Genomic DNA, 142,762 nt, shown 5'->3' with positions numbered 1-142,762 from the left:
GGGGGGGAGGGAGACATTGTACCACTTCAGTAGATGCCTTTGCAAAGCCAAAGCCTTCTCTGAGAGCAGGAAAAAATAAAACCACCTGATTTCATGCAAGGAATCGCCCTCCCGAAGCAGCAAACAGCCCAAATGTGCAGCTCCCAAGCTTCACTGCAGGCAGCAAGCTGTTGGCCCGAACTCCCCCATGCACAGTTAAGAGGAATTTGTGGATGCCACTGGTGGACCAGGAGGGATTTTCAAGAGAGGGGGATAATGACAGTGATCCAGTCACAGCCAACATCCTGGCCAGCTCCAACCCCAGCCCAAAATCAATAGCTCTCCTCTCACGGAGCAGCACTGAGGCACAAGCTGAAGTGCTATTGCCAGCCGCGATGGCCCCAAGGATGCGGGGCCTCTTTCTGAAGCAGCTGCAAGTTGTGTGTGTGGCTCTGGGTTGCTGCGGGAGTGTTATGTGAGGACAGTTTTGCCAAGCTCGGGCTTGCTCCTGCCATCCCCACGCAGCTGGTGCTTGCCAAGCACTTTGGAGCACGGCAAAGGCAGGACATTTTCTGGTGAGGCAACAGCACAAAGTACTTTCCAGACATTTGACTAAGCTTTAATCCATCCTTTGTGAAATATTTGTTCCTCCTGTCAAAAGCACAGTTTCTATTATCCTGTTCCTCACATCCACTCCAGCCTAATGGCGTCTGTAAATAATGAATTTGCATAATGAGTAGTATTTATGAAAACCAATTACACTTAGCATAGGTGACCTTGTGACTTCCACTGAGCTAATCACCTTTGAAATGCAGATGGGATAATATACTGAAAAGCCACAACTTGGTGGAAGAGGAGGCAGCTGAACTTAATATCTACAAACACAGAGCATGCTGGGAGAGGTGTTAACCAGGCATATGAGTTACCTCTGCAAAGTGGTTTTAGTTCACGTGCAATGCAAAATGCTGCATCCAGCAGACACAGAACAGGAGACAGACGCGCTTGGCAGGTTGAACTTCAGATGAGGATAGCTCACGTCAACTGAAATGATGGTTCACTAACATGGATCACAGCCCCCGTGCAAAGCTGCACCCAAAAAACCACTGCACCCCACTTGATGATACACACCGCACCCCCGAGGTCCCTGCCAGTCCCTCTCACCCCCTCACCTCGAGTGCGGCACTGGCCCGATGTGCAATGCATCTGTTTCAGCAAAGCACAACAGACCACTGGTGTTCTGTGGCCGGTGCCTTGAGTACAAAAGCAGTTCAGAGCTGTCAGCTCAGGACCCGTTCCCGCTGGAGGCAGGGAACGGAGTCAGTTTGCCCATTTGAAACGATTCAGTTTTCCCAGGCTTTGGTCAGAAATTTTCCCCCTGCTGAGCCAGGTCTTGGGGATGCCTGGAAGTAAAATCAAATGCTCCATTTCTTTTGTTGGAGGACATTGAATTTCCCAGTTACAGTGTTCGACAGGCGATTCCTATGAAATCATCGTCTGTGCAGAGTCTGTAGTGCTGGCGTTGCACAAACAAGAGGTGGGTGTTGAAGGCAGAAAACAACTGGGCCCCAACATTGTAAGCAATCCCTCAGAAAAATCACATTCTGGTTCCATCTGATGAATACCTTTACCTTCCTTGGAAGCATTGGGGGTTGACTGAAGCCAGGACTGGGGACTTCAACAGGGCTGTACCAATGCTCTTGCTGGGACTTAAACCCAGCGATTCCCGCTGCTCAGGGTCAGACCAATGCAATATTTTGGGTCAGGAAATAATTTTACCCCATGGTCAGATTGATACAGACTGTGGGGGATTTGCCTTCCTCTGTCGCGAGGACATGGCCTCTACCTGGATCTCTCAAGTGTATATTAACAACTGTCTGCAGCAGCAGGATGTTGGCCACCGTGGTCTCCCTGCTTTACCTGTGGCTGGTTCATGTGTGATGTCTTGTGTTGTGTCAGGGTTGACTCTGTAGTTTTGTTAAGAAGTCAGACAATGGATTTGTTTGGGATGGTTTGAGTAGGGCTGATCCTGCCGCAGGCAGGGGTTGGACTAGATGTGACCTCTGGAGGTCTCGTCCAGCCCCACATTCTATGATTTATTACTTTTCCCCCCAAGTTATTCAACAGTAAGTTTAAGCTGATTCCTTTGGTGGCAATGATTTCACCAGCTCCAACATCCCACACGAGGATGGTGTCCAAGCCTGCCTCACATATCTACAAGAACGAGATTACGACTCAGAATACAGACCTCAGGATATCACTGAACTCATATACTTCATCCTCACACACAACAACTTCAGTTTCAACAACCAAGGCTTCCTCCAAACTATGGGCACAGCTATGGGCACCAAAACGGCCCCACAACATGACAAACTTTTTATTGCCCACCTAGAAGAAGACTTCCTCAAGAACTGCACCATCAAACCCTTACTATACCTGAGATACATAGATGACATCTTCATCATTTGAACCCAAATCCTGCAGTCTCTGATTGATTTCCACCAAAAATTCAAGAATCATCATCCCTCCCTTAGACTATCCCTTGAATACCCCAACACCAGTGTTGCTGGTAGGTGCTGTACAGCTTTGGGGACCTCTTCATCAATACCCTGCCGCCCAGCGACATCAGAGTGAAACTCTATTCTAATGCCTCCTAGATGGTTTGGGCGCTGCCCCTTTTTTCGCCTGCCATGTCTTTGGTGTTATTGTGGGGGGGGGGCAGTTCCCTGTCGGGGGACTCGGACCCTGTGGGTGTCCTCGTGGGACTCCAAATCTCCCCTTTAACCCACCCTTACCACGTCCTAAGCCTGGGTAGATGCTGCTCCTCACAGATCTTCCTGCCCTGCCCGCCTTGATAGGGTTCAGGCTTCCTGTCCGTCAATCTTTAGGGTCTGTCCCTCGTCTCTGGGTTGGCTTCTCCTCTCCTGAGAAACTAAACCTGCCCCATCCAGGGTCAAACTGTAACTGAAGAACTCCACTGAAAATGACCGGCTTCTGCCAGTTGGCTCCTGAGATTCCCTCTCTCTGGGCCCTCAGTTCCTTGGGGAAAACTTGCCTGTCCCCTTTATCTTAATAGCCGTGTGTACAGGCAACCACCCTGTGTCCAGCCCTTGCCGGCTCTTCTGGCATCACCTCCCTGGGGCCCAGCTGACCTGTGGTCCCATTGCTCTGGTCCCTCCAGCCAGCACCATCTACTTTCCCCTCCTGGGGGCTCATGATTCCCCATGTCTGCCTGCTGTAGGGATGTCTGGGGATGCCAGTGAGCCTGAGGAGCCATCCCCAGCCCAGGTGTCTGAGCTCCTGGCCAGAGCCCTTCTGATTCCTGGCAGAGTCCCTTGAGGCTGCTGCCTCTCAGTGGAGCTCCCTTGTCCCCATTGGCCCCCAAGGCTGCCCTCTGCCTCACCCATCTGGGTCCTCTGGCAGGTGCCCGGCTCCTTCTCGTGGCAGCTGGAGTTGGAGCCTACCAGCTCTGCAGCCGGCGTCTCCCAGCTGGTCTTTTGCTCTTCGCTCCGCAGCGCCGGCTCAGATCCAGGCCCCCAGCTCTTGCTGATACACAGGCTCAAGCAGCTATGAAATGGCTGAGCCTGCATTTGTGTTGGTGTCAGTGTTTGGGTCTCTCTCCAGCTACTGCCTGTCTCTGTCCCTGAGGTAAGTATTGGGGCACGCTGTTCAGGGTCCGGGCCATGCTGGGGGGGACTCCTGCCTCCCCTCTCACAACCAGCATTTTTTTTTTTTTTTTGGACACCATGATCAATATCCAAGATGGTAAAATTCAAACCACCATATATAAGAAACCCATGGACCAACATACATATTTACACAGAACCAGCAGTCACTCTAAACACACCAAGAAAGTTGTAATTTACAGCCAAGCCCTCCGATGCCACTAAATTTGCACTGAGGAGAATACCCATGATTGCCACCTCACAAATCTCAAAAGGGCCTTCAACTAACAAGGACGTTTCTCCAGACAGATAGATCACATTTTTAAAAGAGCCACCTGGATACCACATTATGTTTGCTGCAGTACAAAAAGAAAATCCCAACAAATCACACACCATTAGTTATGACATATCACCCTTCCCTAGAACCCGTATGGAAAATCCTCAAACAATTGCGACCCATACTAGAAGAAGACCCCACTCTTAAAGAGATATTTCCAGAATCACCCATCCTAACCTTCAAACAAGCACCAAACCTTTCTAACCTCATCACCAGAAGCAAACTCCCTATGACCCAAACTACACTCAATGGATCCAGACCATGCCAGGGCAAGAAATGCAAAACCTGCCAACACATCTCTACCACCCGCACAATAACTACACCCCACAACAGAACCATCGCCATTCCTGGATCCTACACCTGCACATCCAGAAACCTTATATATTTAATCCAGTGCACCAAATGCCCCGATGGAAAATATGTAGGAGAAACCAAACAAGAACTGCGCACCAGAATGAATTCACACCTAAAATCCATCAAAGACAAAAATACCCAGTGACTGGTGTGTGCACACTTCTCACAGGATGTTCACTCCTCTCCAGTCTCTCCGTTCTCATCCTCAAAAGGAATTTACAAAACACCTTTCATAGACTAGCCTATGAGCTTCACTTCATAAATCTACTGGATAGAAAAAAAATCATGGACTCAATATAGACATTGGATTTGTGATGCATTACAACCTGCCTGACATCTGATTCCCCAGGTACCAGCCTGACCTGACTCTTACATTCTTCTTTTCTCTCACCTTTTCTCCCCTTCCCTCCCCTACTTTTCTGTCCTTTGTCTTCCTGATTTCCTACTATTTCCTTTTTCATTGAGAACCTCTTTTGTACCCTGTATTATTACCTCTGTAGTATTTCCCTTTGGCCTTCCCCCAGCCCCCACCACCTTCTTCCCTCTCCCTTCCCTGCTTTACCTTTTGTCTTTCTAATTTCTACCTATTTACCTTCTCACAGACATCCTGCCACACTTTTAGCTCCTCTCATTCCTCGGAGTCTCAGACCAGAAGAGACTCCCTATGCCTGACAAAGGGTGACTGAGCCCAAAAGATTGCTATTTTTTTTCAACTACTTAGTTGGTCTAATAAAAGATACCATATCTACTCAAATAACTTTGCTGACTAGCTCACAGCACATTGTTTTAAAGGGCTTTCCTTTCATCTTGATGGGTTTTGAAATGTCCTGCTTCTCATCAGCAATTTAGGAAACTCACTCCTCCCTTGACAACCCTAGAAGCAATCCACCAAGGCAGCAGGGAGTTGTAAGGGACTGCAAAGCAATGGGAAGCAAACATGCTCTCTGAATGGGCAAAGCAAGCCTCAACAGTGTAATGAATGGGCAGCTGGCAGAGGGGGGTGCCAGGAATCACAGGGTAGGAAGGGATCTAAAAGGTTATCTAGTCAGCACCCCTTGCATAGACACAGGATCCACTGTTCTGAAACCACCCCAGAGAAATCCCCATCTCCAGCCCCTGCTTGAGCCCCACAGGCAGCTTGCAATAATCCTGCCTGAACACAGAGTTCACCCGGGTCCTGTCTCTGACAGTGGCCAACAGCAGCTCCTTCCATATAGAGGGCAAGAAGCACAATTTTGGAATAACCTGATTATAAGAGTGTTGTTGGCTTCTGTCCTGCAGCATTAGGATTTACCCCGTGATCTCTCATTAATTTTTTATCTTCTCTAATGTTGCTGTGGATGTTCTCATTATCCATATAAATGAATGGACTGAAGAACTTAATAGATATCCAGGCTTTGTTTGCAAATCTGACAGTTTGGCCAAACAGCTCTGAAGCAAGTGGGAAATTTGGCATGAAAGGTTAGAAGGGCGGACAGGACTGGAAGGATGCTGTGGTCACTGCTGGGGCAGGGGCTGCCTGTTTGGTTCTGTGGTCACCCAGATGCAGCACAAGGATGCCCTGGTCCCAGCTACCATCACTACCAGCTCCTTGGGTGATGCCCAGGTGAGATAGGGCTGGCTATCCATTAAAGAAGTGTATAAACCTCTAATGTGCAACTACTCTGCACTAAAAGTGGAAAAGCACTTTGGATCAGAGTAGGTGTAAACACCGTCCTTATTCATGACCCTTACTTTTTAAATGCAATCAGTAAATTGCTCCTTCCATTCAAATCGGCTTGAGCTGCTAAGAAAACAGTTAATGAGCATTACTCATTACCTGCGCTGTAGTTTCTTCATTAGCCAAGAGCATAGATAAACCAATTTCACAATAATTATTCTTTCTGACAAGCCGTGAATAATGCAGTGAAAGGAGAGAAAGGAGAATTGGGTGTCAAGCCTATTTATTACCTCTTCCTGGACCAGGACAAAGGAAAGACAACTTGACCAGCACCCTTTCCTTTTGGCTGAGATAGGGCTGACTACACCAGGGCAACACACGTCACTCCGGGAAGTACACACTTTCTTCTGAGGAAACTACCCAGTGGCTTTATTTTGCTGATGAAATAAGCAGGGCTTTTGCCTCCAGGGCCAGGGGGGAGATCAGCAGTGCCAGGACATCAGCAGTCCATTGAAGTCGAATATGACGCCCGTAGGGCTTAATGGGTCCTCAGGTGACTGAGGAGCCCAATTCTGGAAGCATACATTCTTTGGCAATGGGGGCATGTTGTTTCATGGGGGAGTGGGATTTGCAGCCCCATGTTGGTCTCCTTCTCTTTCCTTCACCACCACCGTCGTTCCACCTCAGTATTGAGTTGTTGGGCCCCAAAATAGTGCTAGCCTTGGTGGACTGGGTGGCACCACGCTAAATGGTCAGCAGCTTGCTCCTCCCAGCCATTGGTGTTGATGCCTCCATGCTTGAGGACGACCTTGAGTGTGTCTTTGTACCATTTCCTTCATCCACCCATTGAGCGTTGGCCAACGGAGAGCTGGGAGAAAAGAATACGGTGATGGAGGTGGTTCTTGGACATCTGGACACAGCAGCCTGTCCATCGGAGTTGATTTCTCAAGAGCAAGGTTTTGATGCAGGTGGATGCAGCTTCATGGAGGATGCTAGCGCTGGTCTGGCAGTCCTCCCATTTGATCCCTAGGGTTCAACACAAGCATCACTGGTGAAAGCTCTCAAGGTCTTGATGTGGCATTGGTAGACGGTCCCGGTTTCACTGCAGTAGAGGAGGGTAGTCAACACAACAGCCTTGTAGACCAGGACCTTGTAAACCAGGGAAGATAAGCAGTGCCAGGAGCAGCAGGGCAGGGGCTGGAGGGTGCATCGTGTTGCCAGGCCTGCGATCGCATGAGGAGCACGAATGCTGAGCACCCAGTGGAACTCACTCCTCCGGCCTCTACGGATTTGGCTGAAGAGTTGGTAAGATATGACCGCTGAGACAGGAGCCGAGCATGCAAGTCCGTGAATTGCAGGGGCAACTGCTGGGATGTGGGGAGCCCTGTGCTGTGCGAGAGGGGAGGAGAGCTGGCAGGAGCAGCCAGCTTGGGATCTTTCACCAAAGGAAGGTTTTCCCCTGAGAGCCCAGTTACACTCACAGAGCTGGAACAGTGGTACATTGGTCCAACCCCTGAAGGTAACATCCCGATGGTATCCAGCCCATGTCAGCCTCCCTTCAGGAAGGCCCCAGTCAGCAGTGCTCTAGGATACATCGTCCCCAAGAGAATGGAGTTGGGGGAACATTTTGGACTCCTGCAGGTTTGATGGAGACTTGATCGACATTTAGGAGTCAGATGAGGGGATATTGTCTCCCAAAACTCGGCTCACCGCATGGTAGGAAGGTTTTGATTCCGAATTTTGGCAAAGTCTTGAGAGCAAACAAAGCAGAGCTGGGAAGCACGATGGTCAGCCACCGAGCGTGCATGTGAGGAGAGCAATGCTAGGGCATGGTTGTCCTGCAACCCTGAAGGTGTCATTTTTCCTAGACTGACCTGGTAGCTTCAGGTACGGCTCAGGTGCTGACACCTTTGTGCTAATTAGGAAGCTTTGAATGATCAAGGAGTAAATCCCTTTAGATCTGGCCCCTAATTTTCTCCTCTATTTGTCCCAGCAAATGCCCATCTCTTCTTCACAGAAGCAGGGAGGAGGCAGGATGGCACCATCGCAGGCTGCAAGTGGAGATGACGTCCTGTTTTCCCTCCTGATGCAGAACAGCTGATACCCACCTGCCTCCTCCCGCAAAGGAGTCTACTCTCTCCCTCTGCATGTGTCTGATACAGCACTTTTTGAAAGTAAAACCAGTCTTTCAACCTGAGATTTCTCCATACCAATATATATTTAAGATAAGTGATTAAAGTTTCCTCTCAAGTTTTGGTGCTCTTTGCTTCTAAAACAATGAGGCAGCTTTAGTAATCCTTGACTAGGTAATTGGAGGTATGAGCCAGTGACCTGGGTTGTAAATTGTAGCATGTCTGCCTGATTTTCTAGTAAATTGCTGATCTGCCAGCCCGGCGGAGTGAAGCACCACACAGAAATGAGGCAGACAATTTTCAGAATCAAATCAGTGCAACTTTATTCCTTAAATATCCACAGCACGTGCTGCGTAATTGTTGAGCTGGTCCCATCTTCCAAGAAGGCAATGAGGCCCTCTTCCATGGGCCAAAAACAAGATTTTCAAAACTCACTGCAGAAATAAATACATACATAAATAAAACTTGCACTAACTGGTTGAGCTGAGGAGCCTCCCAATGTCACAATTACTGTTATTTTCCATATTAAAACTCCTCTGAATTGTTCCTTGAGTGTGATCACTACAGCACGCCGTGTTCAGTCCTGTCCCATCGGGATTGTTATCAATGTTGTTCTCACTTAGCCAAGGACAGCTCTGCTAACCATCATACCCTGTGCTGCAAAATCATATGAGCAGGGCAAGGTGGCATGTTTCTGCCCCAGATAATGAGGGCTGGAAAGCCCAGGTAAAGTTGAATGCCTCACGCTTTGCTGAGGAATTGTTCTCAATGGGGGCAGATGACAGAACAAGGAGCAATGGGCTCCAGGTGCAATAAGGGAGGTTTAGGTTGGATATTAGGAAAAACTCTCTTACGAGGAGGGTGGTGAAGCACTGGAACAGGCTACCCAGAAAGGCAGTGCAGTCTCCATCCTTGGAGGTGGGATGATGCAGTTGGGACTGGTCCTGCTTGGAGCAGGGGATTGGACTAGATGTGACCTCCTGAGCTCCCTTCAACCCACATTGTCTGTGATTCTGTGAAAGGGTCTTTTCCTACATGGCAAAGGGGGTTGTTTGGAGCAGGGATTCTCAACCAGGGAGTTCCAGGACCCCTTGAGATCCTCTCAGGGGTGCCTCAGGCTGCCATACATGTTAATACTCTTAAATGTCAACATGATTCACAAGATTAAGCCAGAGTTTTCACATAGGAATCCACAGTTATGCTCTGAGTTCTTTGCAACAGAAAAACTGCTCTGTTATTTTTCTATAGTCAAAAAAAGAGCGAAAGCTAAAGGCAGACATTTTCCAAGAGGTCCTGGAGTCTATCCAAGGCTTCCAAAAAGGTTGAGAACCACTGGTTTAAAGCCACCAGACACATAGGAAGGGGGCACTGCATTGTTAAAATTAATCTGTTTTTCAAATAATGACCAGTAAGGGTGAGATGGAGTGATGTTAAAGCTGTGATGGTCCAGGAAAGACGTGAGAGGCAAGGATTTCTGTGGGCGGCATCTTTTATCGGACATGGTTGAGATAGACTTAGGCAAGTTTAGGAATGAAGTGCATTCTTCTTCAGGTCTCTGCATGCAAAAGCCTATTGGGATTTTCCCAGCTGTGCAGCTGGTCCAGTGAAAGGTATTGCCCACAATGACATTTGCTTCTTACTAACGAGGTAGGTGACTGGTTCAGCCTTCAACCTCCCACAAACTCCCCACATGATTCTTGTGGGTGGGCAACTTCTGAGCCTGACGGTAGCCAGACTCTGAGCCTCCTCCTTGGTCTGCAGCCAGAGTGAGAGCAACCAGAGTGGCCTTTTCAGGTCAAATGCTTAATTGAACAGCAGGAGCTACTCAAATAAATGCTTTTGAGAAGTGTCTGACTGTCAAGAATCGCCCCAAAGCCAGCTCTGCCTATGGAGGGAAGGTGGGCACTATTGACAAGCCGATGGGATGCGGCGTCTGCTGGGGGTTGCTGTTCTGATGGCATCTTGTGCAAAGCACATCACGCACCTCTCCTCACAGCCTCTCTATGAGGCTGGCCAGCCCAGACAGACAGGACATCATGCACCAAGGGGTGAGAGCCCAGGGTCCGTGGACCCGTGACTCTCAGCTTAGCCCCAATGAACGTGCAAGAGCATGGCGTGGGATCTAGCCTGAGTGCAAAGCTGTGGCCCCTGTGCAGTGTATGAGGGAGTTGGGAGCCTCACGGTGGGCAGCTGCCTGAGCAGTTAAGGGTATGTCTTAGGGCTCACTTTTCCCTGGGGCTTGGGCACCTTGCTGCCCCCGGGAAGCACCGATATGTGCTTTCTTTAGAAATAGAAGATGGGGTAGCTCTTCAGAAGTACCCCCACACACCCTTTAAACCATATCTCAGCAGCGAAGGGGGAGGACTGGGTCCCTCTTCCACTGCACGGCATTCACCCCCACGTCCAGGTGTGTCAGAGGGGCTGTCCCCTGCAGCAGTGCGTGCTGTCACCAGGTAGTCAGCGCAGAGTGATGGGTAAAGGCAGCAGAGCCGAGCCCAAAAGAATAAATAATTGAAATAAAAAATAAGATGCAAAACATTTTACAACATAAAAGAGACACTTGAATGGATCGAGCCATACCATACGATGCTGCTGCTAATGAAGTTTTCCCTGAATAGTGAGGTAATAAATAGGATGGAAGAGAAGGTGACTATAAGTAACGTGCAGGTCCTAGTTGATGTATGGCATGACACAAAGCATGCCTTTGATGGATGGCATTACACTAATTACAGCAGCCACTGTCGGCACAAAATAATGTTTGCATTTGAAAAATGCTGGTGTTTTTGGGATGTGCCACTTGCTTTCAAGGGCTGCGCATCATTTTGTTCGGAAAGTGTCAAGTGCCTGCAGAGTGCTGAGCAGGTCGGCTCGCTACCCTTCAACGCTTGAAAGGAAACGTCCGCCACGGCCTGTCTGACTGACTGGAGCAAGGGCACTAATTGCTTCTCTGCATTTCTGTTGGTTCTAATTTCCTGGGGCTGCATTGAGAAATGCTACTGAGCAGCCACGGAAAGCTTTGCTCTGAGTGTGGTCTACAGTTTATTATCCACAATAAATCCAGCCACAGAGCTAGCATCCACCTCCACCTGCTCTTGCTTTGCTGACTTCAGGACTTAGGCATGATGGAAACTGACTGCTGGGGAACCAGTGATGCCCAAGGTCCACCCACTCAAGATGTCATTCGGGGTGGCCGGTGTACCCCTCACAACACGATCCCTTTTCTGCTTTCACTTGTGCTTTGATCAGCACTGGAATAGTTAACACTGACAGCAGGTCTGAAGTTGGCTCCAAAAAGGTGAAGCTGCTCAACACCCCTGCTCAGGCCCAGGGCATTAAATCCAGTGGAAATATGATAGCATTTCCAATGGACGCAGCCAGTGGACATAGCTGTGCTCTCAGACTGTGTGCTGAACTGCACATCTGTTACTGGCAGTTCACATCTGCAGGCTATCTTAGCCATCAGATCATGGACCTATCGTGCATCTCAGTGCTAATGAGAGCTTAGCCTCAGTGCACGAGTAGCAGCCTCCTAGGAAGAGCTGCAACTCCATGTTAAACGTGTGCCCACATGCTGTGCTGAGCCAGAGCCCCTGTGACCGTGCGGGAAGGCAATGCATGATGGTAATGGAGGATTTCAGCGCGTACAATGTCAGGGGGGCAGAATCAGCCCCATTGCAAGCCAGTCTCCAATAGCCGAATCCACCTCCTGTGACCCCAGTGTTAATGCAATGAGGTGTATAGGCAGAAAAAAAGGTGTCATCATGAGCAGTTGGGTCTTTTGATCTTTGTACAACAAGAACAAGGTGCAGAATTAGACAGGAAAAAGCCCAGTCCTGAAGAACAGTGTCTGTTCATTGAAGTACCCTCCACACACCCTTTAAACCATAGCTCAGCAGTGAAGGGGGAGGACTGGGTCCCTCTTCCACTGCACGGCATTCACTTCAATTGTGGGGGGAAGTGAAAGTCTGTTCATATGAGGAGAAGAGGAGTAACTGCTGAATCTTTTTTCTTACCATCAAAGAGGCTGCATTTTTAGGAAAGCGGAGAAAGGTCAAGGATTCCCTTAATTGTGTTTAAGGTCAACCCAGAACCATCCCTTTGTTTCACTGTCAGCTAGTGGGATATATTAAAAACAATACAGCATAAAAGAGAGGAACATGCTGGCATTTCTCTTGCCTATACCAAACTCAACAGAAAAAGACACTGATGAGTTGAGACCAGGCAAAGAGCTTCTGGATGTGCAGAAATCTGTCAGTAAGTCATTTGGCTGGGGCCAGTCTGTGCGGCAGTCAAGATAGTCAAGTCCAAATCAGGATAAGTTCTCCAACATCCCTCCCGCTGGGAGCAGCCTGACTCCCAAAGACTGGGACAAGATTGGGCCTTGTCAGTGGGGAATACCACAAAAAGGGGCATAGCCAAGTTCCCCCCCCCTGGATCTGGCCCTATAGTGTCCCACCATGGACCGGTACCTGGTCCCCTGAAGACCCCTCTCCCCAAGCTTGGGGATACCTGGGGACACAAGATAGGTTAGGGCACCGATGCATCTCTGTGTTGAATATTTAAAAGGCAGGTGGAATGTAACCTGTCATTTGCTTTGACCACTGTACAAAAGGAAAATTGGACAGTATGGGAACTTTTTATTGGCTTATGGGACCCTACATGGTATTGTGTCAGTATATCTGTGACTGGTGCTTGTGTTCAGGTGCTTGGTACTGGTACTGCTGGTGGGAGTTTGCAGGGCTGGGCACAGGCCTGTGGCTATTGATAACTGTAACAGAGCGCAGGGAGTGCTGTTACTCAGAGGGGCGTGAGCAAACAGCAGCGCAGCCCACAGGTGGCTGCACTCCCAATCCGGTCAGGAAGGGACCTGAGGTATCTTTCAGGCTCACTGCGAGTCCTGAGTTGCATTAAGGGAGCCAGGTGTGAGGCTCCAGAGGTGTGGGGCCCTAAGCCTATGACGGAGCTACACATAAGGCTCCTCAGGCAAGGAGATTGAGGGGATTGCAAGCCCAGTGTCGGACAGGAGATGAGGCCCCATAGTGAGGGTGTCTTGAGTCAGACTGGGAGCCCAAGGAATCACTTGATCCCAGCTGACTTCCTGCCTATGGTGGGGGGCGGGCGGATTCAGTGATCTCATGGGGTCCCTTCCAGCCCCTAATGTCTATGAAATCTATGAAAAGGGAGAGGCCGGGAGCCCTGAGTGATTGAATGAGAAGCCCAGTGTGAGGGCACAGAGATCATGAGCCATGTTGTGAGGACATGGGAGTGAAATCCCAATGTGAGGCACTGGCATGTGAGTCCCAGTGTGAGGGCACGGGCTTATAGGCTGAGTGTTAGGCCATGGATGCCATCTGCAAAGCATGGGACACCGTATAAGGGGAGGTTCGGAGCCGTGCATATAAGCCTTTGGCATCAGAGCAAGTAAATGGGCAGCCTCCCACCTCGTTATCATCTTTCAATTGTATCATCAAAGTCAAGGTAGGTGGGCAGTTAGCCCTGAGACAAGTGGGCGGGTCAATGATTCGTCTGGCCCCGGGACACCCGCTTGTTATACTAACCCAATAGTCTTATTAACTAAATCCTCCTGAGCTCTTGCCTGAGTTCAGCCTGCAGCGGTGCAAAGCCTGGGGTCGTGCGCTCTGTCAGGGGTGTGCGGCCCAGGGAGCAGTGTGCAGAGCAGGAGTCTGGTCCTCCACACACAAGCCAGATGGCAGGTCTGTGCCCGCTCTGTCTGTGTCCTGGCTTCATCCCAGGCAAGTGGGAACTTCAGGCGGCTTCGGTAGAGCAGCAGACAGTGAAGGGTCAGAAAATGAAATATTTGCTTCCTTTGTCCTTTCATTCAAACTGGCAAGACGTCACTTGGCTCAGAAGAAAGCTGGTTCTCAATGAAAAGCCTGGCCAGAGATCAGGGCTGTCACTTCTCTACCATCTCAGGAACAGGCCATTTCTAAGCACTCTTATCCCATTGTTTCAAGAGCTTTAACAGTCTCTCACAAAGCTAATGAGCAAGCTCATATTTGGCCACGCAAGATGTTTCTGTTGACTACATTCTCCCATTTAAAACTATATACCATGCGGAAATTCTCCATTACATTTGCATAAAAGCCATTTTGCAAATGTCATTTATTTTCAGATGGAATTGGGACTGTCATGGTTCATTTCTGCCTCTCCACTTGGAAACGTGCTTAGTCTCTTCTTCAGAGTGAGCTTTGTAGAGGAGGTCAAGCCCTGAGCAATCCTGTCCTTGCCTTTGAACCCAGAAATGCACAATGCTCAAATAAAATTCACCACGAGTAAAATGTATCTCTAGTCACCAGGGACGTGGCCAAATGTTCTAAGCCGGTGCATTGAAAAGCAACAGATTATAGCATCTCCTGTCTGCAACCGCATTGTTAGCATTCAGAGCAGCCATGCTATAAAACAGTTTAATTAACTTACTGTAGAAAATGATCATCTTATACAGCTTTATCAGATGGCTAAAATTCTTGACTGCATAAAGATGCAGCTGATCCTCATCAAACAATGATAGCAGCGTGCCACTGATTTGGAGCGTGCTAAAAATGCCCCAAGATTTTGATTCGTGAATGCAAATATATGGAGATATTTGCCACAATGCCAAAAAAGACCTGATGTTTGGTTACCAAAATGTAAGACATGTAGTAACTATGTTTCAAAATGACACGTGGCAATAATCTCTTCACCCTAAACTGTGGCCATGGTATTGCTTCAGCTACTGTCATAGAGTCATAGAAAACGAGGGTGGAAGGGACCTCAGGAGGTCACATCTGGTCCAACCCCTTGCTCCAAGCAGGACTAGACCCAACTACATCATCCCAGACAAAGCTTTGTCGAGCCGGGTCTTAAACACCTGCAAGGGCAGAGAGTTGAGTACCTGTCTGAGTAACCTGAGTGCTTTACCCCCCTCCTAGTGAGAAGGCTCTTCCTGATGTATAACCTAAGCTTCCCTAAACATCCCATGATGCTCGTTTGTATGAGGAACTCAATGGTAGAAGCATTTGGGGTCATTCTCCAAATTCCACTCCCCAAATGTACCAACCGACTGAGAAGATTTTAGCCATCACATAGCTGTACTTTCCTCACAGATAAATCCTCTTTAGCAGCAACTGCTCTTAAACCCTTCTCCCTTGTAAGATTAAATCTAATGAAGTATTGCAGAGAGGAAGCCCCATGGAGATCAACCCTTTTCCCATCAACTTTATGTTAAGATGAAAAATGGCTAAAAGCATTCCTATTTCTAAAAGTGTCTTTCCAAAGCCTAGTACTCTTCCAGCTTGGGTTTCTCTGTGGACCAGTCTGCAAAGGGAAAAACGTGTAGTCCCACGTGGATGAAGCACAGCTCCCAAAAATAGGTTGGGACAAACAGGGAAACAAGGAAGCAGAAAAGGGAATGATAGACCCTGTATGGTGCATCTTGGGGCTTGGAAAGCATAGAGGTAAATTTATAACTAGCAAAAGTCAAGGAAGGCAGGAAAGCTGACTTGCAGAGAGAATGGGACAAGATTACATGTACTCTGAGACCTGGCCCAAAAAACTAAATGACAGCTTCAGTTTTCAAAGAGAAAGATGATGTTCGGTGTGGGAGCCAGGGCGGGGTGGAGGATGGGAGTGAGGGAAAGGGAATGGGAAGTGACACAGCTGAGGTGGACCGAAAGCTGAAAGAGCTCAGTGCTCTCCGCACAGGGAAGGGCTGTATCCCTGCGCCATGGCCCTGAAAGACCTAGTGTGCAAAAATGCAGTGCTGGGAGCCAAGAGCTTTTAATAAATCTGTCAACTTGGGGGGTGGTATCCTATCACTGGAAATGACACAAGTAATAATACCAGTATTTAGGAAATGGGGAAGAGGGTGAAGCTGGGCAAATTCAGGCCCTTTAGTCTGATCTCCACAGTATGCAAGGCTTTAGACCAAACTTGGAAGGAAAGAAAAATTATAGGCAGGTGGAAAATGGGGATTAAAACTTAACTGAGGTTAAATGGACATAGAGTAAGACAGACACAGCTGATATCAGTTTGATGGCTCTTTTTTTAGGCAAAATGCAGCTGATGTCAGTAAGGCTCTGAACGTACATCCCGTTGCGTGCAATGCCACGTGAGGGGCTGCAGCTACACTTACGAAGTTGGGAACGGGACAAGAAGGGGAAGGTGGGGAAGATAGTGGATTGAGGGGAGGCATTTCTACCTGATGCCTTCTAAACCGTGAAGTCAGACAGCAATGCATGCACATTTCAACACAGAACTTCCTCCCCGTCCTGCAGCAAAATGACAGCAATAATCTTCCCAACAGCAGTCATGTCTGCTTGGACTGTGTTTGATCTGGGACGGGACCATCCGGCCGTATGTCTTTGTCCAGCACCTCGAACAGCGGGGTCCTGATTGCACATGGGGTCTCCCATACCGCTGTAGCATGCACAAAAACAAAGACTTATAGTAAGAAAAGCATCATCAGGGGGGCTGGATAGGGCTGTCAATGGGATCTGAGTTGTCAATGGGATCTTTGCTATCAATGGGATCTGAGCTGCTCCCTGACAATGCATGAAAAGCTGCTACAGCCCAAGCGAAGTGAAACCTGCCTCCGGTGCTGCAGTGCGCTTTCTACAAGAGAAATGCAAAAGGCTGAGCTGAGCGAGCACCTGTTGGGCTGCATTAAAAACTCCCTGGGAAATCAAAGGAAGTATGTGATTAAGTACAAAGGCTCAGAATGGCTCCCCGAGGGGAGCTGCTATTGCTGCGGTGGCTGCTGTCATTCTCTTTGCTCTACAAGCCCCAGCACTTTAGATATCATTACTGGGCAAAAACGCATAATCCCAACAGCCTCATGGGTCACAGGCATCTGCAGCGTGGGCTGTGCGATCTGCGGTCACTCCAACGCTACCGAGTGGTTAAACTGGAGAGGGGCTTTCATGTGGAGTGCACCGATTGCAGCCTCCGCTACCACGATGTTTATTCCTTGCCAGAAATCAGGAAAGCGGCTTTTCAGTTCAGCGCCAAGTGACAGCTCCTGCAGGGGCTAATCAGAAAAATGGCTGTGACTAAACCTGAAGTGGAAACAGCCACTGCCTTGGAGATGATTTCCACGGACGATCTGCCACAGGCAGTGCAGAATTCACCTCGGTCCCTGGAAAGAGGCACTGGTGTCCGCAGGTGACAAGGCAGAGGATTCACCGGTCAGGAGCCGAGGCCGTGCCCTGCTATCTTTAACAGGGAAAGGAATTTTAATTCACATTATCCTCCTATGAAGCCTTGAACTGAGGGGGCATTGCTAGCATTTCCCTTCCTCTGCAGTGCCTGAGCAGCTGTGCTGCACTACTGGGCACATGCTTTTGTCTTATATGCTGGGCAAGTTACCTCTTCTGGAGGTATAATTTCCTTCTGCCTGCATAATACCACATTTCTGTACACATGGAGGGCATATCCTTATGCTACATGCTGATTTGATTAAAGCATTGTGTTTCTGTCATCCACTGCATTCAGATCCTAGGATTTGTCCTGTTATTTTAGTCTATTTTTAGAAGCAATCACTTCTAGTTAAAGAGACGGCTGATCCTCAGGCCAGCAGTGCTTTTCCCCAGCCGGGCACTAAGGCTATTTGAGCGCTCCCATGTAGTCAGTTTGTCTGGAAAACAGGTGAATACAGGCCTATTTACCTGATTTCCAGACAAACTGACTACATGGGAGTTCTCACATAGCCTTAGATCACAGTGATGCATGGTAGCGTGGAGGTAATGCGGTTGCCACGATGGCCCAGAAGATGCACGGGATGCAGGAATACTTGTGGGTGATATCTATTACTGCACAAACTGCAAGCGTGGGAAAGACATAGGGAAGCTTTTGGGTATCACAGTTCCTGCATTGCTGTGGAAGGGTAGAGTTGAGCTAGACAAGGTGGTGATGAGCATGTTTCGCTTCTCCACAAGCCTTTACCTGCCAGGTGTGATAAGGATGCATGTTATCCTGGATCTTCTTCCATGAAACCCTGGATGAGATGCTGGGGTGGTGTGAGCTCAGCTGCCAAGAGCATGGCAATGGCACTTAGTGACTTATCTAGCTCCCAACCGAGCAGTCAGACCACCGGCAGGAGCCAGGCTGTGGAGGAAGTGCAGCTGAATCAAGCTGAAGCAGTGCAAGATTAAAGCGATGCTGGTCAGGAAGGAGAGACCCTTTGCAGCGCCAACGATGCTGCATTGGGCAAAGCTTCCAGATCCCAGAGCTTTCCCCCCTTGGCCACCCAGGCTCACTGTCCCATGAGGCCGCCTGTCACCTGCTCGCTAGGGAGCTCAGCCCTTGGCTCCCGCGGCCGTGATCCAGGCTCTCTCGCCTCCCAGCTGTGTCTGAAGCTGACTGCAAAGGTGATGCACTACCATGTAGGTGACACACCATCGCAGCAACCACATTACCTCAACACTGCCATGCACCGCTGTGATCTAAGGCTATTTGAGGGTTCACACGTGCAGTACGAGTATACCCATCCTCTCCATAGTGTAGGCCCCATGAGCATATCATAGCTGGGCTTAAGAGTAAAGTGGCTTCAGAAATGGACTGGGAGCCAGCGGTCAAACCTGTACTCTTACATTTTCAGAGCACTAAATAGATCCGAATCTGAGCTATAAAGAAGAACAGGTTTCATCCCAATGACCCCCATGACAGGTGCCACAATGCAGATTGCAAAGCCCAAGATAGAGCACGTGGGAGCTGGAGACGAGATGTTCCCCGTCAGAGGGGTCAGGGATCAGATCTGTTCTGCAGAAGCCTCATCCTCTTCGAAAAGCTGCTGTTCATAAGAGTGACAGAGCACCGACACCCCCTCCCCCCCCATCCTAATGAGTAAAAACTAAATCCAGATTTGGGGAAGTTGAGATCAGCTGAATGTGCCCAAGAGAGGCTGAGGGAGTTGATGTGATCGTGGTCTGCAAGTACTGACTCAAGGGGAAAGTCCTCATCATTAAGGGTGCTTGAATTTAGTGCAGGTTTTCTAACCTTTTCAGGTTAGCAACCCCATCAGCTGAAGTCAAATCCCCGTGCCCTTCTTTCATTTACTGTCAAAGCAAGAGTAAGAATATCAGTGGTAATGCTCTGCAGCATCTGAGTGTTGGGAGGCTGAGAGATACTTGACCTTGGAGGGCAAAGGTGGGTAAAGGGCAGAAAGGGAGATTTTCTTTGCTGAAAACTGCAATAAAATGTGTAATGCCCTGCGATTGCCATGATTGCCTTTCCTGGTCCTCTGGGGTATACTTCTTGGAGCTATATGCTCCCTTCCCAGGAAGGTTCAGGGCAGCCTGTAATAAAAGAGTATTATAGAAATAAAAGAGAGTCAAAGAGAATTGTAGAGGAAAAATATTAAAATAAGAACAACCACACTCTCCCTGTGGATGGAGAAAAGCTCAGTTCAGAAGCAAGCGCCCCCACCTCACCCATTCCCCCTGTCTCTGACCAAGTCGAGCATCCTTCCCAGCCATCCCAAACTCATGTCTCAACCTACATTGCATAAAAATAAAAAAACCCCATTTTCCCATGTCCCCCAAGACCTCTAACCACCCCCTCCCCTGCCTCCCACACAGCAGTGTCCTCCCACACATTTATTATCCCTTCCAAGCTAATTCCCCCCACTCACAAGAGGGTGGGTTGTGGCGGTCTCCAAAACCCATCCATTGTCCCCTTCCCTGCGGGAAACGTATCGTTTAATTAAAGTGGAAAACAGACACAATATCAAGAAACAGCCTTCACCCACCGTCTGAAAGAGGCTGATCCACTGGGAAAAGCTGGAGGAACAGCTGATGGCTGGAAGTTACAACTAAGAAACTGCAAAGTAAAAATAAGGTGCGTGTTTTTCGGTGTGAGAGCAGCTCGCCCAAGAGCATGGTGGACTCTCCATCCTTTGAGGTGTTCAAATTAGGATTGGGACATTTCTCTGTGCATCAGACAGGGCTTGGCTCGATGCAGGGGTCACTACCTGAGTTTCCAGGCACGTGCTGCAAAGCAATGCTGGCTAAGGGATGACCACGATGGTAGCTGCCCTTCATTGCCGGGCATCTGTGTCCATGCACCTTGAAAAGGGCGGGCTAGTAGCGTGAATGAACAAAGCCCTTGACCTGAGCTGGGCTCGTTGAACGCCCTGAAGTGTGGGTTGTCAGGAGCCGAGGACCTGGCAGGTCTGAGCTGCAACGCTCTTGAAGGGCAATGCCACGGGAGCCAGCTGAGCGAGCTGCCCTGCACGGAGCTGGTCATTCACACGGACCCCAGCAGAAATGAGAAAGTAATTCACGGTGGTGGTGCGTGACCAGCCGGCTCTCATCTCCCTGACTCTCTGCCGGGGGGCTGATTAGAGTCAAATGTGCCTCTTGCATGAAAAGCAATCGTTGCTAATTGCCATCAAGTCATGGCCGTCTGAGTTTTTGAAACGCAGCATGGGATTGCAGCGTGATTAGCCAGCACGCCCAAAAACAAGTTCTTTAACAGCAACTTCTCCTGTGTCCTAGGTGGAGCCACGTCCTGGAAAAACAAACCTATTCCGTGCAAATTAAATAACTTTCTGTGATGCTGTCTGCCTCACGCAAGGGGGGAACGGCCCAACAGAACAAAGAGGAAGGTCCAGGATGATGCAGAGCAGCTTGCAAGGAGCACAGAAGAAAAGATGGACATATCTGACAATAATCACAAAGACTTCCCTGTCAACTACAGGAGAGATGGAGAGACATTGTCCATAGCACAGCAAAGACCAGTGTGGCATGAGTCTATCTGAGTGTAAAGGCTTTGGGGAAGTGAGCACTGGTTTAGGTGTTCACGCCTCTTGTCTTCAGCTTTCCATGCCTGATACGTGCAGGACTAATGCTGAGAATGTGCTTTTCAAACAGGGGTTGAAACTAAAAGGGAACAAAACAGGGAGAAGGGATTCATGTTGTTATTCCCTGCTCCACAGCGCTAGGAAGTGATAAGGCTGAGCCTCTGCTAGTATAGCTGGGGTCCGCTGTTTAAAACTAGGTCTACCTGGGATCTGCGTGATCCTTCTCGGACCCCTACATGCAACCCCCATGCGGCAAAGTAGGTGGCAACCGCGGCTCTCTCAAGGCACTGCTTTATGGCAACCTTTCAAGCCATTAAGGAGAAACAAAGAATGGTTTTTGTCTCTAGACCAAACGCATCTAGTTCTTTCAACCTTTCCTCATACAGCTTGTGTTTTAAGTCCTTTATTACCTCCAACCTTTTCCAGTTTCTCTACATCTACATCTGTCTCAAATCACAGTGCCACAAACTGGACTCTATTCCAGTTGAGGCTTGACCCTAACCAGGGCTTAAAAAGGGTGTTGCTATATCACCTTTCACATCTCGTATACTATACCATACATCTTGTATTCCCATAGCCCACTTTTTGTGTTGTTTGCAAGGCTACCACACTGAGAAGGGGAGATGCCTGGCTGGGCAGTAGCGCTGACCAAGATGACCTGGGGGTTATGGTGGATCACAGGCTCACCTAAATCAGCAATCTGTGCTTGGGATTTTTTCCCCTGTTGGTGTAGCACCTTACACCTGTCTGTATTGAATCCCATAGTCTGCTTCTCTCTTGAAACAGGAGGTTTTTGAATTTTGATCCTCTCTTCTTTGTGTTTGCACCCCATCTTGACTTTGTGTCATCTGTTAGCTCGATCATTGTAGACTCTAGTCTCACACCCAATCCTTTAATAAAAATGTTAAACGTGCCTGGATCCACGTTCATACATGTGTTCAGATTCGTAGGTTGCCAAGTCCCAATGGGAACAGACAAGAGTATGTCCTAGGAGGCTAAGAAGAATTTGACGGCACAGTTTAGTGATACCTAGAAATAAGTCTTTGCTGGGTTTCTTTCATAGCTCCTCCTTTTTTACGGTTGGGTACCTCTCTCTGATTTTTTGGCCAGATCTGTTGGAAGACTTGAGCAGACTGAATGCAAAGGTTCAAAGTCAGGAAACACTCGGTCATGTCACAACGTGTTCTTTTAGGTGAAGATTGTTATTGGAACCATGTTCTCCAAGAAAAGAAACATGCATACAGACGGGGAGGATCCAGGAAAAGACCTACAAGAATATTTTGAGTTCTGGAAAACCTGTCTAATAGCAAGAGACTGAAGAAATTCTCTCTGCTTACTTTATCCAAGGAGGTTAACAGGTACATTTGATTGCAATCTGCAAATACCCACTGGGGAAACAATTTCTGATGGATGATCATTTTATATAGATGGTAAAGGCACATTGAGTTTCTCTAGCTTACCCTTTTAACTGCTGGATTTCAGAGTAGAAATAAGGTTCAGGTTTAAAACAGTAACTGCAGTTAACCACTGCAATGACTGATCTAGAGATGTGATGATTTACTTGTAGCTCCTAAATCAATGTTGTGAGTCTCTCATTATGACAGACACTCCTGCTCAGACGAAGTTTTGGGGTTGATGCAGCAATCACTAGTGAGACCCTCTGGCCTGGATTGCAGATGTCGGCACAGAGAGTTATACTTGTCCCTCCTGGCTTGTTTGAACAATACTCATAAAATTGGCCTGTGGGACCAATTTATTGAGACACAGAACAAGACAAACCTGAGCAAGGAGGAAACACCGCTGTGTGGAGATGGGGAATCCAGAGGGATGGGAGTGGAGCAAGGACAACGATGACTTAAACAGCTCCTACAACAGTAAATCACCCACTAGAAGACAAAGGGACCACACTCCACAATGCAGCATTTTCAAAAAGGGGTGAACAACGAAGGTGATCCAAGCAAGCTGCTGACATCAGTTTGTCTTTTATTTTATTGAGAAAACAGCTTAACAGATAAAGGAAGCACGCGGCATCTAGAGGAGGGATATCAGCAAAAGAAATAACAATAGGAGAAAGGAAAGGAATGCAGGCAGTAAAGGGACAAGTGAGCAAAATGTCAACATTGTACCTAAGGCCTCTTAAAATAACGGGAGGAATGGAGGGAGAATACTGCAAAATGTGAAGGCACAACAGAGGTCGAACTCAGCAACTGCATTTTATTCATTAAAGAATTGATTTATAGAAGAAGCTTGGACCATTTCTGCATGGAGTGATGTGGCACTTTACATTGTCTGTGAAAACCCATATGATGAGCAGGGTGACTCATAGCCGTGCCAGGTGGAAGACAGGTGAAGTGCAGGCATCCAGAGGCTGCAAAAACCTGGTGAGCTCCAGGGACTGAACTGACCCTGCACCATTTCTTCTGCATCCTTAAAGCTCCCCCTCTGTGGCAGCAAGCGATTCCTTCTGCTGTCCTAAGCCCGGTGGCATTGCACAGCAGGGCAGAGTACCAGGAGGCTCAGGGCGTGGAAATGCACCAAGAGTAAAGTTGCAGCTCAGCGAGTGGCTGAATGAGCTGGCAAATGTACTGAACATGTCCTGACACCTGTAACAGGAGCCTGCATCCCACAGATCCCGTGCGTGAAGGCAGAGGAAAGGCCCATGCAACAGCTACAGCGCTAGTGTCCAAATGGAAGGAGCGTCAAAAACAGGCCACGTACTGTGACAGCTTCCCAGTGTCCTAGGAGCTTGTGGTAGCCACTCCTGAACCACCCGACCAAAGCAGCCGGGGCAGGGGGGCTTCCAAAAAACACACACAGGTTTGAAGCTGCAATGCAGTATCATACCATGACACCTGGAAAACACTGTCCTGTCCCTGGAAGCCAGCACACAAAGGGATGGGTAGTACTGAGGGGACACCAAGACCCATAACCAGGAGATACCTGGAATGAAATAGCAAGGGGAAGGCCCATCAGCATTCATGCTGTTACCACAGCTAGACCTCATGCTCTTGTGCCATGGGCAGTGATGGCCAGGAGTGACCTAAACCAATTTCAGAGAGACCTCGACAAATTGGAGGACTGGGCCAAAAGGAATCTCATGAGGTTCAACGAGGACAAGCGCAAAGTCCTGCACTGAGGAGGGAGCAATCCCCTGTACCGGTGCAGGTGGGGGGTGACGGGCTGGGCAGAAGTTCTGCATAAAGGACCTGGGGGACAGAGGACAAGGAGCTGACCAGGAGCCGGCAGCGTGTCCTTGGTGCCGACAAGGCTACTGGCATCTTCGGCTGCATCGGTAGGAGCATTGCCAGCAGATGGAGGGCAGTGATTCCTCCCCTCTATTCAGCACTGGGGAGGCCACATCTGGAGTCCTGTGTCCAGCTGTGGGCCCCCACTGCAGAAAAAACATAAAAATAAATGGAGAGTCCAGCAGAGGGTGATTAAAATAGTTGTGGGGCTGGGACACAGGACTGGTGAGGACAGGCTGAGGGAAATGGGCTGATTTAGTCCGGAGAAGAGAAGACCAAGGGGGATTGAATAGCAGCCGTCACCTCCCTACAGGGGGCTGCAAAGAGGATGGAGCTGGGCTGGTCTCAGTGGGGGCAGATGGCAGGACAAGGAGCAATGGGCTCAAGTTGTAGCAAAGGAGGTTTAAGTTGGATATTAAGAAAAACTTTCTCATGAGGAGGGTGGTGAAGCACTGGAACAAGTTACCCAGAGAGGTGGTGGGGTCTCCATCCTTTGAGGTTTTGAGGACCTGGCTAGACAAAGCCCTGGCTGGGATGATGCAGTTGGGGCTGGTCCTGCTTTGAGCAGATACAAGACGGCTTCTGACGGTGGGCAGCATCTGTTCTGTGGTAACTCAGGGGTTTGCGTCTTCCCTGTAGTTTGAAAAAGGGGTTTCCTCTTTTCTTCCCATAGGGTCCAATTCTGCCCCAGCTTATACCCTGAGATGTGCAGCCTCCTGTTGCCCTGGGTGCTTCTGTCCCTTGGCTTCTCCGTGGTTTTTGGGAAGTGGAGACAACAGGAGCACGTGGCTGCAGGAAACAGCGGTGTGTGGAGTTATAGTTGGGAGCAGTGTGCGGCTTGGAGGTTATAGCTCCTTGCCATAATCACTCAGGGGGCATGTCTACACGAGACACTTACTGCACATTAGCATGGTGGTCAAAGATCATGCTAGCAGCCTACTGTGTAGTGTTATTAGGCTAATGCACAGTAAACATCACTAAACAAAACGTACCAGCATTACTGCACACTAATGTAGCTATAACACATTTAGTTAGTACTTCTTTAAGGAAATACTAAACTAAATGTGCAGTAACTAAGGTGCATTAATGAACGTGTAGGTGTGCCCACTATAATCATTATTCATATTCTCTCTGAAATGAGTCAGCTCTTCCTCACTTGGTCACAGGGTTTCCATCTGCCATGTTTTCCTGCACTCCCATACACAGCTGATCTTTCTCTGTGAAGATGTCACATGGGCATAGCTGCTATCAGCGAGACAGCCTGGCCTAGGGCATCAGAAAACCATCTGTGCCTTTGTGCATGCCAGCCCAGAGCCCAAGAAAGCCTGTGCAAGGGGGAGCAAGGCGGCCCTGCAGTCCGAGATCACTTCACGACGTCCACCTGCTGTTCTCTCCTGCGGAGGGATTTCTTCAGGCCCAACCTTTGCAGGTATGTTATTGCACTGAGGTGGGGAAAGGGTCATGGGTGAACTTAGACTAAGCCAAACCAAGCCCCATGTCCATTTTACAAACCAAGCATGTGTTACAAGCAAAGGTATGGACACAAAGAGTGGGAGAGGAGAGGGGTTTTGAAACCGCTGTCTAGAAAGGAAGCCGGTGTGTCACGTGAGCGCACCTGGGCAGAGAGCGGTGCCGGCCGGAGGGTCCGCACGGATGAGTGACCATTTCCCCCAAGACAAACAAGCAGGTCCGTGGCAGGCCAAAGCAAGGGCTGCTTTCATGCAGTATGACAGTGTGGTGATTAAGTAATAGCACCATTAGCCCACTGCTCATTTTTCCAAATACTTTGAATTTGGAGCGCCATTGACATGACATCTATTTTAAATAGAAGTTCCCATCATTTGTCAATGACACACCACTCCGTTTCCCATGTAATGATTCAGTCAGGTGGAAAAAAACTCTCTCAATCTAGTAAACAAAATCTTCAAAATAATGGCGTTTAAGGCCACATGAAAAGGAAGGGGGAAATATTTATTAGGTGATCGAATCCGTGCTTTTTGGCTATTAGGGGAAAAAAAAACAACATAGTAGAACTATTTGATTTTAATGGAAATCCAGTATTAATCTGATTTAGTCCTCAACTTTACATCTCAAGATTAACAGTGCCTATTTTGAAGAAAGCCAAAAAATGATTAATGGCAATATGAACACTGTATGCATTTGTCAGTTCAAATCTGAAACCCTGTAAAAAAATGAGAAACGCAGATACACTGACATTTTATTTCATTCAAAAGACGTTTTCTCATAAACACCTACAGCTGGAAGGTCATTTCAAGCAAATGAGGCCATATGATTACTTCTAATCATGAATTTTTAATACTTGAAGTTCAAAAGAAGATTGGTTTAAAAGAATTATTTTAAAATAAGGACATTCTCTATGAAAAGAGCAGGTGTGCACTTCAGCTATAAAACATCCCTTTTAAATATATCACTCGCTTTTAGTTTCAGCTGCAATTCAGCACAAACATATCTGAGGCCAAAGCCATCCCTACCATAATCCCATCTGCATCTCCCGGTCCCGGGTACAATATCCTGGTACATTAACTGAATTAGTCAATCATAAAAAGTGGCTTTCGGAGAGCTAAATCATGCTGCGGGTATTCAGAGCGCTGCATTAGCATCTACACAAATGTACCCCAGATGCAAAATTTGACACATCAGTTTGCCTAATATAAGATCAAGAATAATTGCAAAGGATGTGACCAGGTCATGTCTGTGTCAGGATGCAGATATAACTTCCAGCGGTTCCTCATCTGTGGGTGACTGCAATCACCAGAAAAGCAATGCTTCATAAAACAGCTTGCACTAGTGACAGTCGTGCAGTGCAATCGGGGAGGCCTCTCGCTTAACACATACTGCAGACTGGTTTAATGAAAACACTGTACTTAGTAACTAGCAGGGTCTGCACAGGCTGTTTCCTTTTGTACAATGCAACAGCTCCCCCATCTTACAGACTAAAGAATTTAAAGTAGGGGAAAAAAAAAATCTTCCCTGAGAAAGGAATACAAAAATAACTTACCTTGCTCAGCTGCTTTTATTTCAGAGAAAAGGATGCTCTCGCTAGGTTGTGCGCGCCAAAAGTGTTTTACATTTCCCAATTACCTCTTCAGGAGGGAGGGAGAAAACTACTCTGCAGAATGTTGCAGTTGACATTTCAGTGATTAGAGTATTGAATTTTCCTCTTGTGAAGATGAGTAAATGCTGTGGTTTCCCAATACTTTTTTGATGAGGTACAACAGTCTATTGAGAAGAAAGTAACGTTTACTCACTCTTTGTCGTAGAGTTTGGGAATGGGTTTTTCTCTCTTGCAGCGATCTCCACCTGTAAGTGTCCCTGGCGGCAGGCACCATCCTTCTTACCAATTATTGTCGATGCCCCAGGACTTAGAAGTACCAGCTGTGCCAGGCACCGATTGAACAGAGGGTAAGAGAGTCTCTGCCCCAAGCAACCAGCTAAGCAGACAAGGTGAAGCAAAGCAAGGAAACTTCCTTCCCCAGCTGTCTCCAGCACTGTGATGGCTTGGCATAAATGTTAATAAGACTTAATTGCAAAAGACTGCCCTGCCTTGGTCCTTTCCAGATCTGAGCTGCCTTAATAAATACTATTAACCGTTTAGCGTACATGGGCATAAAATACCTGATGGGCCAAACTCTGCTTTGCTTGCACACTAGCACTGCAGGCTGTGTCACCCTTCCCACAGAGTCCCTGGGGGCATGGCCTTGCCTTGCAAAGAAGAGGGGTTGCTTTCAGAAGGGGGGAGGTGGTCCTGGATTACAGTGGCGCTGACAAAGGACCTGGTAAACAGTCATACCAATCGTGAACTCACAGTGCAATGGTACAGCTGCCAGCAGGGATGCGATTCCTGAGCTGGCATGGGGAGGCCCAGGAGACTGAGGGGGTGGCACTATTTTAGTGGATCCATTCCTGAGCAATGTGTCAAGTCCCAGCGCCCACGCCTCGGGAGGGATGCTGGAAGACTGACACGGGCTCAGGGGAGAGGGGCCAGCATTACACTGCCTCTCAGAGGACCCGCTTTGTACCCAGAGAGTGAAGGAGCTCAACCTTTCATCTTTCCAAGTGTACGTCATGTAATGTGAAGTGAATGTAATGAGGCGACTCTATTACGGTCTGCAAATACATACACGAGGCACAGATCCCCGAGAGATGGCAGCTCTCTCCTTCTGCAGAAATAAAGACACAAGGAAAGCCAATGCTGGAAAGAGGCAAATCTAGACCTGAAATAACCACAGATTGTTGAAAGTGGACATCGGGACAACAGACCTAGGAGGTGATGAGCTCTCCACCCCTTTCGGTCTTTAAGTGGAGGCCAGATGTCTTTCTGTCCATGAAGGGTGGACACACGTGGTAAAGCCTTCCGGCTCGCACCTGCACGGGAGGTCAGAGGAGCCGTCTGAAATAGCCTGGTGGAGTTTTCCCTGGGAGTGCAGTCCCCTCGGAGGCTGCCTTCCTTGGGCCCTTCTGTCCAGGAGCAGGCACTCCCCAAGGATGCAAAGCCAGAGGAAGAGGCTGGAGGTCAGGCCATGGCTACCTGCAGCATGATGGAGAGCCTGCCCAAGAGGAGAGGAGCAGGCTGGGAGTCCTCTGCTCTGGACCGTCCCAGCACAGAGCCTCGTTCAGATGCTTAAGAGAGACTCAGCAATGTGTCAGCCAAGGGGCAGCAGGAGGGTGCAGGGAAAGTGGGTCTGAGGATGGGAAGACGGACTGAATACAGGCCTCAGCCTGTCTGGTGCACCGGCTGACACAAGGGGTCGAGCTGAGGAAGCAGCACGTCTGTATCCACGTGGCACTCGGATCCATTCCCCAGGGAGAGAAAATGCTGCTGCTGGTGAAAGCACGTTCAGGGTCTGTCGACACGACACAGCGTGCAGCGGTGCCCATGGGTGGACGAGCGTTCGGAGTACGCGCTTGTGTCCCAGCCCGCAGGAACCTCCGAGCCTCAGCACGCAGCCTGGGAGGGGAGCCCAGAGACCGCAGCATCTGTCAGAGGAGCAGGCACGTGGCTTTGCACTCCCGCACAGCCTTTGAATCAGAGGAGCTTCCTTTACTGCCTTGGCCCTCCCGGACTCCCAGAGCAATGCGCACCCTGGCCTCAGCACCGGGACACGTTCTGTTTGGACCCAAGCTGCAATGGCTGCCCCCTTCCGATGCCTGGTCCCTGCAGGTGCAGCCCCAGGCGCTGGCGCTGTCTAGCCGCCTGCTGCAGGGAAATGGGAAAGTGGCGTGGGGTGAATCCAGCCGAGGCAGCGCAGAAGCTGTGGGATGGGACGGGAGAGGATGAAGCTCAGGCAGCACCCTTGGGAGCAAGGATTCTTACTGGTATGAAAGGGCATGCATGGCTTTCTGCAGGTACAGGGCTTCCTAGCATCCTTCATCTGGTGAGGACCAAAGCCCCAGAGGTCCAGGGAGTTGGGGACAGCTCCTCCCCCAGAGACCTGGCTGGGAAATGGTTTTCCACGTAGCCACCGTCAGATACCTCATTCTTCCCAGGCCAAATCAGGATGGGGAGGGAAAAAAGATCTCAAACCAATAATCAGCCGTGCCCAGGCATCACCAGCACATTCTGAGCTGTGCGGCGGAGATGGGGTGGGGAGGGTTGAGGCTGTGACCCAGGCTCCCCCCAGGCCTCCTGCACGCAGCGCGAGGTGGGTGCACACGCTGGAGGTTGCAGCAGCGGGGTATCCGGTTCCAGCCTGCCTCTCTGCAGGGCCGCTGCTGGAGACTGCCTTGCTGAACAACTCAGCAAGGCAAGGAGAGGACAGAGAAAGGCACAGTGCAAGGGCAGCACCACTGTGCATGCTGCGGGGGGTCAGCAATGTGGTTCCCAAGGTCCTTGGACAACAGGAGTCAGCAAGAGGCAGACAGGGGTCAAGGCCATTGCTCTAGACCTGAGCCTGGCACAGCAGCTAGCAAGGGGTGGCCTCTGTGTGCCCGGTCTGCACCTCCTCCAACACCCCCTTCCTCAGGTCCCTGCAGACCCGTCGTACCCAGGGAAGGGATCGCACCATGGTAGGGGCAGACTGCACCACTTACTTCAGGGCTGCCTGCTGGTCTCGGGTGGGGCGAGCTGATAAGAACGGGGGAAATCCAAGGGTGTCGTTGTCACAACAGGCCTGGGCAAAGTGCAGAGAACTGCTGCCGGGGAAGCCAAGGCCCAGCGGAGGAAGGCAGAGGGGCTGGAGCCTGCGACTGGGCACCAGGATCCAGGAGCACAGCAAGCAGGACCCTGGTGCTTCCCCCGTTCCCTCCCAGCCCTCTGGACTCTCCATCTCCTTGCCCCACTTGCACCCCTGCTTTCTGGCCCCAAGACCTGGCCTTGCCTCTTGCCTGAACTGTAGGCTGGAGACGCTGGGGCAGGCACGGCACCCAACTCCCCTCCTCCCCCCTCACCTCTTCCCAGGTGGAAAGGGCCCTTCCTTCTACTAGCACAAGGCAGCAAGAGACGGACTCCCCCCCAGAGGTTGCATGAAGAAGGGAAGAGGCCACACACTGCATCTTGGTTCCCAAGAGAAGGCCGATTCCTGCACCCGGCTCTGAAGCTGGAGCAGAGCCCGCGGGACACTCAGCGCTGCCCTGCAGAGGCTGCAGCCAGCTGCGTCCTTTCACGCTGGCTTGCGAGGACAGTGGTGCCCATCGCAAGCGTAGACAGCAAGGAATCAGAAGTAGCATCTCACCCCCTTCCCCCAAAGGCTTCAAATGCAGATTTAAAAAAAAAGCCACATCCTTCTTTTCCTTTCTGCAGAGCAGCTTCTCCTGCCTGCCTGCCTGCCTGCCGCTAGGACGAGGATGCCTGCTTTCGTTGCAAAAGCAGCTCCCCTGGCCCTGCTCGCTGGCGTTGGAAGGGACTCTGCCTGTGAGACCGGTCACATTCACGGGCACCGGCTGCCGCAACCCCCGGCAGCGGAGAGGTGCTGCCCTGCTCGCTGCTTCCAGCCCGGCGTGTTGTCCCCAAAAGGGGGCTGGGGATGGGTGTCCCCGCGGTAGCCAGGCATCGCAGGAGCACGGGGCGCCGGGCTTTCCCTCTCCTCGGGGCTGGCCACAGCGTCTCCCTCCCAAGGGAACCAGGCCCACACCCCGGGCACCGAGCCGGCCCTGCGCCCTGCACAGGCGGGCGCTGGCGGCACAAGGACCCGTCTCAGGAAGGTCAGCAGCTGGCAGGGGGAAAACCCAGACGGGAATGAGCTGGAGGAACAATCTCGTGTTTCCCCTCGCCCCTTCCCTGCGCCTCCGTGTCCTCTGCGGGAGACAACTCCACCCTGCGGGCAGGGTCGCTTGCAGCCCGGACGGAGGCTTTTCTGGCGATGTGTCGCTGCAGAAGCCCAGAGCAGGGCGGGCTCCACGTCGCCTCCGCAGGGTGTTGTGCGCTGCGGGTCCCGGCCGGGAGCCCCCTGGTCCGGGCGCGGATGGCGCCGGGGCTCCGGGCGCGGCTCCTTACCTGCGCGGGCGCCTGAGCCTCGCCGCCGCCGCCGGGAGCTGCTGTCCTCCTCCTCCTCCTCCTCCTCCAGCGGGCCCCGGCATGGGCAGGGGCATGGGCAGGGGCATAGCCCGCCCCGGAGCAGGTGGGTGGCGGGGGGAGCCCCGTCCGTGCGGGTGCGGACGCGGGTGAGGGCGCGGGGCCGGGGGCGGCGCCGGGGCTGATTGGCTCGGCGGGCGCCGGCGGGGAGGAGGACGCGGCAGCGGGCAGCGGAGCCCCGAGCCCCGGCAGCCCGGCCGCGAGCCCCGTCCCGCACCGCTCCGCTCCGCTCCCCGCCCCGCGCGGGCGGCGCCGTCTGGCTGCGCAGCCGCTGCCGCCGCCTCCGCCCCGCCTCCGCCCCCGCGCACCCGGCGCAGCGCGGATCGGCTCGGCTCGGCTCGGCTCGGCTCGGCGCAGCCCGCCCGCCCGGCCGGCCGCAGCGCGGGCAGCCAGCGAGCGCGGGGAGGGAGGAGCGGGCCCACCTGGCGCAGGTGCGGGGCTGAGCGGAGCCGGAGCCGGAGCCGGAGCCGGACCCGCCCCGCGGCTCTAGGATGCGGCTGCGGAGCGCCGGCCCCGGGCTCGGACGCGGACTGGAGCCGCCCCGCAGCCGCCCCCGCCCCGCGCCCGCCCCGCGGCCCCGCTTTCCCCGGCAGGCGCCAGGTAGGAGCCGGCAGGGCAGGGCAGGGCAGGACGGGAGGGAGGGAGGGAGCGGGCGGGCGGGCGAGCCGCATTGCGGGACCCCCACCCCGCACCGCCCCGCACCGCACCGCCGGGGACCCCCGCGCCGCACCGCACCGCACCGCCCCGCGCCGCGCCGGGCTGGGCCGCGCCGGGATGCGCTTCCGCGGCTCTCCAGGCGAGGGCAGGGGCGCTCCGCGGAGCTGCGGGAGCGGAGCGGGGAGCGGCCCCTGCTGCCGCCGGTCCGGGCTGCCCGGGGCCCCCGCGGCTCCGCTCTGGGGGCGCGGGGATCCGTCCCGTCCCGTCCCGTCCCGTCCCGTCCCCGCGCCGGGGCCCGCAGCTCTGCCGGGTGCGGGTGCGGCGGCGGGGAGAGCCGAGCGGAGCGGAGCGGAGCGGAGCGGACGCTGCACCGACGACGGGCCGGGCTGCGAGCGAGCGAGGCGGCTCGCTGGTGCCATGAGCTCGTTCCCAGACGTGGAGGGCACAGAGAGCCTGGTCGGCGGCGGTGGGCCGCGCGCCCGCCTCGGTGGCACGTTGGGTGGGTTGGCTCGGCTCGCCACCCCGCAGCGGGGCGAGACCCTGACACCTTTGTGCAGGATCGTCATGGGTGGGGGACGCGGTTCTAATTTCCCTACGTTTTTCTGGTGATTTTCACACGTTTTCCAATGTCATGCTCGAGGAAGGGCCCCTTTGTTTAAAGGCTGGCTCAGGAGCGTGTGTCTCTTGCAAGATCTCTCAGCAGACCTTTACTCAGCAAATAGCATTGCAATACGTCTGGGTTGTGCGTGTGATGTAGCTTGGACGGTTAACACCTGTGCATTCATCGTCATTGTTATAGAGGGACAGATGCCAAGTAGATCTTGGGTTTGAAGTCAAGCAATGAGCAAAGTTGATCCAAGTTGGAGGGATTTTTTTGGGTTGGGGATTTGTTTTAGGGGTTCGGGGGGTACTAGCGCATTCTGCATCTTGCATCATTCACTGAAAAAGTAGCGTGTGTTGGAGTCTATCCAAAACCGCTGCCTCTTAGTTTGGCCAGTGGGCACCCAGCAATGTGTCTACCCGTGCTCCCGCTATGCCAAACCAAGGGAGCCGGCCCTGTGGAGCAACCTGCGCTGAGGCCTTCTGCTGAGACCAGTTTGCAGAGTTTGTCTTTGATCAGCAGAGCACTTCCCCAGGGCCGTGGGCCTCTGTGAGGGTCTTCGTTGAGTGTTGGTTCAAAGGTTAGCGTCTGTGTACCATATGGGTGCAATCTTTCCAAGGGCTTTGTAAGGCAGGCCCGTCGGCGAGGATGGGGTGGCTTGAATGGTAGCTTGAGGTGGATCAGAAGGAGCCACCAGGAGAGGGAAGGAAATGCACGTGAGCTGGAAGGAAGCAGAGCCCCACACAAAGTTAGGTATCCTGGCCAGCAGCAACGTCCACACGCTGAGAGAGCGCATTAAAAAACATACAAAACCCAGCAAGGCCTCCAAAAATACATGGCACACTTGTCCATCAAGCAGGGCGTAGAAAGAGCTCTCTGAGCGCTGGAGAGCTAATGGCCTTCCGTAGATGATCAATATCTCCTCCGCTTTCAGGCTTGATAACAGGTTCAATTTTATAGAGCAATCCTTTGAATACAATCTGAACAAACATCAGTCCTGAAAATCATTATAATAGCTTTGCTATTAACAGGCCAGGCAGAGTCTGAGCCAAAGAGAAGAGGGTTGCTAAGTGCTATGGTAGCATCTTGGGACAGGCATATTCCATGCATTAGGTAAGATTTGTGCTGTTTTGACCAGACACCATTAAATATCTTCTATTTATATGTGTCTAAAAATACGCTGTGGGGGTTCTGGGACTTTCCTAGCTAGAGTTAAAATTACTATTAATTTGCTATTAATATAAGATAAAAATATACTTTTACTATCAATAGGGATGGCAACTGTGCCACTTCATATGCAAAATGTGCTGGGGATGACACCATGGGATGGGGTTTTGTCCTAAGGAATGTGGGTGTGGCTGTAAATTAAAATCAGGCTTGGTTTAATAATATGAAAAGCCTTGGAGATGAAAGCTTGCTGCCCCCCTGTTCTTCCAAAGGCACAGCAGAGACACATTTAGCTGATTAGACACAGATCTGAAGATGGGCTCAGGCCTTAGAAGCCAGATCTGAACTTTGCTGTGAGATCTAGGGATTTGGTTCCCTTTCACCTCCAATAAAGAAATGACTCCTTCCCCACCCAAAAACAGCCCTTCCCCCAACCCCCCCCCAACAAAAAAAAGACTCCTGTTTCTGATTAGATACCTTGTACCCTGATCATTACCTTTGAAATGCTGGTTCACAACAAAATGCCAGATCTTGGGGTAACCGCTCATCTCTGCTACCTTTTTGCAGTTACTGTGGGATTCCGTCTTTTCTTCCAATAGCCCTAAAATCTGCTTTTTGGGGAGGGGGTCAAAGCTTCCCTGTAAGTCCTCTAAGGTGGTAGCCTGCTCTGCCTTTGGCCTGTAAGCCATGGGAAGGGTGCTAAGCTATAACAACACCGAAATGAGAACAGATCTGTGTGCTTGGGGGTATGCAGTAGACGACCAGGAGGATTTTCCTCCCAGGGTAAGATGCAAGTTAGTCCCATGCTCACGTCTCAGCCAGGGAGGTGCAGACTAAACTCCCCTCTTCGTTCCAGGGCTCTGATTCAATGCATTTTTGTGGATACTGCGAAGTGTTGCTCCAGCAACTGACTGCAAAGAGAATTATGTCATTCCAAGAAGTCGTCTGCTTATCAAGGTGAAGAATTGCAATGGTTGCTGCTGATGCTTTTCTTGGAAGGCCTGACTTTCCAGACATGGGTGTGAGATGGCATCATAATATCTGCATAATCCCAATCCAAAGCATCAGGGCTGTCATTATTACTCTTGTGACAATGTCCATCTTCGGTACCAGTGAAAGATCCTGCCGGACTTTCTGAAAGAGCGGGGGGATCCCTGGTTTATTCGCAGACACCCAAGAAGCTCTGTTGGGCATGGCTGAGTCTCATGCATGATAATGGCTGCCTCCTTGGCCTGTAGCCCATAATGAAATAATAACAGTGATTTTTATTTCTATGGCAACTTTCATCAGAGGAACTGGATAAGCCTGGCAGCCCCCTGAGACAGAGGTAAGGGTGGATGTTCACAGACAGAGGGAGTCGCAGCCACAGAGGTTAAGGCTGTCCTTTCCCAAAGCAGCCACTGCTGCAGGATCCCTCATTTTTCGGGCTGCTTGAGTCGAGGTCCCTGAGCCAGATGTTCGTAGTGCTTGGTCCTGCAGCACGAGGGAATGGTCCAGAGGTGCTGTGCTCCCGGAGCACGTGGTTGGGACTCGTGCAGTGAGTCAGTCGACCCGTGGACCTTGTTAGACTCAAGGCACCCTGGACACACTCAAGACCCCCTTGGAAAATGCCAGCTTTTAGTTTTCACTCTATTTTTGACTACAGGAAAATAATAAAGCAGGTTTGTTTTTTGGGGTTTTTTTGTTGTTTTTTTTTTGTCTTGTTTTCTGTTGTGAAGGACTCAGAGAGAGCTCAGCTGTGGATTCCTATTTGAAATCTCTGGGTTTTTCTTGTGAATCGTGTTTGCACGCCTAGGGCAGGCACCCGTGAAAGCATCTCAAGGCACCCCAGGGTATGTGGCACCTTGATTGACAACCGCTGCAGTAAAACAACCAGGAGTACTGGATCCTCACCCTGTGCTCTTCTAAGAAGTGGCTGGATATTTGTCTAAGTGCCACAAAATCATATTATTTGCAGAATAAATACCTCGGCAAATGGTATTTGACCAGTTATGGGCCTGGCTGAATAATGCAGGAGGTGATTTGTCTGATAGTGCATGTATCAGCTAGAAGCAGACATCTGTGGCTGTCATTTTGTGTGGTAGTGCAGGGCCCGCTGTAACTCCATGCATTAGAAACTGGGTCTTCCCATGATGAAACCAGTGCCTAAATCCTTGCTTGGCACAGAGGCAGTTCCTCGGGTGGCACTGCTTATCCACAGATCGTTTCTCTTGAAAGCAGATTATTAACTCGCTTGTAGTTAAAATTGTGTTTTCTTTTTTAGCGTTGTAAAAGATCTGTTGAGTGGAAATGGTGTCACAGTCTTTTGAGAGTACAGATGGATAAAATTGTCTTTTCATTTTTCCTTCATCCTGGCTTTGTTTCAAGGCCAGTTATCTTATCCTTTTTGGTGTTTTGTGATTTGTTCGAGCCATCTGACCTGTGGCAGGAGATTGTGTGCTGTCGAGGTACTCTCAGAGGAGGCTGTTACGGTCGCAGTGTGAATGTCAAGAGAAGTGGGTATGCAGCAGACCTCACCCTGACCCCGCCAGCAAAGTACTGGTGTGGCTTGATAGCCTTATGCCAGGCTTAGTACGAAAATCAGCAGGACGCTAATGGCAAACCAGTTGAGGCAATAAGTTGATGCAGGGCAGGCGAGTCCTCTGAAGTAAATAACAAAGCCTGACTTGTATGCATTAGCTGAACATGGCAGAGGTTTTTTTTCTAAGTCACTCCAGCAAGGTTGGTGCTTCTCTCTTACAAGTTTTCAATCTTGGGCACCGATTTGCCTGCTGAAATCACCCCCAAATCAGCTTTCATATGTGAGATGCACCGAGCAGCTCACAAGCAGAGACTTGGAAGGTGACTTTTGCCATTTCTCTGTCCCGTCTCTCCAGTGCATTGCTGGGGAGTGCTGCCTTGACACAGCTCCATAGGCACGACCGAGCCCCCTTCCAGACCTGTGCCAAAGGCTGCTCTCAATGGACCCAGGTGCCCGTGGGTCCCTGGTCATTCGTATTGTGGAGCCAAAAGAGTCCCGGTGTAATGCTGGCTTCATCCCACCCATGCGTGCTGCTGGTGGTAGAAACTGGCCTGCCTGAGCCATGGTGAACTGGTGGGCCAGTAGGGTTATCTGTGTGACTTGTATCTAGGTGTGATGGTGCAGGTTGGAGTGACGTGACCCCAGAGAGGCATCTCATCTCGTGATGTGGGTTGTCGTCTTTGGAAGCTTACGCCTCTCTCTTTCTCTAGTTGGTCTCAAAGGTGCCACCCTGTGCCCCCTCCTGCCTGATTTCACACTGACACAGGTAACTAACTGCCTCTCATCTTTTTTGAGAGGCATCTTTTTGAGAGACACTCCAAAGCATATCATGGAGCAGGAGAGAGAGGCCCAACTAATGATGAATAATTTGGTTATCTCTTAGTTTGTTGTATGGTCACCAGCCATTTGTACTGGCAAATCCTGCTGTGTGAGATGTAGAGGGAAGAGGTGCTCCCATCCCCAATGTCACATATCATTGAAATGTCCAAGGGTTTTTCAAGTCATAATTAATTATTTTTCAGTGCGTCCTTGTGAAGGGAGAGGGTGATTATCCACGTTTTACCAGTGAGGACCTGAGGTGCATCGAAATCGAGTTCAAGCACACACCTGGATTCGGGTGCCCCTTGCGGAGGTGTGGGGCTGGGTTGTCGATCAGGGAGCTTATGCATCCCGTCCGTCGCACTTTGTATCTCCAGTAAACAGCTCATCCTGGGCTCGGGGCTTTGGCTGGTCACACCGCCGTGCTCCCCGGGGTGCTCGGGTCATGAGGGACACATGGGTGAGTGACCCCCCAGGAAAAGTTTTTAGTGCTGGCGACTTGTCCGGCATCACAAAGGCACTCCCAGCTCCTGCTTCCCCAACACACGAGGCACGGGGCCCGCGTGCTGCAATCCCCTTCCCTACGTGCCCTTAGCAATGCTGGATGTGGCAGCTGGATGCAGCAAGCGGTGTGCGATAGCACACTTCCAGACTCGGTGTGTAGGGATACGGCGGAGGCGCAGCCAAGGTAGCCACAGGCCGTGCTACCTGCAGCTGGACCTAGCATTTCAGTGCCTGGTTTTGCAGTCTGGACAGGTCCTTGCCGTGCCTGGGGGATGGATGTATGTGGAATAGCATCCAAGGTGCTGCTGATTTAAAGTTCATCCATGCCCAAGCTTAAGGATGGCAGACCCCTGCCTACATGAGCAGGGCTCTTGTGTAGGCTTTTGCTTGGCTTCTCCCCCCAGTGAGATGTGTGTGAGAGAGGCAAAAGGAAAGTGGGGTTGATTGACATCTGAGTCGTAATGAACTGTGCCCCGCACCAAAGTGACCCTGGGTTGGTCAGAGTTGGACGTGTGTGGACCATCATGCTTGGTTGCCGTCTTCCCTGGCAGGCCCCTGGCCAGTTGCTCTGGTTACTGGTTGGATGGATGAAAAGCTGAAACATGTTTCCTGGGGAAAGAGCCTTCAGGTAACTGCACTTGCAAACCTTCACAAGACCCCAGAGAGCATGGACTAATGGAGAGTTTTTAGGGGTTTGTAACTCGGCAAATGGGGGTGGATTTTCGCAGGGATAGCAGAAGGTGTGTCTGTAACTCCAAAGTCATTTCCCTGCCTCATTTCAAGCCTTGGCTCCAAATCCTGCAGAGGAAAGAGCTGTTGTAGTTGGAAGAACTGTTTAAGAGGAGCAAAATTGAATATCCTCCCCCTCCCCACGGCCATGCTGCTGTCGCTGAATCTGGAGCCCACCATCGCCAGCTTTGGCAGTCGTTCAGCACAGCACACTTCACCCGCGAGGGTAAGGTTTTCAAATTAGTAAGCAATCGGAAACAGGCACTCGTAAGGAGAAGTGGTGGCCCTTCATAACCGTAAGAGGCACTCCCAGCTCTGCTTACGACCCTGTGGAAAGAAAAAAACAAATGTTTGAAGCAGAATTCCTCCCTGGTGTGTCGGTAAGCAAAGGTGGTGGTGGTAGCATTGCCCTTAGGGATGCGCACCCTCCTTCACCGCAGATAATGCCAACCTCTGTCGGCAGGTTTCGGGTATGGGGCAGCAACGCTCTCGGGTAATCACCCGACTCCAGTGCTTGGAGCTGCTCGAGAAAAAGATCATAGAAGAAACCATAAAGTTGTTGGGCTGGAAGGGAGCTCCAGAAGTCACATCTAGTCCAACCCCCTGCCTGAGGCAGGGTCAGCCCTGTCCAAAACTCCCAGACAAATCCATCATTTATCCTCTTAGCAAAACTGCCGTCTGCCCTGATGCACCAGACATTGCACCCTAACCTGCCATGGGGAAAGCCAGGGGACCGCGGCAGCCAGCATCCTGCTGCTGTAAGCACTTGTCAGTGTATGCTCAGGAGATCCCAGGTTGAGGCTATACCCTCTGCAACCCCCCGCCAAGCCCCCAGTGCATATTGGCCCTCTGCTGAGATTCAGACTGATGCCAGATTTGGGGTCAGGAAGGAATTTTACCCTGTTGTCAGACCAAGACCCTCTAGCCAGGACCCTTTGGCTGTAAGTCCCAGCAGGAGCGCTGGCACGGCCCAGTCCCATCCCCAGCCTGGGCTGCACCCAGCACCTCTGGGGGAGGCTTGATTAAAAACACCCCTGGCAGATCTCTTGTGGCAGTGATAACACTGGCTTTGTTCTGACAACAAATCTTTGTTAAATGAAATCTTGTTTGTCTGCTTTGTTGATGCACATTTAAACTATATTACGTGAAGCCCAGGTCTTGCAACCCTCCTGCCCCCCTCATGCGATTCAGGACTTGGACAGCAGCAAGATGCTTGTCCTAGATGCAGCAAGCAAGATTTGGCTCCTGGTCTGTTTGAGTCGGTGAAGACTGCAGGATTTTCTGTGCTTGGGGCCTGCCACTGCAGCAACTGTTAATCTTCAAAGCAGCGTATTAATTTCATCTTCGTTTCAGCAGAAGCCGAGGGCCCCTCTGCAGAGCTCGTGTTGATGCTGCCCTGTGCATCGGAGGGTTTTGCTGGAGCCTGCTAGGGCCTGTGCTAGCTCAGGCTTCACGTGAATCATGACCGTGGTTTCGGGGCAGAGCTTCAGACGGGTGCTGCTGTGGCTGCGTGAGACACGGCTCTGCCTCTCTGCAGACAGGCGGGAAGGGGCTCCCAAACCCCCAGGGATCCAGGACTACACAGTAAGGCAGGGTACATGTTTCCAAGACAGTCTCTGGCTATTGCAAACGTGGGGTTAGTGATACGTGATCATAACTGGCTTGTCTGTACGTGCCACGATTGCTGTTTTGCAAGACCAGGAGAGTTGCTTGGATCCGGGACAGGAGGAGGAGGATGGCACTTGTTTGTGCACAGTGGAAACATTTAGTGATAGGTTAATGTGGTCTTTGGTGAGGAGCTCTGCAATGGTTCGCTGCAATCGGAGCCAGTTGTATCTGAGATTGTTTCCGTCTCTTAAAACCTCCAAGCGAGTGTCTTTGTTTTCTCCTGTAGGTGTAATACTGAGGCAGTTTTTAAATCTTCATCTTTTTGTCTCCTTGGGTAGGTTCAGCCTCGAGTTATTGTTTTGCTTTTGGCTCCAGCTGCGTAAATCTGCAGCTGGACCCAGTCCAAAATTTCACTGCCACAATCGGTAGCTGGATGCATCCCTTTGCCGTATGACCTTCCTGAGGCAAGGAGCTGATCGGCTGAGGCCCTGCCCTGGCGAAGTACTTAAATACATGCTTAACTTTGACTGCAAGAGGATTACTCATGTGTTTAGTGGGGCTGCTCACATGCCTGAAGGAATCACATGTTTCCGTGTCTTCCTGCCTCGGGGCCAATGTCCGCCCCACTGGTGCATGCTTACTTCTGAACACACGCGTGTGCGCTCCGCCGTGCTCAGGCGAGCAGGGCTGCAGGAGTCTGTGTCGTGCACCTGGGCAGAAGTATTTATAGGATGGGGCTCTCTCTTGTCATAAAATAGCCTTCTGGTGTGTCTGGATCCCAGCGTGTCCAGAAGGGCTTTTCCTAGGGAGGAACCTAGATGTGGGAGTGACTTTGGGAATCTCCTGCAGTGAGTTTTTAAAGGGTAATAGAAAGGTCTCATATGCTGGCAGCAGGGATACAACTGTTGAGGGTCAATCTTCTTTTTAATTTATTTAAATAACAATTTATGGTCATAAGTCGCTGGTAATGAAGAGCTCTAGTTACCAAATGGATAGTCAGATTATTTAAAAAAATGTAAATAGATATGAAATGCTAATGACTTCCAAGAGAGTTGTAAATAGGTATAAAATGCTAATACTTTCCAAGAGAGAGAAATGATTATGTTAATTAGCTTTAATTGGCTCTTCGACTGAAGTTCTATGGACAGGTCAGGAAATAAAAGGTTCATCTAGCTGGCACCTCACCTTCTGTTTATAGCCATGCCAGTGGGCAACATTGCCAGCGTTTGGTCCGCTCGTATGCACCGCGTTATTTGTATCGCCTGTATGCGTATCACGTTCATGTCGTTTCAATGGAGTACTTTGCATTTGTTCCTGTGGCCCGTGTTCTTATTGGAAGATATGAACTAAGCAAACACAGTTCGTTTTAGGGCACAAGGACAAAAATGCATGCAAAAACAGTGCCGCTTCATTCAGAACGTATCTGGTGTGCTCAGATAACCACCAGAAAAAGACCAGGAGTGTAATCCAGGCCAGGCAAAATGCAAAGCTTCCAAAATGTAGTATAAACACCCAAGTCATGGCCAAGCTGGGCATACATGGGATCAGATACTCAAATGGTTCCCTGGTGCTCAATAACGCGCCCTTGATTTATGTTTAAAACATTCAGAAAGGTGAAGGCTAAAGAACGGACGTGAGGGGCCAAAGTGTTGCAGCCACCTCATAAATCAGATGAATTGCTCGTACCTTAAAAGTGCAATGCATTTCTCCTTTGCCGCCGGACATCGGTAAATCTAAACAGAGACGTCTCGGAAGAGGAACACGTATATTGTCCAGTGGGCAGGTGACGTCCCTGTGCTTTCCCGCAAGGACTGCACGTTTCTTGTGTTGGGAAAGTGAACAAATCTGTTCTGTAGCAGTCCCATTTCCCTGCTGTCATACTCCATGCTTGCTCTCTCACTCTTGATTTCTACCACTAATGCAAAGATGGGAAGTAACAGTTGAGTACCCAGCTAGGGAAGTATGCTGAATACTGAAGGTTTGAGTCTCACAGCAAACCTCTGCGAGCAGAGCGTCAGCGAGCAGCGTGACCAATGTGTCTGCGCTAATGGCAGCCTCTTTCCAAAACTATTTCTCCGCCAAAGCACCCTTTTCCTTCAGAAAGTGTGTTAGGCTTAAATCTGATGCTTCTGTCTTGTGCTTGCCCTGGAAGAGTCGTCTAAATTTAACATACTTTCCACTTTTGGTCAAGCCGTTTTATCCTTAGGTGCTAGTTGCCTGTATATGCCCGCCGGCCTTTAGGTTATTTGAGCCGTGTGTTTCAAGCAAAAAGCGTCCTGTTGTGGTTGATGAGACGGATAACACGTGCAAATCTGTGCTATGCAGATCCGTGGTCGGTGGGGAAGCGACCACCTGCCTGTGACGTTCCCCGTCTTCCCAGCTCAGCAACCCAGTGCTCAGCGGCGTCCTGAAGGATTGATGGCGCTCCCAGGGGGACTTGGTATTTGCCCTGTTTCCTAAGTAATCTAGGTATAATTCAGTCTGATGGTGTCCAGGTGTCCGGTCTGAATCATGAGTGCTGCCCTCTGCCCAGCCCTTGCCAGCTTGACGGATACATTCATTTCTGGTACCCAAGCCAAAATGGCAGCATCTTCCTGAGACCCGCTGTTCTCCGCGTGCCCGTAACTCTCACCACTATGTCTCCTCTGGTACCCTAGTGCAGAGCCCTTGTCTGGACGGGGAGGACAGGCCATCCACCTCCTGTGTGCGGGGCAATGGCCAGCTCCTCTCCTGCTGCTTGTGCTCGGGTCACTCTTGCACGCTGCACCCTGATTGCACATGGAGCCGTGGTAGCTTTGCTGCCCTGATGTAGGCATCCTGCTCCCTGCTTCTGATGCCATTTACTAGAGCAATGACAATAAATGATGACACTGCCAAGGGGCAGCTTCAAGGTCCCTGGGGAAACGGCGCTGGGTCTGGTCCAGTCTGAGGACAAGGAAATTAGTCTGTGTGGTATTTGCATGTGATTGGGTCCAAATCCTGGAGGAGAGCTTGGGATCTGATGTGCCCCGGGGTCAAGGCCTGCAGTTTCAGTCCTCACTCCAGGTGCTTAAGGGAATGGATTCAGGTGATTCATGTTCAATTCCTTTTATTGAATGGTTGCAGACGGCCGTGTCTGACAGGACTCAGCCTAGGCTGGCATCTGCATGCAAAAATGATTGGGGTTTGCTCTGTTGTGGGGCACGTGGCATGCATACCTAAGGCAGGCTGTGGCCTGGGAGGTTTGGCATAGCTGAGATGCCAGCTTGGGGTAAATTGCTACCACCCCACATTTGAATCTCAGCTGCTGCAATTCTGGCACCACAGGAGATCTTTCAGTTTCTAAATGCTGTGATCAACTCCCAGGGATCGAGGACCACACTGTAAGGCATGGTACATGTTTTCAGCACAGCCTGTGGCTTTTGCAGACATGGGGTTGGTGATACTCTGTGCAGCTACGTGATGCCCAAGCATTATCGTGAGGGGCATGTCGGAAATGCATCTGCCAGCAGACATGGGGGAAGAGAGGCAAGGGAGGGAGGTGCAGGTCTGTTTGAATTCGTGAGCCTGCACACAAGTAAGTGAGAGCTGAATTGGGCCAATTTAGTGGATTTGGAGATTAATGTAAAATGCTCTTGAATCCTGCAGTGTGCTGAGTTAATGCAAAATGGCACCCAAAAGGGGAGAGGCTTGTCCTAGGAGGCTGTTGTCAGGTTCACAAATCAGAAAAATGAGGGTTGAAGGGAGCTCAGGAGGTCTCGCCTAGTCCAGACCCCTGCTCCAAGCAGGGCCAGCCCCAACTACATCATCCCAGCCAGTGTTTGGTCTACTTGGGTCTTAAACACCTCCAAGGATGGAGAGTCCACCACCTGCCTGGGGAGCCTGGTCCAGTGCTTCACCGCCCTCCTAGTGAGAGAGTTTTTCCTAATATCCAACCTCAACTTCCCTTGCTGCAGCTTGAGCCCATTGCTCCTTCTGTCGTCTGCCCCCACTGAGACCAGCCCAGCTCCATCCTCTTTGCAGCCCCCCTGCAGGGAGGAGAAGACTGCTGTTCAATCCCCCTCCGTCTCCTCTGCAGCAGACTAAATCAACCCAGTTCCCTCGGCCTCTCCTCACCAGTCAATAGGTTTGGGCTGTGTCATTTGTGACACTGAAAGTAATGAGAAGAAAGTGGATGCGTGTAATGTTCAAGCCATATAATCACCTTGGAAAACAAGAGAATAAACTCTCTGGGCCCAGGAGTGACTTTGTTAGCCATGGCATACGTTGCACTTATGGCATTGCCCATTAGTTCCTTCTAGCTTTTGCCTTCCCTGACTTTACATGTATACATACAACCCCACCCCACAAAAACACAAAGCCATCCTTCTCCGTGCCCTGAATGTGGATCAAGTGAAATAGGGACTTAAAGACCCAGGAGCTATATCTGCTCCTGGGCCAGTGTCATGACCAGTTGTACCTGGAGGTGCGAGATGAATCCCCTGTGAGAAGTGGGAGTCTGAACGGCATAAAGCATTTCTTTGCACTTCTGACAGGCTGGGAGAGAGTGAATCTCAAAATCATGAACTGTTTGAGAGAAAAGCCTATCATAGAAAGTGTTTATGTTTCTTGAAAATCTATTAATACTAATTTTTCAGTCATTTTCAGGCCTTTATGTGGTAACTAAGGCAACTGAACTTCAAAGGCAAAGGTTACAAAATACAGTTTCACTTGGAGCTTTTTTAGTCTCTACGTTAGTGTTTCCTCTCTGAAATTTGTGGTGTAAATGAAACGTGACAGGTGTGGCCTCAAACTTCTATTAACACTTGCCTGTGACGGCCTGCACCGTGCGCTCCTGAGTCCTCAGCCGCCCTCGGCCCTTTCCGGCAGAAGCTGCCTCGTGCCCAGCCCTGGTCTCGCAGGGCACAAAGCACCCTTGCGTATATGGCAGAGCTGCCGGGGTTGCATGAAAGAGCACAGAAACCTCGGGGACTCTGGGGAGCGGGACTGGGCCGCAGAGGCAGAGACATCAGGGAGAGGGCTGCAGGACGTGGGGGATGCAGATCCTTGTGCCTGCCTCCTCGCTGCTAGCACATGGGACTCGGGACGGCTCGTACAAGGAGTGACAAACCCCTTGCACGGCCGAGAGGCTATGGGCACAGTGCAGGGACTCGCTTCCTTGCACCCCTGCCACCCCCATGGCCCTAGGACAATGAATCGGGCAGAGTGAATAGAGGGCACTCTTCGTTACTGCCTTGTATGAAGGTGACGAGAGGCAAAGCTGCCCTCCGTGCTGCTCCTGTTGGCTTTGCTGGTAGCAAATTTGGGACCTAAATGGAAAGAGACAGATCATCAGCTGATCTATATCAGCACTTATGACAGTGGAGCGAAGCCAGTAAACCCAGCCTGGAGCGTGGCCATAACTCTCGACTTGCTGGTGCGCTTTAACAGCAGCCAGATTTTCCCAGGGAATAGTGCTGCGGACTGAGGCTGTGTGGTCCAGAAATGTTAAAAATATTCCAGAGCTCATAGTGCTGCTTCTCTGCTGTTTCTTTCAAAACTCAGCTTCTTTGGGCCCCTTTCACAAGAGTAGCAATTGCATCTGCTTGCTCGGGAGCAGAAACGGTAGAACGTGCCTGATGTGCGCAGCGTGGAGGCTGGATGGAGAGCATCAAATGCTTGCTCCAGCTGTGAGCCACTTCCCACGGACCTGCCCCTACACACGTGCTTCTGATGGTCTAATGCCATCTGATTTTCCTGCCTGCACCTGCCTTGCTTCTCCCCTTAATGCACACATTCATTTAGAGCTGAATGTAACTTCGGGATGACAGCAGCCTTAGCAAAAGGGTCGTACAGTGATGTGATAAAATCCTGTTCCAGCGCGATGGTATCTAAGTACTTATAAAACATCAATTCGTGTTGGTGTGCGAAAGCTGTTCCAGCATGAAATTAATTGCAAGAACAGCACCTATGGGCATCTGGGAACAATGGCGTCTGTAATGCTTGCAATTATCAGTTAACACTGGCGCGAGAAGGATGAGGACAGCAAAAATGAGTTTATGCTAGCGAAAGGGGCTGTGGGGACAGGCAGACCTTTACAAGGATGTCGAGGAAGAAGAGACATGGACTTGTAGAGACGTGGGGATGAGGGGGAGACGTGGGGCAGGGGTTGCATATAGCCGAACCCTCTGCCAGAGGCCGGATCGGCCCTGTCCAGACCATCCTAGACCAACCATAATGTCACTCGACATAGGGCTACCATCAACTCTGACGTAGCGCAAGATGTCACGCCCTAACCTGCCACAGGTAAAGCAGGGCAGTCACAGCAGCCAAAGTGCTGCTTTTGTGAAACAATGCCAATATATGCTCAAACGGCCCCGGGTAGAGGGCCAGGCCCTCACCTGCAGAGGAAGGCAACCCCCAGTCCTGTAGCTGTCCGACCTCCATAGAAACGTGGGGCTGGAGGGGGAGACGTTCCCGGCCTGTAGCTGTCCGACCTCCTCTCGACACCTCCAGTGATGGAGAGCCCGCTACGTCCCCGGGGGCTCTCTCACTGCCTCCCTGCTCTGGTAGTGAAGAAGCTTTTCTGGATATCTAACCTAAACCTATGTGTCTGCAGCTTCAGTCCATCGATCCACATCCTCCTCTCTGCTGCAAGAGAGAAGCGGTGCTTTCTTCCTCCTCTATGGAAGCCCTTCAAGTATTTAAGGCAGCTCTTATGTCCCTCCTTAAGTGTTTTTTCCACAAGCTGAACATGCCCAGCTCCTTTAGTCTCCCCTTGCATGACTTGCTTTCGAAGCCCTTGATCATGTTTGTTGCCCACCCCTGGACCCTCTCCCTTTTTTAAAATGTGGAGCCCAGAGCCGCACACGGGTTCCAGATGAGGCCTGACCAGTGCTAAATAGAGGCACGATCACCTCCAGTGTCTTGCACGTGATACTTCTATTGATGCAGCCCAAACCATATTCACCTTTTGTGCATCTGCATCACACTGCAAACGTTGTTGAATCTGTCATCTACCAAGACTCCCAAGTCCTTCTCCATAGAGCTGCATCCAGCCACAGGTCCCTGATTTGGCATTTGTGTTTTTGCTTATCCCTCCCGGGATGCAGCACCTTCCATTTGTCTGCATTGAACTTCATCCTGTTGCTCCAGCCCAGCTTTCCGATCCATCGAGACCCTTCTGAATTGCAAGTGCATCCTCCAGTGCATTCACAATCTTTCCCACTTTTATGTCTTCTGCAGACTTCCTCAAGAAGTTTGTATGCGAACATCCAAATCATGACTGAATCATGTTTCCTCCCAAGTTACCCATCACCTTCACATCCTCCACCAGTTCTTCCCTGCTGGCCAGGACAAGAGCCCAGACAGAGGATCCCCTGGTTGTCTCCTCCACTTTCTGGAACAGAAGACTGTCCTCCTCAAGTTAGGAGCTGGCTTGACATTTTGGCTGCATTGTTCTTCCAGCAGATGTCATAGATTCATAGATTCATAGATGTTAGGGTCGGAAGGGACCTCAATAGATCATCGAGTCCGACCCCCTGCATAAGCAGGAAAGAGTACTGGGTCTAGATGACCCCAGCTAGATACTCATCTAACCTCCTCTTGAAGACCCCCAGGGTAGGGGAGAGCACCACCTCCCTTGGGAGCCCGTTCCACACCTTGGCCACTCGAACTGTGAAAAGTTAGAGAAAGAAACTGTGAAATGTCTGGAAAGTGGAAATCTCCCGTCCGTACCTACCCAAAGCTTTCGAATAGATTTGTCATCGGCTTGAAGAGTGCCTTATCCACCTCCTCTTCCTGATTAGGTGGCCCTTAATACATCTCCAACAGTATATCAGTGCCACATCTTTCACCTTTCATGTTCACCCAAATGCATTCTGCTTTGCTGTCGTCTTCCTCTTGAACCAGGGAACAAGCGCACAGTTTTTTGACATGCAGGGCAGCGCCACCACCTTTTGTCCCAGCCCTGTCCTTCTGAGACTGTGTGTAGCCCTTGATGGTTGACCTCTGAGGAGAGGCTGAGAGAACTGGGCTGATTGAGTCTGGAGAAGAGAAGACCGAGGGGATTGAATAGCAGCTTCACCTCCCTGCAGGGGGGCTGCAAAGAGGGTGGAGCTGGGCTGGTCTCGGTGGGGGCAGATGACAGGACAAGGAGCAATGGGCTCATGTTGCAGCAAGGGAGGTTTAGGTTAGATACAAGCAGGGATCCAGATTTTTCATTCACTGCAGTAAAACACGAACTTTCTGATTTAAAGGAGAAAAATGCAGGAAAGGGTTGGTTTCCTCTTGCAGGCCTGCAGAGCTCGAGTCTCCTGCAAGAGGCTGAGATGTCTTGGGATGAGGGTGATCATGCAGGGGTGCCACCTGCACATGCATGTGCAAGCTAGGCAGCATGTTCCCTGCAGGTAAACTGGGGAGGGGAGAAGGAGGGAGTAGGGCTGGGGCAGTGTGTGGGACTTAGGTCTGGGGGCTGTAATGCACAGCTGCAGGGACCAGGCAGGGAGTGGGACAGAGCTGTAGGCAGCTCGTCTGGGGGGCGGTGGGTGGGTTGGCTCCTCATCACTGTGCCCCCCAGATTTCTGCATGGGGTGGGGGCAGATGCAGGCTGCCCATTGCGGGCCCAAGGGGAGGGCAGCAGAGCGGGGAGCCGGTAGCCACCTGCTCTGCTCCAGCTGTGCTGTCCTTGGCGAGCGGGGGTTGGGCTCCGCGCTCCCCTCCAGCCACAGCACCCACTGTCCCCCGCACGTGGCAGTCGGGGCTTGGGCGCTGCTGCGGGGTCCCCGGCCCCATAACCCTGGCAGCTGGGGGGGCTGGGGGTGGGGAGTGATGTGCACTGGTAGACCTGGGGGGTTGTGGGTGGGGAGTGAAGGGCAGTGGGGAGGGCACCAGCATATCGGGGATGCTCAGCATCACAAAGCAGGGGGTGGGAGGCGGGGGGCAGCCACAGCTGGATCCATGTCCTGGTGAGCAAAGAGAGCAGGGGGAGCTTTGATTTTCCTTGATAAAAAAAAAAATACCGTAAATCAAACACCAAAATATATAGGGATTTAGAAGTTGTTATAGTGATGGAGGCAGTGGTAGGCTTCCAAATTGCTTTAACATTGTAAATCAGAGAGTCACAGACAAGGAGGGTTGAAGGGAGCTCAGGTCACATCTAGTCCAACCCCTGCTCCAAGCAGGACCAGCCACAACTCCACCATCCCAGCCAGGGCTTTGTCTAGCCGGCTCTCAGAAACCTCCTCACCCGGGCAGGAGGGAGCCGGGACCAGACATATTTCCAGCGCAGGGACGGCTGGGGGAATGGGTGTTGCTGTCCCCCAGGCGTCAGAGCTCCTCGTCAGACCTCTTTCCCAACCCATGCCCTTGCTGGACCACTTCTTTGTGTGGGTGTCTCCAGGACATGTCATCTCCTCCATGCATTTACCACCCAAACCCAGGCCAGATGGATGGCTCGGTTCCTTCCCCACAGCTGCCGCCGCCGCCACCTCCTCCTCCTCCTCCCCCTCTTCCTCCTCCTTTCAGGCCACAGCCACTTCCTCTGCTCCAGAAAAGGCCACTCAACATCCCATTGGGACCCTGGCCCCTTCCTGCCCTCCCCTGGGGCATGTGGCCTCTTCCCCTGGGCTGGTATTCCCATCACCTCCCTACCCTCCTCGCCTGAAGGGACGGCTGGTCCCCGTTGTGCCTCTGGGCATGCTTCCTGCTTGGCAGGACATTTCCAGGCCCAGCTGGTTCGTCATCCCAGTCTTTTTGCCTCCTGGGGGAAGCCCCATCCTCTTTCAGGTGCTTCCAGCCCATGTCTTGCTGCAGCAGCCAGGTTGTGAGGGCTTTGCTGACTGGCGGGCATTGCTGACTGGTGCCACCCTGAGTAACCAGCCTGGGGCACGGATCAGAGCGGGGGTCCGAGCCTGGCACAGGGGGGCCCAGGCTAGTGTCCTTCCCTTACCATTGGGACACGGGACCAGTTACCACCAGGACCTTTGTGGGCATGTTGGTTGCATGTGCAACCTCGTTACAGGCCTCATTGCATGCACCCCGAGCGATCTCCGTTGCTGCTCGGTGCCCTCCACCTGCGAGGCAGCAATGCCTCTGTGGGGCTGGAGCTGCAGAGATCGGCGCTGGGCCTGGCTGTGTGTAGTCACCTAAAGGATCAGAGGTTCAGGGCAGGGGCAGGAGACCCATGGGGGCAATCAGGTGGACCCCCTCACGCTCCTGGAGCAAAACAGCTGGAAAGCGCCAACGCTGATGGCACGGCTGGGAGAGCAGGGAGTGACCTGGATGGGAGCCTGCGTCTCCGTCCAAGGCAAGCAGTGCAGTTTCCAGGTGCAGTGGGCCAATGCACTGTGCTGCGCTGCCTGAGGCACAGCCTTCATCCTCAGCAGGGAGGAGCCTTTCCAGGGCAGGCAGAGGCTGTCTGCCAAACCCCGGCCCTGGCCAGGAGCTGGTCTGTCTCCCTGACCCTCCTAGCCAAACAGAGACACGTGGATATTTGCATCTGGCTTAATTGGCCCGTGCAATGCGTTCTCGCTGCCGTCCTCATTCGGTTCGGCTGCTGTTCGGTTCTTGTAGGCACAGCAACATGCAAGGCTGGTACTTTGCATTCTAGTTTTGATCCATTTGGCCCATTAGCAGGGGTTAGGCACAATGGGGGGTGCAAGACGGGCCCCTGGGCTGGTCTGGGGTGCCCCTCTCCCGTTTCCCAGCAGGGAGCCACGGGAGGAAGCATCCAGATCGTGTCGTCTCCTCTCCTCTCCTGTGCGAGGCTGCGCAGGCGTGTTCCCCCGGCTCCTGCGTGCATCCAGGCCACGCTGTCTCCACGGAGCTGGCGTGTTTCCCAGGCCCCGGGAGCAGGGCGGTGGGCGGGAGAGGAGGAGGAGGTGGGCAGGGTTGCAGTTGCAGGGAGGAAGGGATGCCGGCAGCGTAGGCGGAGATCTTTGCCTTGACTTTGCTCCTGTCAGATGGACTTGTGCAGCCAGAGCCCCCGATGGGTTCCTCTGTGCAGCCTCCCCGCTCCCTCTGTTTATAGTTTCAGCTCTCGCTGCCCTCTCCGCGGGCTCCTGGGGCACCTGTGCCGGGCTCCCATTAACTGGGTCAGGCGATGATGCACGGCTGCGTAGTGGGGGGCTTAGCACAGACCCTCCTGAAACGCAGGGCGGTGACAAGGAGAGTTTCTGGAGATAAATAGCTTCCAGGCTTGACCCCGAAGCCCAGCAGCTTGTACCTGCTGCACGTTCCCCCAGTTGTGATGCTAAGACACCCCCATGCCGAATGCATCTCTGGGGTTGGGGGGAGCTCAGATGCACCCTTCATCTCTGCTGGGAGAGGGATCTGGTGTGACCGAGCAGCTCTGTTATCACTGGGGTGTCCCAGGAGCACCCAGGACCCCAGCTCGGACCGGCCCCGTGGTGCCAGACACCGAGCCTCAGGGGGTGCAAGGCGGCCGTGCCCCAAGGAGCTTCCTAGGCAAGACAGAGGCCAGGTGGGAAGGAAGCGGAGGCAGAGGAAGGGGCTGTGCCTCACCCTGGTCCCCAGCACTTCCAGCATAAAGCCAGGAGCTGAACCCCGGTGTCCAAGCCTGGGCTCCAGCCCCCTCCAGACGCCCGTGCTGCCTGTCTAGCAGCTCCCGGCACGGCATTAATTGTGGGCAGTGGATAGTAGTCAGATGCCCGTAAGAGGATTCCCCCTGTGCATGATCTGACAGGGCCTCAGGTACTTAACCTTGACCCACACCTTGCTGGGCCTGGGGGCTGCTCCCGTGGCCCAGGCGGAGGGGACAGCAGGGGGTCAGAGCAGACTTGGCAAGCGTGATCAGAGCTGCATGGATCGATCGATTGCTAGCACAGTGATGGGGCACTGAAACCCCCTGGGAGTGTCCCTGCATCGAGTGAGCCCTTAGACCCGTGGCCTGGCTCCGTCAGCTCGGTCAGCAGCTCCTCCCTGGGTGCACGGTAGTTTGTCTGTAAATGGCTTTTTATTGCTTTAGAGCTGGAGAGAGGATGCCAATTCCCTCCGCCGGGCCAGCTCTGCACATTGCATCAGCCCTCGCCGTGTGCCGTCACGCCGGGCCGAGCTGACAGCTGGTGCTTCCCAGCATTTCCAGGGCCTCTTTGTTATTTCCTGAGGTTTGATTACACCGAGACCCCGGCTCGAGAACTGAAATACCCGTGTTTGAAAAACAAAGGCTTTCCCCATCCACCGCTGGTGGCACGGGGCTGAGTGTGCGTGCTGAAAGTGGTGGCGCGTTGAAAAGAAACCGCCCGGAGAAGAGGGCTCTTGACATGGAGACGATGCGCAGGGGAGTCCAGGCTTCCTTGCAGCAGGTTTTGCAAGAGGCAGAAGAGGTGGCGTTCAGACTGTGCACGTGAGCTTGCAAACAGCTTGCATGCAGCAGAATCACTTCTCCCCCCCGTCTAAACTGTGCAAAATCTTGCCAAGCACTCTGCTAGCCAGGCCCAGTGCAAGGACACAGCTTCTGCTGGGAGTTCAGTTCTTGTAGGAAGTGAGTTTTCTATGTATTGGCCTTGACAGTTAAAGCATGTCCAGAAGAGAGAGCACATTTAGGCTTGCTGCTAGCACTTCACGTACCCGGCTGCGTGCCTGGTTTGGTTTCAGTTTGCACCTTGGATTTGAAATTCATGTTAGAAAATACTTGTCTGATTTTTTTAGTTTGAAAAAAACAATCGTTGTCCCCCACGGGAGCATCCCTGAGAGATTGTGGGTGTTCCCCGATGCTTTTCGGCACTGCTGAGGCTTGCCGGGTATGTCGTGGGTAAGGACTGTTCCCGTCTTGCAGCGGTTCACAGCTGGTTCCAGCACTCTCGAGCTTGGGGCATTTTCTACAGATGCATCTCAAGCAGGTCCAAGGAGGTGATCCCACACCGCTTTTCACCCTCCTGCTTTTCTCCTCCCCTCCCGCGCGCTGTCTGGGTGCACGTGTGAGCGAGGAGGCCGGAAGGGCAGAGGTCTCCCAGCAGCTGCCTGCCGAGATGGTGGGGAGATGTGTATTTTTCCTGGAAAGCTGGTGGGGGACCCGGTTGCGAGGCAGACGCTGGGAGTCTTGTGCCCCGGGGCCGGGGGCTGCTGGAGGGCCGGCGGGACTCGGTTATGGGACATGGGACTTGAGGATGGGATGCTGCCATGGGAAATGCTGAGGGGCTCCGGGGAGAGCGCGTGGCCCCGTCCGGGGTCTCTGAAGGAGTCTGTCAGCCCTGCAGACCCTGCCCGTTCCCCTGCGGGCTGCGAGTTTCTCCCATAGGGAGAAATGCATTGCGCAGGTGTTAACGACCCCTTCTGCTCCATAACGGGCCGCTAACCAGGCTAGCCTTTCTGCTGCAATCCTGCTGCCCGGTGACTCGCTCCTGGTAACGGAGCTCCTATTTCACAGCCCTGGGGACTGTTTTTAGCTGATTCCAGTAAAGTCAAATGTGTTCTTTACTTTAATCTTAAACCTGAGGCCCCTAGCCTAGGAGTACAGCTTCTCGTGTCTTTTTACCTCCCATCCGGCGCGGGGGTGCAGCTCGATTGCTCCTAGAGGCAGGGGCAGGCTGCTCGTGCTCCCACCTGGGGTGGAAAGGTGGGATGACATGCTGCAGGGTGCTGGACCCCTGCCCCGTGACCCCCCTTGCATTCCCACCTCTTCCTCGTGCCAGGCAGTGCTGGAGAAGGGCTGGGGCAGGACGGCTGCCCGGGACGAGCCGGCTCAGACGGCAAGATGTCATCGGTGACACAAGCTCTAACACCAAGGACAGCGATGCACCGAGTCGCGGCAGAGCTGGGTGGTTGTTGTCCAGGACGAGCTGTTCTTCCTCAGGCCCCTGCACCCGGCGAGGTCTCTTTGGCGCGCAGCAGCCCCCCGTCCTGGGGTAGCGCGGAGGCATGTGGGATCTTCGCCGGAGCAGCAGAGCACCAGCCTGGGTCTGCTCCTTCAGCAGCGATTGACCTCCTGGTCTCTCACCTCCGAGAGGTTCATTTTCAGCTCGTCTCTAATGAGCTCTCATGCGAGAAGTGATCTCATTTCTACAGCACTAAGGCCAGAGTCAATGGTTGTTCCAATCAGTCCCGATATTAATTTGCAGGTTGCACGCACAAGCTCATTAGCGTTTTATTGTGTTAATGGGATGGGGCTTTAATAGGCAGGGCGCATCTCCAGCCATTGCAGCACAGCGGTGTGGCAAGCTTGCTCTTCAAACACGGGAGGAGATGTGTGCAGCGTGGCTTCGCCTTCCCTCTCATAGATTCATAGATTCATAGATGTTAGGGTCGGAAGGGACCTCAATAGATCATCGAGTCCGACCCCCTGCATAATCATGTCAGCACTTGCCAGCTCTTTGAGAGATGACTTTAAAAATAGGAGACATAAGATAAATAGCCAGGGAGGGATTTGGGTCTATGGTAGGAGACATACGCAGGCATCCTCTTCTGTAAGCACTGTCACCGTGGGGAGAGGGTTCCTGGACTGGGCTTTCCATGTGGAGACTGCATCTTCCACAGACGGAAATTAGTGCCGTCACGGACTGTTAGTCTCAAAGGGAACATCTACACATGCATTAACACATACTAATTAATCTGCATTAAATCTAGTACCTCCATTGTGAGGTACTAGGACAATGCACAATACCCTGCGTTAATGCACATTAACTAAAGAGCATGCTTTTTTTAGCAATGCTTAATGTGCATCAATACAGGCTAATGCACATTAAAGCGCGTGTGTTGACACACCCAAATAGCTCAAGTCTGCCCCTGCCTCCTTGCAGCTCATTGGGATAGGGTGGTCACGGTGCCCAGATGTCTGTTGCCAGCAGAGTGATGTGCCCAGTGCCATGGACCCCCAGCCAGAAGGACAGGATGCCATAGGCAGTCCGCTTGGACCCCAAGCACATCCTTCCTCTCATTACTTTCCTGTGACAAAGAACTGACATACACGGACTCACTGGGCCTCGTTGACTCCCATGTTAAAAAAAACAAAAACAAAAAACCTTTCCTGCCTGCTCCAATGGCAAATGGGAAAGAAAAGGGGGAAAAAACCCAACAAAATATTAACATTGAAAATTGGGGAAGATATTAGACACCTTTTTTCCCCCCTATTAAAATAGTAATGTGTTGGACGAGGCTGTTTTTGCAGGGGCAGGGAGGGAAGGAGCGATCAGTGAAAAACTTCAGCCATCTCCAGTGCTGTGATACGAGGCTGAGAGAGAGCGGTCGCAGACTTGAGCTTTCAGGATGTTGGGAAGAGAAGGACTGAGGCACAATCTCGATTCGGTTTATTCTTGCCATCTTGCCCAAATGCTGCTCTTGCCAAACCGCAGCCTTGCAAGCCTTGCTCTGGCTCTGTAACAAGGGACAGGCACCAGTTTGCCATGTTTCCAACAGAAAGCAAAGATATTTCCAGTTAGGGGCTCTTGATTTGCAGTTTGTGCCCTTTTGGGGGCCTTTTTGGGCACTCCTGTGGGGGCTGGCAGTGCCTGCATGTCAGATCCCTGGCAGCAAGAGCACCCCTGCGGGCATCTGCTTTTTGACAAGTATTTGCTAATCTCTAGTGCTGTTTGCCGAGCGACTCTTCTCAGTTCTGGGGATCTATAAATTGCTACAACTCTGAAAGCTGCTCGGTGCTTTCCGTTTGCCGGATTAGAAATGCAAGCTGCATCTTTCCAGAGCAACGTGTGTGCTGCATCCTTGACTCTGAGGATGCTGCGCTCCCCAGTTGTGCCCCTCGCCGGCCTATTGTATGATGTGGGTGCGCGTGCCAGCAGCGCGCAGCCAGGATCCAGGGCTTGCAGCAGCGGGTGGCCTTGAGTGCTGTTGTTTGCTCTGAATTGTCCTGCTAGCGCTGCCAGCGCAGGTGATCTGTGAGGACCAGGCAGGTTCCCCCGCGTCCTTGTACGCTACCCTTTGAAGCTGATTTTTTCGAGTGCCAGCCAGCCCTGGCCAGTGAGGCATCGCGATGATGTCACCCAGGCTGGATGAATGAAGCCAATATGCAGACAAAATGAATGGGCATGAAATCTGGATATCAGCAGGGGCCTCTCTTGCCGCACGCCGCTTGCAGCGAGCTGGTCTCGGAGCTAGGCTGGCTCCTCTGGTACGGGCAGGGCAGGGCTGGCTGGTTCAGGGCTCGGTTTGTTTTAGGAAGCCTGTAGTGTCTGTGCTGATTTTCTCACAACTTCTGTCTCCTACCTCACCAAACATTAGCAAAGGGGAAGGTTGTGCTGGGTAAGCAGGAGAGCCTGGCACGTCCCCTCCAGGCTTACCTCTGCTGTTGTATCTGAGCATCTCCTCCTGTTAAACACACTTAGCCTCACAACCTCCTAGGAGGCAGGGCAGGATGTCAGAACTCAGTGCAGAGTCAAGTGACTTTCCCAGGGTCACGCAGGGAGTCTGTGGCAGACGAGGGGGCTGAGCCATGGTCACTGGGCAGCGTCCTCCTCCTCTCCTGAGCACCAGAAATAGGCCTTCAGGGCTGTGTCTGAAGCAGGGCCCCTTGGTTATTGCAGGCAGGCCGGGTTACCTCCCCCAACACCTGCCCTTCTCCAGTGGAGCGAGGTGGAGACCATTTGAGGATGGGCTCTATGGGACTGGGACCACTATGAGGTTGGCTTAGGAGTGAGGCTGCAGTCGGACGGCTAAGGCTGCCTGGACACTGTTTAATCAGAAAAAAAGTTTTGCTGTTGGGAGGTGGGGGGAACCCAACATGTTTTATTCATGGAGCCCCACACAGTTGTTCAAAATGTCTCTCGTTCAATTAAACTTTGGGCAGGGGGCTGTACCCGATGATCTCCCGAGGTCTCTTCCAGCCCTAACATCTATGAAACTTCCCCAAAGTCCAGGAGAGGCTCTGCCGGGACCTGCCTGGGTGCTCGGGGGGGGGGCTGTCCTGGGGCCGGGGTCTCTGGAGGCTGCGGGTCCCAACTCCTTGGGTGAACCTGCCCCTGGCTCCAGGACCCCTGCTCCTCCGTCTCACTGCATCCGTTGTCTGCGACGCGGATGTGAGCATTGTCTCCACCAAACAGCAGCAAGATTTGGGAGCACCCAGTGCACTGGAAATGTCAACCCTTTTTGATTTCAATTTGGTTCAAAACCAAATAAAAACAAAATAATAATAATAAAAAAGTCCAGGGAACTGGAAAATGTTTTTTGGCCAGCTGGGCCTAACTTCTCCATGCAGGTTTGTAGGCGGCTGCTCTCTGCAGTTTTGCTCTTGCAACCAGCACATGCAACTGTAAACCTTACTTGAAAGCCCAAGCGAGAGTTTATTCTCCTCCCCCTCTTCCCCTCGTTAAAAAGAAGAAGAATCAAAGCGATGCTGATTATCGCTCTTATTCCAAGCTAAACTCTGCGAAACTGTGAGCCAGCGGAGTGGCAGTGATCCTCTCTGTGCCATTCCTCCCCACCCCCAATGCAGACCTTTGAAGTTCAGTTAATAATTTCTGTTTAATTCATGAGCAGGATGCTGTGCATATTTCACATGGAGAAACAGCCCGGTTTGGGTGTTTGTTCCCCCCTCCTCTCATGCAAATATGAGTAATATCTGAGCAGCGTAAGTAAAGAATGAGAAGTCTCTGAGTAAATCTGAATCCTGGCCATATGCCGCTATGTGCGGGGCTGGCAGCAAGCACATTTCCTGACTGTTCAAACAAGGGGACATGACAGCAGCTCTAGCACATCTCTCCCTTCCCATCCTTTTTGCTCATTTTCCCCCACAATCCTCTTTTTTGCCCCTCCCAGCCTGTCGCGGTCAGCAAGGGCATGTCCTAGGTGTGGGGATCGGTGCCCAGGTCAAGTCCACTTACAGGAAAGGTCGTACATGTTCAGTCACGATATTTCTGAGGTTATTGGGATCCTGAAGGGTCAGTGCACTGTTAGCACTTGCAGAGCCCACGGTGGTCTAGGAGAGCTGCGTGTCGCTCTTCCCCTTCCCACAGGCGCTGGCATGCGTCAAGTGTTTATTCCTCTTATGAAAAAAAGAACACAACTATTTATTTCAATGATATACATTTAAATAAAGCCAAATGAGACCAACATGTATTGAGTGGGAAAAGTACTTTGAAAAATCCCCAATGCAACAAATTAAAACCACTGGGCATGTCATTCATTAAAAAGAAGGATCATAAATACCGGCACTGCTGCGGGTAGCTGAAGTCACTAGGTGTAAAGCGTTGTAGACTTCAAAAATGTTTAACAGCTCCTGGCTTTATTTGTATTGCTTCCAAAGAATTTTTTGGAGTGGTGAGAAATGTATGTTGGTTAACAGAAAACAGGAATAATGTCTATTGTGATGAGCAGATTTCATAACCTCCTTTAAAAGAGTTCTCCTTTTCATTTTTGGTCCCAGAAAATGGTTGTGTGCTAAAACAAGGGCGGTGACACTGTTAAAACCACCCTTGTGTGAAGTTTCATAGGAAATGAGGGGCATTTGTTTTGTCAGCTGTCTCGGTACGTAGGTCTGCACGGACTGTCGTGACATATGGAGTCACAGACCGTAAGCAGGAGGTGTTGATTATGGAAAACAGCAGGCAAACAAACAGGTTTCTGCTCAGCTTGAATCCCAGCATCGTCTCCCCTCTACCTGGTGTGCCCGTCTCTGTGGCAGATAGAGACACTTCATGGCTGAATATTATATTGCTAATGCATATTGCATGTATCACACTGTTGCCATGATTATAGGATGTGTATTATGGTAGCACCTTGGTCACCTCCTTTTGTCTAAGCGTGTTGTGTAGGAGGGCTCGGATGCAGTTTCAAATGCTCGTGAGCGTAGCACCGCAACTGGAAGAGCACGCCATGCAGATATCAGTTATCATTTAAGTGGCGCTAGATGCGCTGCCTGTGTGTAAGAGGGTGTGACACACCTGAGCAAGGCTCCAACCTGCTGGTGTTAATCAGGCAAAGCATTGTTGAAGGGCGGCGGGAGTCCAGCCCGTGTGCGGTGCCGGCTGGGACCTGGCCTCCTAGACATGGGAAGGAAACGTGGTCAGGGTTGCACAGGGGTTCCTGAGACACACAGGTCTGGATTTTGCACTATTCATTTTGCCTGAATACTCCTCCCAACCCCAGGACTGTGCTGCAGAGTGGCATAAATAAAAGCTTAGACTCTGTGCACCTGAATTAAGGCTAATAATTTAACCGTCTTCAAAAAGGATCCTGCAGGACAGGTCCGTCGGTGGGTGTTAAACATGATGGTTAAGGCGGCAGCTTCCAAACTCGGATTTCCCGGGCCCCTGAGTGCTGGGAGCTGTAGGGGGAGAGGGGCAGGGGCAGATCAGTCCGGACAAGCCCTGCTTCACCGCTCGTCCCCTCGTCATCTGCGCTGTGCCCCGGTGCGATGTTAGATGCGGGGCTGCATTTAACATGTAGTTGGACGCAGCGTGGCATCACTTGTGTTTTTGCTCTGTTTGGGTTTGCTGTGTTTGGTGTTGTTTCAGATGTGGTTATTTCTGGAATTTGATTAAAAGTTGGTGAAGAAGTGTCTTCCCTGTCCTGTGCATCCCTTCCTCTGCACCGTCCTGCGATGTGCTGCAGGCAGCGGGGAGCGAAGGGGAGCAGAGAACCTGACCGGTCTCGGGTGAAACCTCAACCTAGCGTTGGTCTCCTCTCAGCGTTGTTTTCCTGCTGCCCATAAGGGAGATTTAGGCTACATGTACAAATGATTTTCTAACCATGAGGGGCTCAGTGCTACATCAGGAGACCTGGGAAGCTGTAGATGCTTACGTGCTGGTCAGGTAAGCACCTCGGTGGGATGATTTGGACAGGGATGTTCCTGCACTGAGAACAGGTGGTTGGACTAGGTGACCTCTTTGTCAGGTCTTTTCTGCCTCTGTTTTTGTGATTTGATAGTCTGAGCACTTTCCACATTGCAATCCATGTATGTGGAATAGGTCCATGCCTTGCTTTGGCTAAACTTAACAGAGGAGCATCCTTTGAGTCCCCTGGGCCCGGGACTGAACCTGTGCAGAGGTTTGTATGTGGGGGGGAGGGGGTGTTACTGTTTCTTTCCCAAGCAAAATTACTTCAGAAACACTGGGAAGGAACAACTTGGTGAGCTGAAACAAGTCTGAGGTGCTTGAATAAGAAAGCAGCCTTTAGAAAAGGTTTTTATAAAGACCCTCTGGTCTGCTGGGCAGTGGAAGCCATTTATTTTCTACTGCACAGGTTACCCAGCGTTGAGATTCTTCCTAAATTGGAGTGGTTTTGCCAAACAAGGAGTTGGAGCGAGTGCTTTCATAGATTCATAGATGTTAGGGTCGGAAGGGACCTCAATAGATCATCGAGTCCGACCCCCTGCGTAGGCAGGAAAGAGTGCTGGGTCTAGATGACCCCAGCTAGATGCATATCCAACCTCCTCTTGAAGACCCCCAGGGTAGGGGAGAGCACCACCTCCCTTGGGAGCCCGTTCCAGACCTTGGCCACTCGAACTGTGAAGAAGTTCTTCCTAATGTCCAGTCTAAATCTGCTCTCTGCTAGCTTGTGGCCATTGTTTCTTGTAACCCCCGGGGGCGCCTTGGTGAATAAATACTCACCAATTCCCTTCTGTGCCCCCGTGATGAACTTATAGGCAGCCACAAGGTCGCCTCTCAACCTTCTCTTGCGGAGGCTGAAAAGGTCCAGTTTCTCTAGTCTCTCCTCGTAGGGCTTGGACTGCAGGCCCTTGACCATACGAGCTGCCCTTCTCTGGACCCTCTCCAGGTTATCCGCATCCCTCTTGAAGTGCGGTGCCCAGAATTGCATGCAGTACTCCAACTGCGGTCTGACCAGCGCCCGATAGAGGGGAAGTATCACCTCCCTGGACCTATTTGTCATGCATCTGCTGATGCACGATAAAGTGCCATTGGCTTTTCTGATGGCTTCGTCACACTGCCGGCTCACGTTCATCTTGGAGGCCACTAGGACTCCAAGATCCCTTTCCACCTCTGTGCCACCCAGCAGGTCATTCCCTAGGCTGTAGGTGTGCTGGACATTTTTCCTCCCTAGGTGCAGCACTTTGCATTTCTCCTTGTTGAACTGCATCCTGTTGTTTTCTGCCCACTTGTCCAACCTATCCAGGTCTGCCTGCAGCTGTTCCCTGCCCTCCGGCGTGCCCACTTCTCCCCATAGCTTTGTGTCATCTGCAAACTTGGACAGAGTACATTTGACTCCCTCGTCCAAGTTGCTGATGAAGACATTGAAGAGTATCGGTCCAAGGACCGAGCCCTGCGGGACCCCACTGCCCACACCCTTCCAGGTCGAGACCGACCCATCCACCACAACTCTTTGGGTGCGACCCTCTAGCCAATTCGCCGCCCACCGGACTGTGTAGTCATCCACGTCACAGCCTCTTAACTTGTTCACCGGTATGGGGTGAGATACTGTATCGAAGGCCTTCCTGAAGTCTAAGTATACGACATCCACCCCTCCTCCTGTGTCCAGGCGTTTCGTAACCTGGTCATAAAAAGAGACTAGATTGGTCAGGCACGATCTGCCTGCTACGAACCCATGCTGGTTTCCCCTCAGCATAACCCCTTGGTTTCCCCTTTGCACCACAGAAGTCTATACAGCTTTGCCACCATTTTGCCTAAAGTTCTCCAGGTATTAATTTTGTCAGACTTCTTACATCAGCAGATCTGTGAGAAACTGGGCTATTCTGGGCTGTGCAATATTAAAAGTCTTGGTGAAAGCAAAACTGCAGAGCAAGATTTTTGTGCTGTCTCTCAAGTTACCCTGTGGCTTGGATACCCCTCGTTTGCCAAGTGCCCTTTGTCGTGTGCCTTGGGAAACGCCTGCTTGAAGGGAGCTCCCACCCGGTCCTGGATAAGGACATATGGTCCCCTGGCTGCACTGGGCTCCTCTTGTCTGAATGAGTCCTACCCTAGTTTGTTGGAGTTGGGGCTGATCTGGGCCTGGGCACATGTGAATGCTGATGCATTGGGTACTGAGTACTCACACACAGCCTGAGTTCAGTGGTGGTAATATAAAGGCAAGGGATCAGAGTTGTGTATCTTGCTCAGATAAGGTGAGAGATGGGTGGTCTCGCAGCCTGCCAGCACAGACCCCAGGGATGCCGGTCCTCAGTGGCTAAGTACAGACATTCAAAATGCCCAAGGCTGAATGGATTCAATCTGTACCGGTTAGTCTAACCTGCATAGATTGAACCAATTTGCAAGTGTTGAGACATTTACTTTTGGTTTCACAAATGTAGGCGCATGCCTGCAGTGGCCAAGGCCAGAAGACAGGGGGCGCTAGAGCAGCCCTCCCTTCCCTTCTGCAGCAGCTGGAGGGCAGCTGAGCTGGTGGTGGGGTGCATGGCTAGGTCCCAGCAGGCTGTTGAGTATGATTGGGGTGGGGTTTAAACCCCCACCCTGGCCTGCAGGGACTCCAGGCGAGTGTGCCTGGAGGGGCAAGGGGGAAGCAGCCCTTGCCAGGTTTGTCCCCGGGGGAGTGGTTGGGGCATGGCCGTAGTCAGCCCGGCAGTGCCTCACGTGAAGTGGAGGAGGGAGGGAGAATAAACTCCCGTCACCCCTCTCTCCCAGACCACAGCTGGGGTCTGCCCAGCTTTCCACACCACTGGTCACTTGTGTGGTGGGGGGGCATGGCCAGAGCCACTCCAGCTGGGCGTCCCTTCCCCTCCAGGAGACCAGGCTGTGCCAGCTGGGTTTCCCACCCCCACCCCCTTGTCAGCCAGCCCTCCCTGCTCCAGCAAAGGAGCAGAGGGGTGAGACCAGCCCTGCTATGCTTGACAGCACAGCCTAGCTCAGGGCTGCAAAGCATGCTGGGATGCTGGGGGACTCTGATTTAACTTGAGCAAGGAAGGGGTCTGGGACAAAAGTTCCATAAACTGGTTTGACCTAAACCAGTTAAGTCTGACATTCAACCAGGTCTATCTTAAATCAGTTTCAGCCCTTTTGAAACCATTTTATGTTCACTGAACTTCTGTTCTGTTACAGGTTGAAACCAGTTTTTGATCACTTAAACTGGTTTATGTGTAACTTCTGTCCCTAGCCAGTGAGGTATCCCACTGGGGGTTAAAGTCAGCATCAAGTAGCCACGTTCCCCCTCCCAGAATCGATGACATCTAGGCATAAGGAATATGCTACAGGCCTAGCTTTGGTTGCATGGCCCTGATCGCATGATAACTTGTGCACATTAAACACCTGAGCGATGTATGCAGAGCAAGGGCCTTGGAGCAAAAACACTTCCAGGCAGAAAGTGCTGTTGTCGGTACTTACATGACATCGCACAAAACTAGGCTGCGGCCTTGGCTGTAATTGAGTTATGAAATAACTATAATGATCTCAGATCCAAGCTGTGTTGTTTTAGCATATCGCGCCTGGGTAAAGCTCATCTTTACACTGGCAAAGAGAGCATACAAAGAGAGTCAGGGGGCTTTCTGGTATCCCGGTATAAGGTTGTTGTGTAGTGAATTCACGTACCGAGACCTTGCAACTGAAACATCCTTGATCAATTTTTGATGGAGCAATTAAATCTAAACTTCTCTTCTTTGCCAAAGCTTTAAGTATGTCTCCTATCTAAAACGCTCACATTGCTGAGTTAAGAACATCGGGACCAAGAGACCCATAAAATTCTCTGGTGTAGAAAAGATAGCTATAAAACCTGTAAACTTTCTTGATCTCACAATGCAGATTTGATAGGATCTTTTTTTTATACACTGAGAGTTAAGAGGGGGAAAAAATGACTTTCTAAAATAATGATGCTGTGCTAGAAAAAAGGGCTCTGAAAAAAACTAAAGATTTTTTTTTTCTTTCATTCAGAAAAATCCTGTTAAATAATTTTATGCTTTTTAGTTAAAAGGAAGTCTGCTTTATTTATTTTTACTTTTTTCCCCCAGTTCTCTTCGTAAGATGTTTGATCTGTCTTCTTGAAAAGTCAAAAAGATGCACTACTTTTCCTTAAGCCCTTCCTGGATTAATTAAAATGATCAGCGATAATTAGGTGCAGAAACTGCTTAACACTGTAATTCATAGATCAGGTTAAGGTCTCTAGCAGTCATTACTCTAGGCCCTCTGTGCATACTCTGGTTAGGCTATTAACCAGTAATCCTTTCTGGAGGGCTAAGATGTGGTTCTCCTAAAAGAAATGGCCTTATATTCAGTTGGATACTTTATTTATTAGCTTAAAGTTCAGTGCTTAATGACCAGTAAACACTTATCTAGACTCTTATCCTGTGTAGCCTAAACAACAAGGTTTATTAATGTGAGGCAATACAGGATGGAGAAACGGCCAATTAACACATGACATAACGATGCAGTTGCTTAGTCAAATACTTGTTTAGAATTGTCAGAATAAAGCAGTTTCTTTCCCTGCTTCACTGCCGCAACGAGACGAAGACGGACTGCCTGGCTCTCCTGCAATGCCGGTCTGCTGCTTGTGCGCTCCCATCGGTCGGTGCAAGGGTGGGTTGTGCATGGCATCGCACGGCTACAGCCTCCCCTTTCCGCTCTTGTGTAGAGTTCTCTGCAACAAAGTCTGGCTGGGCTGAGATTGTGCATGCTTGGAAAGCCCTGAGATGAACTTTGCTAAGTTTAACAACCACTTTCCGATGCTTTGGGGCCTAATCCTTAGCCCTTTGAAGTCATTGGAAGTCTTTTAATTACAAGTTCAGAGGACCTAAAAAGAATTCGGTTTCAGGAATGGAGAAAATCCTAATACTGGATGAGGTGCAGCATGGGACAAGAATCGCAGCATTGCCCGTCATGGTGCAGTGAAACACAAGTGTCCCACGACTGGTTCTCTTCTGAGTTTGGAAACAAACAGAGAGGTGGGATCTTACACTGGCCATGAAACTCCTCCTGGTCCATCACAAGGCAGCAAAGCAGATAAATAGCAAACACTGAAGGAAAACATTCCTCAGCTGATGGGAGTGGGTAACTTGCACATGAGAGTATTAAAAGAATTGGCCAAGGAACTCCCTGAGCTGCAAATGCTCGTTTGGTTTGGTTCAGCGTTTGGTTTGGTTTTACTTTTACCACATCTTGGCACACTGGGGAAGATCCGGGAGTTTGGAAAAAGTGAGTGTTGTGCTAATAACTGGAAGAGTTAGCAGGATGACTCTGGCACCTGTGGACCCATTAGGCTGACATGGATGCCGGGCACGCTCCTAGAAAGGTGCTGGCGGGGCTGGTAATGAATTAGGGATAGGAATAGTACTCGTGCACCTGGATGTGGCTCTGCCATTATGGGAATGTTGTGTCCAGTTGCACGAGTGCAGAAACGGGGGGCTGGAAGAGTGCTCTCACCCCGCCCAGTCCTCGGTTCTTTCTGGCAGCCGTGCCGCGTGCCCCCGTGCGCTGACCCAGCTCCCTCGCACGACTAGCTGGGCACTCCACCCGCCGCTACAGAACGTGGTGGCTCTGGGAGCGAGGGACCTTCTCTAATCTTGTACCTGTTTGCTCCAGTGCCGCTGTTGTCCTTCAGCTTGAACTCTTCCTCTGTCTCTCCCTGGTGCTGCCTGGATGTGTTTATATGGAGGGCAACCATCCTCCCTCTCCACCTTCATTTTTCTAAGCTAAACAAGCCAAGATCTTTGGTCCTTTTTGTCAAATGGTTTCTCAAATCCCCTAATTCTCCAGGACCATACCGCGTAGTCCAGCGGAGGGTTTGCCAGGGCTTTTTACAATTGCACTGACACTTCCCTCTCTGCTTCTAAGACTGTTTTTCCCCTTATCTTAGTTTCATAGTGCTTAGGGTCGGAAAGGACCTAAACAGATCATCAGGTCCGACCCCCTGCCCTGGGCAGGAACGGGTGCTGGGGTCATATCACCCCAGCCAAATATCTGCCCAGCATCCTTTTGAAGACCCCCAAGGTAGGGGAGAGCACCCACCTCCCTTGGGAGCCCATTGCAGAGCCTGGCAGCCCTGACCGTACAGTAATGTCTCCTGATGTCCAGCCTGAACCTGCTCCTTGACGATTTGTGGCCGTTATGATTAGTAACCCTGGGTGATGCCCGGGGGAAAAGATCCTCCCCCAATTCCCGCTGGTCCCCCCTGGCGAGTTTGTAGACGGCCACCAGATCCCTCTCAGCCTTCTCTTGTGGAGGCTGAACAGGTTCAGGTCCCATAGCCTCTCCTTGTAGGGCCTGTCCTGCTGACCCCTGACCATGCGAGTGGCCTCCTCTGGACTCTCTCCATGCTGTCCACATCCCTCCTGACGTGCAGTGCCCAGAACTGGACGCAGTACTCCAGCTGTGGCCTGACCAGTGTCGTGTAGAGGGGGAGGATCACCTCCTTGGACCTGCTCGAGATGCATCTGTGGATGCACGACAAGGTGCGGTTGGCCTTCCTGACCACGTCCCCACACTGTCGGCCCATGTTCTTCCTGCAGTCAGCAACGACTCAAGATCCCTTTCTGCCGCCGTGTTGACAAGAAGGGTGTTTCTGAGCCCATAGGTGTGTTTCTGGTTCCTTCTCCCTAGATGCAGCACCTTGCACTTCTCTGCGTTGAACTTCATCCTATTCTCATCCGCCCACCTCTGTAACCTGTCTAGATCTAGCTGGATCCTTTCCCACCCCACCAGCGTGCCCACCTCACCCCACAACTTGGTGTCGTCAGCGAATTTGTACAGTGTGCTTTCCACGCCTACATCCAGATCACTGATAAAGATGCTGAATGGCACATGCCCAGGACCGAGCCCTGGGGGACCCCACTGCCCATTTCCCTCCAGGTCAAAAACAACCTGTCCACCACTAGTCTCTGGGTGCGGCCCTCCAGCCAATTTGTGACCCATCTCACTGTGTAGGAATCACTGCCGCAGTCACCTAGTTTTTTTGAGAGAAGGTGGTGGGAAACCGTGTCAAAGGCCTTCTTAAAGTCCAGGAAGATGACATCCACCTCGATGCTCTCGTCCAGGGACTTTGTGACCTGATCATAAAAGGAAACCCGGTTAGTCAGGCCGGACCTGCCCACAATGAACCCATGTTGGTTGTCCCTGAGCATTACCTCCCCTGCTCGGCCCCCACAGATGTGCTCCTGGATAATTTTCTCAAAGGTCTTCCCAAGGACCGAGGACTGTATCTGTATCTTCCCAAGGACTATATCTGTTGCTACAAGTATCGGGGATTCTTCCTCCTCCTCTTCCTCTTTGTTCTCCTTCTTCCTCTTCCTCCTCCTCCTCTTCTTCTTTTACAGTGAAAGTAATAACAACAACAACAACAACAATAATAATATTATGTAGCATATGATTACGTATTGCATAATGATATATTATTAAAATAGCCATATATTAAAATATCAATATACTTTACTATATTAATAACAATGAAATAGAAATATAGTGTACAAATATATTAGAATATGAATGCATAACATTACACAAATATTATCTCAATATAATATATAATGATATTGTAGTAATAAAAATATTTAGATGAAAATAGGAATATCATAATATATTAAATCATGTGCTATTAATATGATACACTAATATATGATGATAATGATGATGATTGCCTTCCTCAAAAGCATTGTGTGTTGGTTGCAGCCAAGGCTGGGGATTTTCGGCTGGGCTGTGCCAGTGCTTCTTCTAGGACTGAACCTCAGTCTCCAAGCTCAGGGTCAAACTGACCATCACATTTCCAGTCAGGAGGAATTTTACCACACACCAGAACAGCATGAACTGGGGGTTTGTTTTAGGCTTGTTTTTTGCTTTGGTTTTTATTTTAGTTTATTTTTTTTTGTTTTGTTTTGCCTTCACCTGTCCCAGGAGGCCTGGCCCTTTTCTCTTGAATCACTCCAGTGGATTTTAGCAACTGCTGCAGCGGCAGGACACCAAATTTCATGCCCCCTGCTTTAGTTGGGCCAGATAAGGATGCTCTTGATGTTTTCTGGGCAGTGGACCTTATAGCTGTGCAACGGGGTTGATTGTATAATTTTAGGCATAGGTTAGAGAAGGACTTAGCTGGGATCATTCAAATGGGGATGACCCTGCTTTGAGCAAGGAGTTGGATTAGGTGACCACCTGGGGCCCTTTCCAGCCTTGCATCCAGTGAAGCACAATCATCAAAAAGTGTTTCCCCAGCCACATCACGCTGTCAGTGCTCAGCCATCCTGTGACCATGGCCACCCTGTGACACCGTTTCTCTTTCCGCCTCAGTTGTTCCTACCCAGTGAAGTCCCAGCCTATAGCACAAGTTCTTCCTATTCATCCCTAAGTAAATGGCTTTTTACAGGTTGTCCCATTTCTATTACTCCAGTCCTCAGGCTTACCCAGTTCCTCATGTATGAGGTTTCAGTCCTCCTCTGTACTGATGATGCTTCCCAGCTTGGTGCCTTCAGCAAACATCAGTAGGGTGGTCTGACATGTTTGTGTCAAGGGCAGGAATGAAAATATTAAGCAAGTTTGATCCCAGGGCCAATCCTTGAGAGGCTTAACTAGTCACCTCCTTCCAGCCTGGTAGTTCTCCTTCCGTCGTGTAATCCATTGTCATCTCTTCTGCAGCCAGGTCTTTACCTCCTGTACAATTCTTGGGACTTTTTCCATCTTCTCCAAAAAATGCCTATGTGGCACTTGTAACAGGGAGCCAGAGGATCTTGTTGCTTTAAGGTGGGGAGTATAAGAGATCAGGTCCAGAGGTGGGCAAGTGAACCTGGGCCAGCTGCAGGAGAAAAGACAGGTAGCATAAAGGGCTGCAAGTAACTACCTGGAAGCTGAGTGCAGATTTCATAGATTGCATAGACATTCAGGCTGGAAGGGACCTTGGAAGATCATCGAATCCAGCCCCCTGCCTAAAGGGCAGGAAGTCAGCTGGGGTCATAGGATCCCAGCAAGATAAGCTTCCAAATTTCTCTTGAAGGTGTTCAATGTGGGTGCTTGAACCACCTCCGATGGCAGGCTGTTCCAGACCTTGGGGGCTCGGACAGTAAAAAAAAAAAAAAAAAAAATCTTCCTTATGTCCAGCCTGAAACGGTCTTGCTGGAGTTTATAACCGTTCAACCTTGATTATAACCATTTGACCAAAGCAATGGACCAGTGGGGCAGAGCTCCAGGTAGGTATGGGGGAAACAACTGGAGTTCAGCCAGGAGCACAGCGCTAAGCTGCTCATTCAACATAGGGAGTGCTAAAGCAGCTTTCCCTTCCCTTGAATAGTGCTGAGCTGTGGGGGGCGTGGCCAAGCCCCAGCAGGACTTTCTCATTACGGATGTTTGCCTGCACAGTCCCAGGTTGTTTTTTTTTCCTGCTGGCTTCTCAGGGGGTGGGAGTATTGCCAGTCCTGGACTAGCACTCTGAAAAGCTCTGTATCATCAACAGATGCATGCACTGGACACCCCACCCTTGCCTCAGTCTCCCTCCCTGCTTCATCATACTGTCTGCAGCAAACTGACAGGTGAGCAAGCCAGCCAGGGGGGGCTGATAACAGTATTTATCACCCAATTAGCAAAACAATAGCCTCTCTCCACATTACTTCAAACTTCTTAAACAGATTACCAGTTGACCTGTTGATTAGCTCCAAAAGTCCTAAGCAGTCACTGTTCTGTCTGCCTATCCCAGTGAAATTGGAGAGACACACACACAGACATACACACACAGACATCTTTCGGCATTAGCTAGCATACCACATGCTGGCTATGGTCCTTGCTGTGGCAGAGAGCAGGAAGGGATCTCTGCTTAAGCAGTGAGTGGTGAAGGGTGGAGGAGGGAGGCACGGGGAAGCCAGCAGATGCTGCTGTGCCTGCAAGTCTGTGCTGATCTCCAGCCAGGGAGCAGAGGGGAGGGACCAGCCCTGCTATGAAGCAGAGAGTGCCGCCCATCCCAGAGAGCATGCTGGGATGCTGGAGGAGTTCGGTTTAACTTAAACCAGCAAGGGATCTGGGACAGACATTGCATAAACCGTTTTGAGCCAAGTCTGATACTGCATTCAACCAGGTTTATCTCAAACCATTTCTACCATTTTATATTCACTGAACATCTGTTCTGTTACAGGTTTCTGATCACTTAAAATGGTTTATGTGTAATGTCTGTCCCTAGACAGGGAGGGGGCACCTGTGGCTGGTCAGGGGAACCCCTGACTGGAGGGGAAAGGAGCCCAGGGAATATACACCTGGGTGCCTGAGGCAGGGGACTGGTGTGACTCTGCACTGTGCAGTGAGAGCCCAGACTGTCATGGGCCTGGACTGGTACCCAAGGGGCTGAGAGAACCAGTGAATGGGGAGGTAACTACTGCCGACATGTGGTGAGCTAGAGGAAGTTTTGTCTGAGTTTGCAGTGGTTTGTTGGCATCTCTGTTTTAGTTTAACCAGAGGACTGGGTTGTGGTTTTAGGGATGCTGGAGGAGCACACCAGGCTTGAGCCCTGCCAGAGTCTGGAATGTGTTAGGGTCCATCTGAGGCCAAGAGGGTCCAGGGCCTCAGCATAGGGGCTGAAGCCATAGAGGGGCTGCAACTAAGACAGGAGCAGGGGTCTGGCAGGCTGATGAAATAATTGAAAGTAAGATCTGAGAGGTATAGGCATGGCTATGGGGAAGCCTGGAGGCCACGATTAATGCTCTGAGGTGAGTTAGTGCCTGAGGGCACAGATAGGGTAAGTATGGCCCAATCTGTTAGCGAGTCACTGGTGCCGGTGCGGCAGAGACTGGTTGTGGATTTTGGGTCGGTTGCCACAAGCAGGACTGGGGCCTGCCAAGTAGGCAAAGCTAGGCCAAGTGGAGATGCAATGGGCACACTCGGGGACCACGGGGATCTGCCTTCCAAGCTAAAATACAATTAACATCCTGGCGTGGCAGGTGAGATAGCGAGGGGGTTGCTCTCAGGAGCTGATCGGGACAGGTAGTTTGGCCACAAAGTGGTGTCTTGGGTGTCCTTGGCAGTTGCTCCTGTTATGCTCCATGTCAAAGAGTATATAGAAGTCTATAGACATGAACTCTACCCCGGTTAAATCAGTCTTATCGAAGGAATTTATCTGCACAATCTGCCCTTGAAAGCCTGTTTCACTTCATCCCAGGTTTCATTCCCATCCTCGTCTTCAATTAGTCCTTCCTTCAAAATTTGCTCCACAGCTTGATACGCTGTTGAGATCAACCTAATGGGTGAGGAGTTGCTTAGGTAACTTTCCCCCACTTCTTAAACAGAAGTATCGTGTTGACTATCTCCATGATACCGTGCCACTCCACTCGATAGGGTTTGTGGAAAACACCTGCTGCCAGACATCTTCACCACATCTTTCAGAAGATAGGCATGGAGGCTATCCCAGCATCCCTCACTTGACTATTCTGACTTTTGTTACCAGCTTGGCTGCTTTCCTTCCTTTTTTGTATCTATATTTCCATTAGGCATCCTTCCATTGCCCCATGGCCATACTCAAACTTGAGGCAAAGTATTTGCTAAGGATTTAGGCTAAATCTAGATTATTTGTAATCCCTGCCCTATCCCAATGCAGATCTAGAGCATGTCCCCCTCCCCCCCCCCCCCCCCGAGTCAGTCCATGTAGATATTTCTTATAGCTTTCTTTGTTATTTCTGTTCTCTTTCTTGAGGTAGTTAATCATCCATTAAAGTCTGGAGCCTTTACATGTGTTTCCCCTATGCTGCGATACAAGGTCTAGGCAGTTTTAGTACCTTTATTTTAAATTGAGCCTGAAGGATTTGAATGTGGAGGAGGCATGGATCCCTTTCATTGACTTCCCTAATAAGCTCTCATCGTCTAAAATGCTTGCCCTTTTGAAACCAAAAAAATGTTGTTATACACCTATTTTTATCTCCATTAATGTAAACTGAATCAACTCATGATCATTCTAACCAAGGCTGTTTTCTAAGAGCAGCTCTTCTCCGTGTCCTAGGTATTAAAATAGCATTGCCTTTTGTGGATTCAGTGACTGATAAAGACATCTGCTGTCAGTCACATCCAAGGTTTGTCTGGCCCTTACCATTGTGAAAAACTCCTGTTCTCCGTTTATATCTGGGAAGAGAGTTTCCCGCAGCGACACCTGCTAGATGGCATTTCTTTCTCTAAGGAGATCCCAGAGATCTCTGTCTGTTTCCAAACCCAAACCAAATCTAAGGACAATCCCACACCAGCCCAGTTAGACCCTCATTATACCATCTCTCTCCAAAGCGACAGAGTGGTTCTGCTTGCTTTGTGGGCTCTTCTCTCATTTCTTTGCAGGCCATTGCACCATTGACCTGCACTGTTGTCCGACCACCCTTATCTTTACTTCCTAATTCCCAGAAGTTCGCGTCCTCCAGTACCACGTCCCAGCCTGGCCTGCTCTTCTAGCATATTTTGGTTAGCCCTGTTGCATCCAGTTGTGCACCCTACACCCAAAGCTGGGCTTTCTCCAGTGTTGCCAAAGCCTTCCAGTTGTTTCTTGTTGATCACGCTCGGCTCCATAGGCAGACTAGGCATGAGCCTTTCCCTCTCTCTACAACCAACCTGCCTGCTGCTCTCCTCAGTATTAGCACTTCCTTCCTCCTTGCAGTACATCTCGCCTACCTTCTGCTAGTAAGTTATGCATCGCTCTGTGCTCATTTACTTACTAGGATTTAAAGTCACTGCCTCCCAAACTTCTTCCCTTGTTTCTTCTCTTGAAGTTGTTATCGGGTGTGCCATCTCGGCTCCAAGAGGCCAGTACCCCAGGCTCTCACGTGCAGCCCACCTCAGAGGTAAGCCTTCTTTCTGGGGTCCCAAACCTTGCCCAGAGCATCACCACTGGAGGCCCGATTGCTCTTCATTATTGTGTCACATCTCCACCTTCATCCTGGGAGTCATCCCTGCTTCCAGCAATGTCCTTCTGGGTGTTGGATGCTCACCTCACGGCCCGGCTCGGAGCAGACAGCACTGCCTTCTCCGCTCTAGCTCTGATCTAGTGACAGGACTGGGGTTTTAGCTGAACAAGGAGTCCCTTTTTTCATAGACATCCCTTCTCGGTGCACTGGGGACAGTCGTGGGTCCTTTCCTCCCTGTGCCGCCTTCTCTCTGCAAATCCCCTTGCCTTCCTCTCTCTCTCAGCATCTTACTACTTGGGCTCTGGGCTGCTTGTGTCTCCGCTGCCCTCCTTCCTCTGCCTGTTCTCGTCCTTACCCACCATAACTTCTTTCTCTGTTTCTTCTCTTCCTTCCCTAATGCAGCAAATGTGTTTTCTCCTCTATTCCCCCCACACTAGCCAGTCCCTTCCTCTGCCTTCTCATGGTCATAAATGGCCCATTTCTTCAGCCAGTGTCTGCAAATGCAACAACCTCTTTTCCTCCGGCATGTCTTCAGACCTCACTCTGGGCTCCCCCAGCCTTTCTAGCTGCGTCTCCACCCCTCCCTCCCAGCTTCTCTTCAGCAAGTTATATCAGGCAGCACTTGAGGCATAAATAGCACCACTCCAAGAGAGTGAACATCTTGCAGCTTCTGCATCCAGTCAGCCTCGTCATCTCTGCAGTTCTTTAGGTCCCCGCAGCTGCCCTAGCCGCCATCCTCACCTCTCAGTCTTTTCCTGTCTTTGGAGAGGAGGGGAGGGGGCAACAGCAGCAGCAGCAAGATCCATCTCCCCGGGCACTCTCAAGTAAATGCCTCTGTTTTCTCACCTCATACCAGTGGCTCCAGTGCTTGCTTAGTTCTCCTTGTCGCTGGCTGCTTTGCTTCTGAAACTTTGCCATTGAGAAACAAGGGGCAGGGCTGACCTGGGCAAAAACTGCCTGTCTGCAAAGCTAGGAACAGAAAACACGCACAAACTGGTATAAGCAATTGGAAACCGGTTCAAATCCGTAACACGACAGAAGTTCAGTGCACATGAACTGCTTGCAAAATGGCCAAAACTGGTTTATGATAAACTGGATGGATGTAGTATCAGACTTAGGTTAAATTGGTTTATTGAACTTGTGTCCCAGGTCCCCTCCAGAGTCAAGTGAATTTACAGTCCCCCAGCATCCCAGAATGCTTTGCAAATGGCCCATAGGCCCCCCTCTTCCCCCCCCCCCCAGTAGAGAAGGCAAGCTGGCCTTGGCCCAAGCTGTGTGCTTGAGCCCAGCAGGGAGGTGTGCTCTAGCGCCCCCCGGCTTCTGGTCTTGGCCACTGCAGGCATGTCATGTGGCTGCGTTTCTTGAATCAAAAGTGAATGTTTGGTCAGTTGCTTATTAGTTTAATCTCTGCAGTTTAGACTAACCTACACAGATTGAATCTATTCAGCCTTGGGCTTTGTGACTGTCTATACTTGGCCCAAGCGGCTAAACGCAGGAGGGCTCCCTCACAACCCATCTGGAAGGCTTCTGTGCTGCTCGCAGCCTACAGCAAACTGCAAACGAAGCACAGACCTTGCAAAGCCTGGCCACACTGACTTGTGTCCACACTTCAGAAAGGAGGCTGACAATGAGAATAATGTGGGGCCTGAAAGACTTGCCTTCTAGTGAGAGACTTGGGGATCTCAGTCTAGCTTATCCAAGAGAAGCTGGTTTACTTGGCCATGGCCTGCTGTTGCCCACACAGGGAAGGTCTCTGATATTTGACCATCACTAAATTCAGCAGAAAAAGGCAAAATTGAGATCCAGTAGTTAGAAGCTGAAACTAGGCAGATTCAGACTAGAAGTAAGGTGCCAAAATTGACCTTTATGGTACTAGGTCATTGGATAAATGACCAAGGGACAGGCTGGATTCCTCAGTGCTCACACCCTTCCTAAATGATGCTTGGATGGTCTGTATGTCACCTGGAAGTTAGGGGCTCCAGGGCAACGTTACAGGGTTTGGTTTTGTGGTCTGTGCAGTGAATAAGGTCACACAGATGCTCCCGTCCAGCCTGGGAAGAGAGAAGTGCACCCTCTCCCTATATTCCCTGGTCAGAAACACTGTTCATTTCTAACTCCAAAGCAGCTGAAACAGGTTTAGTTTAATATTGGCCCATCTTGTACGTCTCATTTTGCAGGAAGGAGGAAGACGTGTTTGAAGGAAATCGTTCTGGTCATTTCAAAGTTGTGGGCAGTCAGAGCTGGGTCTCAACTAGATGCAGTGACAACTGGTGTTAGGTTTGAAAAGCCGCCTGCGCTGGTAGCTGGAGGCATGGCGATCACGATGTGAGCACTGTCTCATTGGATGGATCTCACCTCAAGGCAGTCTTAACTCACAGCTGCGTTTGAACTGATCTTCACCCACGGCTGGTGTCACTGCCGAGGTAGTTCAGAGCTGGAGAGAGCTGAACTGGGGATGGGCAGCTGGCACTGAGGAAAGCTCGTGCTAGGGCTTTGGGAGAAGGGCAGTTGTGGGGCAGGTCCTGGGGCTCAGGGTGACATACCTTTAGGATGCTGCCAGCAAGGAGACCCATGCCAGATGCATCCAAATCGAGGGAATCCAGACCTCAGAGCCATTGTCACACAGGCCTAATTTTCATTCTGTCATTTATTCCTGTGCAAACAAAGCAGGATTCCTCCTCCATCTCTTTCATGCCTGTGTTGTGACCGTTCATGTGAATAAGTGTCCAAAGAGGGGGGCAAGAGCTGCACCCCGCTCTGTAAGGATGCCCCCAAAGGAAGGACCGTTCCTCTGGGGCGGGGTGGGCAGTAGTACCTGGTCCCGGGTGGGCGTCAGGAAAGGCCTGGATGGGAGCCTGGAAAAGTCCCGTGGTGCTGGTGGCGCGTGATTGAGTGGCTTCAGGCCACCTCGGTGGCTGTGCTGGGGAAACCTATGGGAGGGAAAGGGCTTAAATTAAATGGTGGCAGCTGCACAGTACAGCAGCCCGATGCCTTCCTCCCCCAGGAAGCAGCCCACAGCCAGGCAGGGAGCATCCTGCTCCTCCAGCTCCCTCCACTCATAGTTCCCTGGGTTTTCATAGATTCATAGATTCAACATTTCTTCGTCTCATGTCTTATCATCATGTTCAAATGTGCATCCTAAAATGGGCATCTTAGCTCAATTATAGCTTTATCTACTTGTAGCCTTAGCAAGGCCCTCAGTGATGTGTGGTATGTAGGCAGGCCGATAGGTCCGACACCTTCCAGGTTCGCACAGGTAGTTTGCATGGTCGGAGTCGTCCCGCACCTGCACGCTCGCTTCAGTCTCGCCAGCCCCTGTTTGCAGGCAGTCCAAGCTTCTCCATGTTGGCCAGTCAAGCGGCGCGCCTGCAAGGAGATGTTCAGCCATTGCGATGTTCCCTGGTCCGCTGTTGCCTGTGACCTCCTGCTCTGTGCAGCCTTTAAGCCATGAGCAATTGCATCCATTCCCTCCAGGGAGAGACCGCGCGAGGCGGGGAAGTCCTCTGGCAGCTGCACAGGTTTTCCTGGGAACTTGCTGCCAGGTGGGTGGGTCCCACCTCTGTCGCATCCCTTGCAAACAGCCTGGGGACTTGAGCGCTGCTTGAAAGTCCATGCTCCCCTTTGCTGCTGTTGGATGGTCCTATAATCTCCCGCTTTCCTTTCCTACACCCCTCGTGCGCACCACGGGTCAGCAGAAAACCCCATGAGATCAAGGTTTGGGGAGCAGGGTGCCGATGCCAGAACTTGGGGGCCTGGCTCGTTGGCTGAAGAGGTGGAGTCGGTAATTGCAAAGCATCTGTCGAGTCTCTCCGTCCCGAGTCGCTCCAGGACTGACTGCCAGGCTCTGCTCACCGGCATCCATTGCAGGGCTTAGCCCAGCCTTGGCCATCTTGCCCATCGCTGTTGCCGCTTCAGTCGTCTCTCTGCACCACCGTCCTGTAGACTCGCTGTTTGACTCGGGGGCATTCGCTGTAGCTGATGGTGGTTGGAGAACAAGGCGGTTGTTGGGAGATGTGGTCAAGACAATAGCATGAAGCGACCAGATAGTTAAGTCCCAGGCTCCATGGAGGGGAGTTTGAATTCATTAAAACTCCTTTCTACATGGCCTATTAATTTTTGATGACTCGAGATGAATCGTGCTCAGCCCCAAAATAAATTAAAATAAGTGCAAATAAATCATTTACGATTCTTGGCTCCTGCAAAATAAATTTCCATTTCAGCTTCTGTTGTACTTGTTTTATTACAAGTATTTTACCTAGCCCAGTCTCTCTGTGTTGTGATAAAAATAATTTATCACTTTGCTATTCCTTGATTTTTCTCTTTGGAATTTCTCAACCCCAGCATTTTCAGAGCAGCCTGTCGCGTTTCCTACCTTGCCGGGAAGCTGCACTATTTCAGATGACTATCTTTATTTTGCTTTGTAAACGAAGCAGTTAGGCAGAAGCAGCAAGCACTGTTCCTGTAGAAGAGAGGTGCCACTAGTACCTGTTGATATTAAATGAAACTTCAGCAAATGAAAACTGGAAAACCTACTTATGTTTTATGGCACGCCTGCATAAATGAGGCCACAGGCAAACACACAGGCAGCCCTAATAAAGGCTCATCTGCTCTTGTGTCATTTAATTTATTACATGTTTACAAATGAATAGAGCAACTAGGAAAAGATTAGGCTTCTGTAAAGCCTATATTGATTGCAAGATATTTTACTCAGATAATAAATGTCTGACTGGAGTAAATCAGTGCTAGTTTTCTGATTTCATTTTGCAGACTGTGCATAAATAAGGCAATAGAAAAGTGAATGATTCCTACAGCTCTCAGACAAAGCCCACAAAATATTGGGCTTGGGAAATCCAATTCTAGTATGAATTGTATTATAATTAATGCATGGCATTTTCTATTACTTATTATATTAATTGAATGATAATGAATTACAGTGCAATTAAAACTGCACAATCATATAATTACATTGTGAAAGCTCTGACTTGGGGGCTGTTGCTTGTGTTTTCACAATGTTGCACCCAGGTCGCTTCTGTTTGAAAAGTAGTGAATGGAGTTCAGGCTGAAATGCACCGTTTCGTTTGTACTGTGGGTGGGCGCCGGTTTTACTCATGCGTGTAGGGCATCGCTGATGTTTCTGTGCCCTTGTTCACCTGCCTCTTTCTTGCTGTGGTCCACGTAACTCCGGAGGAGTGTTTCCTTTGCTACATGACTTACCTGCTGGTGTCTGCACTGTGGCCCCAGCCTTGCACGTGTAAATGGGATGGCTCGCACGCCCCCCATTAAGATCTGGGCCTCTTCCTGCTGCCTGCCCTTCCACACTTAACCGGGACACGTGCTAAGACCCAGCGAGGTGCAAAGCCTGGTCTGCGGCGGGGAGCAATGCCCAATTCTCTGCTGCTCCACCGCCCAAGAGGCCGCCACGTCTTGCCTGTGTCCCAGCATGGGGCACGGCCCCTTTACGTCCCCCAGTTCAAATGCCTTTGTAGTACCTACATCTGCCTTGTTCCCCTTTTTCCTTTCTTTTTTTTTTCCTTCCGTCTGTGATCCCGAGGAAAAGATGCCCACCGCTTAAATGGGGAACAGAGCTAAACACTGCTGATCTAACCGCTGTTTAATACAGCCCAGCCCTGACATGCATCCAGCTCAGTGCCAGTGTAAATGCTCCTTGGTCCTCTTTCCTGACTCTCTCAAGTGCTTGTTAACAACCCTTGCAGCAGTGGGACACCGCCGACCCTCATCCCTCTGCTTAGCTGTGGCTGGTTAAGGTGTTTTTTATGTCTTTTGGGGAAATATCCCATGTGCAACTGGGTTGATTCCATAGTTTTAGGAATAGTTAAAGAAAGCCTCATGTGAGTATTGTGCACAGTTTTGGGCTCCAACTTTTAAAAAGGATGTGGAGAAGTCAGAGGGGGTCCAGAGGTGGGCAACAGGGTGTGACGTCTTGTGTCATGTCAGGGGTGACAGTCACTTTACTAAAAGACTAGATTTTGGATTGCATAGACTTGTATGGGCAGGGCTGATCCTGCCTCGGGCAAGGGGCTCTCTCTAGGTCCCCTCCGGCCCTATTTCCGTGTGTTTCTACGTCTGTGTGCGTGTGCAGGGGGATGTTACGCCTCACCAAGCGGTGCAGTGAATTTGTCATCACTTGAGGTGTTTAGATCCAGACTGAAATGCAGCCCTTTGAAAAGCCGTGCTCCCTTCCAGCCAGACCTGACCGCAATCGCCCGCAGGAGTCACCCGGCCCGTGCATGAACGAGGTCAGACTAGAGGATTAATGTCTGTGGAAATGTAAACTTCCCGACACAGCCTAGCCGGCGCCGCCTGGGAAGGGCTAGCGTGCCTCTGCTCAGGGATCCCAAGCTGCTCCCTGGTGCAGCTCCATATTGCGTTAGCCTCTTCTGCCGTGGTTGAGCATTGCAAATTCACATTTAATTTGCTTCCCCGGTCAGGTCACTTTCATATTCCTCCTCTCCAGGCTTCGTAGCAAAACCTATTTTCATGCATTTCTGTTCTCACTCAGCCTTATTTGAAAAGTTAATTCCAAGACCACGCAGGGAGAGACGGGCAAAATCCAGTCTGCTTGCAGGTGCAAGGTGCACAAGGGTGTGAGGAGCCTGTCTGGCTGAGCGTCTGCCAGGAAACTGTCACGTGGCGTGGCTTGAGTCTTCCTCCGTAAAATCCTTCCCTGTGCAGGTCTGGAGGACAGCTGCACTGCAACAAAACAGCAAACAGAAGTGTTCGTGCTGCAAAAGATGCTGCGGGCATCGCAGTACAGGTGTGCGACACACCCTTACCACCGAGTCTGGGATCGGTCTGCTGCTGCAGATGCACGTCAGCTTCAAACGGTCTCCTGCCCTCACCTCTGAGTGCCGCGGTTGGTGAAGCTCCTGCACACAACGTCCCAGCAAAGGGGCTCCAAAAATGAGGAGGAAAGGGTTAGATTTAGGTTAGTCCCCAGCCCTGGTCCTGGGCTGGTTTGCAGGGAGAGGGAGGGAAGCATGGCTCTGAGCCCCCTTTCCATTCAGGGGAGGCCTGGATGTTCCTGCATGTATAATTGCTAAAATTTTCCTATTCTGCCTAGAAGACTTTAAATTAAAAAAAAAAAAAAAAGCAAGAAAACAGCTTACATATATATAAATTTGGGGGGGGGGGGGGGGGGGGGGGGGAGAGAGAGACACCAAAGCCCCCAGAGCTGATAGCTTAGTATTTAAGACACTTTGCCAGGATATAGGTAGCTGAGGTTGAAGCCTTGGCCCTGCCTGTTTCAAGGTCATCCCCTCAACGTGGCCTCGTGTCCCTGGTGAAAACCCAAACTCCTAAGCTGAGCTTTTCCTGGATATTGCCTCTCATCCTGCCTAGATGTGAGAAGCCCTTCTGGGAGCGTTTTCATCACAGCTGATACATTTCTGCAGAATATTTTGGGGTTGATGAAACAGCACTTTCTGGGGAAGCCCATTTCTCTAGAAGGTCCAGATGCCCCAAAGGGTGCGTTCGTTGTGTGTTGCTTTTCCAATGCAGGTACAAACGACAGAGTTGGTTATGCCATGCGCTGCGCTGCACATCCTCCTTCCTGCACACGAGAGCATTGAGTGACTTGGCTACAGGCTGTTCTTGCTTTCCAGCTTTCCAGCTCAAATGCATCAAGATTTGGCATGATGCATTTCAGATTCTGCCGTGCAGACATACTGTCTCTTGGCCAGAGGATAGTGAGCTGCCTGTCACGTGCAGAATAAACTGGTGAAGCGTTTCTGTGCGAGGCGTTGCTTTCTGCTTTGCACAGAATGAAGAAAGGGCATCCCGACATCCCCGTTTCCCAAGCATGCCATATATACCCCACGTTGCCCAGGGGAGTGCAGGTCTGGATAATGATTGCTTCCATAATTCTTGAGTGTGATTTGGAAGACAAGAACAGCCAATGCAGGTCCTGTGCGTGTTTGTGTCGCACGTGGGGTTCACGCTGTGGTAGGAGGAGGAACCCTCCTTAAAACTGCAAGAGCAAAGCCAAGACTTAGCACTGAAATATGGACTATATATCCCTGAAGGGACCAGGTATGAGCCTGGGGAGATAAATTCAGAGTGAGGTTGGTGGAGGAGGGTAGGGATAGGGAAATGCTTTGAAGTTTCCAAATCTCGATGTTGTGGAATTCATGGAAAAAAAAAAAAGAAAAAAATAACAACTTTAAAATGTTTCATTTTCTCCTGAATCAAGAGGGAATCAGGTGTTGAAGCATTGCAGTTGCCTCCAGGATCAAAACTCCCTGTTTTGATCAGCTCCACATTGCCCTGTCCTATGGGATCAGGTAGGGAAGCTCCTCGGGTTGGGAGGCTGAGGGCCGTTCTGCTCTGCAAGTCCATCTGGGCACCAGCAGCACTTGCTGGTCCAGGCATGCTTGCTCTGGACTATGAGGTTTGCCTTCCTTGCTAGGAGGTATATCCCTCTTCTTTGGGTCTCTGAAGTATGCTTTACCAAACTTTATCCTGTCCTTGTAGTGCCAGGACATTGGCAGTGCCCTCTTCCCCCTGCTTTACATGCAGCTAGTTAGGGTGTCCTGGGTGTTTCAGGTATTGGACTTGGTAATTGTGTGTGAAGGTTATTCCCAAAGTTTTCAAGAGCAGGTTGGGCAGATACATGATTGGGAAGGCTTAGTCTGGGACAGTTCTGCCTTGAGCAAGGGACTGGACTAGTTGTGACCACCTGAGGGCCTGCCAGCCTTATTTTCTGTTATTCTAGATGTTGAGTTTAAGAAGCTCCACAAGTGAACTGGCTTGCATCTACCGATGCATCTCGAGCAAGACCCAGGATGGCATCCTCCCGCTGTACTCGGCCGTGGTGAAGCCACAGCTGGAGTACTGCCTCCAATTCTGGGCCCCACAATTCAAAAAGTATGTGGGGGAACGTTTGTTCACCAGAGCGCCCCAAGGGATGATGACTAGGTCGAATGGTCATAAACTACTACAAGACTGTTTCAGGCTGGACATGAGGAAGAATTTCTTTACTGTCCGAGCCCCCAAGGTCTGGAACGGCCTGCCACCGGAGGTGGTTCAAGCGCCCACATTGAACACCTTCAAGATGAAACTGGATGCTTTTCTTGCTGGGATCCTATGACCCCAGCTGACTTCCTGCCCTTTGGGCAGGGGGCTGGACTTGATGATCTTCCGAGGTCCCTTCCAGCCCTACTGTCTATGAAATCTATGAAAAGGATGTGGAGAGTGCAGAGGAGCCACACGCATGATCAGAGGGCAGGAAAACAGGTCCTATGAAGCGAGGCTGAGAGCCACGGGACTGTTCAGCCTGGAAAGTGCAGTCTCGGGGGCGACTTGGTGGCAGCCTGTAGGTACATCGGGGTGTGCATCAGGATCTGGGGGATCATCTATTCACCACAGCGCCCCAAGGAATGGCAAGACCCGATAGTCACAAACTCCTGCAAGACTGTTTTAGGCTGGACATAAGGAAAAACGTCCTTACTGTCCGAGCCCCCAAGGCCTGGAACAGACCCCCCCAGAAGGGGTGCAAGCACCTACTCTGGACACTTTCAAGAAACATTTGGACATTTATCTTGCTGGGACCCTGTGACCCCAATGGCTTCCTGCCCCTAATCTTAACGAGGTCTCTTCCAGCGCTAATGTCTATGAAATCTAATTAGCTCTAGTTTGAATGGTGCTAATTAGTCTGGGTGCCACAACATGAACCAGGCTTCCACTGTTTCCACCTCAGGATGTAGCTCAGATAGAGAAGTGGGGTATGTTTAAGGGCAATGCTGACTAGCACAGTATATTAGTGCCCATATTTAAGAAAGGGAAGAAGGAAGATCCAGGGAACTACAGACCAGTCAGCCTCACCTCAGTCCCTGGAAAAATCATGGAGCAAGTCCTCAAGGAATCCATTTCTAAACACTTGGAGGAGAAGAAGGTAGTTAGAAAGTCAGCATGGGTTCACCAGGGGCAAGTCATGCCTGACCAACCTGATTGCCTTCTGTGACGAGGTGGCTGGTTCTGTGGATGCGGGAAGACTGGTGGCTGTGATGTATTTTCATTTTAGCAAGGCTTTTGATATGGTCTGCCATAGCATTCTCGCAGGCAAGCTGAGGAAGTACGGGCCAGATGAATGGACTGTAAGGTGGATAGAAAACTGGCTGGAGCATTGGGCTCAGAGGGTAGTAATCAATGGCTCGATGTCTAGCTGGCAGCCGGTATCAAGTGCAGTGCCCCAGAAGTTGGTCCTAGGGCCGGTTTTGATCAATGTTTTCATCCACGACCAGGAAGGTGGGATGCGGTGCACCCTCAGCAAGTCTGCAGATGACACCCAGCTGTGAGGAGTAGTAGATATGCTGGAGGGTAGGGCTAGGATTCAGAGAGACCTCAACACCTTGGAGGATGGGACTAAAAGGAGTCTCATGAGGTTCAACAAGGACAAGTGCAAAGTCCTGCACCGAGGAGGGAGCAATCCCCTGCACCGGTGCAGGCTGGGGCTGATGGGCTGGGCAGCAGCTCTGCAGAAAAGGACCTGGGGGGACAGGGGGCAAGAAGCTGGACAGGAGCCAGCAGTGTGCCCTTGGTGCCAAGAAGGCTACCGGCATCCTGGGCTGCATTGGGAAGAGCGCTGCCAGCAGATCGAGGGCAGTGAGTCTTCTCCTTTATTCAGCACGGGGGAGGCCACATCTGGAGTCCTGTGTCCAGCTGTGGGCCCCCGCTACAGAAAGTACGTGGACACATTGGAGAGAGTCCAGTGGAGGGCAATGAAAATGGTTGTGGGGCTGGAGGACATGACTGGTGTGGAGAGGCTGAGGGACCTGGGCTGATTGAGTCTGCAGAAGAGAAAACCGAGGGGGGTTGAATAGCAGCCTTCACCTCCCTGCCGGGGGGCTGCAAAGAGGATGGAGCTGGGCTGGTCTCAGTGGGGGCAGATGGCAGGACAAGGAGCAATGGGCTCAAGTTGAAGCAAGGGAAGTTGAGGGTGGATATTAGGAAAAAACTCTGTCATTAGGAGGGTAGTAAAACACTGGAACAGGCTACCTAGAGATGTTGTGGACTTTCAATCCTTGGAGGTTATTGAGACCTGTTTTCTAAGACAAAACGTAGGCTGGGATGATGTAGTTGGGGCTGGTCGTGGTGTGAGCAGGGGGTTGGACTAGATGTGACCCCCTGAGCTCCCTTCCAGCTCTCATTTTCTGTGATTCTGTGATTTGCAGTATAGACATGTCCTGAATCCCAAAGAGTTTAACAGCAACCTGCTGAAGAGCAGGGCATACTATGCATAGGCGTTTGTAGATGGCACTTTAAAGCAGGTTTTAAGTGGGTTAAATGCCTTTTGCACTGCTTTAATGGCATTGCTGTTTGCACATTCAGTGGCGTATTCCACTTTAATTCCAGCTCCTGTAGCACATTTCACAGCATAATGTACCTTAAATGACTTTGGGACTCAGCAAATGACTTTGGTGCGCTGCAAAGTGCAACACCTCGGAGGAGTTTTAGTTTCCTACCCTACAGCCAGGGAGGGAAGCACCGGGCTCCATGCGGCTCGGAGGGTCTGCCCGCAGACCGTGCAGGCAGCCTGGCAGCAGCCCGGGAAGGCAGGCTCCACGGAAAGAAAGAAAGAAAGAAAAAGTGGCAAGCTTGATCCTTATTTTTTCCCCCCTTTGCAGCCCGTGGTTCCCTCCGTGGCAGTAGTGCCCCCCAGCACTGCTTAGGAAGCACCAGCCCCCCGCGAAGGGAAGCACCAGCCCCCCGACTGCAGCTCAGGGACCGCTCTGCCCACCGGCAGCTTGCTCTCCCCTCCCTGCCACTGGAGAGGCAGGTACGGATCGGGCTCTGACACGAGTGTACACGACACGGGGGTTTACTTTGCCCTAAATTGAAGCGGTGTTTTTAAAAAAAAACACCGCTTCAATTTCGGGAGAATTATGAACCCGCGTGTCGTGTACAAATGCCCACGACTATGCCAAGGCAGAGGTCAGGCAGTGTCTGGGAAGCTACAAGTGGACACTCGAAGTCCTGGTTCAGAACATTTTGGAAGCAGAACCAACTTGGGGTTGATCATTTTAATAGAAGAGAAATCTCTGTCAGCTGCATCTGCTCTTCATCACCCGCGAGAGAGGTGGCAAGCTGATGTGTGAATGCATTCAGTGGTACACAGGGTTACAAGCTACTAGTCAAAACAATAACTAGTTGCATCTTGTTCCCAAAGAAGCAGATACAGGGGATCCAGTTGGCAGAATGGATTTGTTTCAAAGGGCTTTTGACAAGGTCCCGCACAAGAGGATGCGTCGCGGGTTGAGACTCGTCATATTGTTTTGAATCAAAGGCCAACAAGGAGACAGAAAGCAAGAGTAAGGGGGTCACTTAGTTATCATAGCAGAATGCTGCCTGAGGGTGCAATGAGGTGCCATCATTTATTCACAGTATATTTGTTAGCAACCAAGAAAAGTGGTGAGCAGTGAGAGCAATATCTGCTGATGGCATCAAGTTGTTTTGGGTAGTCGGGGTCGGAGACAGCTGTGAGGACCTTCAGGGAGAAAAAAGCAAATATATTGCTAATGCATGCAAAGTAATTCAGATTAGAGGGGAACACGTGCACCTCCCAGGGTTCAGGAATAGCTGTGTCAGCTCAGGAGAAGCCTGTTTGTTACGTCTCCAACTAAGCATCTTTGTGCTTTCTCACCATTTGTTCCTCGTGCCTAGGAAAAGCTCCCATGAACACCGTCAAAGCTAGAGATTTGTCCTTCCCAAAAATCCTTCTAAAAACACTTCATTTCCTTCACAGTTAAGTAGCCGGTGACCTGAGACCCCACCCCTTTAGGTAAACCATCTCCTTCCACTTTCTGAAGTCAGAATCCATCTGCTGCCACTTGTACTGGGACTGGGCCCTGTCTGGGACAGGGCCCTTCTGCTTGCTCTGTGTTTGACCAGCACCTTGCACAGACAATCATGGCGCTAGCTGTTATGGTGGTATAAATCAGTGAATAATAACTAATAAGACTAGTCATTGCTGTGAAGGCTCAGCTTGGGTTATCTAATGAGGTGTCTGAGTGCTTTTAAGGCAGTGATTCTCAATCTGGGTGCACGCTAGGGGCCAAGAGATCCTTCTAAGGGTGCCACAGGGTGCTGCATAATATTAGCACCATCATTTGCACAAATATCTACACATAATTCACAAATAAGCCCAAGAGACCTCTATTAGGAATCCGTAGTAGGAAAACATCCTGATGCATTATGGTCTTTGCCCCAAGACATCATTTCAAGCAATCATGTGTGGGGTTTTTTTTGTTTTTGTTTTTTGCAAAAATCTAGCTGGACTAATGAACGATATCATGTCTATCTCGAGCTCTGATTCCTTTTGCCCCAAGAAAATCACTGTATGATTTCCCTAGTAAAGAAACGATGAAAGCTCAGAGCTGGCATTTCCCAAGGAGGGCTTGAGTCTGAAAAGGCTGAGCACCACTGGCCTCGGCAATGCACCGCAGAATAACCCTGGCGCGATGGTAGTGCCTGCACATAACCCACCCCCAGCCCCGTTTGGGTGCTGCACGTCGTCTGGGTCTCCTGTCTGCTAATCCTTTGGCAGAAGGGAGGAGTTTTAGAAAAGGAGAACAGAGATGGTTATGACCATGGAAAATCTCTCCTAGGAAGAGACTGGGAGTGTTAGCTCGGGGGGCGAAGGGGAAGGAGTACAGCACACATCTATAAAAACATTGAAGGATCAAAGGAACATCAGTCAGGTGCTTCTGCTCTCCCCGTCTGCTAAAAATCCTTTGAAAAGGCAAAAGGCCCCCAAAGCAGTAAAAGCAAGATTTTGGATGCACCATGTCATGAAAGCACTGGACTCCCTGCCACAGGGTCTTTGAAAGCTGGGTGGAAGGAGCTGGGCACCTACATTGATAACAGGCCTGTCTGGCATGGTTATCCCTAGTGCTAACCTACATTTCGGAAGAGAAATAAAACCTCAGAGCTCCGGGCTTTAACCCACCTCTAATTAAAGCAGTTCAGGAGAAGGGAGGAGGGCGTGAATGTCTCGCACATCCGCCGCAGCTCTGGAGACTTTGCACCTTGTGCTGAAGTGCCTGGAGCTGGCGGCCGCCCGAGACCGGCGAGCGGGTTACAGTGACCGCGGCCTGGTCTGCCCAGATCCTGAATCCCCCCCCACCCCGCTCCGCGTGTGTCACTCGAACACAAAGCCCTCATCCAGTGACCAGCGCCGTGCGCGTGTCCGGTGCCTACCACATGCTGCTCACAGCCGTGGGACATGACAAAAAGAAAAAGACGCTGGTCAGTTCATTATAAGCCAGCAGTGTTCTGGTACCTGGTGTTGCTTCATTATATTAATGACTAATTGCATGCAAATGAGTCAGAATGAAAGCAAAGAATTAGCAACATCTGCAATCAGATTAATGAAATCTAACTATTAGACCCAGATGGATCTGCCCTTCCCGGGCGTGTCGTGAGTGCATTGTGGGTGGGGGAAGAGCCCTTGGGTCAGGGAGACAGAGCGAGTTAGGATGCACTGGGATCTGGAGGTCTGGGAACTCAGGGCCCTCCCTGCACTTGGTTTCCCCCTACACACATGTGTGTGCATGCACACACACATGCACACATGCACTCCCTGTCAGTGGAAGGACTCTGATTGATCAAGTCTAGGCCGAAGGAGCTGCCCATCCCTATCCTGCAATAACCCACTTGCAAGTGTGACCTGGACACTGGCAAGTGACTTAAGGTCTGAAGTGCTCCCATTGTAGTTGGGGGGTGCTCAGCACGATGCAGGTATGGCTGTTCACTCTTAGGAAGTACAGACAAGGGAATCTGGGGTGGGAAGTGCGTCACTGGAGGTGTGCGTGCACATGTGCATGTGTGACAGGCGGTGCAGCTAATCGGCCAAACTGCAGCACTGGACATCGGCCTTTGTCAGATATGCATCTGCCCCTTGTCATCCTGCTCCTGGATAATTAGACAGTCACGTACTGGGAGAAGGGGGCAGGGGCAAATGGTTGGGGTATTTAGACTGTGTGATGGACCAGCTGTGCATGCTGCACGGAAAATGCTGCGCTTTCACAGTGCCTGTTTGGCCCCTTCCTTCTTTCACCTCCTGAGACTGCCCTGCCATGCAGACCTGGCGATGGAAACAGGCTGGTGTGCCCTTTCTTGCCTCACTGCAGGGGTAGAGCTGAAGGCTGGGCAGCGGGGAGCCTGCAGAGTGGAAGGGAGAAGGGGATTTCCTTGTTGATCCTTCCAGTTAGGGCTAAATAGCCATAACATTGACCTTAGAGAGGGGGCAGGACAGTCGGGTAGATATCTGGGGTGTCTATATTATATACTAATGTGAGAAGCATGGGGAGCAAACAGGAAGAATTGGAGGTCCTAGTACAATCACAAACTGATGATGCACTTGGGATCACAGAGACGTGGTGGGGTAGTTCATATGGCTGAAGTCATAGAGGGGTATACCTTGTTCAGAAAAGGAAGCAGGGAAAGGGGAGGAGGTCCGGCCATAGATGCATGTGGTGCACATGAGGTGGGAGGTGCAGCTTGAAGTGGAAGGGAGGCCTGTGGAAAGCCCGTGGGTGAAGGGGAGATCGGCAGGGCGGTGTCATGCTGGGCATCTGCTAGAGGCCTCGAAACCAGGAGGAGGAGGTGGACAAGGACAGCTTTAAACAACTGTTGGGAGCTTCCAGATTGCAGGACTTGCTTCTCATGGGGGGACTTCAGTTAGCGGTGCGTCGGCTGGGAGGAAACCCAGCCATGCACCAGCGGTCCAGCAAATCCCTCGCCTGTGTTGAGGGTAAATATTTTATACAAATGGTGGAGAGGCCAGCAAGGGCAAAAGCTCTTCTTGACTTACCGCTCACAAACAGGGAGGAATTGGCTGTGAATGTGACTGCAGAAGGTAACTTGAGTGACAATGACAAAAATGACAGAGTTGAAGGCTGTAGGGGGCAGGAGGAAGCAGAGCAGCAGGATAAGAGCCCTAGACTTCAGAAAATCAAACTTTAGCAAACTCTGGGACCTGGCGGTCCCCGAATCAAGTGTGAGGAGAGGAGTCCAGAGGAGCTGGCTGTACTCTGAGGAGCCTTTGACCGGTGCAGGAGCAAGCTGTCCTGGTATGATGGAGGAATGGGTAGTACAACAGGAGACCAGCCTGGCTCGACAGCGATGTCTGCAATGAGATGCAACTCGAAAAGGAATCCCACTGAAAAGGGAAACTTGGTCATAGTAGTAAGAAAGAGTATAAGAGGTATAGAGGGAGAAAATTAGGCAGGCCAAGGCTTGACATGCACCAGCAAGGGACGTAACGGGCAATACAAAGGGATTCTACAGGGACGTCAAGAGCTGGAGATCCCCTGGGTCCCTTACAGAAAGCAGAAGGCAACCTAGTTATGGATGGATGCCACAACCTCAACCAAGTGGTAGCCCATTTTGAGTTAAAGCACCTTGCCCACGAAGTAGAAAAGTGAGAGCGGGGGGAAAGAAAAGGAGAGGAGCCCCAGTCTATAGCCTGCCCGCATGTAGAAAGACCTGCACCTTCTCTGGACAGGTCTGTGGCTCGAGGACTGGACTCTCCCCCTCGAGAACCATCAATGACCCATGGGAGAAATCATGCTCGAATTGAGGGACTGCCAGTGGTGATGCGGAGGAGCCTGAAGTAGTTAATGTCTTCTTTGATCTTTATGAACAGAGGCAGCCACCAGATGCCAAGTGCAGCTGGCAGCGAAGATAAGGGAGGAGTCAAACAGCCTACAGTAATGGCAGGACAGTTTAGGGATTGCTTAGAGAAGCTTTCAGCTGGCAGGGTCAGATGGGTACTGAGGCAATTGGCCAAGGTAATTTCAGAGCCGTTGGCTATCGTCTTCAAGCTTTTTCCACCGTCTCCCATAGCGTTCTCATTAATAAGCTGAGGAAATCTAAACGAGGTGAATACTCTGTAAGCTGGACGTATAACTGGTTGATTATCATGCTCTGACTCAATGCAGAGTTGGGAGGAAGTATCAAGCAGGCTTTCCCAGGGGTCTGTCCTGGCTAGAGGACTGTTTAACATCTCCATTAACGAACTGGGTGATGAGACTGAGTTCACGCAACACATTTTCAGATGACACAAAGTTGGGTGGACTTTCAAATACTCCAGAGAGAAGGGCTAGGATTCAGAATAGCCCAGACAGATTGGGAAATGGTCCACAATCAACCAGATGTAACGCAACATGGACAAAAGCCATGTCCTGTATTTGGGGCAGAATAATGACGTGCAGAAACACAGACTGGCGAGGTTGCAGCGCTGCAGAGAAGGATCCGGGGGTTATAGTGGACCATAGACTGCTTATGAGCTAACAGTTTGTTCTTGTTGCAGAAGAAGCCAACAGCAGCATCCTGGGTTGTATTAATGTGAGTGCCGCTTGCCAGTCAAAGGCAGCGATTCTTCTGCTCTGTTCAGCACAGGTGAGACCTCACCTGGAGCACTGTATCCTGTTTTGGGCCTCTCGCATCAAGAAGAAGGTGGAAAGTTTGGAAAGAGTCTAGCGCAGAGCGCCAAAAACAATTAGGGGCCTGGGTAGCAAGTCTTACTAGGAAAGGCTGAAAGAAAACTAGGGCTATTTAGTCTGGAGAAGAGAAGACTGAGGGGAGATTTGATAGCAGTCTTCAAATACCTGCAGAAAGGATGGAGATGGGCTTTCCTCCACAGATGCAGGGGACGGGGTTAGGAGCAAAAGCCTCAAGCTGCAGCAGGGGAAATGTATTTTGGAGACTGGGAGGAACTTTCTGTCTGAGGATGGTCAAGCCCTGGAGCAGGCTGCCCGGTGAAGTTATGCAGTCTTCGTCCCTGGAAGTTTTTGAGAGATTTGGCTGGAGTAATTCAGTGAGGGATGCTCCTGCCTTGAGTGGGGAGCCAGTCTACATGACCCTGTGAAGTCCTTTCCAACCCTACTTTCCTCTGACCCTATGGGCACAGGGAAATCTGTGCATTTTCCCAGGTGGCTGCAAAGCCCTCCCTAAGCATCCCCATTTCTAAACCCCCTTTTGGGTGAGTAAAAGGCAGAGGAGTTTGAGGAAAGACCCCTTTTAAGGGGCAGCAGGTACGTTTTGAGTAACGAGGCAGCGAGCCCACTTGCTGCGCTCAAAGGCGATCTCTGGCAGCGTGTTGGGGTTGCCGTGTCTTTCAGAGGGACGTGCACAGCTGCACTGACCATAGGGCCTGGAGCAGTGCCTTGCAGTCATTAATGCACCCTGTTGAGCCCCGTACTACAAATGGGGACCGGAGGTCAGCTGAGATCAGTGGGGATCTGGACCTGAATCTACCACATCCCACGCTGCATTGCTCTGTATAGCCACAGAACTGTCTTTCTGCCGTCTTTGTTGATACTCTGTGATCAGTTTTTGGTTGAATTCAGATTTCCTGCCCACAGGTGATAACAACATCTCAGCAGATTTTTTATTTTTTTTCCTACAACCCCCAGACTGATGAAAAGTTGAAATTCCTATTTTTGGTGGAACACGAGTTCCAAAACCCCTCAGTTAAGGAATGGTGAAATGGTTGGGAATTCCCCAATTGCACCCATTTTTCTCGGCTTGTTGAAACATCCTGTTTTGAGACAGTGCTAAGATTCCCCAAAGCGGGGGCATTGCCTTAGGCCAGTTGTACTCTAGGAGCCTGATGCATCCAGCCCCCCGTCAGCCAGGCCTCCTGCCTGACTCCATCTCCCGAGGCCCACGCAGCGCTCTGGGTCCCCACGGGGAGAGGCTGGCTAGAGGGAAACCCGCACGCTGCTCCACGAGGTGCAGTCAGTCCTCCAAGGAGTTTGCTCGCAAGAGAGGACAGAGGAGTTGAATAGTAATGCTCCAAGGTCGTGCACCAAGCAGGGCATGCAATTTAATGATGTACGGAGCAGCTTCTAAATAAAACAACCCAAAGCTCCCTGGTTTAGAGCAAAACAGATTCCCCCCCCCCATGAAAATGACATTTTGCAGGAACTCTACTTCCATCAGAAGTTCATTCTGGTGGAAAATTGGTGACTAAGCTTAATTATTGGCAAATTGCTTGAATGCTGTACAGGGGAGTCGCAGTGAGAACGGTCAGTAGGACCCGTGCCCCAAAACGGGGGTGGGGGAAGGGGTCTATGTCAAGGCGGTGGGGGAGGAAGATGCCTCCAAGCCTTGTTCCTCAGCATGATGAGAGCCAGAAAGCACAGCCACAAGAATGGGGATGGCATGTGGTCTGGGCTCCCGGTCGGTTCTCCAAGCAGGCCCTGCTGCTGGGACGCCTGCGGACCTGTACCCCAGACAAGGAGACTCCAGCCCGTATGCCTGGCAAATGCAGAGGGGTGTTTTGAGCCAACAGGCTTGCCACCCCTTGGGATGGTTTGGGTATGAACAGCAGGGAACTCATCCTGGTCATGCAAAATGCTCTGCCGAAGGGCAAAGCCATGTTCAACATGGGGATGGGGTCTTTGAGCGCAGGGGCAAGACCCTCTAGCCAGGGACCTGCAGCTTTGGTCCCAGCAGGAGCATTGGCACAGCCAGGTCAACACTGCATTGGGGTCGGGAAGGGATCCCTCCCCTCAGTCAGATTGGTATGGATTTGGAGGGGTCTGTTACCTGGGATTTCTTGAGGGTATATTCCCCTCTTACAGAAGCAGGGCATCGGCTGGTGTGGTCCCCATACTTTACCAGTGTGATGCCTTGTGTTGTATCAGGATTGACCATGTTGTTTTAGGAAGAGTCAAGATTATGGGTCTGTCTGGGATGGTTTGGACAAGGCTGATCCTGCCTCAGGCTGGGGTTGGACTAGAGATGACATCTAGAGCTCCCTGCCAGCCTCCCTTCTCTATGATTTCTGTGATTCTCTCTGGCAGACTTAAATGGATCACGTCATGCTGCTTGTGACTGTTTTATAATGGGTGCATCTACATGGGACATTTACTGCAGAGAAGACTAATTAGCTCCACAGTAAACATGGTGTGTCTACATGTGTGCCCCTATTACGCTGGAGTAAATTAACTCTGCAGCAGGATAGTACTTGTAAATGCAAGTACAAGGAGTTTTTTAGCATGCTGCAGTGCACATGTAGATGCTGATGGGGCTGACTGGGGCACAAGGGTGCTTCGGTGCAGGGGATGCCTGCTAGCCAGCTCCTCACTGGAGCATCCTCCTGCCCCAGCCAGCCCCTCTGCAGCACGTTAAGCCAGGGGGGATCAGCTCTGGGCTGGCGGGCTGACTCCCCAGGCCCCCTTCCAGCCAGGGCTGTTCTGAGCTGGCTAAATGTGCCACGGTCCCAGGTGCACGTGCAAACAGTGTGCCTGGGAGCAATAAACCCTGGAGTTTATTTCTTCACATTAATTGCATGTGTAGATGTGCCTAGTGTGACAGCAAGTTCCCTCCCCTTCCTACCACGTCCTTGTAGAGGGCGGGAAGGGGTGTGGGGGTGTTGGTAGGGTGCATCCTCCCTCCCGGCTCTCCTCCATGCTGGCTGTGCTCGTACACATGGCTCTGAGTGGTGCAGTGCAGTTTCTGCCGTGACCATTGTTTAGAGGAGACCCAGCGGCAGTACTTCTAAAGCTGAATCCAAACCAAGCCGAAGCCGCTGTTTATCAGCTCTAAGCAGTTCCTGAGTGCTGCTCCCACCTTGGCCATCTTGTTCAATAATGTATTGCTGACTCCATCTGCAAGCATTAAATGTCTGGGTGTTACACTATCCTCAGGCTTATTGATGGAGAGGCATCTTTGGGCCTTACTAACACGGTTTTTTTTTCCCCTGACTTCCCAAGAAATGTTGCCAGGCTGAGACCAGAGCTCAGCAAAGCAGATACAAAGCTCCTGTGAAAACTCTTTGTACTCTCAGGAGCAAATGATGGCGATGCTTTGTTTTTCAGGAGTTTTTTGCACGTTATAGGTGTGACACAGGCTGCTGCTGATCAATGTTGCCTGGCACTTCTCTTTGGCTCCTTATAACTGCTCCAGATTTTAAACTCTTAGGCAAAATTGTTCCAAGCCTGGGTATCTGCCTTGGGCAGGTTCATTTATTTATTTAATCTTAGTTAAAATGATCCAGCAGCTTCCAAAAACAATACTAGGGACAACATGTTGTCATGTTTAAAATAAAAAGGATCCCTGGCATCCTGTTGTTGTGAATGCTCACGTGCTGACTTGCTTTGGAGTGGGGCCTTGGTGTTGGGTAGGATCAGACCTACATGTCAGGACTTGTGTACCATGCCTGGGATGGCCTCCTAGGGCGAAGTTACTCATTACACTTGGACCATAACAAGGGCACTTAAAGTGCATGTGCAAGCATCCACACATTATAGCTCGCTGACTTGTGCTAAGTGCTCTCTGAGCATATCAAAGTCATGCCACTTCAGGCTAGGGTTAACTCTGGGCCATTGTACCTCCCTCAGTTTAGGGTAACTTCAGTCGGCTCTATGGAGATCAAACAAGCAATTTTTCAGTCCTCCAGCATCCCAGGATGCACTGCTTCCAGCCTCCTCCCTACCCAGAACAGAAACCAGGTGCTCTGTGTCCTGGTCACCCCCAAGTGGCCAGCCAGAGCTGTGCAGGCAAGAAGCAGCATTTACCCTTAACATGACTGCTCGCAGCAAGTTCTGACGTTAACTCCACTTGACTTGCCGCTGATTTAGTTCGGTCTGGGTGTCCTGGAGAACTTCACCGGCTGAGTTTAAGCCTTGGCCAGACTGTGCTTTGCATGTGTCCAGCACAGACCTGCTTGTGTTTCGCAGCTGAAGTTTCCATCCCTCTCTGCTGTTCTGCCCCTTCCCAGTGCCTGGCAGTGGTGGGACTGTCCCTACGGCACGGCTGGGTACGTTCCTGCCCACTCCCGTCCAGACCCAGCTGCACGCCTGCCATCCCCAAGAAGTGGCAATGCATCCTCTGGGATAAGGCTGCAGGATCAAAGATGGGTTCCCCTTCCTCGTTTCTACTCCCAGCTGCTCCGGTCTTGGTGCCAGACAGCGGGGAGCTTGCACTTCCCATGCTTTCCTGGGCTGTAAACAAACCAGGCATTTCTCCCAGAAAAAAAACCTTTTGTCCTGGGATCCTGGAGCCCTCCAAGCTCATTGTCCCACTATATGTACAGATGAAGTATGCACGAGAAAATGGGCTAATGCTCTTCCCTCCCTCCCCTACTCCCCCAGCAACCCTGTGTGCTTAATGGAGGGTTATTCCAGAGACATGCCTGTCAGGCCCTGTGCTCTTGCCAGCAACCTACTGGCAAAGCAGTGCAGCTTTGGGGGGTGACGTGTGTGCAGGGCTGTGCTGCTTCTGTTTTGATCCGGGTCCAAGCCAGGATAATCGGGACTGCCTCAAATGAGACATCTGTTACAACCCCGGTGCTGGTACTCCACCATAGCGTGAATGGGGAAGAGGAGGCTGGATGCAGAGGGGATGGGAACAGGCCTGGAGCAATGCAGGGGAGAGTGGGGGGAGTAAAATTGAGCCAAAAAGCCTGATCGGTATAAGCTGTGTTGCAGGGAGAGGGGCAAGGGGAGTCTGGGTGCAGAGGGGTAGATCAGCCTGGAGGAGCAGGGGGCACAGGTCGTGTCTGTGCCCGTGGCAGGATTGCCAGCACAGCTGCAACATCTCGGACACTTTTCCTTTATAAAAGGTCGTCTAAGCTCCAGACACGTGCGGTCGTCTCACGGTATTCCCCAGCCGTGAGGGGGGAGCTGTTGGGGCCCCCCAGGGACTCAGATGGGGGACTGAACTGGTCAGCGGGGAAGGGAGAGCGGGCAGGGAGCTCAGTTGCAGCAGGAGGGAAGGGTCTTGCTGGGCCACGGCCAGAGAAGGGATGCGGGGCATTGCAAGGTCCGGGCACGGGGACAGGGCGCTGACTTGACTCAGCCTGGCAGCTCACGTCTTGCACGGCACCTGCCCGAGAGCTGCTTTGTTTGAAAGCCTGGGAAATCGATACATTGCTTGGGCAGAAGCCAGCGCAAAGTGCTCTGGCTCCCGTGCTGCGGCCGTAAGCATTTGCGGCTCAGCTGGGCTCGCGGGCCTTCCTGTGCTCACGTTCCCACCTCCCAGCGTGCTCGGTCAGGCACGCGCCTCGGTGTCCCTGCTTGCAGACGTCCGACCTTGGCACTGCAATGGGCGGTGACTGCGCCCCTCGGGCCCGGGACAAGGCCGTGGTGCCCAGCCAGCCCCCCCTGCAGAGCACAGCGCGGGAGCTGCCTTTGAAGCAGCTACCTGGGACAGCAAAGCCTGGGCTCTTTGCGGTGGCTGAGGTCACATCCCCTCCGGCCTGGCCGTGGCAGGAGCATGTGCCGTCCACGCTGCATAGCACGAGGAGGCGGTGATCCCAGGGGGCCTTTATCGGGCACCGGCCGCAGGGCACAGGGTTGCAGGAATGGCCGTGCCCTTGGGAAGGCAATGGGGTTGACTGCAGCATCGACCAGCCCTGAGACCGGACCCAGAGGTGAGTGCCTTGTGCTTTGACCCTCGGATCCAGCTGGGAGTCGGGCGATTGTTCCCTCTGCAGGAAACCAAATCATAGGGAACAGGTATTTGATACAGCAATTGAAACAAAGTGTCAGGGTAAAAAGCATCTTCCGTGCACCCTTGGTATCATCTGACAGCTCTCTGCAAGCTAAGTGACTTCCGCTTTCTGCTTAATTACAGGAATAGCGGGGAGCCCGCGACCCTCGGCGAGCTAGCAGCCCGCCTCCGTCCTCCTGCCTCTCCATGCAGCTCTGCGTGGCCTCCCTAGGCTCAGTTAGGTGCTCCCCAAAGAGCTCCTGCTAGACCCATTAAAGATATTTGATCTAGTGTTTTCTTGTAATGGTCATTAAGAGTAAGCCATTAAGGGGGTATCAGGAAGGGTCTTCTTTCTCTTTCCCTAGGTGAGCAGGCTCTGCCATGCAGACACCCCTCAAGGGTAAGATATCCATCCCCTTGCATGCCACAGACATACCTCTCTAGCTACTTATCCAGATAGATGTATTGATAATCACCAAAAAGCATCTCTCATTATTCACATGTAAAGTAGGTCAAGAAATTACATTGGAAGAGTTTCCTACTGGAAGCTGCAGTATCACTGGGTATGCACTGTGTTTGTTTGGGGGTTTGGGTTTTTGTTTTTTAAGAAAAACGCAAATTGTTTATCTTGTTTCATTCCAATGAAGTCAAGCATTGCCTTTGATAACGTCAAAACAGATCCCTGAACAAAAAAAAATAATAATACAATATATATAATATTGTATATTATATCAAACCAAACATATATATATATATATATATATAAACATACATATATATGTTTGGTATATAAACATACATATATATGTTTGGTTTGATATAAGGTAAACACTTTTCATATTTATTTAATTTAGACTTCCATATTTGAATGTCATCCTGCTGTTATATATAGTATGAAATAAGGACTTTTATTTTAAAATATGAAACCTTGTTATTATATTACAGTAATTCAGCACAGCTGAAACTTAAATTTGATGTTTTCAAATAAATAGTGTTCAGAATTTTCATTCCTCGAGAAGTTAGTTGTGAAACGTCAACTTTGTGTTCCAACTTGAAATAGGTATCTATATTTTTTTTGCATGATCAGCAAGATGAAAATGATATTTTCGCATTAGCTGTAGTCACAAAATGTTCAATCCTTTGCAGCCTCCTGCAGAGTCCTGACTTGAATGTACAGTTGTGGTAATACAATATCTAAAGATAGTTGCTTCATTGTACATGGATCTAGGACCGCCATTTTATTTTAAAATCTGACTTTAAAGGAGGAAAAGACAAAGGTGAAGGAAATGTGGTGCGGTGGAGAGATGATGTTATTAGTTTTGATTAGTCCTTCTAAGCTGCCTCACATTTTGCAGTGGCTGGTCAAAGTGTTTAGAGCACTGTCGTTGGCTTGTAGAGGAAAGTCATTACAAGGAGACAAGAGGGAGAGGAAGAGAGAGAAATACCTGGTTGAATACAAAAGAAAAAGGCTAAAGATCAGTTCTGTGCTTTTCCCGAGAAGGGGTTACGCTGCGATTCCTGGGTAGGGAGAAGCAGTCATGGTAATAAGGTCTCCTGGGGGAGGTTATGCGACCAACGGTGTATGACCTGGTAAGCAACTTAGGCACGTGCTGTCATTGTTAGCACGGCCTTGGCCTGGGAGAGATTTTCTGCAAAACTTTGGAAGAAACGATGCTGCGTTTCCTTGCCTGGCAGATTTGCGTCCCCCATGAGAAGGCCCAGGAAGATTTGTGCTTCCATCAAGTTGCTGTTGTTGACTGTGTTTCTCAATCTAGCGGGTCGCCAGGGAGAGAGGAAAGCCCCGTGTAATAACTTCGTGTTTGTTTACAGGATTTACCTGTCTAGCCCTCTGCTTGGAGGTCGTGAGGAGTTAGCTGACGCTCCAGCAGGGCAAGCGTTATCGATTTCCCCCCAGCAGACGCACCTGGGTTACGCTGCGGTCTCTGCCTGTTGCACAGGGAGCCTGATGATTTATTTCCAAATCCCGTACTCCAGGCAGTGCCGTCCTGAGAATAGAGAGCGAGCGGTTTGGAAACGGTCTCAGCTGGCATTTGGCTTGCAGCTTCTTAAAGGTTTCTTGCCTGGTCAAAATAAAATATAAGCATTTATTGAGGGAAAAGGGAATGCTTGATCCTTCGGCACACAACATCATGCATATGCACGCTCAGCCTTGTAAAGGAACTGAAAAGAAGTCTCCTTTTTCTAATATGTTAAGCCAGCGCAGATTGTTTCACAAAATAATCCTACAATAGATGAAACTACAATAGAGCATTATACAGACAGTGCAAATGACACTAGAAAGCCTGGGTAGGACGGAGTTTTTTCTGTTGTTATCAGCTATGCTTGGCTTGGTTTTGCATGGTATCAGCCCAAGGCTTAGCTGCAGCTTATCTGAGGACTTTTACTTCCCTTTTTCCACGTCTTTTGGACGGCTTGCATACATCTTGGTTTCTAAAACTTTCACGTAGATCAAGTTGCAACTTTTTATAGTTAGGCCACCTATTTGCATACTTTTGTCAAATCCTTTTCATACCTGTATTAACTAGATAGCTTCAGTCAAAGAATGAATCAATTCAGGCTATCATTCTCAGAGCTGGAAGTCCCCTCCGACCTAGGGAAAGAGCATATGTGCAGTTATCTCATACTTCACCTAGAGAAGCCATTGTATTTATAATGCAATAGTTCATCTTCAAGTGCAGCATAATTTCATCTAAGCTTTGTGTGAAAATCAGAAGGATTGCACAAATCCTGCAGGAAGACGGTGGGTTATAGTTTCATCTCAACACACGGAAAATGATGCTGTACAAATCCTGACTTAGTAGGAAAACAACCCCTCCCTGCGTGGGGACATGAACTCTATCTGGAAAACAATGTTAAATTAATACAATAGTTTTAAAACTAGGAAGCCATATAAAGAACATCTGATGGCATAGAGAGGGAAAACAAAGCGTTTCGTAGCGTGCACAGGTTCTCGACATGCAGAAGGACCAGCCGCCTGCCATTTCACGCCTGGGTGTATTTATAGAAGTGCGCTCCTGGCCACAGTGGAGTAGCAGCCAGCTCTGAACATTTGCTTTCTCTCCCAGTGCAAACGGAGATTTCAGGAGGTTTGTCTGCTGTCTTCGTGCGGCAGGACTGCAATACACGCGGGGAATGGATAACTCAGTTGATAGGCTTGTCCCTTTGTAGGCGATTCTTGTTATAAAATTGCTCACGCTTGTTTTAGAAATTCATTCGGGTGCTGGAAAGACTGCTCTTTCGGCACCGTGGGTAATTCTCTAGGATGTGCTATTTCAAGAGCTGGGAGAAAGCAGAGTGAACACCAGCCTCCAAATCTGCTCTCAGAGGCACTCGCATCCTGAAGGATGCTGCGACATCCGTGGAGTGGCTGAAAGCAGAATTTGGTCTCTTCTCTTTGAAGTGAACATGCCTAGAAGTGCTGATCCCTGGTGCTCAAAGATTGCAGCACCGGAGGGGACAGACAAGCTGGCGGCGAGTGGGGGGGGACTAGTACTTGTTTCAAACCAAAATTCATCTCAAGATGGCAGAAAACTTGAACATTGCAGATGTTGCTCTGCATCCTTGCACGTATCTGAGGGAAGGACATAGATGCTAAGCCCTGTGAAGTGGTAACATGGCAAAATACAGAGCAACACAGCTGTTAACAGCAGTCACCTCTGAAAAATCCCGGATAGTGGTAAGAAGTATATTAGCAACCAGCACACTCAAAAAGGGTCGGTTTTGACAGGCCTTGCTAAATGGGCGCTATAGGCAAACCTTGGATCTAATGAACTAAAGTAAAAAAAAAGAAAGAAAAAAAATATGGAAAAGCTGGTATTTCCTTACAAACCTACATGATGATGACAAGGGAGTGGAAAGGAAGAGACTTGCTCTGCTGAATCATAGGCTCATAGGGAAGTGGGGCTGGAAGACCCCTCCAGAGGTCACACCCAGCCCAACCCTCTGCTTGAGGCAGGATCAGCCCTGTCCAAACCGTCCCAAATAAACCCGTCGTCTAAACTCTTCCTAAAACTACTGTCAGCCCTGGCGCAACACAGACATCACACCTGAGCCTGCCGCAGGCAAAACAAGAGACCCGTGACAGCCTGCTTCTGTAAACCGCTGTTAATATAACGAACCAAACGTGCTTTGTTGGCAACAGGGACGAGGACCCTGTTCTGCCCACCTTGCTCAGAGTCTGGCCAGCTGGAAGGAAAAGCAGGTCCTTGCTCGGGGATTTGTCTTGGTCTTGTGTGATGGCTGGGTGTGACGGGGCGCAGGAGGTCGCAGCACCCGCGGTGTGCGTCTCCTGGCTTGGAGAGCTCAGGGCTGGCCCGTGACAGATGCGGTGCTCGTCCCTGTCGGCATGGGCTGCTGCCTCGCCATCCACCCGAAGACCCTAGGGGTAAACGAGGTGTCGAGCGGGTCCATGGGTGAGTCCGTTAACTGCATCCCGTCCCGCATCCTCGGTTATCTGCAGCCTCTCGCGCCCATGAGCTGTTTCCTAAGTGCTCTTGTCCTGACCCAGCTTTCCATACTGTTTACCCAGATTGCCCTGGCTGCTTCGTCCGCCCGCTCCTTTTCGTTCTGCCCTCCGCATCCAAGGAGCGATGCTAGTTCCTGCCCTTCTGGGGACATCTCCTTCTGGCCTTGCCATCATGCTCGGGTCTGGAACAAGCGTGGCCAGTTCTCTGCATCTTTCACCGCTGCGTGGGTTTTGCTTTCCAGCCATTTTAAATTGTTATTTTTGGAGCCAGTTCCAGTTGGCGTCTCTTTGAAAAATGCATTTCCCCAAACTAGTGACAGAGCCTGCGTGGAGCTGTACCAGTGACACGCTCTGAAAAGAGGCAGGGAGAGGATGACGGCTTTGCTAGGTTGTTTTTTTTTTTTTTCCTCCTAATGCTGCAACTATTAATAAATTAGATCCCAATATAGCTTTTGTCTGGTTCGTACACTGTTGCATTGACTCATTCAGTGTATCACTTCGAGCTCATTTGCTGCGATACTACTGCTTAATGAGTTGCCTTCATTTTAGCTTTGTGCGCCTGAGTGTTTCTTCCTGTGTGAGTTGCTCAACATTTGGTTTATTGAATTTCAAATTTATTAATTTTAGCTCATTATTACCATGGTAGTTGAACAGTGCTGCGCATTGTTCTTTTGATGTCTGAGTTAACTCCTCGTCCCCGTGTGATGCATTTGGACAATACGCACATCAGGCGTGTCCTGAGTGGGCTAGCACACTTAATTCCACACTGAGGATGCATTTGCACATGAGCCCATCCTGTGAATAGGAGACTGTTGATGGTTTGGGATGTTTGCTTATGAGGATAATGGGAGCGGGGAGGAGAACAAAAAAACCAAAACTCAGCTCATGGAAAACACTGTCTCTACTCCTTCAACTAAAGCTCTTTGTGTTTATCACCAGACTGTATGTATAGCCCAAGAACTACAGATAGGTCAAGTAGGATCTCCTAAAGAGCTCAGCACTGACCTAATTCAGCGTCCATCGGAGGCAGCGGGAAAGCTCTCTGATTCTGCAGCAAGCAAAGCTGGCCGGCACGCCGAGTGCTTTGCCTAATTTCCCTGAAGTGGGGTGCAGAGAGGATGGAGCTGGACTTCTGTCAGTGGGGGCAGATGGCAGGACAAGGAGCAATGGGCTCAAGCTGCAGCAAGGGAAGCTGAGGTTGGATATTAGGAAAAACTTTCTCACTCGGAGGGTGGTGAAGCACTGGGACAGGCTCCCCAGAGAGGTGGTGCAGTCTCCATCCTTGGAGGTGTTTAAGACCCAGATAGACAAAGCCCTGGCTGGGATGATGTAGGTGGGGCTGGTCCTGCTTGGAGCAGGGGTTGGACTAGATGTGACCTCCCGAGGTCTCTTCCAACCCTCCTTGTCTGTGATGCTGTGACATGGATGCTAGACTCTGTGGCTCATGGACCACCTCTCTTGCGGAGGACGAACTTCACTTAGAGACTGAAGCAAGGCTCTTTAGGATAAAATTGCCTAATGTCCACCGCTCTCTGCCTGTAATTAGCTTCCCCATGGCTCAAAGAGGATCTGGTTATTTTGGGTTTGTTTGCTTTTGCGTTTCTTTATCTCTATGCTATTCTTATCGTTAGCAGTTGTGCACTTTTGGGCAAATAAACAAATGTAACACAGGTAACTGCAGGACTACATTTATTTAGTCTTATTTTTCCTTCCAATTTGTGGACATATAGGATACATCCCTTGGTCCCCACACTGGCTGTTCCCATTGCATACCTCCTCCTTCCAAGGGGCATTGCTCATTTTAGTCTCCCCATCAGTTCATTGCAACACATCATGCCTCCCTCCAAAACGGATTTTGAAATCCTAGATGTAAGAAAATCAACAAACTTGGGGAATAATTATATTGGCAAGGAGGCCTTTTGGTTTAAGGAGCACTTCTGTCATGTTTATGATTTTGTCTGAAGCCTTGCTCTCTTTAGATGAAAGATTCACGTGACCCCAGAAGCTGGGGTACAAACACATCTTAAATTATGCAGGAGTTGCAGTGAAATCACAGGAGCTGACAACACTCCTTTGGGCTTTGATTATCCCTTGCCCCCTATATCGTGACCTCGGCAGTTCAAAAGGTACAACCTGCTGTTTTCAGGGAGGGCCCCTTCCCATCCCGCACATCCACAACCCGGCGCTCCGCAAAGGCAGGTGTGTGTGATTTGCACAAGAGCAGCGGAGGTAAAAAGACCGTTCATGTTGTTGTTGCATTCGAGCATGAGTCCCACCAGCTTTGTGCAATATAGTGATTTAAATCTCTCCTCCCCTCTCCTGCAAGGCGGTGAGAAGACCCTGCCCTGCCTCTCTCAAGTCAGGGAGGGAGCTCCAGGTGTTTTCATAGCATCGAGCCAAGGGCAGAGCGTGGAGGATGGAGCTGGCAAGGACCATGGCAAGCCCCTTGGTGGGTGGGCTTGCTGTGGGGTGGATGAGGTGTGTACAATGTGGTGTGATATGTGGTAATGGGTAATAGGGTTAGGGTTAGGCTGGATGACCAGGGCATTGTGCTCATGGTCCCTTGGCATGATCCAGGCTGGTCTTCCAGGGCCAGCAAGGAAGGTCAGATGAAAGAAGAGAGCCTGTGCAAGGGAAGGATGGTGGATAAAGTTTGCTGCATGTGCTCCTCCTGCTGCAGGGAGCACGTGGTGCTGGGAGTGCCCGAGTTTCTGCGGTGGCATGCATTTAGGGCTCCCTTAGCATCCCAGGAAAGTTGGGCTGGAAAAGAGCTCATGAGGTCACTCTAGCCCAGCCCTTGCTCAAATTAGGATGACCTTGGACTAAACCATCCCGGCCATGTGTGTCTCTAACCCTGCTCTGTTCCCATTGTGCCTTGGGCCCGCAGAGCTCTGAAATGGCTTGCTGCAAATGCAACTTGCAGCAAAGTCCCACTGCAGAGCTGGAGGTGGGAGCAGGGGTCTCCTATCCCTTCCTCACTCTGTCAGATCCGAGCCTGGGGCTGGGCACTGCTCTCCAGGTATCCGTGGTGCTGGATGTGGTCGAACCTCCATCCTTGGAAACTTTCAAGAGCAGGTTGGACAGACACTTGGCTGGGCTGGTGCAGTCAGGGATGATCCTGCCTTGTGTAGGGGGCTAGACTAGATGACCTTGTGAGGTCCCTTGCAACGTGACTGTCCTATGATGATGTGATCCAAGCACACTGTCCCTCACTGAGTCCTCCGGTGTGCTTGAAACTACCCAAGTGTATGCACTGCAGTGATCAGTCCCCCAAATCGCCAGAGACACCAGTCCAGGAGCAGGTTCTGAATTAAAGCCATTGGCATTCATTTCATCTTTATCTGCCCTGCAATGCAGAAGAGAGGTAGCTGGATTGGGAAAATAGCAAAGGGAAGGGGCGGCAAGGCTGGGAGCCCAAGACTGCGGCTCTGAGAGGGGCTACTGGGCAGCAGTACGTTGCAGTCTTGTTGGTGCCTCCAGGCTGCATAGGTGGCTTGTCCTTCATCTGGTTAAAGTCTGGAAATGAAAGGCCTAGTGGATGCTGCGATGTTTTGGGTTGCAGGAAAAATTAGCAGACAAAATACGTGCCAGTAGCAGGAGCTTAAACTTGCAAATTGCATTGAGGATTACAAATAAATTAGGGAAATTGAGTTCTTCCCGAAGCAGATGAACTGTGAAAGCCGAAGTCAACTGCCATAGCACCGCAAACCCTTCTGCGCTGGCACGTAATGGCTTCATGCCGCTCCGCCATCTCCAGGAGAGACTGACAGCTGAGAAACGTAGGGAAGCAATTTTAATAATTAATAGGCTGCTATTAGTACAATCCAATACAGAGCACTCCTTTTATTCAGCTGCCTAAGTCCTGGCTAGAAGGTTTTGCTTTTATGGTTAGAGTCAAACTGAGAGTTTGGGAGCAGGAAGCCATCTCCTCCTCGGGGGCAGTTGCTGAGAACAAGGGGGTGTTTTGCCTCTTCCTTGCATCTTCTCAGCTTATACTGACCAGTTTCTTCTCTGCCCTTGCGGTGGCCATGCCCGCCTCTCCCTGTTTTTAGCCTGCAGCCTTGGCGTGTTATTGCAGATGCCGGTTCTGTGCCTTGCAGCCCTGGGGTGTGAAGGTTTGAAGCGGGTGTTTTTTAAGCAACACTTCCATTAAATTCATGCCTGAGAATGCAGGCTTGGACTGGGATACACTCGGGCCTAGTTCACGCCTTAACATGCCTGGAAAATATGTACGGCAACACGGCATTTTATAGCCGGCCTTTGTGCGCCGATGTGAAGCGGCTGGCACCTCGGCGGGCAGCCAAGTCCTCCCGCGGTGACCGCGGTGAGCCAGCGCCCTTCCCCATCGAGCAGCAGGATGGCGGAAGTCAAGAACTGGACTTGCCCAGGACACGTTGTGTCTAGACGTGGCAGGATCCGATTTTTACTGGTCAACATCGATTTCACCTCACTTTTTCATCAGTTTGTGAACGTATTTCCATTGTTAATAATGAAAATATATAGAAGTGGGACATAAGAAAAAGTTACGGCTGATGGAGTGCGTGGTGACGGGGAGCAGTCCTACCGATGTGCGCTGACCCTAGTCTGGACCACAACCCCCAGAAGGCCCAGGGGACCGGGACACAGGAAGAAGACGCGGCCAAGCAAAACAGGGAGCTCAGCTGCTCCGAATATTTGTTGTAGCGGATGGTTAAACTGCACTATAAGAATAGTATCCCCACCACTGCTACTTTTGTGCAATCCTGAAAATTACATAAAAATCTAAGTAAATGCTCAACAATAAGCATTGCTCTCTGTCAAAATTATTTAAAAAAAATAAAAATTGAATTCTGCCAAGACTAGTCAGGTCAAACCAACATCGCTTAGTTCTGTGGCAACTAATAGGCCTCATGCACAGAGAAGAAACAGTCGAGGTGATCTAGCTGGACCCTCGCAAGGCAATCGATATTGCCCCCTGTAGTCGTTGCAAGGGAAAGTCCCGGGGCTGAGCAGCTGTATGTGCCATAGATGCATCCCCGCAAGAATTAAGTCCGATGGAGCCTGTGTCCTCTCAATCCAAAGCAGTCAGGTGAGATTGCTGTTGTGGAGAGCAACACCACTCACCTGTCTAGAGCCAAAACCATGCCAGGCTCGGAAAAATCAGTGCATCAGCCTCAAACTCGACTGTTCAGCCAGGTGTGAGCCCCTGGGCCAACATAGGTGCAGTCTGTGCTTTTCCACATTTCATCCTCATCCTATTCAAGCCTGCATTTTCCTTGGGATGAAACGCATAGCTGTATCTCTGTGCAGTGAAATAGCTTTTTCCATGGCCATGTACCCTCATAAGTCATTTCCTCGTGATTGCCCTTAAACGTGGAGAACTCTAATGTTTAAGTGAAACATCTAAATTAGTTTTAGATAGGCTACATGAGTTGAAACAATAAAGCCTACAAAGTGAGCAAAACCTACTGTTCCATTAAAAGTAATAAGAAAATAAATTGAAAGGCTCATTCTGCGAGAGCAAGTACATAATCATAACGCTGGCTGCACATTTGTAAATGAAAACGTATGCGACACTTGAGCAGCTCCATGTGAAAAATGTGCGATATGTTTATGTGGCTTGAAATTTGCTAGCAGCCGTCTGCAACCGTGAGCATCATTTAATTAGAGGACTTTAATAAAATAAAATAGAAGAAAATAAAATATTTGTGGGTTTGCAGGCCAGGTCCATCTATGGGCGGATCTAAGATTTTGAAAGGGGGGTGCAGATGGTATGGTGCATCATCACATATAACACAACACCCATTTTTATCCAGGTAAAAAGAAACTAGAAGCTGTACTAATAGGCTAGGGGCCTAGGACTGTATTATTTTGTTTAAGATCGAAGCAAAATAAATGTAACTTTATTATAACATGCATTAACTTTCTATACCATCTTTACGTATTAAAAAAACACACAACAAACTAGGCAAAAATAATCAAAATGTGTTGTTTCTTTAGTGCTATAGTCATTAGAATGAAATGTGCAGCTCTTTGAGATTCATGAAACAAATGCAGGCCCTCTTGAACTTCTTGACAGTATATCCAATGCTTCACAGGAAGTTATTTCCATCCAGAGTTAATGTTCACTTGTGTAAAAGGTTTCCACACCTAAATTCATGTTTTTTTAGCAAGAGTTAACAATAATCTGCAGGCTTGCAAAATAGGTTCGACCTTACCAGGAGCAGCTAGCAGACAGCAGCGTTGCAGAAGAGAGAATAGTTTGATTAGTAAAACATTAAGATCATGGAAAGAATGAGGCAGGGCCATTGACACCTGTGGCAGGGGGAGTTTAGGAGGGATCAGGTACATGACAATGAGCCATGAAGGCAAGCAACTCCCTCGCGGCTGCCTGACTGGAAATGCTGCTGTCACTGCCAGGCATTTGGCTTTAAAGCTTGCATAAGCCAGAAATCAAATGGGGGTGCAGCTGCATCACTGCACCCCCTGGATCTGCACCCCCTTGGGTCCCTTCATCAAGAATTGAGAAGCCACTGATTGCTACCCTTCCTCTCTTGGTCACTGAAAATGCAACCTGAATGTACGGAGACAGGCTAATGCATCAGTGGCTTCTGTCCCTGAGGACTGCAGCCAGCCATGGCACCACAGAGGGGATCTCGGTCTTATCATAAAGCTACAGCAAGTCCAAGGAAAGCAGTAGGCCAGCTCCCTTGGCTTCTGAACCAACGAAGCGGGCTATCAGTGTCAGCGGAGATAAGGGCAGGCCATGGGAGCGACTGTCCAGTGCAGCAGGGCACTGTTGAGTGTTTGCATGTGCTGGGCTGCTGTTCAACATCTGTAGTAGGAAGGTTACCCCCTTTCTTGTTGAATCTCCAGGCTTCTGGGTACTGCATCGCTCTCCAGTACCTGTCTGTTGGTAGTGCCCAAGGATGTGGCATCCCCGAGCTGGATCATACCGGGAGCTCATTCGCACCAGTGTTCTGCCTCCAAGGGTGGCCGCTACAAGCAGTGTCATCGGGAGCAGTGCACAAAACCCTCGCAGTGGCCGTGATAGGAAGAGGCATGCCCCAGGAAAGTGTCCTGTAGGCCCCTGTAGGCACAGGTTGGCTGTGGCCCTGAAGCAGAGGTGTTTCAGCCCCTTCCAAAACCACAAAAGCATAGAAAATGTGGGTTGGAAGGGACCAACCAATCTCATCTAGTCCATCCCCCTGCTCAAAGCAGGACCAGCCCCAACTACATCATCCTAGCCAAGGCTTTCAGTAGCCAGGTCTTAAATGCCTCCAGGCATGAAGAGTCCACAATTTCTGTGGGTAGCCTGTTGTAGTGCTTCACCACCCTCCTAGTGAGAGAGCTTTTCCTAATATCAACTTCCTTTGCTGCAGCTGGAGCCCATTGCTCCTTCTATCATCTGCCCCCACTGAGACCAGCCCAGCTCCATCCTCGTTGCAGCCCCCCTGCAGGGAGGTGAAGGCTGCTATTCGATCCCCCTCGGTCTTCTCTTCTGCAGACTAAATCAGTCCAGTTCCCTCCTCCTCTCCTCGCAAGTCCTGTCTCCCAACCATTTTCCATCCTCTCTGCTGGACTCTCTTCAACGTGTCCACATCCTTTCTGTAGTGGGGGCCCACAGCTGGACACAGGACTCCAGATGTGGCCTCCCCAGTGCTGAATAGAGGGGAGGAATCACTGCCTTGATCTTTGTAAAGTAAATCATTGCCTTACTTTTCATTCTCTTCGTGTTGTCGTTGACTTACAGCATTGCTCTCCACTTTTATTTACTTTTCTGAGTCTGGCTCTTCCTGTGCCCGGACAGAGCCCAGTCCCGTCTGAATTGCAGCAGAGCTGGTGGTTTATTTGCCAGGAAAATGATCCAGAAGCGTTCCCTGGCAGGGCTGCCAGCTCTTTAACAAGTTGCATCCTAATAACCCAGCATAATGCCCTGGAGGAGTCCGGCCTGCCTTTTTAGTGAAGCTTAGATAAACCTTTAGAAAAGCTGATTTTCACTTCAAAGTGCAGTTTAGGAAATCAGTAAGCACCTGAGATGGAGAATCCCAAGCAGCTCCCTGGTGACAGCCCTGCAGGGAGAGGCTTAGAGCGCAGATGAGAAGAAAAGGTTTTGAACACAATGTGCTGCACTTGGGAATCAAAGCGCCAAGCACACCTTTTGGTCCCAGATATATTTGTTAATTTTAACGTAAATGTGTCAGTGCAGCATTTCACATGGCTCTTGCTCTTAGCAGCTGCTTAAAGTAAAGAATGCTATTCAAATCATGTGCCCCATTTGCAAGGTTTTTAGCTTCAGGTATACCAGGTGTGTTACTCTTGTGCTTTTTCATGCGGGTGCCATCATTAATGCCTGCTTGTGAAGCAGTACCCTGGATGTGCATAGCACTGACAGAAGAGATCCCATGCTCCCCAGAGCTTAGGCTGTAGGAAGGACAAGAGCAAATGGAGGAGAAGAGACATGGGGGTTAAGACCACAGGACAATGCTTGCTAACCCCTCTGTGTATCTTCTTGTGGAGCAGTTCACGGTTGGGGGCACATCAGCAGGGGGAACTTCTTGCAGAGTGAAGTGGGTGTGCATTGAGGTTTGGGTGTGCATTGGGGTTCGGGTGTGAATGTAACTGAACCGTATCATACTCGCACACTGCAATTGCAAAGCTCCCCATATACTTTAGGTGCACAAAAGCTCTGTGAGCGCACAGTGGGAGTGTCGGCATCGCAGGTGTGTCGCTTGAGCTATCCAAGACTGTTGACATACCTGGCATCAGCGAGGTAGAGGCAGGGGAGTACCAGAGCCTTCCTGCACCAGGATGCATGGAGATCGTCCCACCCCTGCCACCGGCGTATATCCCAGAGGCACTTGTACAAGGAAGTGAAGCAGGAAGCGACAGGCAGGGTGAGGGCGGAGAAGATGCTGCAAAGAGACTGGAGATTTTGGCTGGGACGATGTAGTTGGGGCTGGTCCTGCTTTGAGCAGGGGGTTGCACTAGATGTGACCTCCTGAGATCCCTTCCCACCCTCGTTGTCTGCGATTCTCACCCAGCCTGTTGTCTGGGGCCGTTCTCATTGCTTTCAAGAGCAATGAGATTGGTTGTGAATCCCCAGAGCCGTGATTAGCGTGAGGGCTGACTGCTTGTGGCTGAGGAGGGGAGACAGAGAGAGGAAGCTGAGAGAGCATTTTCAGCAAAGATGCATCATAGGAAAGTCTATGGAAAAAACAAGCCTGGGATTAAATCTGGTGGGGAAGTTGGAAAACATCAACACAAAGATGTGCATGAAGGGCAAGAGTTGCAAAAATGTTCCCGATATCCATTTTCCTGCCAGCTCTGAGCTGGGTTTTGATCTTGCGAGGCAATTTTTCATGAGATGAAAACACTAAGTTTGGGCTGTGACAGCTCCCAAGGCCGTGCCTTGCACACGGGAACCTGCGAAGGCTGAGCTGGCCGTGTCAAGGGACTGGAAACCGGTCTCGAAGGTGGGGGAGACGCCTTCCACGGCTGCTGTCACCCTGTGCGGTCTAGTTCGCTGCAGCCTGCCCGGGGAGGCCTGTGGAGCAGCTCCTGAGTTAGCATCTAGCTTTCCACTGTCCCAATTAAGATCCACACTCCTGTTACACAACAGCGGCAGGGTCATTTCCGAGTAGGTAACGACAGGGCAGGCATTAAGTGCTCCTGCATTCGTTACAGCCGCCAGCTGTCGGCTACTGCTCTGCCCTAAAATGCTGCTGAGGCTCTTCCTGGCTCATGGAGCTCGCCCGCAGCGCTTCCCCAAACTGAATCGTCTGGACAAGGGGTAGGGGACGGGCAGGCCCCGAGAGACGAAACCCGGCCACCACCCCTTTTACAGCATCCACCCAGCGCGTGGAAATCACTGCACTGCCCTCCTTCCCTGTGCATTTTAATTGGCGGTGGAGAAAGCGAATGTGAGCGACCCACTTTCTGTGTGCAGTTGCTAGACCATTCATCATAAAACCCAATTTGTGGAGTCTCCTGACACAGCAAAAATCTCTGCCCAGGTTGCCAAGAGTGTGCTTCTCCCGAAATCTCTGCTGCCTTTGTGCACTGCTGCACCGTCCCGGGGCGCGCTCCTGTGCAGCCCGCAGCCCCCAGACAGCGGATGGAGTCAAAGGAGGGGTGAGATAGGGGGGAAATACAGCGCCTGACTTATATTTGCAGCTCCTTCCTAGCACCACGGCTTTGCATGCAGAAATAAATGGTGCTTCACAAGAGCTGCAGCAGGCTCTGCGATGGGTCTCAGGTCTGTGGCCCCGGGACGTGCATCAGAGCTGCACCGTTCCCACTGCAAACAGCCCGGCCCTCGCAGGCATCGCCGCGGGATTATGAGGCCTGTTCCCGCGCAGTTTCTCTTCACCTGTGGCAGCTGCACACAAGGGAAACAGTGCAGCGAAGAGCCTCCTGCAGCCCCAGAGGAAAGCCCCCCGCTCCACTGGAAGGATATTGCCATTCAGCTGAAACTGCCTTGCAGTGTTGCTGCTGTAGCTTCTGCCTGTACTTTGCCCGCCCCTCAGTTCTGCTCCGGCTCCGGCGGTGCACGCACGTGAGGTCTAGCTGGCGTGAGCTGTGAGCTGCAGGACCTCAGTGAGGAGCCCAGCTCTGCTGCTCCCTCGCAGGAAGAGGCTATCTCTGCCCCTGGTATCATAGACTCACAGACAAGGAGGCTGGAAGGGATCTCAGGAGTCACATCCAGTCCAGCCCCCTGCTCCAAGCAGGACCAGCCCCAACTGCATCATCCCAGCCAAGGCTTTGTCGAGCTGGGCCTTAAACACCTCCAAGCACGGAGACTGCGCCACCTCTCTGGGTGATCTGCTCCAGTGCTTCACCACCCTCCTCATGAGAATGTTTTTCCTAATATCCAACCTCAACATCCCTTGCTGCAGCTGGAGCCCATTGCTCCTTGTCCTGTCATCTGCCCCCACCGAGACCAGCCCAGCTCCATCCTCTTTGCAGCCCCCCCTGCAGCTGGGCTCCTGGCCTGCCCCTCCCCAGACTCCAGCCCCAATCCGTCCCTGAAGGAGCAGGTGCCCGGGGAAGCACGGATTGCTCCAAGGATGGATGCTGGGTAGCATACAGCTGCTGATGCCTGACTGATGCTCTGCACAATCTCTCTGGCTTCAGCCCAGGTCCCTGCAGCCAGGCATCTCTTCCCTAGGCCCCTGTCCTAGCAGGCATGAATGGGAGTTGGTACTGGAAACATCTACAGAGACCCAAATGTGTCTGGACATCAGAGTACTTCTTATCTGCTCGAGCAGCCCAGCTGAGCAAGGCACTGCCACCATCTCACTGCCTTTGGTAGGACTTAAGCCTGCTTCTGAGCATGCTTGACAAGCACTTCTGCTGTGTTGTCTAATGGACCGTGTAAACCCGGGCAATGCCATTCCTCGCCCCAGGTGGCTTCTTTCCTCTATCTCTCGACCTCGAGACTGGGTGCAGGGGCTGTGTCATGAATGCCTTGCAGACCCCCGGTGCTGCCCAACCCAGCCGTGGGCTTTTGCCCTCCGGTGTGCCTGCACATGCTCCATCCTCACCCCGCTGCTTTGAGCTTTATTTTGGCAAGTGAAAAAAGCAATGTTGATTGTGCATGTGGCTGTGGCTGAGGGGAAGGAGCGATGGTATCACGGGCTGCATTCGACTTTGCTTTCCTGGTTCCTTTCAGCCGCGAATCGTTCCTGGCTACCGGTAGAGAAACAGGAGAGCTGCAGCAATGCAGCAGCCTATTAGATGGTCTGCCTCGTTATCCTGCCTCCCATACCGGCTTGTCCTTCCTTATTTCCAGGCAGATAAAGCCCCCTGCATGCATCTGGCTGCCTGGGTGGCAGGAGGATGTGACAAAGGAAAGTCCAAAACGGGTGGACTTATTCCTTGCTCCTTCTGCAAGCGCGGCTGCCCACTGCGCTCCACAAAGAGCTGTATTAAACCCCTGCTAAATGATTTGCCTTGATAACACCCGGCGCATCGGTGATTAATCTGCTGAGGCATGCAGCGCATATGGCACTGATGTTTCTTCTTGGAAAAAACAAACCAAAGCATGTGGAATAAAAACAAGGTACCGTGTGAGAAGCACGGACTCATAGCGTGGGAGGGGACCTCTGGGTCAGCTCATCCAACCTCTGCATGAACACAGGGTGATTGCAACCAAGCTTACCTGGCAGACAGTTATTTCTCATTCCAGGAAGGAAGTCAGTCCCCCGCTTGGCTTGCTGGGCACGCAGGGTCTGAGCTGGAAATCACGGGCGCTCCTGCCTCGTGGGAGGACAGTGCTGCAGCTGTGGGTCGTGCAAAGTGCTCACACTGCCACTCTTTAGGGGCAGAGCACAACATGGCCACATAATGAACCGCAGGAGCCAGGTCCCACAAGGACTGTAGGTGCCTGATTCCAAGACTGCGCTCCAAAAACAACCCTGGAACATCCCAAGCCTGGCGATGCCTAAGCTCACAAGGGGCCGACGCATGTGAGCGGGGAGACCCACAGGCGCACGGTCCTGCCTTCTGCATGTAGCTAAACCAGCCCACACCTGAGCAGCTCAGCTCTTCGCACCTGACACCCAGCTCCCCGGCACCGATTAAGCCCCGTCCGGTGCTGTTCTGCTTCATCGGTAGTGATGCCACCGCCCATCTTTCTTATAATGGCCTAGTGGTTAGAGCACAGGCTCAAGGGGTCTAGGTCGTAGGCCTTGCTCGGGGTGAAGGGACACCAACCCGCATCTCCCACCTGCCAGGCTGTGGACACGGTGCTGCACGAGCATCCTCCCTCTGCCCTTCCTTCCTACCCAGCGGCGCAGGGCAGTCAGGGGGGAGGAAGAGAGAGCACCAGCTCTGCGGCTGGGCCTCGGCACCTGGGAGCAGGGGGACTTTGAGCAAAAATGAGTCCGTCTCAGTTCTTTCGAAGGGGGGTGTGGGTGCTTTGTTGCAGGAGAGGCCTCGCACACGGAGGCGCCTTCCTGATGGCCTGGCTCCATCCGGCACCGCAGCTCTGGAGAGGGTTGGGGGTTTGGCTGCACCCCTGTCTCACACCTGTGGTTGCCTCCTGCCCAGACCCCGTTTATCCAGAAAGAGGAAAGCCAAGCCCAGAATAAACCAATGTGTCTGCAGCAGAAGATGATGCCCGAGCCATGCTTTAACTGTTTGGGCTGTCAAAAGACGTCTCCTTTGAGGCAGTCCTTTTTTATAGAAGCAGGACATCGGTGGCTGTGGCTTCCCTGCTAGGTAATTAGGGTGTTTGTCATCAACCCTGATGTGAAACTCTATGTATGACAGTTCTATCTTATCTGGGATGATTTGGACTGGGATGATCCTGGCTCGGGCAGAGGGTTGGAGTCGGTGACCTTTGGAGGTCCCGTCCAGCCCTGCTTCTCTATCTGCACGGTGCGAGTCAAAAGCGGGACAAAACAGGAGCAGCACAGCCGTGTACACCCGGCGTCCTTGCAGCTGCATCGCTGGTCCTCTGTCACCAGGCTGTCCGCGAGGCAGATTTGTCCCGGGATCGACTGGCCATGAACTTGAATGAGCCGCGACTATCTTAGAGAGGCATGCGGCATTGTCCCGGGAAAAAACTGCTCGCGCACTGCATCTCGCACGCTTCACACGCGCTTCAACGGGACAACGGGCCAGTTGGTAGCTCTGCAGGAGTCCAGGACAGGAAGCTTTCTCCCTGGAGAAATGAGACCCATAAGTATAAACCGATGTCCTCGTCAGCAAAGCTGTTACACGTGTGCTAATGTGCGGCTGCTACGGTTTTCCTTGACGGATATTTTTAGCACTGCAGGCTCCATTTACACTACACAACATCCTTATTTAGCTTCACCCATTTACTGGTGTTCTTGGCCCGGGAGGATGAGAGAAGTGTCCCCAGGGTACCTCGGAGAGTTTGCCTTTCTCTCTCTACAAAGGGAGGGCATAATCTGGGCTTGTGTTGATTCTTTTCTCCCACGCGACTGCATTCACGAAGACCTTGAAATGGTAACTTCTCCTAAGGATGAGAGAGGCAGGAAAGGCAGTCAATAGCTTTCTGACATGACCTCCGTGCTGATAGATTACATCTGAGTCAGACACAATGCTAACAGCTGGTACCCAAGAGCTAGCGGTTTGCCGCGCCTCCTCCTCGCTGCATGCCTTGTTCTGTGTAGTGTCTTCCACGTATGGAGAATCCAGTTCAAGGAGAATTGTCTTGTAATTAATGCCTGTCTCCAGCATCCCATTGATACCTTATGTTGTGATTCACAATCGGAAAATGTTTGAAACGTCTCAATGCAAAGACAGATCAGGTGCTGTTGCATCAAGTGCTGTAAAATGGATTTGTTCTGACAAAAGGCAAGGGAAAAAGACAGTTGTTTCTCTGGGAAGTAGCCGACGTTTCATTCCCCTGCCCGCTGGATTAATTCCAGATAGTAATTTCAATTTCATTATCTCTTCATATGACCTCAGTCTGTCCTTAGGGCCGGTGAATAGTCATTTATTTTGTAGCAGGCTGTTTATTGGGGGGCCTTTGATCTGCGCAGAAACGGTGGCCCAGCCTAACCTCCGGGGTGCCGAGGCCTCCGTGCCGCCGTCTCGGCAGGTGAAGACTCTATTTTGGCAAATGCCAATCTGGCTTTTCCAGTAACCGTATTTTTTTTAAGATGTTTTATTTATTTTATGGGACAAACTAAGTCACGTTCAGCGGGGAAGTTGAAAGAAGTTGAATTCCTGGAACACGTGTCTCAAGCAACTCTACGCCTACATGCTGCGGGCTCAGCCGTGACCTCGAGGGACCCTTTGGCATGCAGGTGACATAAGTCCGTTCCCACCATACAGCACAGGGGTCACGTGCAAGCTGTTTGGGCAGAGGATCCGGGCACGGGATGTAGGCTGAGGAGTTTGGGTGGTGCAAGGCAGGTCCAGAGCGGTGCTGGCAAGGCCAAGCAGGGAGGGGTGGAAAGTGGCATTTTGCAGTAGTGTGGTTGCTTTACATCTTCCTTTCGGTGTTCAAGGGAGGTGCTTGCTTCAAAGCGAGGCGTCACTCGAGGGCCTGGACGTTGTTCTCCCATGCAGTGGTGATCCCCTTCCCTGAGTGTGAGGATATACCTACAGGACCTTCCTCTCCATTTTTGACCAGGGAATCTGAATTCTGGCCTTCCCCAGCTTTGGAGCTCGCTACTTTTCCACCTAAATGTGCTTTCGACATGGAGTGGGTTGTTTTTTTTGTTCCGAGAGGGTTGCTGTGTAGTAGATATAAATGTTGCATGAACTTGGGTGATGACAGGGACTGGCCCACTCTCATCTGCTAACTCTTGGAAACTCTTCCACCCACCTAATTAAAGGCAGCCTTGTGACAGTTGTTTCTCTTTGCTGGCTTCTCACCCGGAGGGCTGTTTTACTAAGTGCAGCAAATGTAGCTCTGGTTCAACTTGTACTGTACAGATGGAGGGGCTCAAAGTACCAGGTGTCAGCTTGGGGCTAATATAAAAAATAATAATAATAATGAACACATCCTCTTGATTGGAATAGCAAACACCGGGTCCAGTATGTCAGACGGGGGATTCTCATCCTTGGTGCTGTTGACTCTTAATCAATGCAAATGACATGTCTCCACGCTTTTGAGAAGAAAGTGCCCTTTTCTAGAGCTGAGAGCAAAGGCTGGGCTTGGCTCAGACCCTGGGTTGTTTTCCAAACAGACTTGTGCCGTGGCAATGGTGCTGTGTGTGTAACGTCTTTGTGGCAGACGCAGCACCGAGGGGTGGATCATCGGAAGTGAGGAGGGGAGAAGCGGTCTGGACACATCAGAGATAGCTGCTGGCTCATTTCGGGGAGCTGAGGGTCTGGGCTGAACCTTGGCTACCCTGCCAGGTCACCTGTTCCAGTCATTTCCACTGTATTTTGGGACACCTCCCTTTTTTTGCCTTTTATTATAGCATTTCTGGTAGAACAAGGGCTGTCTCATTTCAGCTGCTGGAAAAAAATGCTGCTTCTTGTCCTGCAGTCAAGAAACATTGCCTTTCCCCACCCTGCCCGTGTGCTCTGCACTGTGGTAGGACCTCGGCTCAGACACAGCTCCAGGCAGAAAGGAGCAGGAGGCCGTGCCTTCGAGTCCCATCCGGGTTTTGCCGTGACTGTTAATTAAAATAATGTGTATTATTCATCAGTGGTAAATGCCAGCAATTCCTTGCAAGATGCACAGGGTTTAAAACACACATGAGTAATGACTTAAAGGCAGGGGCTCAGTCGAAGCATTGCTTGCTTCTATATTACAACCAGCGTGATCCTCCTTAAAACTCTCGGTGTGGCTCTTCTAGACCGATCTGCAGATGTGGTAGCAAGAAGATGCAGCCTTCATCGGCCTGGAGTGTGAGACCCAGAGCTGGAGAGGTCCTGTGTCCTCCAGCACCATCTCTTTGGCTCTGGCGGGGAGCAGGCGTGCCCCATGTGCAGTCACGCCTAGCCCACCCTGGTCCTAATAGTGTTTCTCCCTTATTTGTATTGCAGCAGTGCCCAAATTGGGGAGCTAGACTGAAAACAGCATTGCCTCAGTGCTCTGCTGCAGCCGCTCATCTCCACCTCCCCATCGGTACGTGTCCTGTGCACCCCAGGTCCCCAAGCGCTTCATGTTTCCGGGGACCTGCTGCCCCTCATTATTTGCAGCCCCTCTCGCGGCAGCCTCACCTCACTGATCTCGCCATCCCGCGTGTCGGTGATGAGGTGCGCTGTGGGCACACAGGCTGGACTGTCGGGAAGCAGGTAGCTTCTTAATGAAGGCAGGTAGCTTTTTAAATAAAGGCAGACATGATGCAGCTAGTCAGTTTGCAGAGAAGCACTTGGGTTTGGTTTAGCCAGTGAAATGACCCTTTTCTGGGCCACAACTCTTAGGACCCCGTTCCAGGAGTCACTGATTAAAGCGGGTGTGGACATGATTGCACGACAGGTGACGTGGCCGGGGACAGCACGCACACGTGTACTGATGTCTGTTTCTGTGCAACGTGGCTTAATGGGCAATAAATGCAGACGCCCCATCAACAACGTGAACTGAACAGGCTCGAGCAAACAGCAGCACAAAATTAGCTTCTAAGTCACGGGTAAAAGAAAGCTTATTTTCTTGGTACTTCACCACTGTTCAGCATCTCTGGTTTTCACTGCTTTGATTCCATTTTCAATTGTAAAACCTTCCCAGCGTATATCACGGCCATAAAAGGCGTGCAGCCTAATTCTCAAAACTCTTTTAAACGTCACCCTTGAATTTTGCTTACTGGTGGAATTAATGCTAAAATTATTCTCAACAGAAGCGCAAAAGGTTTTATCCTAAAATTTTACAGTTGCTGACAAGAACAATCTGCCTCCCCTGAGTTCAAGGCTAGCAGAAAAGGGAACTAATTTAATCGGTGCATTTATAGTCCATGAACGGGCAGTCCTCGTCGATGGAGCCCAGTACAAATTGGTGCAACATTGGATTCTACAGGGAGCAGATTATGCTCTCAGCTGGTTGTGAAAATAAATTTGTGTTTTATTCCCTTTCCCACTCGTCAGATAAATACCGATTCTCTTGAGCGTGTTATGGGAGCACCAGAGGCCGAAAGATTGATGCAATGATGAGGGACCATTTTCTTGTCCCCGGGTGATGTGTTTGTCTATATTTAGAAAGGCATCGTGCCTACAAAGAATGTGCTAGAGGGAAAACCTCTGCGCTTAGGTAGAAGTATAAATATTATCTCGTTAAGGAGGGGAAAGACAACGGTTCTGTTGACCCTCAACTTCAACAAAATAAACAGCGTGCTCCATGTAATAACTCTCCTGCGGGAGCACGTTTTCTCACGGGTTTTAGCCCCTGTTTGAGATTATCCTCTGTACTGACAAGTGTGGACCACGTCCTATTCAAGTACGGAGTAAAAACTTTTCTCTTTCTTTTCTGAGAGACTCGCTGGTCTGACTCAGAGGCCAGGAACAACTCCAGTTTCAATGAGCTTCCACTGCAGTTGTGGGTCTGATGAACAGTATTTAGAGGGTTGATATTTTCACTGATTTTCATTGCAATTTATTGAGTGCTGTGACATTTTGCTGCCCAGTTTTGGAATGGACTGGCAGACAGCAACACCGGTTATTTTTCCCAGGCCGGCACATTCCTCTATGTTATAACATTTCCAGTTATGAAACACCACGTGCATTCATGGTCATTAAATGTATACCTTTGTGCTCGTGTATTTCTCTGAGTGGATAACGTGTCTGAGTATTTCCGGTCCATGCATGTGGACCATGTCTGGTCCATGTTTGGCAGTTTTCATGCACTTGGGCCCATATAGGATTACAGCTCAAGCGGGCAGACATGCCTTGGAGAGAAATGTGAGTGTTAAAGGATTGGGCGATGGCCCTTCCATCTCACTCACTCCTAGAACAAGAGATGCATCCACCTAGCATCTTTACTGGGTGTGTCTACATGAGACACTTTACTGCACAGTAGACTAATTTACTGCGCAGTAAAGCATCACCAAATAACCATGTTATTAAACTACTGCACAGTAAATTACTTTACTTTGCAGTTCACTAGTACCTGTACTAAACTAAGTGCACAGTATCTGCTGCACAGTAGGGCTTGTGTAGACGCTGACTGGGAGCAAATTTGCTCCCGGTCAGCCGCACCAGCAGGTCCTAGTGCTAGTTAGTTCCCAGCTTCCCCCTGGTCCTAGTGCTGTTCAGTTCCCAGCTTCCCCCAGGAGCCAGGAGCCAATCAGTGTGGGGCCTGGGCCCTTCTCTGCCCTCCCACCTCCGCCCTGTCCCTGCCCCCCGCTCCCATCCCCATAGGATCAGGGAGCTGAGCAGTGGGGCAGCTAGCAGTGAGCACTAGCCGGGCAGCTCCCATTGGGAGCAAATCTGCTCCCAAAAGGGAGCACACATAGACATGCCCTGAGTAAGATTATTGCACAATATATTTTCTGTGCAGTAAGCCTACTTCAAATTAATAGCACATGTAGATGTTGCACCCAGTGTCTGCTTGCTAGTATGAGCCTGCTGCTGCAGAGATGCAACCTTCACCTCCAGCCCTCCACGTGTAGGGGTGGGCGCCGCGATGCTGTTGGAGTTCCCAGCGGGTCACTGCTAGCTGACTTAACCTGCCTAGGTGGCCATTGTCTTACAGGCTAGTGGAGAGGAGACCCCCACAGTGTGTGTGCAGAAGAAGAACAAGGCAAAGGCTGTGATAGCCCAGTCAAGGGTGCAGCGCTGCTAACTGTGGAGTCAGGGAAAAGGGTGATTGCTTTCCACCATTCATTTGCAGAGCCAAAAGCATCATGTTGGTAGAAATTTAAATAAAATGTATTTAATTCTGGCTGATTTTGTGGTGAACTCAAGTGAGCTGATTCTGGAGATAACTGAAAGAGTGTAAGTGCCCAAGGGAAATGCACACTCACCTATCAGCTTGTCACCGTTTGCAAGGCAGGAGCTGCTCAGGGAAGCCCATTTGCTGGACTGGTTTCCATCCTCAGTGGTTAAGTACAAAGCAGTATCACAAAGCCTTGTCATGTGTTACGGTGTCAAGAGGGCATCTCTGAGACAGGACAAAGTGTATATTTGCTAGGGGACCCTGCCTCTGTCTGCTTTTTGATACTGAACTATAAATGCCACCATTAAGAGAACCCGTGGCTGATGCATTTCCATAGCTCTTCTAATGCATTCAGATAACAATTAAGAGTGACGTTATTCGGCCTAATCTGACCATCTCCTGTTGGCCTCATCTGTTGAACTGGGATAGTACAGGGAAACCTCAGATGAGGCCTCGCTGTGCTAGGCGCTGCACGTCCACAGTTTACGAGATGAGCCCCATCCACAGGGTTTGCCACTGAATGAGATGGGAAGGGGACCCACGTCATCCTAGTGCCAGGCCTGTGCCTTAACCCCGCACGAATCCGCCTTTCCTTGCTTCCCCGCTGCACGCGTGCTGCTCTGCGTTGGGTCAGGCCTCTGCATGGAGATCGTAACCATGTGCTGTCTGTTCTCTTGCAGGCTTTTAAACCTGATCTACAATGGAAAAACTGCTTTTGTATCTGCTGTTCATTGGCGTAGCAGTGAGAGCCCAGATCTGCCCAAAGCGCTGTGTCTGTCAAATCTTGTCTCCGAATCTCGCAACCCTTTGTGCCAAGAAAGGGCTTTTATTTGTCCCACCAAACATCGACAGAAGGACTGTGGAGCTGCGGCTGGCAGACAATTTTGTTACAAATATCAAAAGGAAAGATTTTGCCAATATGACCAGCCTTGTGGACCTGACGCTGTCCAGGAATACAATAAGTTTTATTACACCCCATGCGTTTGCTGATTTGCGCAATTTGCGGGCTTTGCATTTGAACAGCAACCGATTGACTAAGATCACCAATGACATGTTTAGTGGGCTTTCCAACCTGCACCACTTGATACTGAACAACAACCAGCTGACTTTGATTTCTTCCACAGCGTTTGATGATGTTTTGGCCCTGGAGGAACTGGATTTGTCCTATAACAACCTGGAAACCATCCCTTGGGATGCTGTGGAGAAGATGGTTAGCTTGCACACGCTCAGTCTGGACCATAATATGATTGACCACATTCCTAAGGGGACTTTCTCCCATCTCCACAAGATGACCAGGTTAGATGTCACGTCGAACAAACTGCAGAAGCTGCCGCCTGATCCTCTCTTTCAGAGAGCTCAGGTATTAGCAACCTCAGGAATTATCAGCCCCTCGACTTTTGCGTTGAGCTTTGGTGGGAACCCTTTGCATTGCAACTGCGAGCTCCTGTGGCTGAGGCGCCTTTCCAGAGAAGACGACCTAGAGACGTGCGCCTCTCCCCCGCTGCTCTCCGGTCGGTACTTTTGGTCGATCCCAGAGGAGGAGTTCCTGTGCGAGCCCCCGCTCATCACCAGGCACACGCACGAGCTGAGAGTGCTCGAGGGCCAAAGGGCCACCCTGCGTTGCAAGGCCCGCGGAGATCCAGAGCCAGCGATCCATTGGATTTCACCGGAGGGCAAACTGATTTCAAATGCAACAAGGTCGCTGGTGTATGACAACGGCACGCTTGACATATTGATAACCACGGTCAAGGATACAGGTTCCTTCACCTGCATAGCTTCCAACCCGGCAGGAGAAGCCACGCAAACGGTGGATCTGCACATCATCAAACTCCCTCATTTGCTAAACAGTACAAACCACATCCACGAGCCCGACCCCGGCTCCTCGGATATCTCGACTTCCACCAAGTCGGGTTCCAACGCGAGCAGTAATAACGGGGATACTAAAAGCAGCCAGGACAAGAAAGTGGTGGTGGCGGAAGCTACGTCGTCCACCGCCCTGCTGAAATTTAATTTTCAAAGAAATATACCTGGAATACGTATGTTCCAGATCCAGTACAATGGCACTTACGATGACTCACTTGTTTACAGGTAAGACAGATCCATCTGCATCTTTATCTGCACTTAGTGCTCCATCAAGCCACCGCTTATTGATTTATTAATGTACTGTTTCATTTCAGTCCGTTTTGCGGTGTGGTTACAATACCATTTAGGCTGATCAGAGCGCTGCCCTCCAAAGCATATGGTGCCAGCCTTGTGAACGACTAATGCAATTTTCACTAACAAATGGGGAAATTACTGTGAATAGCGTTATTTTTAGATAATCCAAACCGACCCTTAATCCTCTCAGGTAATCTGATTAGCAGGAGGATTGTAAAGTTAGATGAGTTAAATGGATTTTAACACCTTCTGTTTTCGAAAGTGGGGGAGGAAGATGTCCACAAATACGTTCCTGCTCAGGCCCTGCAGTGCTATCCTCAGCTTTCTCCCAGTCTGTGGGTACAGCACGTGCAGACGTGTTGTGTGTGCTAAGTGGATTTGTTTTTAAGATGGCTAATGCAATGTTTCCAAACCAATTTGTCACCAGTGATTTCTCCTTTTTTTCTTCTATTCGCCCCCTGCCCCATGGTGGCTGCAAGCCAGAGCTCCCCCCCCACCCTGCCCTGTGGGGCAATTAGCTGTGCCAGCTCTACTAAGTCAAGGCACAAACTATCCATGGTCTCCAACCATTTGGGTTGGTCTAATATAAGATATCAAATTCACCCAAGAAACCTTGTCTGCCTATGTCCTTAGACCAACACGGCTACAACCTACACCCCTGCAAACTATCCATGGCCATTTGAGTTGGGCGCAAGTGCCTTTAGTTAGTATGCCCTGACACAACACAACATGGTGAGGGCTGTCAAACTCGGATGGCAATCCCACGGCCGGCGACTTCAGAGCATGGGGATGGGAGATGATTGCGATTGTGTTGGCTAACACCCGTTCCCTTGTCTCGCAGAATGATACCTCCCACGAGCAAAACCTTCCTGGTCAACAACCTGGCCGCGGGGACTGTCTACGACCTGTGTGTCTTGGCAATCTACGACGACGGCATCACCTCCCTCACTGCCACCAGGGTCGTGGGGTGCATACAGTTCACCACGGAGCAGGATTATGTGCGGTGCCACTTCATGCAGTCCCAGTTCCTGGGAGGCACCATGATCATCATTATCGGTGGGATTATCGTGGCCTCGGTGCTGGTTTTCATCATCATCCTAATGATCCGGTACAAAGTGTGTAATAACAACGGGCAGCACAAGGTGACCAACGTCAACAACGTGTACTCCCAGACCAACGGGGCTCAGATTCAAGGCTGCAGCGGGGCGATGCCCCATTCCATGTCCAAACAGGTCGTCGGGCACGAGGAGAGCGTCCAGTGCTGCAAAGTCCCGAACGACAACGTGACTCAGTCGTCGGACACGTGCTCGAGCCAGGACTCCACTACCACTACCTCTGCTTTGCCTCACACGTGGACTTCCAGCACTTCTGCCCCCCAAAAGCAGAAGAGAAAGCCAGGGCCAAAGCCAAGCAACGAGCCACAGAGCGAAGCTGTCACGAATATCGAGTCCCAGAACACTAACAGAAATAACTCCACTGCACTGCAGTTAGCTAGCCGTCCCCGCGACGCCGTCAAAGGGGCCCCCATGTACAAAAGAGCACAATCAAAGCCAAGTAAGTTTCTCACTTTGCCAGCCGAAACATCCCGAGCAAAGCGCAGGTACTCTCTGAATGGAGAATTAATGGAATACCATTGTTATGTTAACTCCCAGAACACAGGTGGATTATGGTCTAAAAGGAGCTTGTCTATGAATGGGATGCTAATTCAGTCAGACAAGTCTGACGTGGATAGTGGAAAAGCAACTTTCTCGAGTTCTGAGTGGATATTGGAAAGCACTGTGTGACCTGCTTGTTTTTGGTTGTTTTTTTTTTTATTTATTTTTATTTATTTTAATGAGAAACAAAACACCAAACATTGTCTGGGAACTCTCTCTCCTAGGAAATTGGGATTTGGAATTCCACTCGTGTCTCGATGATGTACGGCTTGTTCATGCAGGGTTTCGTATAAGCCACCCAGTGCACACAGGTTTAAGTTTAATTTAATTTAATTTAAAATAATATCACGACCGAAGGCAACATTCAAAGATTTAAATAAAAAACCATAAAAAAAAAAAGATTAAGGGAGAAAAGCGTGAGACAGCACCAGTGCCTTCCCCTACTCTAGGACTGGCTTCCTGGTTCTGCAGTCGCAGAAAACAAAAGAGAGTTTTCACAGAAAAGCAAACAAACAAGCAAACAAAAAAGAGCCTTTTATAAAGGAAATGCTGTTTCCTCACACTAGCAAATGACCACTTATGGATCAGTCAGTAAAATGATATTTTTTAAACCGATCAGACTGTATATTTCTTTTCAGTGACCATGGTGTTGCCTTTGTTTTTAGGCAAATGCTGTACAGAAACAACAACTCTGTGTTGTTATGTTGTGTAAAATAAAATATTCAATGAGTCTATCCAGCCAGTGTTAACGTACATCACCCTGCTCAGTCGCACTCCTGGCGGAGCTGCCTCAAAGTGGGACGGCAGTGTCTCCGTGGAGGAGTTGGCCCAGACGGAGAGGGGGAAGGGGACACATCCGCCCTGCTTGGAAACCCCAGCCGGTGCGGGTGCATGTTTTGGGTGAAGCATCGAGGGTGGACTCGGTGCGATGGGTTGGGCTAGCCCCATAACGCCCGGCGACCACGTCCGCCTGCACGCCGGCTCCAGGCAGGTCAGCCGCGGTTAGCCCCCAGACGCCCCCCTGCCTATGCAGGGTGCAGGCATGCCGTGCGCAGGGCAGCAGAGGACCAGGCCACGCGAGGGCTTGCCTTACGTGGGTCTCCAGAGGTGCCAGCTTGTGGGAGAAATGAGGGGTCCCGGAGCGGCAGCCCCCGTCCTTGTAAATTCACACCGATGGCAACGGGGGTGCGGACCGGAGCTCCGCGATGGCAGGGAGAAGTGTAGAGAAAAAGACCAGGCGAGCTTTTAGGTAGAGGGGAGCATCTGCCAAAGCGAGCCAGGCCCTCTCGTTACAGCAGCCTCCACTTGCCAACACAGCTTGCAGCTGCGGTACTATTCTCTCGGCTCCTGGGTTAGACAGGAAAGGACAGTGCCTTTTCCAGGGTGCGGCGCGCATGAGGGTCTTTGCTAACTGCACCTCTACCAGTGCTGGCCTACACGTGAGAAATGCTGGATTTTTTCCCATTTCCCCTCTTAGCACCAGCCCGGTGTTCAAGTTAGATGCGAGTGCAGAGAGAGCATTAGCAGCAGCTGAAAAGAGGGCCTCTTCCCTCCCCTGATGAGCCAAATCTCTGACATTGCAGGGCAGGAATGAGCTGAGGGCGTATAATCTTTGTGCAAATACTCATAATCCTCTCCCTGCCCAGCCTAGTGCTATTTCTGCAAATTTTCATAGTGTTTGGAAATTTTGTCCGGTACCTGGGTACGGCCAGAGGGGCCAGTCCTTGCTGGGGACTAACCTGTTATTGGACTGCCGTGCCTTGTCGTTTAAACCCTCTTGTAAATGATGCAGGTAGCAATGAATAGAGAAGGGCAGCAAATGCGAATGGACTCATACGTGATGATAAAGTCATTTCAGGGATGGTATAAATGTGTAAATGTGTGGCAATGGATGCCTGACAGCTGAAACATTCTTATTTTTAATTTGACAAAAGCAGATGTGGTTTTTCTTGCCCCAGTTTTTCAAACCGGCTGTACTTCACCTGATCTCAGCTCATTTGGGCTCCAGGTCTAAAACGGAGATAATGTAATGGAGTGACATTTGTAGAAAGCTATGGAATCGCCACTAAGTAGTTTTAGCATCGTTTTTGTTCTGTAAGGTCATTAAGTTTGCAGGGCTTTTTCCATTTACTTAGCTTTATTTGTATTTTAAAGGATTTGGGGAATTCAGTAAAAGAGGTTTTGATCCCTGGTAAAAAAAACAAACAAACAAACAAAAAAGTTATTTTATCTCTTGGTACTTTTAGTACTTAAAGCCAAATAAATCCCACTGCTCTGTTGTAAGAGATCCCAGTTCTTGATCAGTGAAGCCTCTTGTCAGGCTGATCATGCAGACAAGCCTCCCTTTGCTGTCTCTGGGAGTTACGTCTATGAAGGCGCTGCCGATTTGGGCTAAGAAAGAAACCTTTTACACTGCATCAGAAGACTTCAGCTGCAACCTGCCCTAGATTTATTGTTGTCCTTGGCTGCATTCTCAATTTGAGTTGGGAGGAAAAAAAAAAGTCTTTTAAAGAATTGCATATGCTTCATGTAAATAAAGAAACAAAAACTCATACTGAAAATTGCAATATTCAGGTCCTGATGGAAGAATGGACACACTTGGGGTTTCCCTGTACGTTTACGCTCCTGCTGAAGGAGATGCATGCATATGCATTGGCTGTTATAATACATGATAAACCATACCAATGCATGTATACTGCTTCCAGTAGTCTTAAAAAGGGGGCCTTGTCAGGCATGAGGAATAAAAATACCATGTGTTGAATGATGAACCAAAACCTCAGGAGCCGGTATATTGACTCTGTTCCTAGGTAAGAAGGGAGCTTTAAAGGCTTTTTTTTTTTTTTTCTCCTGCTGAGATGTTTGTTTTAATCGTGTGTGGTTTATAAATAACAAATGGCAATGCAAGATATGTTGTCTGCAACTGGAAGTAATGTGTGTCTAACGTTTTGGTGAATGTGCTAAAATATTAATAGCGTCTTCATTTTTTATTTATTTATTTATTTATTTTTACTCTGAGGAATTAGTTCTCTAAACACTAAAGCTAAAAATTCCATCAACGACACATTTATATAAGCAGCTTAAGGGGACCATATGTCACTGTGTCTGATTTAATTCGGTGATAATATTATAGGAGTAGTGAGCTGGGATATAGGAGAAAGTTCTTCATATGGAGCTTTCTCCCTTCATCAGACCCGTACATATCTGCACGGGGAAGGAAACAGATGCCATTGCACCTGCAGCAAGTAGGACATCTCAGTGTATACAGATTTGATTCATCCAAAGCGTGAAATACCCTGGGAAGAGGAGACTGTTATTCTTGTTCTCCAAAGCCAATGGTGCCAATGGTTTGGGTCTGAGTTATGCAGGAGAGGGTCAGAAGAGCAAAATGTGCCCATGCATGTGCTTTGTGAAATCCTGGAGATCTTCCACACCCTTCCAGAGAGGAGGCACAGGGTTAGCAAGGTCAAGGGAAATCCACGCCGCTAAAGAAGTCAGCTCAACACTTGGGTCATGTTCAGTCCTAAGAGAACAAGGAGGACATAATGCTGCGGTGGCAGTCCCCTTGGATGTCCCCTCAGCACAGGGGTCCACTGTCCCCGGGGGAATCGCACAAGGGATGTATCTTGGCGGCTGCTCAGCAGAGGAGCTTCGACGTGAAATCAGATGAAGCATCTTCGGACGACAAACCCGGGTCCGGCGGCGCAGCGTGAATGTGGATGTGAGACAGGGTCTCCTCTGATCCTCACCAGCATCTTCAACACAGCGTTTCACAATACATTGATATAGATGTAGAAAGATAGATAGATCTAAATCTATCTATATGTAGATAGATCTAAATCTATAGGTCTATCTATATATAGACAGATATAGATGCATATATATAGAGATCTAGATCTATCTATAAATGGATAGATCTAGATCTATATATATCTATCTGTATATAGATCTATATCCATAGTTATCTATATAAATAGATAAATATAGAGAGAGGTATGGCTATCTATATATATCTATATAGCTATAGCTATAGCTATAGCTATAACTTCTGGCACCTGTTTCCTGTCACTGCTCTTCCTAATCTTTCCTACTGAACTTTACTGTTCAGCTAAAGGAAAACGCATACATTTTGGTATAAATCATGTTTTGGATGGAGAAACAGGGCGGCGGTATTCAAAGTGTGTGTTTCCTGTGTGAGTTGTTCTGTGTGCTTTTCTTGTTACCTTCCGGGCATGTTCTTTATGATGAATATATCGGGCAGCTCAGTTCTAGGTGCAGACATGACTTTACTTGTGCCAATGGGCTTTTATTTGCTCAAAAATTCTCTCTGTCTTACGCACCTCTGCCGACCCGCACGGATAGTATAATAATAATGGGGAGACAAAATCCCATCTAAAGGCTTCTGTTGGGAAGGCGGAGGCCCAGCCTTTTGAAACTCCATCTCCTATTCTGCCATATAGGATACTGCTAAACCTGCACCCTCCAGAGACTAGGGCTCGCCAAGGAAACAGCTGGCTGAACTTGCAGGGGCATAGTTACTTAGCTGGAAGAGCTGGATGCTCCTGGGTGCGCCCCTATCCGGATGCCAAGCAGAAGACTTGGCCTTTCCTAGGTTCCCGTGGATCTGCTATTGCTGTATCAGCCGTCTTGCTGTGGCTAACATGAAGGATTTGGCTCTCTGAGGCTGGGTTGCCAGCTTTGCCAGCTGCACGCCCGCGAGATCCCGGCGGCAGACTGGAAGCTCTGTGTCCCGCTCCTGCTGCTGCGTCCAGGTGCATCCCATGCACGGTCCTCGCTGTCAGGCAGATGTATGGTGTTGCTATCATGGTCCATTTGCCTTGTCCAAGAACAACCCTGTACTTTCCTGCCGTGCTGCTGGAAGAGGTTACTCCGTGTGAGCTTATCAACACCAGCCATGTTGGAATATACCCATTTTTTCCTATAGACTCATCCAGGATATAACAGCATGTCTTGTATGACCCGAGCGTGGATACTGGAAAAACTACAAGTGTGTTAATCCAAAGCACATCGTGTGTTGCACTCTCTGTCACTGCCATTGATGGGCAAGAGCCGGGCATCTCCCTGCAAGGGGAGCGGAGCTGCTCTGAACTTCCCTGCTCAGACAGAGCCCCTGTTGCCCAGCCTTCAGCCTTGGACCACGTGGCATGAGTGGACTCTTACCTGTGAGCCCTGCCCAGGCTGCCAGTCTGGGGCAGTCTGTGGGGACCGCTTGGCAGAGATAGAGCTGTGTCTAGGAGGCCTGGTGCAGAAGACAGGCACATGGTGCTTTGCAGAGTTAGGAGAAGTCTTAGCTCTGCTGCCAATAAATTCATTGTCTTCATTCACATTGAAACAGCCACTGGCCAGTGTTTCTCGTGCCCGTACTTTGCACCAGCAATGACCACCCAGAAGCCCAAATGCACCCTTGCACGCCACCCTCGCAGCTAGCAGAAGTCATGGTGAGCCAGCACAGCTGAGGGGTTGACTAGCCACCTCCTGTTTGCACTTCCCTTGGCTGTTTCAGGACTTTTGCAGCTGTATTTGCTCCCTGCAAAGGCCCTGGCAGTCCTACTGCTCACTCCCCTGCCTGTGTCACCAGCAAGGCTGACAACAATCACGACTGCATTCCCCATGCAGAGAAGGGAGAAGCTGAGGGCTTTTTCTAGCTTATTAATGCTACAAGCAGAAGAAGGGGAGTTTGCACTCTGGGCTGTTTCATAGCATTGTTATTGCTTGTCATTATTCATCACTACTTTTCTTTGCCTCTTCTGTTTTAAAAGAAAGCATGGGTGTTACAAGGTGCTGCTCAGCAGAAGTAAAACAGTCCTTGCTGGAAGTTTTACTGGCCCAGCTATACAATTTGTTCTTCTCTTACCGTGCTGGTCAGGAAATACAGGGGCTTTTCCTCTTGTGTTAAAAATGTACTTACCCTAGGTGACTTGGTAAGCAGCATTTATTACACGTGGCCTGATTGCAGGTAGGTCAGGTTTTGTTTTGTTTTTAATTAAAAAAGCATGTACACACACACACACACACACACACACACACGTTGGGAAAGTCCTAATAACTAAAACCATCTCTCCAGTATTTTCTATTTGCAAACAGATGTCCACATGCCTCCTAGGTCACCGCTAGTCATGGGAGATGCATTGTATAGGTTAAAACCTTAGCTACAAAACCTTTCAATGACGAAGGTGTCCCCACGTGCTGTCTCTTTTTTTAGCTGCAGGTCACATTGTCTTCTGTTTTCCTGTATTCAAATAAATGCATGTGTTTTCTTTTCATAGCTATGTTGCACTTTGTTGTATATCACAGAATTTTCTGTGAAAGTCGTGTCCACGTACGTGGGCAAACTTTCCCTTGATGTTTGAGCTAACAGCAGCTGTAACCTCACGCTGGTTTGTAAAAGTAAGAAACAATGCATCACACCACTCTTCACCTAAGCAATCGCTGGATTTGGCCCCTTTCATGTCCCAGGTCACAGCCCTTGTTTGCAGTTCCCTGCCAGTGATGGTACGTGCCTTAGGTAAGTCATCTTCCCCACAGCAGGCTTGACATTCCCCTGCTTTGAAGTGACAACATATTGATTATTTCTCTCACCCTTCCTGTAGAGTCCTTTTCTCTTGATTCTTATTCTAGCCTTTCACAATGGAAGTAGCCCTCTAGATCCTGCGGAAGCAACATATCACACTTGGCAATGTGCGCCGCCTCCTGTCCTCGCTTCGTTTTCTGAAGCCAATCAAACTGGAACGCCACCTAAAAGCAACGGCGATGTTCTTCCTCTCTCTGTGCAGAGGCTGGGAGCTCAAATGATTTGTGTTGTGTACTGACACAAGTCAATGCTGTACTCTCGCTTTTACAATTACAGTGCAGTTGTGATCTTTCTTGCTTTTTGTACTTGCTCAAATCCAGCACTAGATGGAAGGAAGTTGGGATATGTGCAGTGTTTAGGATCAGACCTAGATAGATAGCTAGATAGATAGACCAATCTATCTGTCTATCTAGGCCTATATGTGTGTGTGTGTGTGTGTGTGTGTGTGTGTGTGTAGGCCTATATACATGCATATAGACACATATGTATGTATGTATGTATGTATGTGTATAAATGCATGTATATAGGCCTATATATATGTATGTATGTATGTATAGGTCTGATCTATCTATCTATCTATCTATCTATCTATCTATCTATCTATCTATCTATCTATCTATTGATAGATATGGTTATGTTTGCCTATTCAAATAAATCCCTCTTAGAATCACCCTGCCCAGTTTAGTTATAGGGGTTAAAAAGAGAGTAAAAAAGCCCAAGGCTGAATCAGTGCAGTCTTTGCAGGTTAGTCTAAGCTGCGTAGATTGAACCAATTAAGCAAGTGAACAGACATGCACTTTTGATTCAGAAATGCAGCCACGTGCCTGCAGTGGCCAAAGTCAGAAGCTGGGGGGCGCTAGAGCATGCCTTCCCACATGACTGGAGCAGGCAGCTTGGGCCAAGGCTATCCTGTCCACCCCGGGGGGTTGCAGGGGAGGTGCAATGCATCCTGGGATGCTGGGGGATTATGAGTTCACTTCAATCTTGAGGGGATCTGGGACAGGTTAAATCAATTTATTAAACTTCGAAGTTATTTAAGTTTGATACTGCATCCAGGTTTATCTTAAACCAGTTTGAGCCATTTTGTAAGCGGTCCATGTGTGCTGAACTTCTGTCGTGTTACAGATTGAATTGTTTTCCAATCACTTATACCGATTTATGTGTAATTCCTGTCCCTAGCCAAGAGGTTTTTGAATGCAACCAGCCAGCTCCATGAGTCACATGAGCAGGATGATGTTATGAAAAGGGAAAGCTTATCTTCCCAGGAAGCTAAGAGCCAATACATGGCTTATTCGTTACAGCACAAGTACTGAATGAAGAGTAATTGTGCAAGGACAAGCACTGTCCATCTGTATGGATCTAAGCAAATGAAACCCGCTATTTGCATTTCACTGAGACAAGCTGCATTTCACGAGGTGATCTTTAAGCACTCTCTCTTTTCCTTTTGTGCTTTAGAAGTGGGCTAGATTGTTTCTTGATAATGCCAGCCGTGGAGATCAAGATAACATGGCTAACCACAAACTGAGCTCATCTTGCTTTCACACTATCAGCTTTCTGTAGAAGTGCCACTTAATTTCTGTCCTGATTTCCATTCCCTTGCCATCAGATATGTAGAATCATATTGCATGCATGAGCAGACAGGAGCGGCAGCAGGGGTTTGCAGGCACCGCAGTCCATTACGGGGGAGATTTGTTTGCTTGGTTGGCTTGTTGTTCCCTGCAGATATGATACTCTTCCCCACTTCCTAGCTCTTTGGGGCAGGGCCCATGTTTTCTGGACATGTGTGTTCAGTGCCTGTTTCAGTAGCAAGGGCATTTTATAAAACACCCCTGCCTAGATGCTCTCGTGAGAGCTCCCTTCCCCACGTGGCAAAGACTCATCCAGCTGCATGGCACTGTTCCTGCAAGCCTTGAAGCTTAACCCAAGCTCCGATCGCGTGACAGCCATGGGCAATTGTCTATCCCTCTCACCAGGTTGCTGCATCCTGCCTGGCAGGGAGCCCTTCCCTTTGGGCTGTGCCTGCAGAACCACTTCCCATAAGGTCCCAGACAGGTGGCATCACACATGCTGCACTGCAAGGCCGATGGGCGAGACAGGGTAGGTAGAGCTGAATGATAGCCCATGCAGCCAGTTTGGGCTTGTTCCAGCTCCCCCGTATCTAGAGAGAGCAGCGTTCAGGCCTGCTCCAAGAAACCCTGCTCCACAAGCAAAGATATTGAACTTGTAGGGAGCAATATCAGGGTGCAGTTGGGGGGCTGCACAGACTTATGGAGCAGGACACACTTAGCAGCATCCCTGCAGCCTCCTCCGTGCTGCACAGCAGGCACGTGTCACGGGAGAGACCAGGCAGGTTGGCCTAAAGGCAGCTTGGTGCCACAGAAATGTCCTGTTTCAGGGGCTGTGCACATTTGCAGCTGCTTTGGAAAACCTGGGACAGCTGGTCCTTGTATCCAGGAGGGTGCTAGGAGAAGATGCTAGTGAGGAAAACCTGGTCTCCTCCTGCCGTGCTACGTGGTCCAGCAGCGACACAACTGCAGCTCCTCCTGGGAGCACAGAGGGGTCTGTCATGGGGCAGGAATAACCTGGGTGAAGAAGCAGTCTCTCCTTAGGCACCCTGCAAGCCCCTGAGAAACCTCAGCAAGACAGTAACATGGTCTGGCTCACTCAGGGCCTGCCCCAAAAGTGGGGCTCAAACATCTGCTCCTTTGCTACTGCCCCTTTGGTACAAGGGGCGCAGGTTGCACCCCCCTGCAGAGCTCACAGGACTGGGGGCGGCTCCGGCGCAGCACGATGCTGAAGCAATGCGCGGTAACCCCGTCGTGTCGCAGCAGTGGGTGCCCTCGTCCCACTGCCTCCGAGGCCGGGCTGGACCCAGATGGGTCCTGGTGGTCCAGTCGTTCGTGCAGGGGACCGTGCAGTGTGCAGCGAGCGTGCTACTCCGTGCATCATCTCCTCATCGTTATTCATTGTGTGTCATTGAGATTTATGTTTGTCAGCACCAGCCTTTTAACCCCTGGCCTTGCTTCCGATGGACAAGCCTTTTCCATGTTACTGTACAATGGCAGGGATGTCCCACCTCCTCCTCTCCCCAAAACTGTAGTTCAAGGGCGCGGGGTTTGTCCGGTTGGTGTGCGACGCGGTTGGGACTGAACCTGCTGGCAAGCGGAGGGGTTCTCTCGTAGGCCCCACGTATGCAATGTCTATGATTCAATGAAGGGCTGAAGCGTACATCCCATGTCCTTACCATCTTTGTTTTATCTCTTTGAACAGAAGCTGCAGTCCATCAGATGACCGCGTGCCCTCCACCACCTCCTGAAAGTGTTGCCACTGATGTTTTAACTCGACCAAAATCCATACGGTTCCAACTCACCGAAGATTAATTGGTTGAACCAGTGCTCGGCCCAGCAGAAACTTTTACCTGACATCTACAGCCTAAACCAAGAAGCCACCCAGGTTGGCTGCATCACATAAACATTGATCCCTCTTACAGACTCCCCTTCCCCTGACTTCCACATCCGGTCTAAATATCTTTTCTGGCCTTCGAGATTTTTATAAAATAACAATAAGGCGGGGAAAAAAAACAAAAAAAAAAACATGTGGTGGCAACAGCTTCAGTATTAATTCATGTTACATGTTGCCAGTGGTGAGTTCACGGACTGTAAACACGGTAACTTATATCACCCTCAAATAAATGTTTTACTATGATGGTGTTGGCATGTTGATTGACTGGCCAAGGATGGGTGTTGGGGTGGTCATCACCGAATACCAGGCGCACCCATGTCTGGGTACGTTACCAATCTGTCATTAATCTGAGCATCCTAGAAGGGGCAAGTCGCACCCTGTGCATCTTTGCTCTGACCCCGCGTGGCACGTCTGACATGAGCTTGGGTTAAAGACAGCATGTGTAATGCATCTAGTATTTAGTTAGTCTCCAGGGGTGCAGGTCTGCTCTGTCTTCTGGTGTTAGGATGGAGAGGAGAGCATCCAGGGTTCAGACCTAAGAAGGGTTTCTTGTGCAGCCAAGAAAAATAATCCTAATATACTGTGTTTGTACCCGTCTCGCTGCCGTAGCATCACTTCCACAGAGGAATGGGCAGATTATTCCCTCACCCTGTGAACAGTGCTTAGTTGTTCCAACAAGCTGGTGTTACCCTCATGATAACCCCCAGGATACTGGAGAAAAGCACTTGGCACAATGCTAGCACAGGTGCCAATGTTAATGCCTTTGACGTCACAAATGGTTCACGAGATCTCTGCTGGGGTGGGCTCGTGGGTTCCTTCTCGTCCAGGCAGAGGTACGTCTGACACGAGGGAGCAAGGCCACGTGCAATGGTGCCTCACCCCCTGGAAATGCAAATGCATGATGGTGTGGCCTTCCCAGTGTGGTCAGTGCACAGACGGAGCGGGGGCTCGCACACGATGAGGGGCAGGAGAGCTGGGACAAGGGTTCCCGCCTCTGCAGCACACGCCTTCGACTGCCCTTGCAGTCATACCCCTTGCTAAGGCCAAACACGGACCCTTCCCCATAATGTTTTATTTCCCACTAGGAGGAGGGCCAGAGGATGTGCTCTCCTTCATCTTCCAGCAGCCCAGACAGGTATACCAGCCCCTCAAGGACAGCTCATGCAGGTCGCCCCGCCGAGCTTCTGCTTAACCGAGCAGATCTAATGTTTCTACCGTAGGGTAGGATTTGTATTATGGCATTACCTGGAAACCAGGCTCAAGTCCCATCGTGCATGCAGCTGTACAAATATACAGGAAGTAATGGTTTGGATATGCCAGCTTAATGAGCTGTGTTTGGGACAGCGAGGATGAATAGCTTGTGAAACTGAGACATCGAGAGGCATTCAGAGAAGCAAACTGCAGCTGGAGCTTGGCTCAGCACCAGCCCTAGCTCCTTCAGTCCTGTATAATCCTGTGCCTTCAACAAGCCTCCTGGGCCTGACCTTTACCTGGCGTCTAACCGTGGCATTCATCATCCATCCTGCTACTGCCCGGCGGAGGCATGCCGGGAGGCGGTAAAGGGAGGAGCTGAATACAGACGGCTTGCCAATAAAAGCATTTTGTTTTTACAAAGCACAAACTGATGCCCTACCTCAACCCATCACTTACTGCAGAACCTGTCAGCGCCCCTGCCGGAGCGAGAGAAAAGATGCTATTCCTCCAGAGAAACTGGTGGCGTCTTGCATGTGTCCTGCAAGACGCACGTCGCTAAATAGGATGGGAAACTATAACTCTTAAGATGCAATTTGGAAGGAAAGAAGGAGATCTAGGGTTTCCCTTTGACTGTCAGTGTCAACTTTCAAGACTATGAAGCTGCTGGAAGCCCTTTTGGACCCAAACGCTGCCTCCCAAGTCTCCATTGATAGGCCACCTCGGCTCTCAGGATTTCATTTCACATTAATATCATGTTGTTCCCCTTGTTCAGTGGCTCTAATTTCAAGCCTTTGTGCACAGAGCAGGACTGCTGCTCCCTTGCTGATTCCTTTTTATATCCTTTTAATTAATTGTCAAGGTAGGTTTCACCTGTCAGGTCCGTATTTGTTAGAAAGCCGGCGTTCACCGTGGCAGCCCTTGCTGGCGTGGTGAATCAGGCTTTCCAAGGAGAGGACTGACAGGCTCTTCAGAGGAGACCGTGCTACCTACAAATGGTAATTAGCAGTCCTCGGTGGCCTGGCAATAGTGGGTGGCTGTATTCAGAACAGGGTCCCCAGCCCTTGGGCGCCGTCGTCACAGGGTTGGGATTGAGGAGCAGGCCCGTGTCTCGTCGCCCTCTGACAGCACCATGCGGGTGCGTCCCTGTCGTGTATAAGCACAGGTACGAGGAAACTTCACAAAATTGCTTTGTTTGCAGCGGCGAAGAGCCCAGCAGAGGCCCGGAGGGGTTAGTGGAGCTCCCTGCATTCAGAAGGACTTACACCAGCTTTGCCCCGGGCTGAGTCTGCCTCACTCCTGCCCATGCCCCTATTGCAGCTCTGACCCCACGCCCCACCTCCCCGCCCCGGGGCTGTCCCCTAGAGAGGACCCAGGGGGAAATTTGCTCCGAGCAGGAACACAATGAAAGACGAGCAGGGCAGGTCTTATTCCTGGGTGTTGTTTTTTGCTTCAGACCTGACCAAAGTGGTCCTTCGACGTGCTGCAGGCTCTGTGAGCGGGTGGAGAGTGACGGGGGTCTAAGCACTGCTGGTCGTATGTATCTGGCTTAACCGGGTCTCCTATGAACCTGCAGGTTTCGGGATGTTTGTTTCCCAGCAGCAGTTCTGGAGGAAGGGAGCCTTTCCCTGCAGAAGAAACGACCATCTCTGGCCCTGGGTAGGATGACACCGCAGCGTAAGCGATAGCCCAGGGGTTGGGGCACCCCACTGGGGTGTGGGAGGCCTGGGGTCAAGCCTTAATGGGGCAGCAGACTTGACCCTGGGTCCCAGGAGTGAGTGCTGCAAGCAGCAGCAGGGAGGAGCATCCTTCCCGCTTTGCAGGAAGGTTTTGGTTTCATCAGCAAGCAGAGCAGGGAAGCCGTTCGAACATCGCAGCAGCTTGCAGAGGGCAGGAGAAGGATCCCACCGGCGCTGCATGTGCCAGGGCCAGCTGCACAATCGGTGGATCCTGCATGGCCAGGGCAGCCCTGCATCCAGCCCAGCTGCATCGCTCTGGCACCTTCGTGAGCCATCAGGTGCCCACGATGCAGCCCTGACCGTCTGCTGTAGCCTGCCAGCTGGGGATCTTCTTTCATCTGGGTGACAAGGGAAGGGATATTTCCCCTCTGTGTCCACGGGAGCTGGGAACCCCCCCCCCCCCCCGGCTGTCTCAAGACTTGGATGATGACAGCAGCCTTCAGCTCCAAGCTTTGCAGCATCCAGGTATGTCTTGGCTGTGAGCTCCCCCCCAAACCCTATGAGCTGGAGCAGCCCATCCCTGCGGGACCATCCCCAGACTTCCCGTTCTCTGTGTGGGTTAAGGCCAGAAGGGCCGAGATACAAGTCACCCCAGCGAAGGCCAGTGCAGACACCCTGGGTTGGAAAGGCTGTCGCTTGCCAGTCTTCTGCCTGTCGTTCCTGTGTGAAGGGGACACATGGGTAAGTAGTTACTCCTGTGCTAAAGCTAGTGCTGCCTGGGGCAGGTGCAGCCTGTGAGGACACGGGAAGCAGGGCTCGTGGGCTGGAGTGCAGCCACGTGTATTGCTGGGTGCCGGATGAACCCAGAGCAAGCAGGCGGTGGCCTGAGCAAGGGCGAGCGTGCCCTACAGTGACCAGGAGACCTCCTGGACCCCAGTGCAAACCAGGGGAGTGAGGATGCACTGGGGAAAGAGGCCTGGTCACTGGGTGCAAGGGGTCAGGAAAAGGGGTTAGTGGGCTGGGGGTGCTGAGGGCAAGCAGAATGTGTCCAACCACCCCTGGCCCTAAGCAGCAATTGGCCTTGGGGGGTGGGAGGTGGGGAGGGGCAAGGCGAGGGCTCTGTTTTCAGGTGTCGCTGGCTATGGGTGGACCTTAGGACTGGGAAAGGGGGTGCAGAGGGTGAGCTGCCCCCTCATATAGAGCAATGCACACATCTGTCTCCTAGTTTATTTTTAGCTGAAGTGTTACTAATACCCTTGGGGGGGGCGGGGCGGGGCGGGGGGCAGGGCTGGATTGCTCAATTTACAATGTAACTTCGTTACAATTAGTTAAACCTCCTACTTTACAGCTGCTCGGTGCAGAACCAAGGATGCTTGCTTGGTGGAACATCTCTGAGCATTAAAAGGAAGAGGGGGCCGTTAACACCCGTGGAGTGAAGAGATTAGCAAGGATCAGGTAGATGAAGTCAAGGGACTCATTCAGTGCTGCCTGACTAGAAATGCTGCAGCCACGGCCAGGCACTTGGTTTTAAACTTTGGGTGGGCCAGGAATCAAAGGGGTGTTCACAAGTGTGTGTGCTTACACATGTCTGTGTGAGGGTGAGGACTGTGGCGTGTAAATCCCTTCTAGGCATTTAGGGGAAAAGCTCCATTCCTGCAACCATGCACAGAGATATTTGCCCCCGTCGGAGGGCTTCCCCCCCAGCAACACTTGCTTCCAGTAACCTGTGCATGGGCAGCCAGGGAGCAAGGCTGCGTGTGTAAAGTCTCACCCCCATGGGCTGGGCCGGACCATCCGTGCCCGTCTCTGCCCCATTCATGGGGTCATTAATGACGCCTTCCCCTTGTCTGGGAAGCCATGCATAGGGGTGGCAGGGCTGTTTTTGGCCCCCGTGCCAGCAGGAAAGCCTTCCAGCAGCTCTCACCCTTGGCTAGCCCCCGCACCGCAGCCCTGCCGGCATCACAGGGTGCTTCGTTCGACAGCTACAAATTGATTTAAGTGATCCCTTTTGTCTTCTTCAGTAGCCGTGAATTATTAATGACTTACTCATGAATATATTTTGCATGGCAGCGAAGCGGAGCTGCTGCCTGCTCACGCTCGGGATCCCCGCGTGGATACTCCCCAGTGAGAAAGCCAGCGCCAGCGTACGGCATCTGGGAGGAACGGGAACTGCTGCTGCCATCGTCGCCAGGCCTACACAGCAGGGATAGCATTGCGATAGCATTCAGGCCCCTTCGACCGGTGTCTCAGCCTTTCCCGGGAGAGGTGACCTTACCACCCATGCCAGGCCTGCTGCACGCTGGCATCGCTCCTCCTCCCGTGGCATTTGTCCATTTGTTATCGATTCAAGTCTCTTTGTTTCACAGACTCTGCATGCCCAAGTGCAGCAGCTTGCACATGAAAAGGACAGTGCTGAACACATTGCAGGTTTGGCACGTGTGGCTGCGGGGCTACGTCCCAGACGTGATAGGGATGCAACCAACAGCGGCTCAATGAATGGTTTCGGCTTTGTCTGGAAACCAAAAAGCTTGTATGGGGCAGGAACTCTTTTTCAGAGGTTTCTCCACCATCTGAGAGACTTTTCTATGGATATGCTGCCAAACATCTCTTTCTTTCAGGTCAGCTCCATGGGCAATGCTGGCTTTTGTAGCACGGGGCCAGTTGGTGACTGCAAACCCAGCCCCTCAGGCTGCACCCTGGACCGCCGGTCGTGTGGCTGCATGGAGCTCTGAGGACGTGTCCCTTGCGATGCTTCACCCTACCTCTACCGGGTCTCTATTGTTTAACATCTTTATTGAGTAGGAGTAGCCGAAGGCTCTTCACAACGATGCTGGAGGGGGTTTCCTTTCCCTCAATTGTTTGACAGTGTTTACTTCACAAGGCACGAGCCCACCTTGCCCAGACATCTGCAAATGCCAACAGCCAAAATGCATTGCCCTGGATATTGCTTTCTGCTCTCCAGCCCCATGGAGGATGCTGGCTGCACCCGGGAACAATCCTCCTGCCCTGGAGCAGGGGAGTGAATTGATCTCCTGCAGAGACTTCCAGTCCTGCTTTCCTATGAGCCAGTGGGGCTGATCAGGTGCAGCCTGTGGCCAGGCTTTGCAGACACCCATGTCCTGAAACACTTCCCCTTTGCTCCCAGGTCCTAAGCTGTACTCCACAGACGGGCTGCACAGCTCCACGCTCAGCATCCGAGGGCCTTGCAGAATTGCAGCAGCCCCCTGCTCTCGTGGGCTGGAGGCATCGCTCTCTGATACGGCGAGAGCTTCTCCAGCTCCCTGAGGGTCAGCAGAGTCCTGCACGGTCCTTGGTGTGGGTCAACCCTAACCCTCTTCCAGCAGGAGCAGGCCGCCGTCCCTGCACAGACACCATACCTACGCCACACCACACCACAGCCACATGCCATTCACCCAACTAGCTACACACACCCACACGCCACATAGCCACATGCCGCACCCATGCATCCACACACCTCACACACCCACAAACGCCCAGCCACCCGTGCACCCCACACCCCCTCCGGAGGCAACCCACACCCCTGCATGGCCAGTCTCCGCAGTGGGGAGCACAACCTGGCCCTGTCCAGCCGGCTCCCACCTCCGCCTCTGGACAGACAGATGGACAGGTGAAGGCTCCGGGTTGCACATGAGCAGTTGGCCCAGAGCATTACGGACAGACAGACAGATGTGGTAAGGCTTTTATTATATTAGAATTTATTTGATTTCCTGCCCCAAAAAACCTCAGGGCAGCTTGCAATTGAAACAAGGTACATTATAAAAACAGAAACAAATATCTACATAAAATAGTAAAGGATAAAGCAATTCCCCATGCAAGACCCTGTATGCTAAATGCCTGCCCAAGCACTTATGGCACTTGTGGAAGACCTCAAGGATCTGGCAGCGTCACGGGGGAGACAGCTGCAGAGCTGAGGAGCCACGGCTGAGAATAGCCTCTCATGTGTTTTTGCTGAATGAACTTGACCCATCAATGGTGGCTGCTCTCTGCTGACCTTAAGGATCACAGTGGGGCATTAGGGACGAAGGGTTCAGCACTCGCACCATGCACAGCATCCAGAAAGCTTTGCAATATCAATCCCTCGCTTTCTCACTGCTTGCACACCGTGCACACAAACACTTTCCAGGTCTCAACTGCTAGATGCCCCAGTGGATCCAGGTGCTCCATTTAATAAAAGCCATAATGCAAATCGGCTGCATGATGGGGCCGGGCTACTGGTGGCCCCAGAGACCCCCCCAGGACAGGTGATCCTTCTGCTTGAGCTGGTGAAGTGCCTGAGACTGGACACCAACCTCTCCCAGTAGGCTTCCCCAGTGACAGCGCCCTGGGACCCGCTGAGGGTGCACTTCTCCGGGACACGTGGGGCTCCACCATGGCTGCTTGTGGCTACCCTGCACCTGGAGCACCCTCTGCACTGGGATGCAGCCAGCTCTGGGCTGACACAGGGCAGCTGTTACACCGGCACGTTGACAGAACAGGACGAAGGATATCCCCCTGGGTCAGTGTGTCTCCCACACCCATCACCCCAATATCTACAGCCCGGCTGCCTCGGGCTGCAGCAACTCCCTTTTGTGCTGTCCTTGCCAAAGGCTACTCCTTGCCCAGCAGCATCTGGATTATTGTGAGCCAAGTGGCAATGGGCCATGCTGTTATTTCACCTTCCTGCTCTTGCAGCCCCTGAGGGTGGTGCAATGACAGTCACAGAGTTCAGGGGTCTCGACTCGGGGCCCAGGGCGGAGGCGTGGAGGGGCCTCCGAGTCATTGAGTCCAGCGCCTGTGATCACAGGCAAAACCAGGCATGAACTGATTGACTCGGTGGTAAAAAGAGCCTTGCTGCTTGTGTCAGGAGATGCTTCCAGAGCCGCGCTGCTCTGACGGGCAGGTCTTCTGCTAACTGTCCGCCTAAGCTTGGACAACATTGGCCAGATGCAGCCATAACTATGTGCCAATGTGGAATAAATAGCTATTCGCCCTCCCAGGTGTTTATCCTGATGGATTTATAGATGTAGTCAAATCAGCCTCTGCTTTGCCCCCATCTTCTCCGGTGAGCTCAGCTCTCCATTCCCTTTGCAATCCCCATAGCCATTCCCTGCACCTGGCCCCGTGCGACTGTGTCTTTCCTGGGCAGACTATGCATGGTGTTCACCTGTACAAAGGTAGACAGTGACCTTAAGGCTTCCTTTTTCAGATGAGCCTTATAATCATATTTTTCTGTTTTCATGGCTGCATCCTAATGGCATCTCAGTCAGCCGATGGTCAATAGAAACACCCCGCTCTGCTTTCTCTCTCCATGTTGAACTCCAGGTTTACAGACTTTAATTAGTCCCTAAGCATGTGACTTCCAATTTGCACCACTGAATTTCATCCCAATACAATTACCGCAGTCCTCACAGTCATCCCACCTATCCCACATCATCTCTGGATCCTCCTGTGTATTGATAGATGGACGGACACACGGGGAGGCAAGCATGAGGATGGAGGCACTGGCAAGGCTTGGGGTTTGCCATGGGCAAGTCCAACACTTTGGGCTTTGTGAAATGCCTTGTGAGACGAGAAGGCCAAGAGGTTTCAGTTGGGACCACCAATTTGGCTGTTGCTCTTGCAGGTGAAACATTTCATAATGTCAGGACATTATAAAGCCATAGAAAATATGAAATGTGCAACATTAAAATATGTAGAACGTTTAATGTATAAATTAACATTATCACTCAAATGGCACTTAAAGTATTAAAGTTTGAAACAACACAAGCCAAAACTATAAAGCCAGCATTATCAAAACAAGATTAAGAAGCTGAATTGATTCACTCTGTTTTTTGGTTTTGGTTTTTTTGTTTTTTTTTTTTCCCATTGGAAACTTGGCTCTAAATGCACATCCCACAAAT

The 142,762-nt window shown here is 50.7% G+C and overlaps 1 protein-coding gene across 2 annotated transcripts; it reads left to right on the top strand.

Moving 5' to 3' along the window:
• Positions 1–32,228: 32,228 nt before the first annotated feature.
• Positions 32,229–134,240, top strand: LRFN5 (leucine rich repeat and fibronectin type III domain containing 5). Of its 2 annotated transcripts, XM_059723435.1 has the most exons (4): positions 32,229–32,296; positions 120,810–122,217; positions 123,128–123,840; positions 133,801–134,240. In XM_059723435.1, the coding sequence occupies exons 2-4, from the start codon at positions 120,830–120,832 to the stop codon at positions 133,908–133,910; spliced, it is 2,211 nt and encodes a 736-aa protein (XP_059579418.1). In that variant the 5' UTR covers positions 32,229–32,296; positions 120,810–120,829; the 3' UTR covers positions 133,911–134,240. The 2 variants fall into 2 exon arrangements, with proteins under 2 accessions (XP_059579418.1, XP_059579417.1); XM_059723434.1 differs by lacking the exon at positions 133,801–134,240 and having other exon boundaries at positions 123,128–124,675.
• The last annotated feature ends 8,522 nt before the right edge of the window (positions 134,241–142,762 follow it).

Source organism: Alligator mississippiensis, chromosome 2, assembly GCF_030867095.1.
Source record: "Alligator mississippiensis isolate rAllMis1 chromosome 2, rAllMis1, whole genome shotgun sequence".
Lineage (NCBI taxonomy): Eukaryota > Metazoa > Chordata > Crocodylia > Alligatoridae > Alligator > Alligator mississippiensis.
The sequence above is the reverse complement of the archived record's forward strand: the minus strand, read 5'-3'. Positions and strand labels throughout refer to the sequence as shown.

What these genes read in the sequence shown, in the direction of transcription:
- LRFN5 (XM_059723434.1), top strand. Translation starts at nt 120,830, where the DNA reads ATGGAAAAACTGCTTTTGTATCTGCTGTTCATTGGCGTAGCAGTGAGA. An exon ending in GATGACTCACTTGTTTACAG is followed by an intron (nt 122,218 to 123,127) that starts GTAAGACAGATC and finishes CTTGTCTCGCAG; the next exon opens with AATGATACCTCCCACGAGCA.